This window comes from Amblyraja radiata, chromosome 3, assembly GCF_010909765.2.
Source record: "Amblyraja radiata isolate CabotCenter1 chromosome 3, sAmbRad1.1.pri, whole genome shotgun sequence".
Classification (NCBI taxonomy): Eukaryota; Metazoa; Chordata; class Chondrichthyes; order Rajiformes; family Rajidae; genus Amblyraja; species Amblyraja radiata.
In genome coordinates, this window is record NC_045958.1 from 93,164,977 (window position 1) to 93,309,155 (window position 144,179).

Below are 144,179 nucleotides of genomic sequence, written 5' to 3' on the forward strand. Positions count from 1 at the left end.
AGCACCATCACAGAGCAGGCGATGCCTTACCCGGGTCGCCGTGCGGTGGACTCCGGATTGCTGAGACCGCCGACTCCAACATCCGAGGATCTGTGGCTGTGGGCGGCGCTGAACTTTAAACACCGCGGAGCCTGGGTTCTCTCGCCGATGTCGCCATTGTTGGAGCTCAGACCAGAGCGGCCCATGGACTTCGGGAGCCGCGGTCTCCGGGGAGGAAGCGGCCGCTCCAGACACTCCAAGCCGCTGAGAGTGTTCTTCCGACGCCGGAGTTCCATCATCCGACGAGAGGGCCTGAAGCATCGGGCTGCCGTGGCGGCGACTGTGGAGGCCTCAATAGGCCCGACCATTGGTGAACGGGATAGGATTGGACCTTGCTGCCTTCCCTCACAGTGGGAACCATTGTGGGGGGATGTTTTTATGTTTATTGTTAAATTCTTTAATGTGTCTTATTTTTATTGGTGTGCTGCAATGGCAAGTCAAATTTCACTACACCAATTGGTGTATGTGATAATAAATGTCCTTTGTCCTTAACTCTTGGGCTTCTTGATAGGCAACGACATCGGGGAAATTTAACGATGAAGAAGTTCGGAAACTGCGCCGTGAGTTTCTGCATCACCAGGACAAGATTCAGGAGTATCACATCCTGAGGGAGACTGTCAGCAGGAGTGAAGGTATCGCAATGAAAAATCATTAATTAAGGAGCATGACTACCCGCTGAGTCGTTTATAACAAAAGCAATGATTGTTTTATGAAAGGTATTTCATTTGTAACTTAGTTTTGAGGTGATATTTAAAATTGAAAATTCAGAACAGAGAAGACCCAAGTTGAAGCAAGAGAAGCGTAAAAAGTAGGATAAGATTATTTTTATGCAATGCTACCCATAGGCACAGGGTTATGAGCAGAATTGTGAAGGAGTTTTTTTCCTATTAAAAAATACAAAGTTGTGCCACATAACATCTTTTAAAGTCAAATAAGATTACCACGAGCAAGGAAAAAATGAGTTGAACACATGATCAAAATATTAAGTATTAAGAAATAATGGGGATATAGGATCCAAGTATGTTGTTTTGGAAGTTGCTTTGCAAATTTGACCCAATATCATATCACAAGTGATAGGAGAAGAATTAGGCCATTCGGCCCATTAAATCTACTCCGCCATTCAATCATGGCTGATCTATCTCTCCCTCCTAACCCCATTCTCCTGCCTTCACCCCATAAGCTCTGACACCTGTACTAATAGTGATGTGCAGTGATTTGTACTCTGGGTGGAATGTTTTATTGTAAGTGAAGTGAGCTTGTTTCTCACAGACATACATCAGAACGCGATCAGCCCTGGTGAAGCCCACGTCCAGGAAGATTTACTACACACCAAGCATGCAGAGTTGAAGGACAAGCACCGCAATGTCCAAGAAAGTTTTGGGCGTTTGCGCAAACTGATCCACCAAGGCTACGATGAGGACAGTGGTAAGATTTTGTAAGACATACATAGGAGCAGAATTGGGCCATTCGGCCCATCGAGTACTCCCCCATTCAGTCATGGCTGATCTACTTTTCTCTCTCAACCCCATTCTCCTGCCTTCTCCCAGTAACTTTGACGACCTTACTAATCAAGAATCGGTCAATCTCCGCTTTAAAAATACCCAATGAGGTCCTCCACCGCTGACAGTAGCAATTAATTCCACCGATCCACCTGGCTAAAGAAATTCTTCCTCAACTCCATTCCAAAGATACGTCCTTTTATTGTAAGGCTGTGCCCTATTGTCCATGGCTCTCCCTGTACTAGAAACATCCTCTCCGCATCCACTCTATCCATGCCTTTTATTATCCGGTAGGTTTCAATGTGATACCCCTTTATCCTTCCAAACTGCAGCTAGTACAGGCCCAGAACCATGAAACACTCCTTTGTGATTGTGAAATTTGTTTGAATAATAGTATTTATTTTCTACGCAGAATTTTCTGAACCTAGAGTTCTTGAGCTGTGGGATATGGCCAAACAGTCGAATTTCTCACATGATGAGCTGGATTCCATTAAGGTAAACTAACCTACACTAGGTTCTGCAAATGCAGGGATCTGGAGGACTAAACAACCTGCTGGAAAAATTCAGTGGTTTAGGCAGCATCTGTGGAGGGAAAATTTATAGGTTGGTGTTGGAATGGGAAGATTTAAGAGGAACCCTGGGCTATGTTATCACTCGGAGAATGCTATCGAAGTGGACACAAATATGACTTTTAAAAAACACTAGACCAAGTGCAGACACGTTGGGCCCACTCCCCCAACGCAAGATTCCACAAACTCACCTGTACCCCCAACGCAATATTGCACCACTCACGCATAGCCCACAACTGCAGGCACGGCTCGTTTCTCCTCATCCCCCAGCACTCACTCCCTCCTCTTCACCCTCCCTCTTCAATCCCGAGAGAGGGAGGGGGGGTAGAGAGGCAGAGGGGAGAGATGGAGGGGGGCAAAGAGGGAGGGGGATGTGGGTAGAGAGGGAGAGGAGGATAGAGAGGGAGGAGGAGGGGTGGAGGGAGGGGAATAGAGGGGGAGGGGTGTAGAGAGGGAGAGGGACAGAGAAGGAGGGGGGTAGAGAGAGGGAGGGGGGTAGAGTGGGGTGGGAGCGCGGCTTTAACGGCCGCGGGACTTGCCATCGTCCGCCGGGCTCCAACATTAAGACCCGGAGCGGGGCCTTACATCGCCGGCGCGGGCTTGGCGGCCGCGGGACTTGCCATCGACCGCTGGTGGCTTTAACATCGGGAGGATGGAGAGCAGGGGAGAGACAAGACTTTGCCTTCCATCACAGTGAGGAGAGACTCACTGTGATAGATGTCTGTGTGAATTGAGTTGGTTGTGTATCTTGTATAATTGTTTATTTTTGCTGCCAAAGAGACTAAAGATGGAAATTAGCTATTGGCTATAATATTGCATATTTACATGTAAATGTTCATCAATATGCACTGTCCCTGTTTAAATTTAAAAAAATAAAAAATTCAAAATTCCAAAGTCCACAATCAGTTCCTTGGTTTTGGCGTTGAGAGCCAGGTTATTGTGCTGGCACCATTTGGTCAATCGGTCAATCTCACTTCTATACTCTGACTCATCACCAAAAATGATTCGTCCAACAACAGTGGTGTCGTCGGCGAACTTGATGATGGAGTTCGCAGTATGTCTGGCATGTACAGTCATGAGTATAGAGTGAGTACAGCAGGGGGCTGAGCACGCAGCATTGAGGTGCTCCCGTGCTGATTGTTATCGAGGATGACATATTTCCACCAATACGGACAGACTGGTCTGTGGGTGAGGAAGTCAAGGATCCAATTGCAGAGGGATGCGCAGAGACTAAAATCCGTGAGCTTGGTAAACAGCTTGGAGGGGATGATGGTATTATACGCCGAGCTGTAGTCTATGAACAACAGCCTGACATTTTTGTTGTCCAAGTCCAGAGCGGAATGGAGAGCCAGTGAGATCGCATCCACCATTGTTCTGTTATGGCGGTAAGCGAACTGCAGTGGGTCGAGGTTCTCGTTGAGGTAGGAGTTGATAAGCGCCATAATCAACCTCTCAAAGCACTTCATCACCACAGACGTTAGTGCCACTGGTCGATAGTCATTGAGGCACGTCGCCTTACTCTTTTTGGGCACCGGTATTATTGATGCCCTTTTAAAGCAGGTGGGAACCTCAGACCTCAGAAGTGAGAGGTTGAAAATGTCTGCAAAACTCCAGCCAGTTAGTCTGCACAGGTTTTAAGAACACGACCGGGTATACCATCAGGTCCACGCGCTTTTCGAGGGTTCACCCCTTTGAAGGATCTTCTGACATCGGCCTCTGTGACTATAAAGATAGGAAGGGTATTAAAGGGATAAATGGAGCAAACTCAGCATGTCAATTTGCTCGGCAATGGCACGGTGGGCCGAAGGGCCTTTATCTATGCTTTACAGCTCTGTGACTATGAATTGCCTTCTTGGTTCCTCGGCTAGCCATTTAGTCTGCTAGATAGCGAATGTGTTTGAGGAGCCCAGCAGTTCAAGACAAGATGTGGTCACTTTTTATGTGGGAAAAATAAAGAGGTAGCTGAGGGCTCCCAGAAGAGACCAAAGCCTTGGTCCAGCCTCCATAATAGAAGGATTGCACTGTCTGCAACACAGCATTCCACATACAGGCATTCCCAGACTTGCTTAATAGACAACTTCTTTAAGCCCACTGCCTTATTTCTGAGTTGCATGTCTCGGTAGCAGTGCGCTACTAGGCATGCGGCCGTTCCGGCAACCCAATCAGCTGTTCTTGTGGATGCTATGGTCCAGAGCAGAGCGGAGCGGATGCTTGGTCTCTGCGCCGGAGCCCCCACATACTGCCGGGCGGCACAGTGGCACAGCCGTAGAATTGCTGCCCCAAGATGCTAGAATTCCAGATTTGATCCTGACTGCGGGCACTGTCTGTAAGGGATTTGTACGTTCTCCCTGTGACCGCATGGGTTTCCACCGGGTGCTCTTGTTTCCGCCCACACTCCAAAGACGTGCAGATTTATAGGTTAAGTGGCTTTGGTAAAATTCTAAATTTCCTCCATTGGGTAGGATAGTACTAGTGTATGGGGCGATCAACGGGCTGAAAGTCTAAATAAAAGTAAATTCACCCGTGTGCATTAACACTTTGTTTCTGTCTTGCGTAACATCCTTACGCCAGGGTCCGCGGGACTTAACCCTCATGTAAGTCTGGCCCCGTCTGTACTGCATTGGGGCATCTGCTTCAGACCTGAAAGCTTATTGCGTGAGGAAATCTACGGACTGTTAGCAGATTAAATGAAACTGAGAGGAAACAGCTGGGACTGTCTTTTCTGCCTAGTGCTGTTGCTGCATTCAGAGCAGCTTGGTCTCATGGACCTGGAACAGTAGCACTTTTAACCTCCACTGCTTTCTGGCCGCAGGAGGAGCTGAAACACTTTGAGGTGAAGATTGAGAAGCACCACCATTATCAGGAGCAGCTCGACCTATCTCACCAGAAGCTAAAACATGTGGAGACTATTGGAGACAAGGAACATCTATCTCGAAACAAAGAAAAGTATAAAATGCTGACAGAAAAAACTAAAGAACTCGGCTACAAGGTAAATGAGTCCCTTTTGTTTGTTGGATCTCCTGCTTGCCAACTATTTTATCCCATTCCCATACTGACCTTTCTGTCCTGGGCCTCCATTGTCAGAGTGAGGTCACATGCAAACTGGAGGAACAATACCTCATATTCCGCTTGGGTAGCTTACAGCCCATCAGCATGAACATTTAATTCTCCAATATTAGATTCTCGCTACCCCCCCCACCTTTCCCCCATTCCTTCCCCTGTGCCCACCTGGACTTCCACCCACTGTCACCCTTTTGGCTGTACAATCCACGCCTTCAAACCTGGCTCACACCTTCCTTTCTTATCTCTGGCCTTTGTTCCAACCATCTTCCTACCAACCCCCCCCCCCACCTTTGTCTACCTATCCCTTACCACACATTGTCTTGCCCTTCCCCCTTCTCATCTCCCTGGCTACAAACAGGGTCTTGACTCGAAACACCACCAATTCACAGTCTCCAGAGAGGCTGCCTGACTTGCTGAGTCACTCCAGCACTTTGTTCTTTTGTGCATTAACCAGCATCTGCAGTTCCTTATTTTCACAACAGTGTGTTTGTTCTGCAAAGAGTTCAGTGAAATGTTAGATGCAGGGAGGGCGTTCCCCTTGACCGAGGAGACCAGAGACTGTGCTCGCAATCTCGGGTTAAAGGCTGGGCTGTGCACGCCTGAGATGAGGACAAATTTGTTCTTTGACGGATAGATTCCTGAGCGTTGAGGGATACGGAGAGAGTGCTGGAAATTAGCTGCGAAGGGCAATATCAGCCGTGACCTTGACGAGTGACAGCGCAGGCTCGAAGGGTTGGATGCCCTATTCCTGCACCAACCTCTTGGGTCCTTATTAAAAAGCATCTTCAAACTGCTGCAACTGCTGCTGCAGAGGGCGGTGGAGGCAGGTTCTCTGGATGCTTTCAAGAGAGAGCTAGATAGGGCTCTTAAAAATAGTGGAGTCAGGGGATATGGGGAGAAGGCAGGAACTGGGTGATGATCAGCCATGATCACATTGAATGGCGGTGCTGGCTCGAAGGGCCGAATAGCCTACTCCTGCACCTATTGTCTATTGTCTATAATTTAAAGATCAAATTACAGCAAGGTTTTTGAATAAAAGGGTGATTATTTCTCACGGGAAAAATGCAGAGAGTAAAGGCTTGGAGTGCCCGAATCGGCACTTTCCTACCGGACACCGCGGCTTCAGGATGTTATATCTTTCCCTCTCAACCCCATTTTCCTCCATTCTCTCCGAAACCTTTGACACCCTTACTAATCAAGAACCTGTTAATCTCCGCTTTAACAATATCTAATGATGGCCTCCACAGCCGCCAATTGCAATGAATTCCACAGATTCACCACCCTCTGGCTAAAGAAATTCCTCCTCATTTCCTTTCTAATGGTACTTTTTATCCTGAGGATAAGTGACACTTAAGTGTAACAAATCTGCCCACAATGTAAGGATGGTTGGCAGATGATATGAAAAATTAGTAGTGAACAGCAGTGATCTTTGTGCATTGTACACTATTTGCTAAATATTCATTCTCACACGGTTTTGGTGTTTTAGGTAAAAAAGCATATGCAAGATCTTCTGGCCAGACTCTCAAGGGGAGGACTGAACCATAATGAGTTGTGACTCTCCAGTTATCCCCACCCTGTCGTATAGTCGGGTGCAGGTGGAACCCTGCAGCAGAGATAAGTACCAAATAATCATTAATCACTGGTTCTCAGCACTCAGATTTTTCTATAATTGTCTTTTGTGCAAATTGTTGAAGCTACTGGAATGTAACCCAGCAGCACACTAGATTAATGCCGTTGATTATTGCTGATGACCAAGTTACTGATGAAAACAATTTACAAGATCTGTATAATCAAACGCACCATCTCTGTTCAATCAAAATCACTGATTTCTGAACCTTCTGTACAATTCTTTTTGCAGATGGCTGACTTTTGCTTTTAATCAATAATTAGGTCTGAGTGAACGAACAGATGTATAGTGCTCAACTCGGCTTTGTCTCAGTAACTGAGTTTATGAACTGAAACGTGTTAATCAAGTGATGCACCTTCCCAATTGCAGCTTATCCATGACAGCGTATTTCCTCCCCAGCAATCTCTGACATTCACAAAGGAGGCAGGATCAATATTTCCTTTCAAGCTGCAACCTCTCCTCCGAATCTCTTAAGGCCAGTCCCTGTGCCTCCTGTATAAAATTCTCATCCTTGTAACTCAATGCACTTGACCTTCCCTGTCTCTAACCATCCTAACTCCCAAGGAATTCCAAAGCGGTAGATGGGCTTATCAGAATCTCTTCTGATTTCCGGGCTTGGGAAGGTGCAAACATGAGGGAATGACTCATAGTAAAAAGTGAAAGCCAAGTGACTCTGGGTATGGTGGAAAACCTCCCAACTCAGCACTTGTGTTGTAAAGACAATGTCATAAAAGCTTGCATGACATCAACGTTTGCCCTGTGCTGAGGTTTTTAGTTGAGTGCTTCATTACCCAGCCTTCCCCATGTCCAAGCACCTCGTTCCTTCAGTTGATGACAGGCGGTGAAGCAATGTTGGACTGGAAAGCATACGTGGCGGCTGTCCTACAAGACAGCACTATTGCGGACATTGCAATTGTCGGATGCACCCCCAAGAACAAATCCATCTGGGCATGCAGAAGCGATGGTGTATTCGGCCGCATTACATCCCAGGAGATTGAAGTGATCATCGACACCGACAGGAAGTGTATCCTCCAAAACGGCATAACCATTGGTGGGAAGAAGTATTCCATCATCCGGGATAACATGCTGTTGGAAAATGATCCTTCCATGGATATCAGGACACTGGGTAATGAGGGCATGAGCATTTGTATTGGGAAATCTACCAAAGCCATGATGATTCTGATGGGCCGGAAAGGAGTTCATGGAGGTGTCATCAACAAGAAGATGCATGACATGGTGGACTTTCTAAGTAGAAATGGCAAGATCTAAATGGTCAAGTATGAAATAAAGGTGATGACCCCAATTTCTTGCTTTGTGATTAGACTGGAAAATTGATAATTTAAGTGTTTGAAGGATCTTCAGTGTGCAAATTCAATGGGAGTTTAGTTTATAACAATTCAACAGTGGAAGCGCCTGACAATGCTGAGAGTGGCACGGTGGCGCAGCGGTAGAGTTGCTGCCTTACAGCACCAGAGACCCAAGTTCAATCCTGACTACGGGTGCTGTCAGTTTGGAAGTTCTTCCCTTGACCTGTGTGGGTTTTCTCCAGGAGCTCTGGTTTCCTCCCACACTCCAAAGACGTACAGGTTTGTAGGCTAATTGGCTTGGTATAATTGTAAATTGTCCCTAGTGTATATAGGATAGTGTTAGTGTGCGAACCAGAGATTTCAACAGTTGCAGCCTCGCTTCTTCCAACTTCTGGCTGTGAAATTCAACTTTCCAGTAATTATGATCTCACCATTTCGTACATTTTTTTCTGTCAGTCATTGTTTTTCCCTTCTCTCCTCCCCCCAATATCGAATGTAAAAAAAGTACAGCTTAGGGAAAGGCCCTTCAGCCCACAATGTCCATGCGACCTGGCCTCATCTGTCTGCACATGATCCATTCCCTGCATATCCATGTGTCCATCTACCTTTTTAAAAATGAGTCATTTTGGGTTTACCAATCACTAGCTAGTAGTAGACACTGGACGTGATAGATCACAACTATTTGCAGTCCTTTTGATGACTTGGATAAAGGGTCTTGAGATTTTCTGATGATACCAATGTGGGTTCCTACACATTGGTTGCTTATTGTGTTGTGAGGAGAGCTCGTGGGATCTTGATTGAATGGGCACACAATGTTCATTGTGGGGAAACTCATTTTAGAAGCTTGAAAAATCAAAATATTTATATATATTTTAAATAAAGGCTGTGCGACAAAATAATGGGGGGAAGCGGGGGGGCTCCGAGACTATTGGTATGTAGATCTAGCAGATAATTAGAAGCGTAATGGAATGGTGGACAGTTGCAAGGTAATGAAGTATAAAAGTCAGAATGCAGAAGGTATGACCATTTAATTCTCTAATTTTAGGTAACCTCTTAACACCCCATGGAGTCGATTCGACTTATCTCCTTCCCCCTCCTACGTGCTTTCCTCTGGCTTCACAATGTGCAGCTCTTCGATCCTTCTGTCTCACAACACTTATTTTAATCTATGGCCTTTGTTCCAATCACCTGCCTATCAACCCCCCCCCCCCCCCGTGTCCATCTATTGCCTGCCTTACTCTGTCTCTCTCTGTCTGCCTGTCTCTCTCTCTCTGTCTCTCTCTTTTCCCCCCTCATCAGCTTTCACCTATATCTATCTTGAGTTTTGCTTTCACTCCTCTTCTTTCCTTATCTCTGACATCCATTGGTTTCCTTTTCATAACGTTGTCCTCCCAACTACCCATCAAACCCCCTCCCTGACTTATCGTTTTCAGGGTTCGTTCCCCCCCCCCCCCCCCAAACTCCAATCAGCCCGAAGAAGGGTCCAGACCCAAGATGGCAACAACCCATCCCTTCCTCAGATGCTGCCTAAGCTACAGTGTTACTCCAGCACTTTGTAGAAAAAAAAAGTTGGGAAAATGAGAAGAAATACTCTGAACAACAGCAGATCAGTTTTAGCCACAAAGTTTATTGAGGTCAGATCGCTGCTGTACTGGCAACCATCTCTACAGCACAGGTGGAGGAACCACATTCTAACAAGTACAGTACATGAGGATTTAAAAACCTGTCTATGCTCTACCACCAAACCTACTGAGAATAAAAATATGTAAACGCATCCAGTGTATGTGTGTTTATATTTTTTTTAAACTACCCACGATAGGTAGTTACAGTAATCAACTGAGTTATTAACAAGCAAAACACATTTTTAAACATTTCCCTACATATCCCTGCAATGCCCTCAAAACAGTTGAATCCGTTCACAAGCTCAGATTTGCAGTCCATAAGATTCCTGGTTTGATGGTGATGCATGCAAAACAATTGAGATCAGTATCCTCTTGGATAGGGATGGATAAATATTTCTGATACATATATGATGGGAACTGTGGCAATCTGATATATATTGCCTTCCAGACAACTGGGCTTGCATAAGGAGATACCAGTGGTGTCTGTTGGACTCCTGCACAGAAGTGAATCCACCTCTGTTGTAACTGTACCCAAATGAGGTACATTTCGAATGGACCAGAGGAGGAATTTCCTTAGCCAGAGGGTGATGAATCTGTGGAATTCATTGTGGCGATGAGGCCAAGTCATTGGGTATTTTTAAAGCGGAGATTGATAGGTTCTTGATTAGGGCGTCAAAGGCTATGGGGAGAAGTCAGGAGAGTGGGGTTGAGAGGGAATGATAGATCAGCCATGATTGAATGACAGAATAGACTCGATGGGCCAAATGACCTAGTTCTGCTCCTTTGATGTATGAACATGAATGACTCTTTTAGGAGAGGAGCAATAAGATATTTGCAGCTGGGAGGATGATATGTCAACCAGTCTCTCCAGCCTCAGCTAAGCACCATGTTGGAACTGAGCAGCCCTTATCCCATTGAAAGGCTTCATTCAGTATCTCTCGTATTTTGCAACAGGTACTTTGCAACCAGACATAGAATGGGGCATGAAGGTGTGGTTAGCAGCCAGAGTTCTAGACCGTGGAAGCACAAATGCAAGAACATGGTGGCTGGACAAATTAAAACTCAAGTAATTGTTTCAAACCCAAATATAGGGGACAGTAAAGATAACCAGAAAATGGCTGGGTTGTTGTAAAAGGTCATCAGATTCACTTAATGCCATTCGGGGTAGAAAAGGGTACACATATTGGAAATGTGAAATATAAGCAGAAAACACTCGAAACAACTGGCAAGTTGGGCAATATCTGTGGAGAGAGAAAAAAGATACAAAGTGCTGGAATAATTTGAATGGATCAGGCAACATCCCTGGAGATCATAGATTGGGGATGTTTAGGGATAGGAACCTTCTTTGGACCCGAAATGTAGTCTGTGTTCTCCAGAGACACTGCCTGACCTGCCGAATTACTCGAGCATTTTATTTCTTCTTTTGCAAACCATCATTTGCTGCTCTTTTATTTCTACAACTGTAGAGAGATTTTCACAAACGCTGACTGCTCTATTATATGGATTTAGATTTTTGGAGATACAGCGCTGAAACAAGGCCTTCGGCCCACCGAGTCCGCAGCAACCAGCCCGCATACACTAACACTAATCCACACATTAGGGAAAATGTACAATTTTACCGAAGCAAATTTACCTACAATACTGCACACCTTTGGAGTGTGGGGAGTAACCGGAGAAAACCCACAGGGAGAACGTATAAACTCTACAACCAGGACCTGTAGTCGGGATCGAACCCAGGCCTCTGGCGCTGTAAGGTAGCAGCTCTACCGCTGCGCCACTGTGGCGGCCTAGATCATGCAGAGGAGCTAAGTTTAACCTGGCATCATGTTCAGCATGGACAATGTTCGATGAAGGGTGTCCCTGTGTTGTATTGTTCCGTGAGTGCCGAATCTGCTGCCATAACCTGGTCTCACATTTACGTGACCCACCAACATCATTGACTGCTAACATGGGCAATCCTATCCCATGGAAGACTTGCCATCCCACGGAAGATTTTTTCCTTTAAATGTTTTCCTTTAGATGTTGGGGGAGTCCAGAACCAGGGATCACAGTTTAAGAATAAGGTATAAGCCATTTAGAACGGAGACGAGGAAACACTTTTTCTCACAGAGAATTGTGAGTCTGTGGAATTCTCTGCCTCAGAGGGCGGTGGAGGCCGGTTCTCTGGATACTTTCAAGAGAGAGCTAGATAGGGCTCTTAAAGATAGCGGAGTCAGGGGATATGGGGAGAAGGCAGGAACGGGGTGCCGATTGGGGATGATCAGTCATGATCACATTGAATGGCGGTGTTCGCTCGAAGTGCTGAATGGCCTACTCCAGCACCTATTGTCTATTGTCTAACCTTGGAAATACAGTACCGCAGTTGGGATTGTAGGATAAACTGCTTAGTGAACTGCAGTGAAAATATTCCCAACCCCACAATCTCAATCATTCCCTTCTACTGCTGAAAGCCTATACAATTCCAGTTTTTCCATCCATTTTCTATTTTAAGTATCCAATGGGGATCCCAGCAACTAATCCAAGGTGTAACTGGGTCAAAATGGCCCAGGAAGGCGCCTGTTCCAACTGCTCATTGCACAGATTTTATAGAGTCTTTTGCTCAGAGTAGGAGAATCAAGAACCAGAGAGCATAGGTGAGGGGGGGGGGGGGATTTAATAGGAACCTGAGGGGTAACCTTTTTACACGGAGTGGTTGGTGTATGGGACAAGCTGCCAAAGGAGGTAGTTGAGGCTGGTATTATCATAACATTTAAGAGACATCTGGAGAGGTACATGGACAGGATAGGTTTAGAAGGTTATGGGACAAGCGAGGGCAGGTGGGACTAGTATAGATAGGACTTGTTTGGCATGGGAAAAATTGGGCTGAGGGGCTTGTTTCCACAATGTGACTATAACATTGAGAAGTTATAATCCAGCACAGTTAGAGGGAAGGGGTGATGGAAAGATCAGTGCTCTGCGATTTCAATTCCTATTCACCTTATACGTTGGAATATTCCAACAAGTGTCTTGGGTTTGTGGACATGGGTACTACCAAGGTCAGTCCTGCTGTTGCATGTTAAGCTGTCTACTGTCTACTGCTTATGTCTACTGTCGGGAAATAATGATCAGTTATCGGAGACTTAGAGGCGCTAACCATCACAACTAATCAGCTCCTGATCAGGATGGGACACAAGAGGCCTGACTGCTTTCCCAGCTGTTGGCAAGTTCTCTCTGCAAACTAAGGTAACTTCGGAGGCGATGCCACAAAATAATGGAATTCTTTTCCATACAAAAATAATAAAAACCTATTTTAAGGTGACCTCATACCTGTGCAACAACCTTTCAAGCCCTTAATATTTCAACTCAAGTGTTTGAAAACAAAACATCTACCACTTTAGCAATAAATAATTATTTATCAATTCACCCTGTGAGCTTGCAAATAAAGACCGACTTCCACCAGCAAGATGAGTGACAGTCTAACCAGTGGTTAGTGTGTGTGGGGACGATTCACAACAGTCATCATGTGTAGTACTACCGCAAATGCATTGATGAATTTGCACATCTAAAGCATCTTTCCCAGCCTCAGGACATTGAAAAATGCTTCAGTGCCAAAATAAATAGAATTAAAGTGCGGACACAAGAGAGACTGCAGATGCCGAAATCAGGAGCAAGAAACAATCTGTAGGAGGAACTCAGCAGGTGCTGTTCTCAGGAACAGCTTCTTACCCTCTGTTGTCAAGCTTCTGAACGGTCCTTCCACGAACTAGGGTACTTCTGATTGACCTCTACCCATTGTGGACATTGAACTTTGTCTGTGAAACTGATGTGCTACAATGCTGAGAACTATATTCTGCGCTCTGTATCTTCCCCTTTGCTCTATCTATTGTACTTGAGTTTGGTTTGACTGTATTTATGGATAGTATTATCTGATCTGATTGGATTGCATGCAAAACAATGCTTTTAATTGTCTCTCAGTACACCTGACACTATACCTGTAACACCAACAACTGGCAAACACAAGGTCCGACAACAATGTTAAGCTAGAGAGAGTGTTGCCAGGACTCGAGGCCTGAGCTATAGGGAGAGGTAGACCAGGATAGGACTTTATTCCATGGCGCGCAGGAGGATGAGGGATGAACCAGTAGAGGTTTTTTACTCAATAGTAGGGAAATCAAGAACCATAGGTTTAATAGGTGGGAATTGGGAGAGAATCAGGAGAAATGAATAGAAACACAAGATGCAACCATTTTTTACACATAAGGTGGGGGTATATGGAATGAGCTGCCACAAGAGATAGTTGAGGCAGGTACTATCACAAATTGTTTTGGAAACATTTCGACAGGGACATGGATAGGATGGGTTTGGAAGGATATGGGTCAAACACAGGTCGTTGGGACTAGTTTAGATGGGGCAAGTTGAGCCGATGGGCCTGTTTCCACACTGTATAACTCCGACTCTAATCAGATAACGACCAGTTGTCTCAGCGATGCTGATTGAGGAATTCAAGTTGGCTCAAACACTGAATATAAGGGTCTTAACCCGAAACGTTGTCTGTCCATTCCCTCCATAGATGCTGCCTAACCCACAAAGTTCCTCCAGCACGATGTGTTTTGCTCAAGATTCCAGCATTCCTTGTTTAGTTTAGCTTAGTTTAGAGATACAGCATGGAAATAGGCCCTTTGGCCCACCGTCCACACCAGCCATCGATCACCCATTCACACTAATTCTCTATTATTCCACTTTCTCATCCACTCGCTAAACATTAGAGGCAATTTGGAGACCAATTAACCTGCAAACACACATGTCTTTGGGATGTAGAATGAAATAAACCCACGCTGTCACAGGGAGAACGTGCAAACTACACACGATTACACCCTGGTCTCTGGTGCTATCAGGAAGCAGCTCGACCTGCTGCACCACAATGATCTTCTGTGAAGTGTGGTGCATCTGTGGGATTCATTGCCATGTCAATGGGTATTTTTGAGGTGGAGATTGACAGATTCTTAATTAGTAAGGGTATCAGGAGTAATGGGGAGAAGGCAGGAGAATGGGGTTGAGAGGGAAAGATAGGTCAGCCATTATTGAATGATGGAGTAGACTTGATGGGCCGAATGGCCTAATTTTGCTCCAATAGATTATGAACAGATTATTAGACTAGCAAGAGCAAGTGGCAGAGCTCTCAATATATCGTTTTAAGTAGAGCTGGAGACTGTTTTAAAGGAAACGTGTAGCATTCTTGCCAGAGCTAGAATTTTTTAATGCTCCCAGGCCAACTCCAGTACTTGCCGTGTAGCAACCACTGATCCCAATCCAATCCTGGAGGATATTGCACTGACAAAGGTGCTCTCTCTTCAGCTGAAAATTAGTTCAGGTGGGCTTATGTGTGTCACTCTCCCAACATTTATCTAGTTGCTACTTAGAGGGAACTTCTCAAGCACAAATAGGCTGTCTACGCTTTGGGGCGGTACGATGGCGCAGCGATAGAGTTGCTGCCTTACAGAGCCAGAGACCCAGGTTCGATTCTGCCTACGGGTGCTTGACTGTATGGAGTTTGTGCCTTTTCCCTGTAACCGCGTTAGTTTTCCCCGGGTGCACCAGTTTCCTCCCACACTCCAAAGACATGCATGTTTGTAGGTTAATTTGGCTACGGTAAAAATTGTAAATTGTCCTCAGTGTGTAAGGTAGTGTTGGTGTAAGGGATCTCCGGTTGGCACAGACTTGGTGCTAAACTAAACTTCAAAAGTAAGTCATGGGCTGTGAAATAGTTTAGGATGTCGCGAGAAGATGAAGAGTCAGTTCACAGTCAATTAGTTTAGTTTAGAGATACAGCGCGGAAAGAGGCCCTTCGGCCCACCGGGTCCGCGCCGACCAGCGATCCCCGCACATTAACACTACCCTACACACACTAGGGATAATTTTTTCATTTACCAAGCCAATGAACGTACAAACCTGTACGTCTTTGGAATGTGGGAGGAAACCGAAGATCTTGGAGAAAACCCATGCAGGTCACGGGAATAACATACAAACTCCGTACAGACAGCACCGATAGACAGGATCGAACCCGGGTCTCCGGCGCTGCATTCGCTGTAAGGCAGTTACTCTACCGCTGCCCCACTGTGACCGCCATTTAGTACTACCAGCAACATCTATATCCCATGCACAAAATATAATTTGAAAAGGGGGATGGGGGAAAAGGGGGAAGCCAAGCAGCACCCTCTCAGTAATTCCCACTCCACCAAACTAGCAGGAACAAACCCCACTAAAATGCAAAGAGCAATTGCATCGAGCAGCATATTTACACGTGGTGTTACATTATTGCATAAACCATACATCTACAGCAGTCAAAATATGTAGGAAGGAATTGCAGATGCTGGTTTATACCGTAGATAGACAGAAAGTGCTGGAGTAACTCATCGGGTCAGGCAGCATCTCTGGATAAAAGGAATCCCCTCCAGCCCTCCCCCACCCTGGTCGTCCTGCTAATTCCACTGTTCGCATCCCTGTATCGCCCCATTATCACCGCTTCCCCAGCCAACAATGGACCATTGTGGGCTCCACTCCTCCTTGGTCATCTGTTGCCAGCCCTGATTTGTTCTGGCCTTTTCCTACCTCTAGTTCCCCCCCCACCCCGCCCCCTCTACTTTCACTGATGTAGGGTTCCAACCCAAAACATCACCTATTCCTTTCTCCAGAGATGCTGCCTGACCCGCTGAGTTACTCCAGCACTTTGTGTTCATCATCTACATTGACAAATGTATCTGTACAACTTCAGTAGTCTCTTTTTAGTCAGCACTAAAAAACATGTTGGTTCAAAAAAAAAAAATTGGCAGTGACTTTGAACAGTGTACATAAGCTTCATTTCCCCAAATGGGGGACTGTACCCAAAGAGGCAATGTATTAACACGGAGTAAAATAACCCCTACACATTAAGATACAGCAGTAAACTCAAAATAGTTAAAAGATAAACGTCAATTAAAATTATATATTTATATATATGCATGTGAAATAAATACATTATAAATACACAAATCAAGAACGAAACCAGACTTCCCGTGAAATCCCTTCTCAAAACTCAGTTTTTCACTTTACTCTTTTCATCCATTCCCTTCTGGTTTACTTCTGCAAAATGATTTCCCATCACAGAGACATTTGCATTGTGCTTGATTTGTTCAGCAGGACTTAGTGGAAAATATAAGGAATTGACCTTAAGATCCCGATCGGCATAATCTGGTATGAACGCCTGTGCAACGCTGCAGAATGATTGTACTTCAAAAACACTGGGGGGAAATAAAAGCACTTAACTTTCGGTATATTGACCTTGTGTATAGAAGTTTGGAGGTCATGTTATAGTTGTACAAGACGTTGGTGAGGCCACATTTGAAGTATTGTGTACAGTTTTGGTCACCCTGCTATAGGGAAAAATGTTGCTAAGCTGGAAAGGGTGCAGAGAAGATTTACAAGGTTGTTGCCAGGATCCAAGGGCCTGAGCTATAGGGAGACCTTGAGCAGGCTAGGACTTTATTCCTTGGAGCGTTGGAGGATGAGGGGTGATCTTATAGAGGTGCGAACTTGAGGCGAATAGATAGGGTGATTAACAGGTTTTTTTTTAATCAGAGTAAGGGAGTCAAGAGTCAAAAGAGTGGGTCAAATAATCAGTATTAAATTAAAAAAGCCAATCCCAAGGAAAACAATGCAAAGAATTTGAACACCCCAACTGGGAATATGGTGGATGAACAGAAGGTCCCTTTAGCTGTAGAAATTCCTGTTTGCCATATACGTGGGTTATATGTTGCACATTCAACTGGAATTGCCCAGTGTGCATTCTATAACCATGAAACATGTTTGTTTAAAAACCATCTCGCTCAGTAACACCCTGTTGGAAGAAAATCCATCATTCCTGAAGGACATTTGGGAAGAGAAATGAGTGTTGGGAACATCTTGTGAATTGGATGAAATTTAATTCAACCATGTCTAAAGTGTAAATCAGTCTGAAGAAGGGTCCCAACTCGAAACAGCATCAGAATAAAAGGACGTACCTGCAAAATGGGGAATTTCTTCTGCCAGAGAGTGGTGAATCTGTGGAATTCATTACTACAGACGGCGGTGGAGGCCAAGGCATTGGGTGTTTTTAAGGTGAAGATTGATAGGTTCTTGATTAGGAAGAGCGTCAGAGGTTACGGGGAGAGGGCAGGAGAATGGGGTTGAGAGGGAAAAATAGATCAGCCCATGATTGAATGGGGTCTATGTGCTGAATGGCCTAATTCTGCTCTTATGGTCTTATAGAAATGTCACCTATCCATGCTCTCCAGCACGTTGTGTCTTTTTTAAAGTGCGCGGTATTGTAGGACGGAGGGACAATGGGCAACGCTGGCTTTGGCAGATGGAACTGAAGCAACTCAGGAGTAATTCAAAATTCCAGGAACTTTTACAGAACCAACTCTCACCCATGCCGCAATCAATGGGCAGCCACCGTAGACAATGGAATCACAGGCTCACAGCACAGGCACTAAAAGGTATATTTAACCCACTAACACCCATCCCCAAAACAGTTATGAAGTCTGCATAATGAGCCCCCAAATGTAGAAACCTGGGCTACTTCTACTTCAAAGAGAGAAACCTGAACGATAATCCTATAGAGTGGACAATGTGTGTGGAGAGGTCACAAAGTGCTGGAGTAACTCAGTGGGTCAGGCAGCATCTCTGTAGAACGTGGATAGGTGACACTTCAAGTCTGAACCTTTCTTTAGACTCATCCGAAACGTCACCTATCCATGTTCTCCAGAGATGCTGCCTGACCTGCTGAGTTACTCCAGCACTTTGTGCCCTTTCGTGTATTAACCTTCATCTGCAGTTCCTTGTCTCTATGTAAAGAATGGGCGAGGTACCTTAGAGTGACCAGCACCCAAGGCTACAATGCCAGGCAAGAAGCCCCCATAGCCAGGAAACAGCTGGAGTTGGAGGGGAGGGGCGTAGTTGAGGCAGCTACGATAGTGGCATGTAAAGAGACTTTTGGATAGACGCGTGGATGTGCAGGGAATGGAGGGATAATAGATGTGCTGGCAGATAGGAATTTTGGATAGGCATGGATATGCAGGGAATAGAGGGATATGGATTATGTGCAGGCAGTTGAGAGTTGGTCTTGGCATCATGTTCGGCCAGTATGTGGGCCGAAGGGCCTGTTTTTGTGCTGTACTGTTCTATGTAAATACTAATGAGGAGCAAATAGGTCAAAAAGACATTCTCTGTTGACAATGTGTTGCACAAAATTCCTGATGAATCCAGTCACGCTCGGAGCCTGTGCAGGATCACAGAGCCATGGTGCGTCGGGAGCAAGGTCAACGTGGAAGTTGGACCGGGAGCCTGTCCATCCAGGCCTGCACCGAGTCCGATTCGGTGCTGAAGGCTTGAGCGAAAGGCAGAATGTTCAGCGGAGTTGATCACTAGGTTGCATCACTGCAGCGGCGGCCCTTTCCTCTTCTGCTCCAACTCTTGCAAGCGCTCCTCCCTGTGCTGGGCATGTTGGCTGCCCACCTTGTGCGCCGTCTCCGTCGCAGTGATGTCAATCTGCGCGTACTTGGATGAGCTCGCCCCTGCTGGAGACAGGCGGGCACTGTGGTTAGCAAGAGATGGGACAATGTCTCCAACCAAACCTTTACACTGCCCCTCCAGGCACAGTGGCGCGGCTGCTAGAGTCGCTGCCTCACAGCTCCAAGGTATCATCTGGTGAGCTCTTGCCTTCCCAATATTCACAACCAGACAGCAGGAACAAACCCAGATCTCAGGCACTGAGGCAATGGCTCTACCAGCTGTGCCGCCCGGTGCAAATACGGGTATTTGTTAGTCTGTGTAATTATCCATAATGGGTAAATATTAGCCAGTCCATCACGGGTACTGACCTCCCCACCACTGAAGGGATCTATAGGAGGCGCTGCCTCAAAAAGGCAGCCAGCATCTACAAAGACTCAATACAAAGGCAATTTACAGAGGCCAATTAATCCAGGTCTTTGGGATGTGGTTTAGATAGAGTAAATGCACAGAGACATACAGCATGGAAACAGGCCCTTTGGCCCAACTTGCCCACGCTGACCAAAATGCCCCGTCTACACTAGTCCAGCTGCCTGCATTTGGCCCATTTTCCTCTAAACCTAGCCTATCTATGTACCTATCTACTTAAGCATTGCAATAGTACCTGCCTCAACTACCTTCTCCAGCAGCTCGTCCATACATCCAGCACCCTTTATGTAAAAAAAGTTACCCTTCAGGTCCCTATTAAATCTTTTCCCCTTCTCCTTTAACCCATGTTCTCTAGTTCTTGATTCCTCTACTCTGGGCAAGTGCGTTTACCCGATCCATTCCTCTCATGATTTTGTACACCTCCACAAGTCCTCACCTGCTCATCCTCTCCCTATAGCTCAATGATAGTTTAGCAATACAACGTGGAAACAGGCCCCTCAACCCACCAAGTCCACACCAACCATCGGTCACCCAAACACTAGTTCTATGTTATCCCATACATTAGGGGCAATTTACAGAAGTCAATTAACCTACAAACCTGCATGTGTATGGAATGTGGGAGGAAACCCACGCGGTCACAGGGAGAACATACAAACTACGCACAGACAGCACCCGTAGTCAAGATCGAACCCGGTTCTCTGGCTCTGTGAAGCAGCAGCTCTACCGCTGCACCACTGGGAATTAGTTGGAAGGGGAGGTTGAGGAAGCGTGGCGTGGTGGACAGCAGAGCTGTGGTATCCTTGTGCTGAATTACCTCGAATGGCAGGACTGGACTCCTGGAGCTCCAGCTCCATGTAGTGCAGTTGCTTCTTCGAGACAGGGCTCACCGGGATGTTGATGTACGTCGGCCCTTCACCGCGAGGTCTGTCTGCCCCAGCGAGGTCCTGGGGGCAAATGAGTGTCCCCACTGAGGAGGCAGGAGAGCAGATTTAGAGAAACCATGTTCAGGGTTTGGGAAAATGAGCACAGGGCAAGGTGTGATCTGTGCTAAAGATTCAAAGGACAAAGAACAAAGGACATTTATTGTCACATACACCAATTGGTGTAGTAACATTTGAGTTACCATGCAGCATTCAAATAAGATAAACACAACACTTTAGAATTTAACATAAAACATACACAACATCCCCCCGCAGAGGTATCAACGTTTCCCACTGAGGGAAGGCACCAAAGTTCAGTCCTCTTCTTCTGTTCAGCCGTGGTCGGGGCCTATTGAGGCCTCCGCAGTTGCCGCAACGGCAGCCCGATGTTTGTTTCAGGTCCTCGAACGGAAGAACACTCTCAGCGGCCCGGAGCCTCCAAATTGGTCGATTCCTACCAGAGACCGCGGCTTCCGAAGTCCACAGGCCGAGCTGGGCGGAGATTCAACGCTGGGGACCTCGGCGAGAGATTCCAGGCTCCGCGCTGTCAAAGTCAGCACCGCCAGCAGCTGGAAGCTCCCACCGCCCGTGGCTGGAAGCTCCGCAGACCACAGCTCCACGGTGTTCAAAGTCGGCAGTCCCAGCACTCCGGAGCTCCAACACGGCGATTCACGGTAAGGCATCGCTCACTCCGCGATGGAATCCAGTGCCGCGCCACTGCTGAAGCTGAAGCTCTGTCCGGTCTCCAGCAGGAAAGGCCGCGCCAATCCAGATGGTAGGCCGCGAGGAGGGGGCGTAGATGCAGCTCGGAGAATAGTCGCAACCTCGACCAAGAAGTGACTAAGAAAAACAGCTTCCCCCTCCTCCCCCCCCCCCCATAAAAAGGATTTAAAAAATACCTCCAAAAACAAACTTTAAAATAGACTAAAAATAACAAAAAGTATGAAAGGACAGACAGCTGCAGGCGAGGCAGCCACACTCAATGGCACCACCATTCAATTCACAGTCAAATATAACATTGATGAATACTGCTGCAATCTTTACACAACCCAAAGAGAACAGTATTATATAGTCTTAAGAGTCATACAACATAGAAACAGGCCCTTCGGCCCAACTTGCTTGCACCGAGCAACATGTTACATCTACACTGGTCCCACCTGCCTGCATTTGGCCGATATATCCCTCTAAACCTGAACTATCCATGTACCTGTCTCTGAAATGTTGAAATAGCCCCTGCCTCAACTAACTCCTCTGGCAGTTCACTCCATGCACCCACCACCCTTTGTGTGAAAAAGTTACCCCTCAGATTCCTGTTATTTACCCCTTTACCCTAAACCTATGTCCTCTGGTTCTCGATTCCCCTCGGCTGGGCAAGAGACTATACAAGTCTACCCAATCTATTCTTCTCATGATTTTATCCACCTCTATATGATCACCCCTCATCCTCCTGCGCTCCAAAGACTAGAGTCACAATCTCTCCCTATAGCTCAGACCCTCGTGTCCTGGCAACATCCCTGTAAATCTTCTCTGTACCCTTTCGAACCTGACAACATCTTTCCTTATAACATGGTGCCCAAAACTGAGCACAGTGCTCTAAATGTGGCCTCATCTCTGTCTTATATAACCATAACATGACCTCCCAATTTCTAAATTCAATATGTGTAGGAGGAACTGCAGGTGCTGGTTTACACCGAAGATAAACACAAAATGCTGGAGTTACTCAGCGGGACAGGCAGCATCTCTGGAGAAAATGAATAGATGACGTTTCGGGTCGGGACCCTTCTTCAGTATGAAATACTTCCTTGTCGCCAAAGAACAACTCTCCACCTGAAGAAGGGTCCTGACCTGAAAAGTCCTATCCATGTAAGCCTGTTGCCTGATTCGCTGAGTTACTCCAGCTCTTTATTTCTTTTTTTTTTAAACCAGCATCTACAGTTCCTTGCTTCTACCCACCAACTTTTATACCCCTTTCTCCACCACCACTTTGCTTTCTGACTCATAGAGCAGTAGTTTAGAGATACAGCATAGAAACAGGCCCTTCGGCCCTCTGTGTCCACACTGATCATCAAACAACTGTTCACAATAGTTCTATGTAATCCCCACTCATCCACTCCCCATACACAAGGGGCAATTTACAGAGATTAACCCAGGTCTTTGGGATGTGGTTTAGATAGAGTAAATGCACAATGTCAGAGTAGGGGGATCAAGAACTGGAGGACATAGGTTTAAGGTGAGGGGGGCGAGCAGAATTAGGGCATTCAAGTCTATGCCATCATTCAATTATGGCTGATCAATTTTTCGCTCTCAACCCCATTCTCCTGCCTTCTCCCCATAATCTTTGACACGCTTACTAATCAAGAACGTATCAATTTCTGCTTTAAAAATACGCAATGTCTTCTGTGGCAGTGGATTCGCCATGCTCTGACTAAAGAAATTCCTCCTCATCCCCATTCCAAAGGTACGTCCTTTTATTCTGAGGCTGTGCCTTCTGGTCCTTGTCTCTCCCACTAGAGGAAACGTCCTCTCCACGTCCACTCTATCTAGACCTTTCATTATCCGGTAGTTTTCAATGAGATGCCCCCTCATCCTTCTAAACTCCAAGCATCAAACGCTCCTCATACACTAATCTAATTATCCCCAGGATCATTCTCATAAACCTCCTCTGGACCCTTTCCGACGTCAGCACATCCTTCCTTGGATACAGTAGGCAGCCCAAGACTTTCACCTTCACTGCTACCCTCAGCTTTCGTGAAGACATTTGCAAAGCGCTCACTTCTCTCTCCCTCCACAAGTCCTCGTAGACATTTTGAAGTGTTTACCGGATAGTTTCTTTGTGTCAAAGCTGCCTGACGTCTCATCGTCTGGAAATCCTTTCTCCTGAAAACACAAGACGTTTAGGAAACAGGTTAAATTATCACTGGAAATGACACAAAATGCTGGAGTAACTGGGTGTCAGAGGGTCAGGCAGCATCTCTGAAGAACTTGGATAGGCGCCGTTTCGGATCAGGGCCCTTCTTCAGTCAGAAACGTCCCTGTTCACCAGAGTTGCTGCCTGACACACTGAGTTTACTTTCTCTGTGTGTTTTTATTTGTGAGCCAGTATTTGTAGTTTAGAGGTATAGTATGGATACAGTTCCTTCAGCTCATGCCGAACATCGATCAATGGTTCACACTAGTTCTAGGTTAAGCCATTTTCACATCCACTCCCTACACACTAGGGGCAATTTACAGAGGCTGATCAACCTACAAACCTGAACTTCATTGCAGGAGGGAATTATTTCATACTGGCTCGGACAAAACTCTGATTATTAGCAACCACTTTCTGTTATTTGCACTACCAGTTTATTTATTCATGTGTGTATATATTTATATCATGGTATATGGACACATTTATCTGTTTTGTAGTAAATGCCTACTATTTTCTGTGTGCTTAAGCAAAGTAAGAATTTCATTGTCCTATACAGGGACACATGACAATAAACTCACTTGAACTTGAAGAAGGATTCCAACCCAAAACGTCACCTATCCATTTTATCCAGAGATGTTGCCTGACCCCGGTCAGTTACTTCAGTATTTTGTGTCTATCTGAGGTATAAACCAGCATCTTTTTATTACAGGTATAATACAGAGAAATATGAGGTGTTGCATTTTGGAACATGGGCAGGACCTACACAGTGAATGGTAGGGCGGTGGGGAGTGTTGCAGAGCAGAGGGATCTAGGAGTGCTTGTGGATAGTTCCTTGAAGGTGGCATCACAGGTAGATTGGGTCAAAAAGGCTTTTGGCACATTTTGGCTCAGAGCATTTTTAAATAGAGGTTGCGAGATCATGTGACTAAATTATCACTGGGATGCCGATACAATCCTGAGCGACAGAACTAAGCTGTTTGCCTGAGCATTATGCAATGTTCTGAGGGCATCCATATTACCTTTGTATTTACTGATGGAGGCATCCATTAGGGTTCACAGAGCAATCCCATTCCGTTCTAATTCTCCCTGCAATCTAATCTCCACACATTCATATCAAGTTACTGAACATATTCATAGGGATTTCACACAAAGGGTGGTGGGTGTATGGAACGAACTGCCAGAGGAGATAGTTGAGGCAGGTATATTTAAAGCATTTGGACAAGTACATGGGTAGGAAAGGTTTAGAGGGATATGGGCCAAAGTTGGGCAGGTGTAGATGGGGTATCTTGGTCGGCAGGGGCAAGATGGGCTGAAGGACCTGTCTCCGTGCTGTATGACTTTCTTCCGGTCGCCATGCAGCTCTGTCCCCAAGGGCTAAACGTGAGCCGCAACAGCCGTGACACTGGAACGTGCTGTGGGTGAAGAGGGGCTCGCTGGTGCACTTTGCGAGTCGGGTGTAGGGTGCGAAGTTCTAAACGGGGCTTTAAATGGCGGGGGGGGGGGGGATGGTGGGAGCTGGGGATGGGTCAGCAGGTCATTGCATTCACATTCACACTCCATGGCGCTTTAGAGCCACTGGAGGAGTGTATTGTCGTTTCATTATCACGTGACCTACGCTGGATAATCTGGAAAGGCTCTGGAACCGAGGGTGCCAGGATATCACTATTCACCCTTTACCAGCAAAAAAATAAGGAGAGCAGCCAATGTTTAGTTTTAGTTTAGTTTAGTTTAGTTTATAGATACAGCTCAGAAACAGACACTTTGGCCCACTGAGTCCATGCCGAACAGTGATCCCTGCACACTAACGCTATCCTACACACACCCTAAGGACAATTTACAATTTTTACCGAAGCCAATTAATCGAAAAACCTGCACACCTTCGGAGTGCGAGAGGAAACCGGAGAAAACCCACACAGCCACATATAGAACGTACAAACTCCGTAATGTCAGCACCCATAATCGGGAAAAAATGAGCCTCTGGCGCGGTAAGGCAGCAACTCTTCCGCTGCACCACCCGTGCCACCCTGCACGCACACAGTGTATGTGTGTGATGATGTGAGTGCATGTGTGAGTGTGTATGGTGGTTGTGTGTGAGAGAGAAAATGTTTGTGGTGTGTGCATGATCATGTGTGTGGCTATGTATGTGTGTAAGTGGCCGTTGGTGTGTGTGTGTGTGTGCGCGTGTGTGTGGTCATCTGTGTGGTAATGTAGGTGTGTAACTGGCCGTTGGTGTGTGTGTGCGTGGTCATGTGTATGCCAATGTATGTGTGTACGTGGGCATTGGTGTGGGCATGGTGATGAATGTGTGAGTGTGAGCAGTGGTGTGTGTAGACCTGTGTGGGCATCTTGACATGTTGGGACATCTCTACAGGCAGCTTCTGCAGATCTACAATCAGTGTGGGAGGATGCGGCGCCCACCTTCACTCTGTTCATTACTACCAGGCCCAGGGATCATTCGAGGGGAGGAGAAAAGTGTTGATTTACACAGAGCTCAGCGCAGCAGCAACCATTCACCCATCTAGTCCATGCTACCATTTCTGCCCCTCTCGAGCTTGCTGCTGGGACTGGTAATGATTCCTCCTGTCCTGCAGTAGCACAGTCATTGACTGTTCACCTGCAAACCGCAGTCAAGCCCACCAGCAGGCCCGGAAGATCTGGCTTGCCCGCCGCGGAGCTGCTTGTAAGGCCTGGCTCGCCCACCCTGAGTGGAGGGAGTCAGGCGGAGGGCCAGTAAGCAAACCAAGAGCGGGGGGGTGTCCAGTGTCTTGTCGGTGGAGTGAGCCGCAGGAGGTCCTGCAACGGTCTGGGGCTCGACTGGTCCGGGCGTCGCTCCAAGACGCCAAGCGATGGAGAAGTGGCGGAGGACACCGCGGCTACGCTTGGCCAGGCTGACCCCGATAGGACAACAGGCCTTCGTGGTCAAATCAAGAACTCTGCACTTTCAACAACTAGGACTTGAAAATTGTGTCAAAACTGGCGACTCTGTATACTGTTGCAGTGCACAACTGCTATACGCTTATACTGGATCTTAGATGCTTATCTAAGTGCTTATGTGTAGTAATGCGTACTGAACTACATACAAAAATAAATTGTACCTCGCTACATGTGACAAGAAAAGTACCTTTAACCATTGGCCACTCCTCCACACTTACCCGCTTTTGTTTCGGACCCAACATCTCCGGGTGGCTGCCTTGCCCTCGGTGTGACTTAGATGCCCCGGGTGGACCTGTGAGCAGAAAGAGCAAAATGACAGCTGAAACCACAGCTTCAGTCAGATTTTGTTTCGTTTTTTAGTTTAGAGATATAGCATGGAAACTGGTCCTTCGGGCCACCGAATCCGCATCGACCAGCGATCATCCCGTACACTAGCACTATCCTACACACCAGGGACGATTTACAACTTTTACCGATGCCAATTAACCTACAAACCTGTATGTCTTTGGAATGCGGGAGGAAACCAGAGAACCCAGAGGAGAAAGCCCAGGCGGGTCACGGGGAGAACGTACAAACTACGTATTGACAGCACCAGTAGTCAGGATCGAACACAGGTCTCTGGCGCTGTAAGGCATCAACTCAACCGGAGCACTGTTGGCTGATTGATAGGTGGGATTGAGTCATTGTGCAGGAAAAAGACACCTAGTTGAGTGGTGCTGAAACAGAAGGTCAGTGGTGCAATGTCACCAGTTCCTCTGCCCTGCCAGCTCACACTGTACCAACTGTGACCCCTGGTTCTGGAGTTTACTGAAGCTATAACATGACTCCATGACTCTTATAGTCAACATCCCTACGATAGAGGCAAGCTTGCCCAACACCTTCTTTAACACCCCATCCACTTTTGTTGCCAGTTTCAGGGGTATATGTATATGCACTCCAAGATTCCACGTTAACTCAATGGTCCTTGGGAGCATAGAGCACAGAGCATAGAGATACAGCTTAGCATTAGGCCTTTAGCCCACCAATAACATGCCGACCATCGATCACCGTACACTCGTTTTAAGTCCTACACAATAGAGGCAATTTACAGAAGCCAATTAACCTACAAACCTGCATGCCTTCGGAATGTGGGAGGAAACTGGAGCACCCTGGAAAAAACCCATGCGGTCACAGGGAGAACGTATAAACGCTGCACAGACTGCATCGAATCCGGATCACTGGCGCTGCGAGGCAGTAACCCTACCACTGTGCCACCCCACAGGAACCCAGAGGAATTCAGGGTAAAACCAGTCAAATGGAACGGAGGTCAGTGGTGAGATGTGCCATTGGGAGGCAGAGCAGGGATTGGGGACCGGGGTATTCAAGAGAGAGTTAGATATTGGGCTAAAGGAATCAAGGGATATGGGGAGAAAGCGGGAATGGGGTACTGATTTTGGATGATCAGCCATGATCATATTGAATGGCGGTGCTGGCTCAAAGGGCCGAATGGCCTACTCCTGCATCCATTTTCCATGTTTCAATGTCCCCTCCTGCACCCATCTCTTCTGTTGGCGTGTTATTTTTTAACCAGGCAAGGATGTGCTTAACAGTGGTCGCACAGGCACACCACCTTGAGTGATCAGGTGTTGCTGTTGCTGCTCTGTGCTGACGAAGCTCCGTACCTTCTGCCTCCAGGAGGGGCTTCTGCTGTCCACAGCTGGCCATGTACTCATACCCTCCGCATTTCTCTGCCTGCAAGTCAAAACATTGCATCATTAGCCAGAGGGAATCTCTACCTCAGATAAACTTGAGGCATTCCTTGTCCTGAGCTGTTAAGAGCCTATCCCACTTGGGCGTCATTTGCGCGTCATTTACGCGACATCATTTACGCTCGCATGGCGTGCATTACGTGCGCATGGCGCATGGTGAGACGTGGTGGCGTAGGCAGTGACACACGGCGCTTCAGGATTTTGGGATTCACAAAATCTTCGCACGCCACCTGAGTGATGCGCAAATGGCGCCCTAAGTGGGACAGCCCCTTTACTGTTTCCCAATTTCCTACTGAAAGTTTCTCTTGAGTTTACTTTAGTAGAGTTGAGTTTAGTTGAGTTATTATTAGAGTGATAGCACAGAATCAGGACCTTTGGCCCAACGGGTCCATGCCAACCATCACGCTAGTTCTATGTTATCCCACTTTCGAACCACTTCCTACACACTAGGGGGCAATTCACAGAGGCTGAATAAGCCACAAACCCACCCGTGTTTGGGATGTGGGAGGAAACCGGAGTGCCTGGAGGAAACCTACCCAGGGAGAACGTGCAAACTTCACACACACAGGCAGCACCCAAGATCAGGTTCAAACCCAGGTCTCTGATGCTGTGAGGCAGCAACTCTACCAGCTGTGCCACTGTGCCGCACTTGCAAATTCCCAAACTTGTATCCCCATCTTCAAGGCTCACTGCTCTGTGTGTGAAAAAAAACACATCAGTCCTCCTTATACTGTGCTGGCATTTATGTGGTTGCCATAGGGATCCACTAGCTTCTGGCTCATTACCCCTTTCTGACTTCTTAATAAATCTCAAAGTTAGTAATTAGACATTCACGGAAGAGTCTAGGACCAGAGGGCCCTGCCTCAGAATAAAAGGGCATATTTTTTGAACGGAGATGAGGAAGAATGTCTTTAGCTAGAGGATGGTGAACGTGTGGAATACTTTGCCACAGATGGCTATGGGGGCCAAGACTGGGTATTTTCAAAGTCAAGATTCACAGGTTCTTGATTAGTAAGGGCGCCAAAAGGTTACAGGGAGAAGGTAGGAGAATAAGGTTATGGGGGGAAAATAAATGAGCAATGAATGAATGGTGGAGTAGACTCGCTGGGCAGAATGGCCTAATTTTGCTCCTATGTCTTATGGGCTTATGGGCTTATGGTCTAAAGGGTAGCAAATGGATAGGAAGCCCATCAGTTCAGGTTCCTCTCTGAGCCACTCATTGATTGCCTTGGAAAGGTATCACTGATCTTTCAGTAACGCTGGGTTCAGATCCTGAAGGTGCCTCCATGCCAACACAATGGAAGCACCTTCTTAGAAATTCAATATGGCTGCTCACTGTAGCAATTCAAGATGGCTGCTCACTATAGCAATTCAAAATGGCTGCTCACAACCATCTTCTCGAGGGGCACTTAAGGGGTGGCACTAAATACCAGGTTTGCCCTACAACACTCACATCCCATGAATGGATTAATCGATTGAATTGTTACAGCATGGAAACTGGCCCTTCGGCCCACCAAGTCCATGCTGATCATTCATCACTCATTCGCAATAGTTCTATGTTATCCCAATTTACAGAGGCCAATTAACCTACAAACCCACAAGTCCTTCCTTGTGGGAGGAAACCAGAGCACGCAATTATTTGGAGAACGTGCAAACGCCGCACAAACAGTACCCGAGGTCAGGATCAAACCGGTTCTCTGGCGCTGTTAGGCAGCGGCTCCACCAGCTGTGCCACAGTGTCTGCCCTATGGACAGATGTACAAGACCAGGCAGTAGGCACAGATGCCCTGATGCCTCACCTCCGACTGTTTCTCTGTTGGGAGTGACTCCATGAGTTCGTACATCTGCCCCGTCACCACTTTCGGCTTCTCTTCCTTTTTCCCTGTTTTTTTATCTGCAGGCAGAGCACAAACACGTCTATGAAATGCGTCCTCAAAGACAGACCTTCCTTATGTAGTCTCTGTGAGTGGACATGTCTACGCACTGTACCACCCTTATCTATAGGATACTTGGGAGAGTTCATGGCCAAACTCTCATGGCACCATCACAACATGGGCAATAAAATATGTACATTGGGATATTCAGCCAGTCATTAAACGAACGTCTATCAGAGGAACGATAATATAAAAGCTGGGATGTAACATTGAGGCACCAGTCAAACCGCATTTGGAGTATTGTAGGCAGATTTGGTCCCCATATCTGAGTAAGGATATTCTGGCGTTGAAAAGGGTCCAGAGGAGGTTTACAACAATAATTACTGGAAAGATTGGGTTATCGTATGATGAACGTTTGACGGCACTGGCCTGTACTCGCTTGGAGTTTTCGAGGATGAGTGGGATTCTAATTCCAAGCTACCAAACAGTGAAAGGCCCGGAAAGAGGGGATGTTTCCACTAGTGGGAGAGTCTAAGACCGGGGGGCACAGCCTCAGAATAAAAGGACGTACCTTTCGAAAGGAGATGAGGAATTGTTTTAGTCAGAGGGTGGTAAGTCTGTGGAATTTGTTGCCACAGAAGGTTGTGGAGGCCAACTTCTGTTCCTATGGTTTATGAACTTATGACTCATTCAAAGCTCATCCTCAGCAAAATCTAGGATGCTCCCACTGCCTCCGAACCTCCGCCCCAACACTCTTAGTCATGCAGAGAGGAGACTTAGAGTCGTACAGCATGGTAACAGGCCCTTCAGCCCAAGTAGTAGGATCATAAAATGAAGTTAATAGGGTTCCAGCACTTCAATTTATCGTCTATTGAGAGATTGGTGCCCAGGATTGAGTCATTCATTGAGTGCACTGGGCATCAACAGAATGGAGAGGAGAAGAGCCATCAAGAACACCACAGAGGCAGTGGAGAAGACCTCGAGATGGCTCTGGATCCATGGGGAGGAGTGAATGCCACATGAACACGTCGTGGTCTGATCAATCACGGCTGGGTCGCCTGGGTGAGGGTGTCTGATGTTGAAAGACCCGAAACACCCGATGACCCCAAGTTACATCACTGATGATGTGTTCAGGAGCATCAATAGATGTATTTTTTATTAAATAAAGGTTGCCATTGAAAACGAGTGATCCTCATTTCCCACAATCTAGTTGTCATGGAGCCATACAGCAAGCAAACAGGTCCTTAGGCCCAACTTGCCGACCAAAATGCCCCATCTAAGCTAGTCCCATTTGCCAGTGTTTGACTCATACATATCCCTCTAAATCTTTCCTATCCATGTGCCTGTCCAAGTTGTCTGATGTTACTGTACTTCAAACACTTCATTTGGCAGCTTGCTCCATGTACCTACCAACCTGTGTGAAAAGGTTGTCCCTTGAGTTCTTACTAAATCTTTCCCCTCACATCTTAGACCTATGACACTCATTCTTGGTTCCCCATCCTGGGGAAAAAGTCTCTGTGCATTCACCTTTATCTCTGTTTCTCATGTTTTTATACACCTAAAAAAAAATCCCTCAGCCACTTGCACAAGGAATGAAGTCCTAGCCTGCCCAATCTCTCCCTTAAGCTCAGGCCATCAAGCCGTGACAACATCCTCATAAATCTTCCTTACATTCTGTCCTGCATAATGACATTTTTCCTTTGGCAAGGTGACCAAAAACAAGCACAATACAGCTGCTCCTCGACCTACGATGGGGTTACTGTCTGATAAACCCATCGTAAATTAAATATATCGCAAGTGGAAAATACGTTAATACATTGCAATCATGTGACCGGAAGTGCCGTGCGGCTCGCTGCGTTAGCCGATCATAAAGTCAAAATATCGTAAGTCAAAGCATCGTAAATCGGGGAGCATCTGTACTCCAAGTGTAGCCTAGCCGACGTCTTGTACAACTGTAACACAATGTCCTGAATCCTATGCTCAATGCCCTGGCTGATGAAGGTCAACTTGGCAAACACCTTCCGCACCATCTTCTCTACCTGTGACGCCACTTTTCAGGAAGTACGCTCCTGCACTGCGTGGTCTCTCTGTTCTGCAACACTCACCAGGGCCCAACCGTTCACTGTGAAACACCTATCCTGATTTGACTTCTCTAACGGCAACACCTTGCACTCAAGGGACAATATGAATTAATCTCCATTTGCAATTCCTCGGCCTATTTACCTAGCAGATCAAGATCCTTCGGTCATTTTTAAACACTATCAAACAACTGAACCATCCAACCAACAACTAGAGAGCTGTCCTGAGCTACTATCTACCTCATTGGAAACCCATGGACTATCTTTGATCTGGCTTTACCTTGCACTAAACATTATTCATGTTATTCCCTTTATCAAGTATCTATAATGTGGATGGCTCAATTGTAACCATGTATTGTCTTTCCGCTGCTGGTTAGCATGCATCAAAAGCTTTTCACTGTAAACTTAACTAAAGTCATTTAAATTAATAACGAACAATCTCTAGCAAGGATCTCAGCAAGGGCCACCACAATTTATTTCCTTGCTTTCCAAAAGGTCTGAGGGTGCACTTGGCCAGGCCCTGTGGATTTATCCACCTTAATGCACATCGAAACTGCCAATGCCTCCTCTTTGGTACTTTGCATATGTCCAAGACATCACAATTCACTTGCCTAAATTGCTTAACTTCTATGATTTTTTCCACAGTCAAAATCTGATGAGAAACATTCTCTAAAGTTTTAACCGATCGCTTGTCGCTCCACACATAGATACCCATGCTGATCATTAAGGGCACCTATTCTCTCCCTTTACTCTTAATATACCTGTAGAACCTTTAGGAATTTTTCTTTACTCTGCCTTCCAGATCCAATGGAAACCAAGATGGCTCTGAAGGCGTGTAACGTCCATGGCCATTTTAGTGGTGTGTAACGTCCATTGCTTCATCATCACTGGGTCTCTACATCCTACAGCACTTCACTAGAACGACAGCTTCACTAGAAGTACCTTCACTAGAACGACAGCTGTGACTACGGGTGCTATCTCTATGGAGTTTGTACCTTCTCCCCGTGACCGCGTGGGTTTTCTCCGGGTGCTCCGTTCCCACTCCCCACCCCTCCAAAGACGTTGTTTGTAGGTTAATTGGCTGCAGTAAAAACTGTAAATTGTTCCTCGTGTGTAGTGTACGGGGTAAAGGCTGGTCGGCGCAGACTCGGTGGGCTGAAGGGACTGTTTTCACGCTGTAACTTTAAAGTCTACTATACAGTCAGTGGTCCAAAGTGGCAGGGTGGGCAATAAATGCTGACCACATCCCAGTGAAGTAACAAATTATTCGAGCCCACAAGTCCATACTCATGACGGCTTCTCCCCCTACACTTTTTCATCCTGGAAACAAGGAACTGCAGATACTGGTTTAAACAAAAGGGCCCCGAGTGCTGGAGTAACCCAGAGGATCAGGCAGCATCTCTGGAGCAAATAAATAGGTGACGTTTTGGGATAGGTTTAAACGTCACCTATCCTCGACTTTGAAGAAGTTTTCCTCCTCTCTCCTACAAGAGTTCTGCAGCCCCTCTCTCGCTGCACCCCCTCTGTGATTCATTGTACCTCTTCATACCTTGTTTCCTTCTCCCCCGAGTCTGAAGAAGGTTCTCTACCCAAAATGGCACCCCTTCCTTCTCCATAGAAGCTGCCTGACCCACTGAATTATGCCAGCATTTTTTATCTATCTTCACTTAACCATAAGACACAAAATACCAGAGTTACTCAGCGGGTCAGGCAGCATCTCTGGAGAAAATGGATAGGTGATGTTTTGGGTCGGGTCCCTTCTTCAGACTGAGGATAGGTAAGGAGAAGAACTGGAGGCGAGTAAAGACCAGGACAAAGCAGGACCAGCGGCAGATGACCTCAGGCAGGCACCGATCCATGTTCTCCGGAGATCCTGCCTGACATGCTGAGTTCCTCCAGCACTTTGTCGCCCTGATCCCATGATCTTCACATTTACCTCCTTCCCATCGTAACCTGCCAACATTCGTAGTCAGGTGGCTACAATAGATCATAGAAGCACGGAACTGCAGATGCTGGTTTATACCAAAGAAAGGCACAGAGTGCTGGAGTAACTCAGCGGGTTGGGCAGCATGGGTGGAGAAAAAGGATAGGTGATGTCTCGGGTCAGGACCGTACACTCAGTCTGAAGAAGGGTCCCAACCCAAAACATGACCAATCCTTTTCTCTCCCAGAGATGCTACCTGACCCGCTGAGTTACTCCAGCACGTTGTGTCACATTTTTGCCCTGATCTCCTGACCTTCTTGTTCACCTCCTTCCCGTCATAAATTGCCAACATTTGTAATCGGGTGGCCACAATAGATCAGCGGACAAGGAGTCAGGAGACTGGTGGGCATCCAATGACAAAAGATGGGAAGGTGTGTAAAGCAGCCAAGAAGAATAAACACTCGTGAGGGGTTGGAGTGTAAAATTATGATTAGATAAAGTCTACAGACGCCAATCCTAATGCAGAGTGTGTGTCAGTATATTAAACAAACCAGGTCAAAACCAAAGAGGATTAAAGAAATAACTCATGCAAGAGAGATTTCAGAGAGAAACAAAGAAGACACGGTCACACAGACAAATGTTGGGAGATTTATCTTTATTGGTGACAAAGAGGATATTATAAACAGCACACAAAACTAGGAAACACAGTTCTGTCAGAGGTGATTCTTCAGAGAGGGAGTGGGAAAGGACAGGGAGAGGGAGGACGACAGATACTCCAGTTGGTGAAGGGTTAATCATAAACACCAGTGGACATGCACCCGTGGTAAATACGGTGGGCACACCAACAAGTAACAGTCAGCATAGAGATGAGGTGATGGAGATGGATGGAGACACCATCAGGTGATGGGTTGCTTTGAAGGACCAGAGGGTTTGGATGCAGGCCATTCAGCCCATGCAAATCATGGCACATGTTAGGATAGGTGGTAACATTGAGGAAGGCAAAGATGCTAATGGGAGGTGGGATGGGTGAAGGTACCGTAAGATGAGAGTGTTATAAGGAAGGGAATCATTGGAGCATTGCTCAGGTTCACAAGCTTTAGGAGCAGCAGTAGGGCCATTCAGCCCATCGAGTCTACTCCACCATTCAATCATGGCTGATCTAGCTTTCTCTCTCCTGCCTTCCCTCCCCCCCCCCCCCAATAAACTTTGACGCCCTTACTAATCAAGAACCTGTCAATCTCCACTTTAATAATGTCCAATGGCTTATCCTCCATAGCCGTCTGTGACAAAGAATTCCTCTGACTAAACAAATTATTCCTCGTTTCTTTTCTAAAGGCGTAATGGGCTCCCAACAATTCAACTGAATATTTTCAATCTTCGCTCAACCTTCGCCCATTGCTATGGAACTTCTTCTTCCCAACAGCCCATCTGTTGGCTGTAATTTCTAATGGTTGGATTGCCCAGCTTTGTGCCATTATTATTGACTGTGCCCAATCGAACCCATCAAATTCCACCCCTCCCCACCCACAAGTTTCCTCTATGACTTTGTCCCACCTCCAGCAACTGGAAAGATGGCCAACATTGATCCAACCCTGCCTACCATCACAGTGTCTATTGTGCTTCTCGGATGGATGGAGATGGAAGGGGAGATCGGTTCGACAATGACTGTAAGTGAGACCTTGCAATGGCAAAAAGGGGAAGTCAGCCATTATTTTGAATAATGGAGAATCTTGTTATGGGACACTGGGGAAATGGAACAGCAGACACTGGGTTAAGCTTTGGAATGACGGAGAAAGTGGCTGGGCAGTGGAATGGAGTCATCGAGTCACACATTAAAACGGTCTAACTTGTGCACGTCAACCAAGATGCCCCATCAACGCTAGTCCCAATTTTCCCGCGTTTGAACTACGTCCCTTGAATAATGGAGACTCCAGTGAGGAGTGGAAGAAAAGGGAACGGTAGTGAGTCATGGAATCTGATGGGAGAGGAAGGTGGAGTGTGGGACTAAATAAGGGAAATAGGGGCGGCTGATGGCAAGAGAGGGGGGGGGGGAGGAAGAGGGGACAGGGACCATGTGAAGATGAAGGGTGGATGGTGTGGGTGAGGAAGCAGCTGGATGGGGGGGGGGGGCGGGATGCTGTGGTAACAAAGAGTCTCTAGTTTAGAGATACAGCGTAGAAACAGGCCCCTCGGCCCACCGAGTCCATATGGACCAGCATTCACCCCAACACTAGTTCTATCCTGCACACCAGGGACAATTTACACAAGACAATTAACCTATAAGCCCTCACATCTTTGCAATGTGGGAGGAAACCGGAGCACCCGGAGGAAACCCACTGGGTCACGGGTAGAACGTACAAACTGTACACACAGCACCCATGGTCATGATGGAACCTGGTTCTCTGACGCCGTGAGGCAGCAACTCTACCGCTGGGCCACTGTGCCGTATCAGTGTGGGAGGATGAGGATGTGGGTGGATCGAGGGGCCGAGTGTGGGGGATGGCACCTGAAATTAGAGAATGCAACGTGAATGCATTTGGCTTGTAAACTACTGAATTAAACCTACCCTATCCATGTACCTGTCTAAATGACAGATCCTGGGCATCAAAACTCATAAGCGATATGAGAAGAATTAGGGCACTCGGCCCATCACGTCTACTCCACCATTCAATCATGGCTGATGTATCTTTCCCTCTTAACCTTATTCTCCTGCCTTCTCCCCATAACCTCTGACACCAGTACTGATCAAGAATCTGTCTATCTCCATCTTAAAAAATACCCAACGTCGTGGCCTCCACAGCCGTCTGTGGCAATGAATTGCGCAGATTCACCACCCTCAGACTAAAGAGGTGAGATAGGAGGTGCTGTACCTTCAGAGGGGGAGAGACAGGAGAACAGTGGAACAGTAAATGAGAGGGAGAGGACACCCATGTTTAGGGGAAGAGTGTGGACCCTGTGGGTAATGGTGACCCTGGTTGGGGAGGGGGGTAAACTAACAATGTAGAGCTATGTGTTGGTTTACCTTCAATCAGGTGGCTGTGTTGGGCCAGTCCTGGCTTCCGAGAGGCGGTGCTGTATTCTGCGTGCTCTTGTGTCGCCGTCCTTGGGTTCGGGAGGTACAGTCTTGGTCTGCTCCACTCCTCGCCGTGTTTCCCGGGGACTCCGTGTCCCCTCGCCTCCTCCACCTGGGGCTCCCGACGCTGTGGTGCTGGCTGGCAGATGTGCGGATCTCCTGGAGCCTGCAGGAGCAGGTAGGGCTCGGCGGCAGGGTGGAGGGCGACTGCCCGGCGAGCGGCCGGCTCCCTGGTGCCGGGGAAGGTCCGCACCTTGGTCATGGCAGCCAGCAGCCTCCCGGGCACAGAGACCACCTGGCGGCCGTCTCTGCCCCGCTCCAGCTCCCCCCAGACATCGCTCAGCGGCCGATACCCCTGACTCTGGCCCGTTCTGTCTCCCTGTCCCGGCTGGGAATGATCTGCGGCCGCCATGGCCTGGTACTGGGGGTTGCCAGAATGCCTCAGCGGAGGGGCAGCTCCGTTGCCACCACCTCCGGGTGCCTTGGCACACTGCCCCCGGGGCACCGCCGCAGCAGATCCACCCTCCACAGAACAGCTGCGCCTCAATGCGTAGCCCCCGGCAGCTGAATCCTCCTGCTTGTCTCTTGTCACACGATGCTCGTTGAGGCGCCCGCTCCTGAAGTCCCACAGCGTGCCGTAACGGTCCCCAAAAACGCTCTGCCAACTCCCACTGTGTTTGACTTTGGTCTGGCCGGCCACCCGTCGCTGCTCCTTGCGTTGTACGATCTGGGACCTGAGCAGAGCGTACAGGTCGAATCTGCCGGCCTTCCCACCGACTTCCACACCGGACCCTGCGCCGTGACAGAAAGAGCCAGACACATTTTACAGAAGGTCGCACCTTTGGCAGGCGGGCCCACAGCACAGGAAGAGAAAGGTTCTTCCTCTTTACCACTATACTTCTCCAAATGCCATGCAAAAAGCAATGGCCAAGAAAGCACACCAATACCTCTACTTACCTGTGAAGGCTTGGGAAGTTCGGCATGTCCCCAATAAACTCTCACCAATCTCTACAGATGCGCCGTGGAAAGTATTTTATCGGGATGCTTCACAACAAGCTCCAACCAGGACCGCAAGAAATTGCAGAGAATTGCGGACACAAACCAGACCATCACACAAACCAACCTCCCTTCCATTGACTCCATTTACACCAGCATAATCAAGGGCGAGTCGCACCCTTGTCACTCCCTCTTCTCCCTTCTCCCATCGGGCAAAAGGTATAGAAATGTAAAAACATACACCTCCAGATTCAGGGACAGTTTCTTCCCTGCTGTTATCAGACAACTGAACCATCCTACCAGAACTATAGAGCAGTCCTGAGCTGCTATCCACCTGATTGGAGACCCTCGGACTATCTATGATCAGACTTTCCTGAATTTTACCTTGCACTAAAAGTTATTAACTATCTTCCCTTTATCATGTGTCTGTGCACTGTGGATGGCTCAAATGTAATCATGTATTGTCTTTCCTCTGACTGGATAGCACGCAATAAAAAAGCTTCTCACTGTGCCAAGGTACACGTGACCATAAACTCAAGTCAACTGGAGAGGTGGAATGGGTGATGTTTCGGGTCGAACCCCTTCTTCAGACTGGTTCGGGATAAGGGCTAAGAGACAGTCTTGATGTATATTTGCTTGATCACTAAAACCTGTGATCCTCAGCACAGAATCAGGCCCTTCGGCCCACCATGTCCATGCCAAGTTTTTTGCCCATCTGCACAAACCCATCTACCTACATGAGGGGCCTATACTAAATATTATCCTGCACTTCTATTGGTAGATACCGAAATACATTTCCTGTGTGTAGGAAGGAACTGCAGCTGCTGGTTTGTACCGAAAATAAGATGCAAAGTGCTGGAGTAACTCAGCGGGTCTGGCAGCATCATCGGAGAAAAAGGATAGGTGACGTTTTAGGTCACGACCTTTCCTCAGACTGAAAGTAGAGGGGAAGGGAACTAGAGGTAAGAAAAGGCCAGATCAAAGCAAGGCCAGCAACAGATGAAAAGGTGGAGCAGTTCACATTTCCTTTGATCTATTTAAGTACCCTTCCATGTGGAGAGGTCCTTCAATGTAAGGTGACGGATAAGGACTTCAAATTAAAGTGTCGGGTGCAGTTACTCTGTTTAATCATCATCGTCCGTCTATAATTGCCGAGGGAATGTGTTGTGAGTGAACCCTTCAAACGAGGGCCTTTGATATATGAGAGGGCGTGTGTCACAATATATTAACATCTTGTCCCAGTGCATCTAAGATCATCGCAAAATGTCATGAGGCAATTAGCAGCTCAGGGTGGTTGCTCAAACACTGACAAAATATTTCTTTGGACTTTACTTTAGATACAGTTCATAAGTTACAGGAGCAGAATTAAGCCATTCAGCCTATCAAGTCTACTCCGCCATTAAATCATAGCTGATCTATCTTTCCCTCTCAACCACATTCTCCTGCTTTCTCTTCATAACCCCTGACACCCTTGCTAATAAGGTCATAAGGTCACAAGGAATCGTAGAATTGGGCCATTCGGCCCATCAAGTCTACTCCACCATTCAATCGTGGCTGATCTATCGTTCCCTCTCAACCCCCATTCTCCTGCTTTCTCCCCATAACCCCGACACCCTTATTAATCAAGATTCAAGAATTGTAATTTTGATAGGGCAAGGCCAATTAATAGATACATAACCAAGGTGGACAAAGAGAAGCTGTAACCTGTGACTGGTGAACAAGCTAGATATGTGAATGATTCTCTCCGGCAAAGGTCTTTGATATTGATTCCCCTGCCTTTCCATCCTCACCAAATCAGATCTCGTTACTCCTATACTCTGCTCAGACTTGTTATCCAGACAGTTTTACAGCACTTTATTTTAATTTTCTTTGCACTACCTGTTGTACTTGTGTCTGGCTTGATTGTGCTCAGGTATATTTTGATTTGACTGGTTAGCACGCCAGGTTTTTCACTGTATCTCAGTGCACGTGGCAGTAATAAACCAATACCCACATCCTGTACAGATCGTTCTGCTGCAACATGATACAGGGTAGAAGCATTCCTGACAACGTTCATGTTATAGAAAATTGCGTTATAAAAACAAATGCATCAGTGGGGGCAAAGGGGTTCAGGAAGTAGAAAGTTTCAGACTTAGTTACTTTTTCTGCAAGATTTTCAAAAAATAAAGGTTTTTCAATAAGTAATTTTCTTTTTGATACTGCAAGCTAAATATACTACAGGCAATATGATGCATTGCTAAATAGAGTATTATTGCTGAAGTGTCAATACATGCGATTGCTTGTCAATTTCAATGGCCTTCCGCCGTGAAACTGACAGACTATTATCAGTTCTTAAAAGAGAAATGGTGTCTGATTATTGCGGGAGGTTACAAGAAATTAACCTTTTTTTCCATCTCTACTGTTTAAATCAAAGACAGCATTTTTACTGAATGTTACTTTCCAAAGTAACTTTTAAGTGGCTTTCTACTTGCCGATTGAAATTGTGTTATAACCAAAGCCCATTTAGTTTAGCGACACAGCATGGAAACAGGCCCTTTGGCCCACCGAGTCCCCGCCAACCATCGATCACCCATTTACATTGTTATCCCACTTTCACATCAACTCACTACTCATTAATTATTAACACCAGAACTTTACTGTAGATTTAAGGGACATAATGTAATTTAATTTTACCATGAAGAGGTTTAAGCATACCTCACAGACCCAGCACTCCACAATACCATCGAGGTAAGATGACCAGCTAAAATGGGCTCCCGTAACCTCCCCCGCTTTTTGTGGTGGGAGATGCAAGATTCGGTGTTCTTTTTCACCGTGTGAAGGACATTTTTAATAGGTCTGTGGTCATGTTCACAGTCCTTGCTGATTCCTTGTACTCCAAAGGCGAGAATAAGCCAGTAGAGATCAGTGCAGTGCACTGATATGGTGTTCAACACAATCCTTTCAAATGGGTTAACGCAACAATCATAAGTTCATAAGTTCACAAATGATAGCAGAATTAGACCATTCAGCCCATCAAGTCTACTCCGCCATTCAACCATGGCTGATATATCTTTCCCTCTTAACCCCGTTTTCCTCCCTTCTCTCCATAACCCCTGACACCCCGTACTAATCAAGAAACTATCGATCTCTGCCTTAAAAATATCTATTGACTTGGCCTCCACAGTTTTCTGTGGCAATGAATTCCACAGATTCACCACAATCTGACTAAAGAAATTCCTCCTCATCTCCTTCCTAAAATGTCCTTTAATTCTGAGGCTATGGCTTCTGGTCCTAGACTTTCCTACTAGTGGAAACATGTTAGTGATACGACCACACCAGTAAGAAATAGGATTTACCTAGAGTCATACAGCGTGGATACAGGCCCTTCAGTCCAAATTGCCTACGCACATGCCTCATCCTAAATGTTTCTTAAACGTGCAATAGTACCTGCCTCAACTATCTCCTCCGGCAGTTCACTCATACACCACCACCCTTTGCGTACAAAAAGTTCCCCACAGGTTCCCATTAAATCTTTTCCCCCACACCTTCAACCTAAGTCCTCCGGTTCTCGATTCCCCTACTCTGGGTAAAATAATCTGTGCGTTCACCCGATTTATTCCCCTCATGATGTAGTACGCCTCTATAAGATCACCCCTCATCCTCTGGCACTCCAAGGACCAAAGTTCTAGCCTGCTCAACCTCTCCCTATAGCTCAGGCCCTCAAGTCCTGGCAACATCCATGTACCCTTTTCTGCACCCTTTTCAACTTGACAACCTCCACCCCTGCTAAACCCTGATAGACTTCCTTGTGAGCAAGGTGAGGCAGTTTCTTCCAAACATTCAGATATGTTCTCTGTTTACTCAATATGCCTGCAACTAATCACCCTGTAGTCATGTACATTTATCTCAAGGTGAAACAAAAAATAGATGTTAGATAAACTCAACGGCTCAGGCAGCAGCTGTGTGGATTGAAGCAGGGTTAAAGGTTGCAAGTCCATGAATGAACCCTTTCATGGGATCAGTTACCAGAACCTGTAGCCCCAACATCAAAAAACAATCTGAACTATTTCATTTACCAACACTTGGGATGTAGCCTTCTGTGTCATGGCGATTCATGTGCTCATGTAGATACTTGTAAAATGTTGTGTGAGCATCTACTTCCAACCCCCCGCCCCCCACCCGGGTTAAAAAATTTGTGTCGAGATCCTTCCTCACACATTCTTCAAATGAAGGACCCGAAACGTCACCTATCCACGTTCTCCATTGATGCTGCCTGACCCGCTGAGTTACTCCAGCACTTTTTTAATTCTTTCATTTGTCCTTTTGCATTCTTGGCTTGTAAACTTGCAAATAACTAGACGCCCTTTAATCTCAGCTGATTTAAAAAATATATATAAAAATTCATCAGGTGAGTATATCACCCAATCCCAACACACAGGAATATTAATTTAGCGATCGACAATTTCCACCCACTAACCCTCTTACTCGGGTTTTTGCCCAATAATGTTTTACCAAAACAAGGAGAATGTAATGAGTTGCCCATTCTTACCTGGGGCACCTAGGGTAGGCGAGGGTCCCAATTGTGAGGCTGTTGTTCCCTGTACATCAACAATAAATAAAATATTTGTTAGTTTAATTTAATTTATTGTCACATGTACATGTACAGTGAAAAGCTTTTGTTGTGTCAGTGGAAAGACAATATATGATTCTAATCGAGCTGTCCACAGTGTGCAGATACACAATAAAATGAATAACTTGAATAAGGTTTTGTGCAAGATTAAGTCCAGTAAAGTCCAATCGAAGATAGTCTGAGGGTCTCCAATGAGTAGATATTAGCTCAGGACTGCTCTCTGGTTGTTGGCAGGGTGGTTCAGTTGCCTGAAACAGCTCGGAAGAAACTGGCCTTGAATCTGGAGGTGTGCTTTTGCACAGTTCTATACCTTTTGCCTGAAGAGAGAGGGGAGAAGAGGGAGTGGCTGGGGTGCGACTCATCCTTGATTATGGCGATGGCCTTGCCGAGGTAGTGTGAGGTGTAAATGGAGTCAGTGGAAGGGAGATTGGTTTGTGTGATGGTCTGGGCTGCGTCTTCAATTCTCTGCAATTTCTTGTGGTCTTGGATGTTGTTAAATAATAATAATAATAATCTTTATTGTCATTGTACAAGACAACGAAATTTTGTTGGAGCAGTCCTCCAGCTGCACAAGGATATGATTATAAAAATACGTTTAAAAAAGAACTATTAAAAAATTAGACTATAAACATACAGGAGTATGGGCGGGTGTGTGAGAGAGAGGGGGGGAATCAGTGTGGGAGGGGGATAGAGTTCAGTAGTGTCACAGCTCTATGGTAGAAGCTGTTTTTTAGTCTTGTCGTGCGGGCGCTCAGTGTCCTGTATCGTCTTCCTGAGGGCAGGAGGGTAGAGAGGCAGTGTCCAGGGTGTGTGCTGTCTCTAATGATGCCCTTGACCCTCCGGATGCAGCGGGTCCGGTAGATGTCCTCCAGTCTGGGGAGCTGGGTGCCAGTGATCCTCTCAGCAGTTTTAATGACGCGTTGGAGAGCTTTCCTGTTCTCTGCGGTGCAGCCAGAGTACCATACTGTGATGCAGTATGTGAGAACTGACTCGATGGCTGACCTGTAGAAGCTCACCAGCAGCTGTTGTGGGAGACGTGCCCTCTTCAAGCACCTCAGGAAGTGAAGCCTTTGAAGTCCTTTCTTGGCCGTCGCCGTGATGTTGACGGTCCAGGTCAGGTCGTGGCTGATGTTGACCCCGAGGTACCTGATGTTCTGCACATCCTCCACTGTCTCGCCGTTAATGGTGATGGGCTGATGGACGAAGGTCTTCGGTCTCCTCCTGAAGTCCAGGATCATCTCCTTTGTTTTTGCTGCGTTGAGGATCAGGTTGTTCTCACGGCTCCAGCTCACCAGGTTCTCTACCTCTGTCCTGTAGGCGGCCTCGTTGTTACTCGTGATCCTGCCTACCACGATGGTGTCATCTGCAAACTTTAATATGGTGTTGGCCTCGTGGGTGGGTTTGCAGTCGAGAGTGTAGAGGGAGAAGAGGAAGGGGCTCAACACACAGCCCTGTGGTGCACCGATGTTCAGGGTGATGCTGGAGGAGACCTGCCTCCCCATGCGCACAGTCTGTGGTCGGCCGGTGAGAAAGTCCAGGACCCAGCTGCTCAGGTGTGTGTTGAGGCCCAGGTGGTCCAGCTTAGTGACTAGTTTATGGGGGGGATGGTGTTAAAGGCGGAGCTATAATCTATGAATAGCATCCGCACATAACTGTCCCGCTGGTCAAGGTGTGTCAGGGTGGAGTGGAGGGCCAGTGACACTGCGTCCTCCGTCGACCTGTTTGCCCTATAGGCAAATTGGTGGTGGTCTAAGGAGGGGGGGATGCTGTTCTTCAAGTGTCCCAGTACCAGACGTTCGAAGCACTTCATCACCACTGGTGTCAGCGCCACTGGCCGATAGTCGTTGAGGGACCTGATGGCTGATTGTTTTGGCACAGGGATGATTGTGGCTGTCTTGAGGCATGTGGGGACGGAGGCCTGCAGCAGGGAGGCGTTAAACAGGTCCATGAGCACCGCAGTCAGCTCCCCTGCGCAGTGCTTCAGAACCTGCCCTGGTACTCCGTCAGGTCCGGTGGCCTTGTTGGGGTTGATGTGCTGCAGGGTCCGTCTCACGTCGTGGGGGCTCAGAGTCAGCACCGGTGGTGAGGGTCCCTGCTGTGCCCGTATGTTGTCACTGCTGTCGGCGCAATCAAACCTGGCAAAAAAACAGTTCAGGTCGTCAGGGAGGGATGAGCTTTGTGCGTGTGTGGAGCTGTTGTAGCCGGTGATGGTTCTGATGCCCTGCCACACGCGTCGAGAGTCTGAGCTGTTAAAATGCTCCTCAATACGCTTCGTGTAGCGGTGCTTTGCTTCCCTGATGCCCTTCCTCAGACTGGACCTTGCTGTTCTGTAGGCCTCTGCATCACCTGAGTGGAAAGCTGCATCCTGGGCCTTCAGCAGACCAGTTACAGCGCCATTCATCCATGGCTTATGGTTGGGGAGTGTCAGTATTGTCCTCTGTGTGGTGACACTGTTCATACAGAAGGTGATGTAATCCAATACTGATGAGGTGTAGGTGTTGAGGTCTGTGTGGTTGTTGTGAGTGGCAGCCTGTTTAAAGATGTCCCAATCAGTGTACTCAAAGCAGTTCTGTAGCCTGTCCATGGCTCCTTCTGGCCAGACCATGATGGTGCGAACTGTTGGCTTTGTCCTTGCAATGAGGGGTCTGTATGCAGGTGTTAAGTACAGACTGATGTGATCGGATCGGCCAAGATGGGGGCAGGGGGACGCTTTGCAGCTCTTGGCAATGTTGCAGTAGACCTGGTCCAAGATATTGTTTCCTCTGGTCGGAAAATCAATAAACTGGTGAAATGTTGGCATTACAGTCTTCAGCTTGGCGTGATTGAAGTCTCCTGCTATTAAAAACACGCCGTGCAAAAGAACGTTTTGCAGATCATGAAGTGAGAAGAGTTTATCTGTTCACAACCTGACTGAGCCTGACTCGAGCTTGATGTTCGAGCCATAGAGTTGTACAGCACAGAAACTGGCCCTTCTGCCCACTACTCCCATGCTCACCATTACACTTACTCACCTGACCTCATAAAGGTATGTAAAATCATGAGGGGCATAAATAAGAAGAATAGTTACACATTTTATCCAAATGGGAGGAGAGTATAAAACTAGAGTGCCCCCTCCTTCTCTCATCAATACTTTGCTCTTGCCATCACTCTGATATAAGTTCATCTTCGTCTCATCTGTCCACAAGACCTTTTTCCAGAACTGTGGTTGCTCTTTTAAGTACTTCTTGGCAAACTGTAACCCGGCCATCCTATTTTTGCAGCTAACCAGTGGTTTGCATCTTGCAGTGTAGCCTCTGTATTTCTGTTCATGAAGTCTTCAGCGAACAGTGGTCATTGACAAATCCACACCTGAAGAGTGTTTCTGATCTGTTGGACAGGTGTTTGGGGATTTTTCTTTATTATAGAGAGAATTCTTCTGTCATCAGCTGTGGATGTCTTCCTTGGCCTGCCAGTCCCTTTGCGATTAGTAAGCTCACCAGTGCTTTCTTTCTTCTTAATGATGTTCCAAACAGTTGATTTTGGTAAGCCTAAGGTTTGGCTGATGTCTGACAGTTTTATTCTTGTTTCACAGTCTCATAATGGCTTTCTCAAAGTTGTGCCAATGACTTTCATTGGCACAACTTTGGTCCTTATGTTGATAAACAGCAATAAAAGTTTCCAAAGGTGATGGAAAGACTGGAGGAAAGACTAGGTGCTGAGAGCTCTCTTATACCTGCATGAAGGAGGCAATTAAACACATCTGAGCAATTACAAACACCTGTGAAGCCATGTGTCCCAAACATTATGGTGCCCTAGAATGGGGAGACTACGTATAAACACGGCTGTCATTTCTACATGGTGAAACCAAAATGTAAAAAAATGGCCTTTAATAAAATCTGACAATGTGCACTTTAACCACATGTGATTTTTTTCTATTACAAATCTCAAATTGTGGAATACAGGGGCAAATAAATAAATGATGGGTCTTTGTCTCAAACATTATGGAGGACACTGTATACCTACTTTTGCCAACATGACAACTTTTGACAACTTATGATAGCTTATAACAACTTTTCACAACTTATGGCCTACTTTTGGCAACTTATGAAAACTTAGAACTACACCAAGGACTGCACCTCCACTGACTCCTCTGTCAAGCTTCTCAAGTTTGCAGATGACACAACCCTGATTGGACGGATCCAGGATGGGGAAGAATCTGCCTACAGACAGGAAGTGACACAGCTGGCCGCCTGGTGCCATCGCAACAACCTGGAGCTCAATGCTCTTAAGACAGTGGAATTGATTGTAGACTTTAAGAGAGCTCCCCCTCACATCTGTGGAGTATTTTAAGTTCCTGGGAACCATCATCTCCAAGGACCTTAAATGGGGGCCCACCATCCACTCCACAGTCAAAAAGGCACAACAGAGGATGTACTTCCTGTGGCAGCTGAGTAAACACAATCTGCCACAGGCAATGATGGTTCAATTCTAGACGGCCATCGTAGAGTCTGTCCTCACTTTCTCCATCATGGTCTGGTTTGGCTCAGCCACCAAGCACGACACCTGGAGGCTGCAGCAAATCGTCCGATGAGCTGAGAAGGTTATTGGCTGCAACCTTCCCCCCATTCACCAACTGTACACTGCAAGGGCCAGGAAGTGAGCGGGCAAGATCATCTCTGACCCCTCTCACCCTGGCCACAAACTCTTTGAATCACTTCCCTCTGGAAGGCTACTCCGGATTGTCAAAGCTGCCACAGCCAGACATAAAAACAGCTTTTTCCATGAGTAGTAGCTCTACTCAATCTGTAGCTTCCTTTTGCTCTGGCATTTTATTTAATTCACATGTTTAATCAATAATGTTTTATTATTAACGTTTAATGTTTTATGTGTCATTCCTAACTATCACTGTATGTCATGTTTTCACTTGCGGGCGGAGCACCAAGGTAAATTCCTTGTATGTGAATACTTGGCCAATAAACTTATTCATTCATTCATTTTGGCAACTTATAGCAACTACATTTGACAACTTATGATAACTTGTAGCGACTACTTGTGCGGCCTTACCTTGAGGCCTCCGCAGCTGAGGCAGGTGGCGATGAGGGGTGGTGCCGGTGCCGTGGTGGGGGCTGGGCCGCAGCTGTCGCATGCTCCGACCGCCTCCTCCTCCTCCCCTCGAGGCCCGGGCGGCTGCAGGATGCTCCTCGGGCTGTCGTAGTGGTGGTACTGGAGGGCGGCAGGGACGCGGTAGTCGAGGCCGGAGCCACAGTTGCACCAGGCCCGGGCCGTTGGAGCGGTTCTGGCCGCCGGCATCAGGCTGGCCTGGGAGCCGAACTCATCGCTGCCGGCGCAGGAGGAGAAGCTGCCCGACGACGACGAGTGGCTGGCCGTGGCGATGCCGCTGTCCGACGAGCCCTGGCGACCCACCTCCTGCAGCCGGCGGCAGCGCGGAGGCTTGGCAGGGGCGTGAGGCCTAGCAGAGCCCGAGGCCTCCGGGCCCGGCCTCCTGCCCGCCTCCTGTGGCCCTGGGCCTGGGCCTGAGCCTGAGCCTCCCCCCGGGCCCGGGGCCGCTGGCTGCTGCTCCGCCCACAGCGTCAGGCGGCTGCCCACGCTCGCCGTGTCCGACTGGCTGGTGTCCGAGGACTCGGTGGAGCTGGACAGACTGCGGTCATCACCTGGGGACAGGGGAGGAGGGGGAGATAGAGAAGGGTGGAGGGGGAGAGGGAAATGGGGTAGAGGGAGGGGGGGAGAGGTAGAGGAGGGGGTAGAGGGGAAGGAGGGGGTAGAGAGGGAAGGAGGGGAGGTGGAGGGGGGGGAAGGAGAGGAAAGGGGAGAGGGTAAAGAGTGGAGAGGGTGGGGTGGGGAGGGGTAGAGGAGGGGGGAAGAGAGAGGAGAGAGAGATCAGAGGTGGCCCAGCGGGAGTGGGGGGGTAATTAACTTGTGAGTATAGCTTAAGATGGTAGCTGTGGGGGTTGGGTATATTGTGCTAACTCATTAAACCTCCTTGCATTTGCATTAGAGGGTATTAGCCACAAGAGGTGACTGGACAAACTGTATTGCTTTCTCTGGAGTGTTGCCGGCTGAGGGAAGACCTGATAGAAGGGCGGCATTGATAGGGTAGACACTCAGAGCTTTTTTCCCCGGGTTGGAAATGTCAAAGACTAGAGGATATCACTTTAAGGTCAGAGGGGGAATGTTTAGTTTAGGGATACAGCATTGAAACAGGCCCTTCGGCCCATTGAGTACATGCGGGTTCACACTAGTTGTGTTATCCCACTTTCTCGTCCACGCCCAACATACTGTGGGCAATTTACAGCAGCCACTTAACTTACAAACTCGCACATCTTTGGGATGTGGACGGAAACTGCTGGTAACCCATGCGGTCACAGGGAGAACGGAAGCAAACACCACACACGGACAGCATCCGACGTCAGGATTGAACCCGGGTCTGTAGTGTTGCTCCTCGATAGGTAAGTGCAGGGCAAGTCTGGATCGTGCTGCCAAGGGTGGTGGTGGAGGCATTTATGGTAGTGGCTTTTGAAAGTCACGTGAATGGGCAGTGATGGAGAAATCAGGCAAGCAGATGGGATTAGTGTGCTTGGCGTCAAGGGTAGCATTGACATGCTGGGCCGAATGGCCTGTTGCTGTGCTGTACAGTTCTGCGTCCATACCTCCACTACTGTGCCGACTGGACTGTGACAGGAGACTCAAACGTTTCTCCAACTCCAGTGCCTCGTGACTGATCCTCTCCTCGATGGTGGTAGTGCTTATACTGGTATCTACAATTCAATGGGAGAGGGCAGGTTTCTATCTGAAGCGGCAAATGCAGGCAGCTAGTCTTGGTTTAGCCTCTGTTGTGAATAGCTCATCATCCTTCAGAACTACCCCAGCTCCCCAGTAGAATAACACTGATAAAAGAACATTCAGGTAAACCAACGATTTTCCGGCACCTTGAAATCACCCCCCCCCCCCCCCCCCCCCCCCACCCCCCCCCGCAAGTCACCCTGAAAATGTGACGCTCATGCCGGGTGAGGCGGCCGATCTCTACCTCATCGGGACTTACATGCCGATCGGCCGGACAACTAGAGAGCGGTCTTGAGCTACTATCTACCTCGTTGCAGACCCTCAGTCTATCTTTAATCGGGCTTTACTGGACTCTATCTTGCAGTAAATGCCATTCCCTTTATCCTGTATCGGTACACTGTGGATGGCTCGATTATAATCATGTATAGTCTTTCCAGTGACGGGATAGCACACAACAAAAAGCTTTTCTCTGTACCTTGGCACATGTGATAATAAACGAAACTCCCTGCACACTCGGGGCAATTTACTGAGAGCCAATTAACTGACCGCTAATGTGGGAGAAAACCCACGCAGTCAAAGGGAGAGGGTGCAAACTCCACACAGACAGCACCCGAGGTCAAGATCGAACTCGGTTCGCTGGTGCTGTGATGCAACGCCTCTGCTGTGTAGGAAGGAACTGCAGATGCTGCTTTACACCGAAAATAGACACAAAACGCTGGAGTAACTCAGCGGGTCAGGCAGCATCTCTGGAGAGAAGTAATAGTTGACGTTTCGGGTCGTGACCCTTCTTCAGCGGCTCTACAGTGCCGCCCGAAGAGTTTGTGACGATCCTACACTGGCGGGTTGAATGTTCCACTTGCAAAATTAAAGCAGAAGAGGGCAGCTGTCATGGATTAGTTCCAGACATTCTCCTCTTGCATCCACTCACATTCCAAGAGCAAGATCCAGTTTCACGCAGAGCCTTTCCATGGGGATTTAATCTGACTTACAAGGTTACACTTGGAACACCTCAGAATGCATGCTCTGGCCAGAGACAAACTCATCAATCGCACCCTGCTCCATTCACCAGGATAGGCTCCTGACCTCTCACCCGGAGGAATGCATTGCCATTACCCGCACTTCTTCCTCCCCAACGCTAGATCCCACTGTCCCAGCTCCTCACCCCGCTCACTGCCAAGAGCATTGGGCCACGGTTCCGGGCAACCACTGCTTTACTTCGGAGATACAGCATGGAAACAGGCCCTTCGGCCCACTGAGTCCATGCCGCCCAGCGATCCCCCATTCATACTAGTTCTATTCACGCTAGGGACAATTTACCAAGCTAATTAGCCTACAAGCCTGCAATTTAGAGATACAGCATGGAAACAGGCCCTTCGGCCCACCGAGTCCGTGCCGCCCAGCGATCACCCGTCCACACTAGTTCTATCCTACACATTAGGGACAATTTACAGAGGCTAATTAACCTACATATCTGCAGTTTAGAGATACAGCCCTTTGACCCACCGTGTCCACATCGACCAGTGGTCACCCATGTACTAACTGCCCGAATATTAACCTACAAACCTGTACATCTTTGGAGTGTGGGAGGAAACCGGAGCACCCGGAGAAAACCCATGTGGTCACAGGAAAAACGTACAAACTCCATTCAGGCAGCACTCGTGGTCAGGATTGAACCCGGGTCTCTGGCACTTTAGAGATACAGCGCGGAAACAGGCCATTTGGCCCACCAACTCTGACCAGCAATCACCCCATATACAGGAAGAAAGTACAGGTACAAACTTCGTACAGCAGCACCCGTAGTCAGTCTAGACTTTAGTGCCAAAGTTCATACATTCAGACCGAAGGAGGGTGCCGGCTTGAAACGTCATCCAAACTTTTTCTCGAGAAATGCTACCTGACTGGGTGAGTTACTTCAACATTTTATATTGAGTTGGGAGGTTATGATACAGTTGTGGAAGACATTGATGAGGCTAAATTTGGCATATTGTTCAGTTTTAGTCAACCTATAATAGGAAAGATGTTGTTAAGCTGGAAATGGTACAGAGAAGATTTACGAGGATGTTGCCAGGACCCGAGGACCAGAGCTATGGACAGAGGTTGAGCAGGCTGGGACTCTATTCTTTGGAGCGCTGGAGGATGAGAGGTGAATTTATAGAGGTGTACAAAATCATGAGAGGAATAGATCAGGTAGACACACAAAGCCCGTTGCCCAGAGTAGGGGAATGAAGAACCAGAGGACATCGGTTTTTGAGGGAGAAAAATTTAATAGGAACCTGAAGGGCAACTTCTTCATGGGTGGACGGTGTATGGCATGAGCTGCCAGAGGAGATAGTTGAGACAGGCACTATCGTAACGTTTAAGAAACTTTTAGACAGGTACATGGATAGGATAGGTTTAGAGGGATTTGGGCCAAATGCAGGCAGGTGGGACAAGTGTAGAAGAAGGGTTTCGGCCCGAAACGTCGCCTATTTCCTTCGCTCCATAGATGCTGCTGCACCCGCTGAGTTCCTCCAGCAATTTTGTGTACCTTCGATATTCCAGCATCTGCAGTTCCCTTTTGAACACATGTAGATAAGACTTGTTGGCCGGTGTGGGCAAGTTGGGCTGAAGGGCCTGTTTCCGCACTGTATGACTATGACTCTTTGGCTTGTCTCATGCAAGAGAGAGGATGAACCTATACAACAGAGGCCCAGCTACAATTTTGTAAACTGTGACATCTAGTTCCAGACTCCCTCCACTGGCAGAAATAGCTTTTCTCTATATAGCCCACCACTTCCCTTAATGCAATCCCATCCATTAATCTATGCCCGCGATCCATTCAGCCAAACCGTTGTCCTGCAGAAGTGTCTTCCTGGTACTCCCTCTGTAACCCAGGCGGGCTGGAGAGGGTCATTTTACTCATAGTTCCTGGAAGGTGACGACACAAATACTCCCGCGTACCCACCCGTTCCCCAAACCCCGCCCCACGCAAACCAAACTTATTTCTTTAAAGGTTAAAGTTCGTGGTATATTTAGCGGGACTGGCACGTCGTACGAATGCTCCCGCTGAGATCTCTTTTGTTGGACGCAGTGTGTAGAAAATAACTGGGATAGCGTAGCGGGCTAGTGGGCTGAGTGAGTCGAGGGCCTGATTAACTGAGGTAAACACCATCCCAATACTCCCCCTGCACCTTCTGCCCCACAACCACCTCCCGCTTCTGCAACTCCCATGCCACACAAGGCTAATTGAACCAAGCTTTGGTTTGGTGGTACAGCAGTAAAGTTTCAGCCTCACAGTGCCAGAGACCCAGGTTCTACCCTGACCATGGGTGCTGTCTGTACAGAGTTTGTACGTTCTCCGTGTGACCTCATGGGGATTCCCTGGGTGCTCCGGTTTCCTCCCACGCTCCAAAGACGTACAGGTTTGTCGGTTAATTTAGTTTAGTTCAAAAATTCAACTTGGAAACGGGCCCTTCGGCCCACTGAGTCCACGCTGACCAGCGATCACCCCATACACTAGCCCTATCCTACACACGAGGGACAATTTACAATTTTACCAAAGCCAGTGTACAGGGATCGCTGGTCGGCAGTGGGTCGAAGAGCCTGTTTCCACACTGTATCTCTAAAGTTTAAAGTCTCAAAGCAGGCTCAGTATAAATATAATGAATGGAGGATCGTCACATAGAAATTACGTGCATAAATTTACAGGCACAACTTTGAAAAGATATGGATGCATTAATAAACATAAACTGACTTCTCCCAGTAAAAGCAGGCTAATTTCAAATTACCACGAAGTGATTGGAGGATGATTAAGATAAATTACGTTCATAACATCACCCAAATATATTCACCAGTCTGGAATGAAGGAAAATAACACCTTTCTTTGCCTTCCCTTCCCCTCCTGTCCCCTCCCTCCCCTCCTCATCCACTGCTCCTCCCCTTTGCCTCCCATCCCTTTCTCTGCCCCCCCCCCCATCTCCATCCACTAACCCCACTCCCCCACCCCCTTCCCCAATCCCCTTCCGATCCACCCACCCCTTTCCTGTCACTCCCGTGCCCTTCTTCAACCCTCCACCCCCTTCAAATAGTGAAAGGCTTGGATAGAGTGGATGTGGAGAGGATGTTTCCACCAGTGGGAGGGTCTAGGACCAGAGGTCATGGTCTCAGAATTAAATGACGCCCCTTTAGGAAGGAGATGAGGAGGAATTTCTTTAGTCAGATGTGGTGAATCTGTGGAATTCTTTGCCACAGAAGGCTGTGGAGGCCAATGGATATTTTAAGGCAGAGATACATAGATTCTTGATTAGTACAGGTGTCGGGTTCTGGGGAGAAGGCAGGAGAATGGGGTTAGGAGGGAGAGGTAGATCACCCATGATTGAATGGTGGAGTAAACTTGATGGGCTGAATGGCCTAATTCTGCTCCTATTACACGAACAGGACCTTATGAACCTCTTTCTCCCCTTCCTCTCCCCAACCCATTCCTCCCACGTCCCCACCCCCTCGCCCGCCCCAATCCCCGACGTCCCCCATCCCCACTCCCTCCCCATGCCCCCCCCCCCCGCACTAACCGGGCAACACGGGCCTGATGCCGAAGGGCCCCTTGGTCGGCGAGATGCCTCTGACAATGCAGTCGAACAGGAAGCTGATGCGCTCGCCCTCCGCACAGGACAGGAAGAAAACGCCGGCCCCTGCCCACAAACACAAGGAGACGCATCAGTCCATGCACACGGGAGGATATGGACCCACGCCCATGCACACGGGGACGGCACGTACCGACCAGAGGGAGGGGGGGGGGGGGGGGGTGGCGGTGGGGGGAAGGGTGTGTTGGGGGAAGCGGGGAGGGTTGGAGTGGAATAAGAATACCATCGCAGTTTGACAAAGGCCGGGGGGGGGGCTACCTCAGGAAGCTACTTCAGAGGTCTAGGAGTACTACATCAGAGGCTTGGGGAAGCCATAACCTGACCACCTGGCTATTAAACACTTTAACCAACAAATAAGCTCCAAACTGAGACTTGGGGGCATTATTTTAGTCTTTGCACGTTATTGTTTATTTGTTTTATATATATATATATATATCTGCAAGAACGTGTAGCAACCAATAAAGAGCTATAGGTGTATTGCGAGTATATATATATATATATCTATATGTACAGGGGCGTATCTATCCATGCACTGTATACTTGAATTTATATTTATGCATTTTAAATATGTATGTCATATTTTATACTTTGGCAATATAACGATGTATTTTATCATGCCAATAATGTTTTTTAAATTGAAAAATTAAATTGAATATATATATATATATAATACATATGTGTATGTGTGCATATATATAGTCACACATATATATATATATATAGTATACACACATACAGACACACAGATACACACACATACATTTACACATATATATATATATATACAGTATACACATACATATGCAGACACACACACATACTGTGTATATATTATATTATATTATAATATATATATATAAATGATACATGGTTTTCAAATTTTTTTACAAATAAAAAACTGAAAAGTGTGGCGTGCAAAAGTATTCAGCCCCCCCCCAAATTTTTTTACAAATAAAAAACTGAAAAGTGTGGCGTGCAAAAGTATCTGATACCCCTAAATAAAATCCAGTGCAACCAATTGCCTTCAGAAGTCACCTAATTAGTAAATAGAGTCCACTTGTGTGTAATCTAATCTCAGTATAAATACAGCTGTTCTGTGAAGGCCTCAGAGGTTTGTTAGAGAACATTAGTGAATAAACAGCATCATGAAGCCCAAAGAACACACCAGACAGGTCAGGGATAAAGTTGTGGAGAAGTTTAAAGCAAGGTTAGGTTATAAAAAAATATCCCAAGCTTTGAACATCTCACGGAGCACTGTTCAATCCATCATCCGAAAATGGAAAGAGTATGGCACAACTGCAAACCTACCAGGACATAGCCGTCCACCTAAACTGACAGGCCGGGCAAGGAGAGCATTGATCAGAGAAGCAGCCCATGGTAACTCTGGAGGAGCTGCAGAGATCCACAGCTCAGGTGGGAGAATCTGTCCACAGGACAACTATTAGTCGTGCACTCCACAAATCGGGCCTTTATGGAAGAGTGGCAAGAAGAAAGCCATTTTTGAAAAAAAGCCATAAGAAGTCCCGTTTACAGTTTGCCACAAGCCATGTGGGGGACACAGCAAACATGTGGAGGAAGGTGCTCTGGTCAGATGAGACCAAAATTGAAGTTTTTGGCCTAAATGCAAAACGCTATGTGTGGCGGAAACTAACACTGCACATCACCCTGAACACACCATCCCCACTGTGAAACATGGTGGTGGCAGCATCATGCTGTGGGGATGCTTTTCTTCAGCAGGGACAGGGAAGCTGGTCAGAGTTGATGGGAAGATGGATGGAGCCAGATACAGGGCAATCTTGGAAGAAAACCTGTTAGAATCTGCAAAAGACTTGAGACTGGGGCGGAGGTTCACCTTCCAGCAGGACAACGACCCTAAACATACAGCCAGAGCTACAATGGAATGGTTTAGATCAAAGCATATTCATGTGTTAGAATGGCCCAGTCAAAGTCCAGACCTAAATCCAATTGAGAATCTCTGGCAAGACTTGAAAATTGCTGTTCACAGACGCTCTCCATCCAATCTGACTGAGCTTGAGCTATTTTGCAAAGAAGAATGGGCAAAAATGTCAGTCTCTAGATGTGCAAAGCTGGTAGAGACATACCCCAAAAGACTTGCAGCTGTAATTGCAGCGAAAGGTGGATCTACAAAGTATTGACTCAGGGGGGCTGAATACTTTTGCACGCCACACTTTTCAGTTTTTTATTTGTAAAACAATTTGAAAACCATGTATCATTTTCCTTCCACTTCACAATTATGCGCCACTTTGTGTTGGTCTATCACATAAAATCCCAATAAAATACATTTACGTTTGTGGTTGTAACGTGACAAAATGTGGAAAAGTTCAAGGGGTATGAATACTTTTGCAAGCCACTATATCTATATATATATATATATCTATATCTATATCTATCTATATATATATACACACACATATACACATACAAGCTTTTTTAGACACAAAATTCTGGAGTAACTCAGCAGAACAGGTAGCATCTCTGGATAGAAGGATTGGGTGATGTTTCAAAACATCACCCATTTCCTTCTTTCCAGAGATGCTGCCTGACCCGCTGAGTTACTCCAGCATTTTGTGTCTATCTTTGGTTTAAACCAGCGTCTGCAGTTCCTTCCTCCACATAAACTTTTGTTGTTGTTTATTATGGGTTTTACTATATTTACATATCTATTGTGCTGCTGTAATTAAGAATTTCATCGTTCTATTTCGGGTTTTGTTCGAGGGGATTAGTTTAATTTAGCATCATGTTCAGTATAATAATAATAAATTTTATATTTAATGGGCGCCTTTCATACAAAATCTCAAGGACACCTTACATAGTAGATCGGAATAGAAACATATAATCGGAGTAAAACAAGTAATTAAAGACATCACAATGACACAAATTAAAAACAGAATTCAATCCAAAAACAGAAAATCAAAAACACTGTGTGAAGAGAGAGCAGCGGCAACCAATTCGTGCCAGCGTCCACTCTCCCTTCACGGCAGCCATCTTGGACACAGACCTACAGGACTACAGTTGGGACAAATATATGGACAGGATGGGCCGAAGGGCCAGTCCCTGTGCCGTACTCTTCTAAGCTCTTCATTGCTTTTAATGCTTGACAATAAGATGACCAATGCAATGAATTCCTCAAGTTTTAGTGGCTCTGAAGAAAGTTTTCATTCCCCCCACGGATGCTGCCCGACCCACTGCCTTCCTCCAGCACAATGTTATTATCTCGGATTATTAAGTTAGTTTTAGAGATACTCTACAGCATGGAAACAGGCTCCTCGAACAACCACCGAGTCCATGCTGACCAATAATCACCCCGTACACTAGTTCTATCCTACACACTAGGGACAATTTGCAGAAGCCAATTAATCTACAAACCTGCACCTCTTGAGGGGAAATGGGAGCACCCAGAGAAAACCCACGTGGTCACAGAGAGAACCTGGATCTCTGACACTGTGAGGCAGCAACTCTACCGCAACACCTCCGTGCCGCCCCACAAGTGAATATAAATTCCACAGCTGCCGTGCTGGGAATTGAACTCGGGAATCGAGGCAGCTATCTCCGACTCTGTTACTTGTCTAGTAACTTAACCCCTGCACCACCGGCAGGCTCATAGGACTAAAACGTTCTTCCAGGGAAGGGTTTTGCGCATTGTGCAGACTGCACATCCTGCCACCTTGAACAGAGAAGGTAGAACAGAAGATAGACACAAAATGCTGGGATAACTCAGCAACATCGGGCAACATCCCTGGAGAAAATGGTCAGGTAACGTTTCCAGTCGGGATACGACCTCCAACCAGTGTAGAACAGTACAGCACAGGAACAGGCCTTTAGCCCCACAAGGTCCGTGCCGAACATGATGCCAAGGTAGACTAATCTCCTCAGCCTGTACATGATCCATATCCCTCCATTCCCTGAATCTAAAAGCATCTTAAATACCATTATCAAATCTCTCTCCACCATCACCCCTGGCAGCACGTTCCAGGCACCCACCGCCCTCACATCTCCTTTAAACTTTGCTCCACTCATCTTCAAGTTATGCCCACTCGTCTTTGATTTTTCCGCCAGTAAAAGGTTCTGACCGTCTACCCTATCTATGCCTCCCAAAATGTTATTGACTTCTGTCAGATCTCCTCTCACTTTTCAGCATTTCAGAGAAAACAATCCAAGAGTGTGCGACCTCTCCTTGTGCTTAATACCCTCGAATCCAGGCGGCATTCGGGTGAACCTATTCTCAACCCTTTCCAAAGCCTCCACATTCTTCCATTAATGGGGTGACCCAGAACTCCACACAATACTCCAAATGTGACTTTTTAGTTTAGTTTAGAGATACAGCGTGGCAACAGGCCCTTCGGCCCACCGAGTCCGTGCTGACCTGCGATCCCCGTACTCTAGTACTATCCTTTACACTAAGGACAATTTACAGAAGCCAATTAACCCATAAACCTGCATGTCTTTTGGAATGTGTGAGGAAACCGGAGCATCCGGAGAAAACCAACGCGGTCACGGGTAGAACGTACAAACTACAGATAGCACCCGTGGTCGAGATTGAGCGGGTCTCTGGCGCAGTAGAGCAGCAGCTCTACCGCAGCACCATCGTGCTGCACCTAACCAGATTACTTTGTGCATCTGGACACGTTGAGGACTGATGGCGGGGGGTTGTCCGACACCAGAGAGTGATGTATGTCCTTGCTTGCTGCCTCGCTCATTGGGCATCGTGGAGCCGAACAAGGGACGAGGAGCAAAGAGAGACCTGGCGGGGGGGCCGAGCGACCAGCAGCGGACCGGTGAGAACGCTGAGGGAACTGACGGGGGGGGGGGGGGGGGTGCAGGAGCAAAGAGGGGGCCGCCGAAAACTAAGAGGGACACGGAAGTGTTGGTGATTGGCGGCACGGTGGCACAGCGGTAGATTTGCTGCCTCACGGCGCCAGAGACTCAGGTTCGATCCTGACTACAGATGCTGTCTGTGCGGAGTTTGCACATTCTCCCTGAGTCCTGCGTGGGCTTCCCCCGGGTGCTCCAGTTTCCTCCCACACTCCAGGTTTTGGGTTTAATTGGCTTTGGTAAAATGTAAATTGTCCTCAGTGTGTGGATAGTGCTAGTGTACAGGTTGATCGTTGGTCGGCGTGGACTCGGTGGGCCGAAGGGTCCTGTTTCCGCTCTGTACCTCTAAACTAAACTAAACAGAGTTTAGGGGCATCTGTGGCCAGGTGTGGCAGCAGGCCAGGTTTGCCACTGCGAGAAGATAAGACAGCACTAGTTGGGACTTTGTTGGTGCCAGGAACATGGTGAATCTTTGTGTCCTGCCTAGGAGAAGTCTGCTGCATGAGTTTACCCGGAAGGAATGCTAAAACTAAGCATTTCATTGTACCCAGGTACATGTGACAATAAAGTATCGTTGAATTCATCCCTTCCTGGAAAAAAGCTTTAAGGCTGGGAGGGCAGCCACATCCCATTTGGCTGGACTCCAAACTCGCCAACGCCCTCCAGCTCTCTCCCACAACCCAGGGCACTCAGCAAGTCTTTGCAATGCCTGGAATTACAGGCAGCTGTTTGGTCGGCTGGGAATCAAAGCCCATGGAGACAGGGAGGAACAGCAATGTCGGCAGCCCATTAAATATAGTCTCACCATTCAATGGGCCAGCATGGGGAAGCAGGGGAGGCTTTGAAGTGGGTTCAGCATTTCTACAGCTAAGCCCAGCTGAAGGCAACGTCCATAGTAGCAAGAAGCTTTAGTTTAGTTTTAAAGATAGAAATAAGGTGCTGGAGCATCTCCGGAGAGAAAAAAGATGCTCAACGTTTTGAGTCAGGACCCTTTTTCAGAAGGGTCCCAGCCCGAAACATCACCTATTCTGAGTCCCCTGAGATGCTGCCTGATCCGCTTGTGTTTATCTTCCATATAAACCAGCATCTGCAGTTCTTTGTTTCCATATACCTTAGTTAAATTTTAGTTTGGTTTAGATACAGCGCAGAAACAGGCCCTTCAGCCCACCGAGTCTACGCCGACCCATACATTAGTTCTATCCTACACACTAGGGATCATTTACGGAGGCCCATAAACATACAAATCCTATAATGTGGGAGGGAACCAAAGCACCCAGAGAAAACCCACACAGTCACAGGGGGAACGTACGAACTCCCTACAGACAGCATCCACAGTCAGGATCGAACCTGGGTCTCTGGCACTGTAAGGCAGCAACTCTACCACTGCTAGCCCTACATAATATTGTTTATTGAGTGCTATGTTTACAAACCTGTTGTGTTGCTGAGGGCCGTAAGAATTTTAATGTTCTGTTCCGGTACATATGATAATAAAACACTCTTGCTAGTGGGGTACTGAAAATTAATGAAGGGGGTCTGTCTCTGAATGTTGCCATCACTAAACTAACATGGCTCGTGCATGGATAGACACAAAGTGGTGGGTCAGGCAGCATCTCTGGAGAGAAAAGGGATGGCTGATGTTTTGGGTTGGAAACCTTCTTCAGACTGAAAGTAGGAGTTGGGGGTGGGGGTGGGGGGGGGTGGTGAATATCTGTAGGTGAGGGAAGACCAGGACAAATCAAGGCCAGCCACAAATGACCACAGGCAGGACAGTGCCTGGTGAGCCAATTGCTGGCTCGGGAAGGCGTGATCTCAAGGGGGCCGAACTGGGAGGTCTGGAATTGGAGGCCACGGGGTACAAGATGGAGGTGCGAGCATGCGGCAAGGAAACACACGTGGCTGTGGTCGCGAGCCCAGGTTAAAACATGGTCGTAGACCAGTAGGAAGCACAGAGGGGGAGCAGTGAGAGAGGGTGTCCGAGAGAGGAGGAGAACTTCTTCAACGAACACACACCCTGAGGAGATTCTGCAGTGAAGCAGCCAAAATGTAGAAGTTTTTAATGCCCCATGAAACTCTTCCTTTGAAGATCGGGTGAAAGGCAGAGAGGTAATGACCTCACAACCTATAAATGGAGAGGCGGCCGATGCTGCACGGGATGGCTGGTGCTCGGGTTGGGTCACTGCTGGGTCATCGCACACAGCCACTCTCCTGTGCTGCAATGCAGCGTTACAATGGGATTCAACGAGGCAGCTCCCGTCTCCCTCACCAACCCCAAGCCCAAAGAGGGAAGGAGAACCGGAGAGGAGTTGCACAGTGGCGCAGTGGTAGAGTTGCTGCCTCACAGCACCAGAGACCCGGGTTCCATCCTGACTACAGGTGCTGTCTGTATGTTTGCACGTTCTCCCTGTGACCACGTGGGTTTTCTCCGGGTGCTCTGGTTTCCTCCCATACTCCAAAGGCGTGCTTTTTGTAACTTAATTAGCTCTGGTAAAATTGTTAATTGTCCCTAGTGTGTAGGATGGTGCTGGTGAACTGGGCGATTGCTCAGTGGGCCGAAGGGCCTGATTCCACTCTGCAGCTGGCAGAGCTGCTGCCTTACAGCATCAGAGACCGGGGTACAATCCTGTCTACGGTTGCTCTCTGTATGGAGTTTGCACGTTCTCCCCATGGCTGCATGGGTTTCCTTCAGGTGCTCCGGTTTCCTCCCACATACCAGGTTTGTCGGTTAATTGACCTTCTGTAAAATTGCCCCTAGTGTGAAGGGAGTGGATGAGAAAATGGGATATCGTCGAACTAGTGTGAACGGGTGATCGACGGTCGGCGTGAACCCAATACTACAGGGCATGTTTCTGTGTTGTTTCTTTCAATTTAAGTTAGACTTTAGACTTTAAAAACATAGTGTGGAAACAAGCCCTTCTGCCTACTGTGTCCGTGTGACCAGCGATCACCCCATGCACTAGCACGATCCTGTACACTGGGAACAAGTTAAAAAATGTAACCGAAGCAAATTAACCTACAAAGCCGGATGTCTTTCTAGTGCGAAAGGAAATTGGAGCACGCAGAGAAAACCCATGTAGTCACAGGGAGAACGTACAAACTCCATACAGACAGCATCCGCAGTCAGGATCAAACCCGGATCTCTGGTTCTGTAAGGCAGCAACTCTAACACTGTGCTACTGTGCCGCCCTGTATAAAATTATATAAAATATACATTATAAAATAAGTATTTTCTAACGAGGGCTGCCATTAATTTTTTTACTATGTAGAAACAAGGAACTGCAGAAGCTGGTTTACCAAGGAAAGACGCAAAGTGCAGGAGTAATCAGCGGGTCAGTCAGCACCTCTGGAGAACATGGAAAGGTGATGTTTCACGTCGGGACACATACCTCCAGATTCAGTTTCTTCCCAACTGTTAGCAGGCAACAAGACCGTCCTCTCACCAAATAGAGAGTGGTCCTGACCTGCCATCTACCTGAGTGGAGACGTTTAAACTCCACTTTAATCAGACTTTATTGCACTTTATCTTGCACTGAACGTTATTCCCTTTACCCTGCATCTGAACACTGGGGACTTCTTCAGATTAATCTTTCGTGACTCGGACCCCTGCCAGCTGCAGTTGGAGAATAAAAGGGTGCAGGGAGCTGCGGGTACTCACAGGGTCCGCACCGCGACCCCCCTTCAAAGACGAACCCGTTGGGGATGGCACCGTAACGCCTCATGTCGGAGAGCTTCCAGTGGCCAATGATGCACGGCGGGACATCCCGCACCAGCACAAAGATGTTGTTGCAGAAGTGGAGGGTGGCAGGTCCACTTTCCAGCTTGGTGCCAGGGAGCACGGTGACGTGGAACCTGTGAACTGTAAACACACAACAGCCTTACGGTAGACACACACAGGGAACTGCAGATTCTGGTTTACAAAAATAGACACAAAGTGTTCAGTTTACTGTACTTCCGAGATGCAGCGTGGAAACAGGCCCTTTGTCCCACCATGTCTGCAATCACCCTTCCCTACCGCTGTCTCCCTCTCCCCGGAATCTCAGTCTGAAAAAGGGTCTCGACCTGAAACGTCACCCATTGCTTCTCTCCAGAGATGCTGTCAGCATCTGCAGTTCCTTCCTACACATCATCTTTACACTGGTTCTGTTATCGCAGTTTTGCATCCTGCACACAGGGGCGATTTACAGAAGTCAATGAACCTCCCTTCCAATTATGCCATTGACACTTCACACTGCTTCAGCAAAGCCACCAGCATAGTCGAGGACCGGTCTCACTACGTCACTCCCTCTTATCCCCTCTCCCTTCAGGAAAGAGGTACAGACGTGTGAAAACACACACCTCCAGATTCAGTTGCTTCCCGGCTGTCATCAGGCAACTGAACCGTCCTCTCACCAACTGGAGAGTGGATCTGACCTCCTATCGATCTCATTGGACATCCTTCAACCATCTTTAATCAGACTTTATTGCATTTTATCTTGCACTGAACATTATTCCCTTTATCCTGCATCAGTACACTGTAGGTATGTTGCAAAGCCTACCTGAAGCGTCGCTGAAAATCTGTCCCAGCCCGTGTGCGCGATTTTGGCGCCATTTAGAGGGGAGCGGGTTTAAAACGCGATTTTCCCTAGGTTGTTCAAATCGAGGTTTTTCAGCCTAGTTAATTATTAACGAAAAATCGCTGGAAGATTCCGTAGCTGGAGCTATTTTTAGTTTTAAGGGTTTTCTTTACTTGTTATAGTAGGTTAAAAATTAACCTCTAAACCCCCGACCGCCGACAACGGGTCGGATCTCATACAGGGGAAAACGGAAGGTAGGCTGTTTATTTTTACGTTAAAAAGGGCTTCTTAAGATCCCTTTATACAAAGTTTAATGTTGCGAGTAGCTAATTTGGGCCCCATTATATCCCGCAGTATTTTTCTGGGCATTTGAGGTCACAAATCTAGCGCAATGTGAACGTTCTAAACCAGCGCATTCACAGGATCCCACTAGAAAGCTGATTTAAATGGACTTTAATTTACAGCAATTGAACACTAAATTCCTTCCATTTGGCCTATAAATTAATGTAAATGAGATTTAAAAATCATGTTTTATTGTGAATTATTTGTGAATATTATTTGGACACTTAGGCTATTTAAAAATGTTAATCATTTATTAAGAAATGGATAGATGTTTAGATCTAGTAATTGAAGTCTGAAATTAGCTACAATTGGGTAACTAACTAATTATATGCTTTAATTTCAGGTCATCCAAATAAGATTATTTTATATTTGTTTCAGAATGCTTCAATCTATGATAACTGAAAATTTCATTCAGTTCTCTTAATTTTTAAGAAAGTTATGGGCTTTTGACTGTCCACGATCACAGCTTTTTTGTTATGTCCATAGAAAATCAATAGGGAACAAGATGCTAATTTCCGAGTATGAAAATGGCCATAACCTTTTAAATACTTGAGATATGAAAGTGAATTAGGTGTCAAATTAAACTTCTTTTTATGCTTTATCTGATGGGATAAATTGCAGACTTGATTTTTAAAATCTCAAAATTTTGTAACATTGCTATACACGGTGTATGGCTTGATTGCAGGGGCGGAAATCCCGGGAGGGGGGCAGGGGGAACACGTCCCCCCCCCCCTGTTTTGAGAGGTGGGGGATGATCCCCCCCCCCATTTTTTGTAATCCGGATTTAAAAACCCGGTGAAATCACCGCTTTCCGCGAGACAGTGGGGGTGGGACTGCTGATCGAGAGCGCCGATTGGACGAGAGAGACGTCGGTCAGCAGGCAATGGGGGCGGGGCATGATGATTCAGCGCGATCATTGGAGGAGGGAGGTGTCGGTCAGAGGCGGAAGTAGGGGGGTGGGACTGAGGATAGAGCGCAGTGATTGGAGGAGGGAGATGTGCCAAAACACTCTCGGTACAGACCTGCGCTTCATCCGCAGCCAGGATCGATCCCGACTCTCCGGCGCTTTCCCGTCCCCACCCGTGCCCCCCCACCCTCCTTACGGGTGGCCGGATAGGTCAGGAGTCAGACGGGAGCTGTGCCCCAAGCCCACAGCCAGCGCAGAGAAGCAGCCCAAAACCCAGCTCAACTCTGCCTGTCCCGCCAGGTTAACCTACAGCCCTGCCTGGGCTTGCGGGAAATATGGCCCAGGTTTACAGCCAGCGCGGAGAAGCAGCGCTGGGGTCCCATCAGCCCAGGCAGGGCTGTAGGTTAACCCGGCGAGACAGGCAGAGTTGAGCTGCATTTAGCGCTGGATTGAGCCTCCGAAGCCTCGCGTGCGCGTGTGTGTGTGTGTGTGTGCGCGCACGCGCAGCCGGCAAGAAATTGTGTCCCCCGGTCCCCTCCATATTTTGATAGCGATTTCCGTGCCTGCTTGATTGTAAACACGTATACTCTTTACGCTAACTGAATAACACCCTAACAAAAAAAAGCTTTTCATTGTACCTGTCATTAATAAACTAAACAAAGTGTTTAGTTGAGTTTAGAGATAAAACATGGAAACAGGCCCTTCAGCCCACCAAGTCTGTGCCTCACAGTACTCAGCTGTACACTAGTTCTGTTATCCCACCCATCACCATGCCGCCCCCGAGTGCTGGAGTAACTCAGTGGGTCCGGCAGCATCTCTGGAGAACATGGATAGGTGATGTTTTTCAGGTCGGGACCCTTCTTCAGACTGATTCATTGGGTCACTAAACACTGTTCAGGGACCATATGCATTTTGCAAAAGCACCTTTAACTCTCTTTTGCCACAAAGGACAATGTTTACTGTTGATTAAGAACAACGGACTATCGTGTCTACACTCAGTAAGGATAGGTAACACCTGTCCTACAATAATTCTCAAGGATGAAAGCTCTAACTTTATCGACAAGTTTGCAGATGACACCGCGATGGTGGGCTAGATCACGGACAATGACGAGATGGAGTACAGGAAGGAGATAGAGAACTAAGCGACATGCTGTCAGGGCAACAATCTTCTTCAATGCCAATAAGATGAAGGAGCTAGTTATCGCCATCAGGAAGCATGGTGGACTACATTCCCCAAACAGCAACAACGGTGCGAAAGTGGAAATGGTTGAGTGCTTCAAGTTCCTTGGCATAAATATTACCAACGATCTATCATGGACCAACCACACTGAAGTGACTCCCAAGAAAGCCTCTACTTCCTCAGGAAATTCAGCCTGTTTCCAGGGACTCTTACAAATTTCCACAGATGCACCGTAGAGAGCATACTGTCAGGTTGCATCACAGCTTGGTTTGAGAACAGCTCTGCCCAAGACCACAAGAAGTTGCAGAGAGTTTTGGATGCAGCCCAGTTCATCACACAGACCCCACTATTGACACCATCTACACTTCACACTGCCTCATGAAAGCAGCCAAGATAGTCAAAGGCCTGTCCCACCTCGGCCATTGTTTCTCTTTGCTCCTATTCGGCAGAAGGTACAGAACCTTGAAAGCGCGCACCACCAGACACAGGAACGACTTCTTCCCCAAAGTTAACAGACTTCTGATCTAAGATTTATGGTCCTAAGATTCAGTCCAATTGACCTCTATCCCATTGCAGAATTTAACTTTGTCTCTGGAACTGATGCGCTACAATGCTGAGAACTATATTCTGCACTCTGTATCTTCCCCTTGCTCTACTGGGTGATTGATGGTCTGAGTGGACTCGGTGGGCCAAAGGGCCTGTTTCTGTACTGTATATTTCAGTCAATTTAATAATCAATCAAAATCGACAATTAAGAGAGCGATAACTAGATCTAGTTTAGAGATTCAGCATGAAAACAGACACTTCGGTCACCGAGTCCATACTGACCGTCGGATCACTCTCGTTCTAGGTCATCCCATAGAGTAATAGGGTCAGAAACAGCCCTTAGGCCCAACTTGCCCACGCCGACCAACAGGCCCCATCTATACAAGTCCCAACTGCCTGCATTTGGCCCATATTCCTCTAAACCTATCCTATCCTATCTATGTACCCATCCAAATGTTTGTTAAACGTTGTGATAGTCCCTGCGCATAAAGGTTTCGTAGCCACTCCCTACATACTCATTCACGCAAAGGACAACAACTTCTCCCTCCGTGCCAGCAAGATGAAGGAGCTACTTATCGACGTTAGGAAGCCTGGTGGCGCACCATGCAGGGAGGGCAGCACAGTGGCTCAGCTGGTACAGTCATAGTCATAGAGTCATACAGTGTGAAAACAGGCCCTTCGGCCCAACTTACCCACACCGACCAACATGCCCCAACTACACTAGCCCCACCTGTCTGCATTTGGCCCATATCCCTATAAGCCTATCCTATCCATGTACCTGCCTAAATGTCTCTCATACATTATATTAGCACCTGCCTCAACTACCTCCTCTGGCAGCTCGTTCCACACCCACCACCCTATATCCCTCTAAACCTAGAGTTGCTGCCTCACAGCACCAGAGACCTATGTTCTATCCTGACCACGGGTGCTGTCTGTGTGGAGTTTGTGCGTTCCCCATGGGTTTCTTCCGGGTGCTCCAGTTTAAGGTCATAAGGAATAGGAGGAGGATTAGGCCATTCGGCCCATCGAGTCTACTCCACCATTCAATTATGGGTGATCTATATCTCCCTCTCAACCCCATTTGCCTGCCTTCTCCCTATAACCTCTGACACCTGTACTAATCAAGAATCTATCGATCTCTGCCTTAAAAATATCCACTGACTTGGCTTCCACAGCCTTCTGTAGCAAAGAATTCCACAGATTCACCACCTTCTGACTAAATAAATTTCTCCTCATCTCCTTCCTAAAAGAACGTCCTTTAATTCTGAGGTTGTGACCTCTTGTGACCTCTTGTCCTAGACTCTCTCATTTGTGGAAACATCCTCTGTACATCCACTCTATCCAGGCCTTTCACTATTCTGTACGTTTCAATGAGGTCCCCCATCATTCTTCTAAACTCCTCGCACGTCCCAAAGACGTGTGGATTTGTTCGTTGATTCTGTAAATTGATTGGGGCACCGTTAGTTTAGTTTCATGCTGTTTCTTTCAGTCATTACAATCAATCAACAATGTAAATTGCCCCCTAGTGTGTAGGGAGTGGATGAGAAAGTGGAGTAACATAGAACCAGAGTGAACAGGTAGTCTGATGGCTGGCATGGACTTTGTGGGTCAAAGGCTCACTTTCAATGAATCGATCCATTTATTGCTCCCTTCATTGTTCATCGATTGATTGAATTGACGGATACAGCATGGAACTAAACTAAAGGTGCCCCAATCAGCATTAAACTGATAGCTATTAATGACTATGATATAGTTGGGATCACGGAGACATGGCTCCAGGGTGACCAAGGCTGGGAGCTGAACATCCAGGGATATTCAATATTCAGGAGGGATAGAGAGAAAGGAAAAGGAGGTGGGGTAGCGTTGCTGATTAGAGAGGAGATTAACGCAATGGAAAGGAAGGACAAAATCAAATCTTTCCTAATGTTTCACCAATCTGTGATAAATGTCTGTGTCAAGAAGCTACCATAGCGCACTCTTTTGTTTTTTGTACAAAAATCCAAAAATTCTGGCATGGAATATTTGATATTTTTTCAAAATTAATTAAAATAAAACTGGTACCAAAACCAGAATGGATCATTTTTGGGATATCGGAAGGTATCCCTGAATTAAACGTGTATCAGAAGAATTTACTCAATTACGGGCTAATAATGGGAAAAAAGCTCATACTTAAATTCTGGAAAAATGCGCCCACACCAACAATAAAAATGTGGACATCAAATATGTTTGAAACATTACATCTGGAAGAGATGAAATTCCTCTTAGCAGGTAAAGCAAACCAATTCCAAAAGACGTGGTCTACGTTTATGGACCTATTACAAGCATGAGGTGCAATAGTAATTTTAAAAATAAATAAATAAATAAATGGTATCAGGACCTGGCATTGGGAGGTAAAACAACAAAAACAGACTTGGTTGGTAGTCTTTCTGCGGAGTTTAATGTTATAATAGAGCGGTTGTCCTTAATTTCTTTTTCTTTCTTTTCTAGGGTCTACTTTCTTACTTTACTTCCTTCTCTAACTTCTTTTCTAAGGGGCTTTCTTTTCCCAACACTCTCTTGCACTTCACAACTCTTGCGCACCTTCTTTACTTTCCTTACTTCTATCTTTTTCTTAAAGCTTTAAAAAAAAAAAATGAAGCGGTACAAAAAATGTATTAAGATATATGTGTTGTGTGTTATTGTAATTTACCGTACTTCTAATAAAAAAAAAATAAAAAAATAAAAAAAAAGGAAAGGAAGGACATTAGTTTGCAGGAAGTGGAATCGGTATGGGTAGAGCTGCGAAACACTAAGGGGCAGAAAACGCTGGTGGGTGTTGTGTACAGGCCACCTAACAGTAGTAGTGAAGTTGGAGATGGTATCAAACAGGAAATTAGAAATGCGTGCGACAAAGGCAAAACCGTTATAATGGGTGACTTCAATCTACATATAGATTGGGTGAATCAAATTGGCAGGGGTGCTGAGGAAGAGGATTTTTTGGAATGTATGCGGGATAGTTATCTAAATCAACATGTAGAGGAACCAACGAGAGAGCAGGCTATTTTAGACTGGGTATTGAGTAATGAGGAAGGGTTAGTTAGCAGTCTTGTTGTACGTGCCCCCTTGGGCAAGAGTGACCATAATATGGTTGAGTTCTTCATTAGGATGGAGAGTGACATTGTTAATTCAGAAACAATGGTTCTGAACTTAAAGAAAGGTAACTTTGAGGGTATGAGACGTGAATTGGCCAAGATTGACTGGCAATTAATTCTAAAAGGGTTGACGGTGGATATGCAATGGAAGACATTTAAAGACTGCATGGATGAACTACAAAAATTGTTCATCCCAGTTTGGCAAAAGAATAAATCAGGGAAGGTAGTGCATCCGTGGATAACAAGGGAAATCAGGGATAGTATCAAAGCGAAGGATGATGCGTACAAATTAGCCAGAAAAAGCAGCATACCGGAGGACTGGGAGAAATTCAGAGACCAGCAGAGGAGGGCAAAGGGCTTAATTAGGAAAGGAAAAATAGATTATGAAAGAAAACTGGCAGGGAACATAAAAACTGACTGCAAAAGTTTTTATAGATATGTGAAAAGAAAGAGATTAGTTAAAACAAATGTAGGTCCCTTGCAGTCAGAAACAGGTGAGTTGATCATGGGGAACAAGGATATGGCGGACCAATTGAATAACTACTTTGGTTCCGTCTTCACTAAGGAAGACATAAATAATCTGCCGGAAATAGCAGGGGATCGCGGGTCAAAGGAGTTGGAGGAATTGAGTGAAATCCAGGTTAGCCGGGAAGTGGTGTTGGGTAAATTAAATGGATTAAAGGCCGATAAATCCCCAGGGCCAGATAGGCTGCATCCCAGAGTACTTAAGGAAGTAGCTCCAGAAATAGTGGATGCATTAGTAATAATCTTTCAAAACTCTTTAGATTCTGGAGTAGTTCCTGAGGATTGGCGGGTAGCAAACGTAACCCCACTTTTTAAGAAGGGAGGGAGAGAGAAAACGGGGAATTACAGACCAGTTAGTCTAACATCGGTAGTGGGGAAACTGCTAGAGTCAGTTATTAAAGATGGGATAGCAGCACATTTGGAAAGTGGTGAAATCATTGGACAAAGTCAGCATGGATTTACAAAAGGTAAATCATGTCTGACGAATCTTATAGAATTTTTCGAGGATGTAACTAGTAGCGTGGATAGGGGAGAACCAGTGGATGTGGTGTATCTGGACTTCGAGAAGGCTTTCGACAAGGTCCCACATAAGAGATTAGTTTACAAACTTAAAGCACACGGCATTGGGGGTTCAGTATTGATGTGGATAGAGAACTGGCTGGCAAACAGGAAGCAAAGAGTAGGAGTAAACGGGTCCTTTTCACAATGGCAGGCAGTGACTAGTGGGGTACCGCAAGGCTCAGTGCTGGGACCCCAGCTATTTACAATATATATTAATGATCTGGATGAGGGAATTGAAGGCAATATCTCCAAGTTTGCGGATGACACTAAGCTGGGGGGCAGTGTTAGCTGTGAGGAGGATGCTAGGAGACTGCAAGGTGACTTGGATAGGCTGGGTGAGTGGGCAAATGTTTGGCAGATGCAGTATAATGTGGATAAATGTGAGGTTCTCCATTTTGGTGGCAAAAACAGGAAAGCAGACTATTATCTAAATGGTGGCCGACTAGGAAAAGGGGAGATGCAGCGAGACCTGGGTGTCATGGTACACCAGTCATTGAAAGTAGGCATGCAGGTGCAGCATGCAGTGAAGAAAGCGAATGGTATGTTAGCTTTCATAGCAAAAGGATTTGAGTATAGGAGCAGGGAGGTTCTACTGCAGTTGTACAGGGTCTTGGTGAGACCACACCTGGAGTATTGCGTACAGTTTTGGTCTCCAAATCTGAGGAAGGACATTATTGCCATAGAGGGAGTGCAGAGAAGGTTCACCAGACTGATTCCTGGGATGTCAGGACTGTCTTATGAAGAAAGACTGGATAGACTTGGTTTATACTCTCTAGAATTTAGGAGATTGAGAGGGGATCTTATAGAAACTTACAAAATTCTTAAGGGGTTGGACAGGCTAGATGCAGGAAGATTGCTCCCGATGTTGGGGAAGTCCAGGACAAGGGGTCACAGCATAAGGATAAGGGGGAAATCCTTTAAAACCGAGATGAGAATAACTTTTTTCACACAGAGAGTGGTGAATCTCTGGAACTCCCTGCCACAGAGGGTAGTCGAGGCCAGTTCATTGGCTATATTTAAGAGGGAGTTAGATGTGGCCCTTGTGGCTAAGGGGATCAGAGGGTATGGAGAGAAGGCAGGTACGGGATACTGAGTTGGATGATCAGCCATGATCATATTGAATGGCGGTGCAGGCTCGAAGGGCCGAATGGCCTACTCCTGCACCTAATTTCTATGTTTCTATGTTTCTAAACTACAAATAAAACCTGCACGTCTTTGGAGTGCAGGAAGAAACCGGAGCACCCGGAGAACACCCACGTGGTCATGGGAAGAACATGCAAACTCCGTTCAGACAGAACCCGTGGTCAGGATCGAACTCGGCTCTCTCGCCAACTCTACCGCTGATCCACCTTTCTGTCTTTACTGACCATCAGTGAGAAAATCTCCTCAAAGAGCCAGAGGGAGAGCTAGAACTACAGATTCATAGATTTTTTAAAGGCACAGGAGCAAGTCTATCCCAACCTCTTGTGGAATAATCCCCTCACTTCTATTTTCCCACTTTGTCCCCAAAGCCCTAAAACTTATTCTCCCTCAAGTATCTGTAGGGAGAGGTTGAGCAGGCTAGGACTTCATTCCTTGGAGCACAGGAGGATGAGGGGTGATCTTATAGAGGTGTATAAGATCATGAGAGGAATGGATGGAATCTTTTGCCCAGAGCAGAGGAATCGAGAACCAGAGGATGTAGGTTTAAGGTGAGGGGGAAAGATTTAATAGGAACCTGAGGATTCGGGCATTTACCCGATTTATTCCCCTCATTCAGCTCTCCCTCAGTATGGCATCCACAACTAGACCTAGCCCATCAAGTCTACTCCGCCATTCAATCTTGGCTGATCTATTTCTCCCTTCTAACCGCATTCTCCTACCTTCTCCCCGTAGCCTGCTGAGTTCCTCCAGTTCTCTGTGTCTTTGAGCCTTCTCTCCATAACCTCTGACAATCTACAATCTATCTATCACTGCCTTAAAAATATCCACTGACTTGGCTTCCACAGCCTTCTGTGAGAATGGATTCCACAGATTCACCACCCACTGACTAATAGCCCTGTCCCACGGTACGAGTTCATTCCAAGAGCTCTCCTGAGTTTAAAAAAAATCGAACTCGTGGTAAGCACGGAGAATGAACATAGCGGGTGCGTTGGAGCTCGGGGACGTCTCTTACCGGCTCGTCACGTGAACGGCAGGTACTCGGGAAGACTCGCTAATGGCAGGTAAGCACGGGAAGACTCGTGAAGATTATTCAACATGATGAAAAATGTCCACGAGAGCCCCGAGTACCGACGAGAGGCCATTACCGTAAATCTCCGAGTTCGAATCAGGGCAAACTTGGGAGAACTGTTGGAATGAACTCGTACCATGGGACAGGGCTTTAAAGACTGGGGTTGAGAGAGAGTTACCTTCTCCAAGGCTGTAGCGAGTGCGAATGTCCCAGGCACACATGGTCTCCTTGTTCTCAAAGGCCAGCAGCACAGTTTGTCCCAGACAGATGATAGCGAGGATGTGACTCACGCCTTCAAGCGAGAGGCCGGGTTCAAGGCCACATATATCCTCCAGAGTCAGGCTGCTCCTCTCCTTGTGCCCCTTGCTCTTCTCACACTTGTCTTTGAACACCAGCATGAGCAAGCAATCTGAAAGCAAGCATTCACAAAGAGGTACGCAATCAATGGCAGGCAATAAAACTCTGTGGCTCAACGGGTCAACAGTGTTAGACACACATTGCTGGAGTAACTCAACGGGTCAGGCAGCATCTCTGGACAAGATAGACACAGTGCTGGAGGAACTCAGCGGGTCAGGCAGCGTCTCTGGAGAACACGGATGGGTGACGTTTCTGGTCGAGACCCTTCTTCAGACTGAGAGTCAGGGGAGAGAGAAACTAGAGGTTTGAAAGGTCAAGTGTTTGCATAAACATGGAACCGCAGTTGCTGCTTTACACAAAAGTTGGGGCAGCAGTGGTAGAGTTACACGCCAGAGATACGGTTCGATCCTGACTAAGGGTGCTGTCTGTACAGAGTTTATCTGTTCTTCCCATGACCGTGTGGGTTTTCTCTGGGTGCTCCAAACATGGACAGGTTTGTAGGTAAAATTGTCCCCAGATGTTTACACTCTCTCAATATGAAGGGCTGAATGGCCTACTCCTGCACCTATTTTCTATGTGTGCTTCATTCTCTCTCCCTTCCCATCCTCCCCTCTACACCCCAGTCTCTCCCCGTTATATCTCTCCCTCTCTCCATTCTCGCTCTCTCCACCTCCCTCCAGCCTTCCCCATCCCTCTCTCTCTCTCTCTCTCTCTCCATTCCCTCTCTCCTCCTCCAGCCTTCCCCCATCCTCTCTCTCTCCATTCTCTCCCCATTCCCCTGTCCCGCTTGCTCTCTCTCTATCCCTCTCTCTTGCTCTCTGCCTCTCTCCCCCACACTCTCACCCTCCTCTCCCTCTTCTCATTCTCTCTCACCCCCTCCCCTCCAGTCTCCCTCCTCCCAGACTGACTGACAGGAGTTGCTCTCCCCTGCCCCGCTCTAACCAGGAGAACAGCTGCCACACAAACAGCTGCAAAAGCAGCAGCTTCAAAGATCCCTAATCCATTCACACGTTCCCCTCAGTGCTGCAGCTCTGCCTCACCTGCTCTTCACACAAACGCTGAAACCTCGAAGATAAATCCTTGTGGAGCCACTAGACCCCAGTCCTCCCCCCCCCCCCACACACACAGAGTGTGTGCCACCCACACTACACACAACACCCACACAAGGCAACAGATGACCTTAGGCAGGAGGAGCGCTTCACATCCTTGTATCCCTCTTGTTATCACACTGGGCCGTTATGGCTCCACCCTTCCTGAGCTCATCTGTTGCCGAACCTGATTTGTTCAGGCCTTTTCTTGCCTTCCCCCCTCCTCCACCCACCCCCACCGCTCCCCCTCCTCCGCCCACCCCCACCTCCCCCACCCACTGCCCCCCCTCCTCCACCCAACCCCACCCTCACCCACCCTGTACCACCCACCCTCACTGCAATGCTGAGAACTCTATTCTATACCCTTTGCTCTATGTATTGTACTTGAGTTTGGTTTGATTGTATTTAGGTATAGCATTACATGATTTGATTGGGGAGCGTGCAGAGCAAAGCTTTTCACTGTACCTCGTTACAATAAACCTAAACCTTATGAGTAGGAATCTCTGCTCACACAAGGTGAAGAATCTCTGGAATTCCCAGCCCCGGAAAGAATTTCTGAAAGGGTGGCATGGTGGCACAGCGGTAGAGTTGCTGCCTTACAGCCAATGCAGCGCCGGAGACTCAGGTGCCGACGTACAGAGTTTGTACGTTCTCCCCGTGACCTGCGTGGGTTTTCTCCAAGATCTTTGGTTTCCTCCCACGCTCCAAAGACGTACAGGTATGTAGGTTAATGAGCTTGGTAAATGTAAAAATTGTCCCTAGTGGGTATAGGATAGCGTTAATATGGGGGGATCGCTGGTGGGCGCGGTGGGCCGAAAGGGCCTGTTTCCACACTGTATCTCTGAACTAAACTAAACTAAAATCAGGTAATTAAGGATTGTGGGGAAGTGGTACAGATGTGGAGATGAAGCCTGGGCAGATCAGCCATGATTGCAGTGAACAGCAGGGCAGGCTTGAGGGGCCAAGTGGCTTACTCCTGCTCCTATTTATAGTCATACCGTGTGCATACAGGCCCTTCGGCCCACTTGCACACACCGACTAACATGCCCCATCTACACTAGTCCCGCATTTGGCCCATATCCCACTCAACCGATCCCATCCATGTACCTGTCCAAATGTTTCTTAAATGTTATGATAGAACTTGCCTCAACTACTTCCTCTGGCAGCTCATCAATAAACCTCCCACCTTTTGTGCAAAAACGTTCCCCCCTCACCTTAAACCTATGTCCTCTGGTTCTCGATTCCTCTACTCAGGGTAAGACTGTGCATTTACCTGATCTATTCCTCACATGATCTTGTGCACCTCTATATGATCACCCCTCATCCTCCTGCGCTCTAAGGAATAAAGTCCTACCCTGCTCAGTCCCTCCCTGCAGCTTAGGCCCTCCTCTGTACATCCTCATCAATCCTCCCTTCACCCTTTCCAGCTTAACAACAGCTTTCCTATAACAGGTGACCAAAACTGAGCACAGTACTTTAAATGTCTTGTACAACTGTAACATGACCTCCCAACGTCTATATTCTGTTGTCTCCTGGGTTCTTGTGCAACAGACAGCAGACCACATGAGGGTTAGGGTTTGTCAACAATACCTCCTCCTTGATGACCATCAGCACAGAGGCACCTGGGCTGTGCTCACCCCCCCTGCTCCACTCCCTCTATCCCCAAAACTAGACTTTACAGATACAGTGGAAACAGGTCCTTTGGCCCACCGAGTCCGCACCGACCAGCGATCACCCCATACACTAGCACTATCCTGCACACACTTGGGGCAATTTTATAATTGTTACTGAATTCAATTAACCTACTAACCCGCACGTCTTTGGAGTGTGGGAGGAAGCCGGAGCACCCGGAGAAGACTCACGCGGTCATGGGGAGAAGGTACAAACTGTGTGCAGACACCGCTCGTAGTCAGGATCAAACCCGGGTCTTTGGCGCTGTGCCACCGTGCCGCCCTGTGTATCCGGACAGAGTCCCAACGCCATCCTTTAATTCATCGATAGTACCACCATCGTTGGATGAATAACAGCTAATGACGGGTGAGAGCACAGGAGGGAGATCAAGCATCCAGTTGAATGGTGCCAGAACAACAGTCTTCCTCTCACCAGCAACAAGACCAAGTGGATGAAGAAGGGTCTCGGCCCGAAACATCTCCCATTCCTTCTCTCCAGAGATGCTGCCTGTCCCTGCTGAGTTACTCCAGTTTTTTGTGTCTAGACAAGAGGCTGACGACTGACTTCAGAAAGAGAAAGGTGATGGACAATACATCTATCTTCATTGGTGGGAGAGAGTCAACAGCTTCAACTTCCTGGCGTGTATAGTCTGTCCCGGGCCCAGCACGTTGATGCAATCACAAAGAAAGTTCACCAACTTCTGTACTACACTCCACTTTTCTCTATACACTGTAAATGGATCGATTGTAATCACGTATAGTCTTTCTGCTGACTAGTTAGCACGCAACAAAAACTTTTCACTAGGTACAGGTGACAATAAACTAAACAAAACGAAAAAATAAACTGAACTGAGCTTCCTAAGAATTTTGAGGAGATTCGGCAAATCACCGAACACTCGATTGAGCTTCTACAAGTTGACAGTGGAGAGCATTCTGACAGGTTGCTTCACGACCGGCTTCAGAAAATCAAATCAGGTAATACTGTACGTAAACACAATCAACCCAATCCAATCCGGGTGGCACGGTGGTGCAGCGGTAGAGCTGCTGCCTTACAGCGCCAGAGACCCAGGTTCAATCCTGACTACGGGTGCTGTCTGTACGGAGTTTGCATGTTCTCCCCACTGCGTGGGTTTTCTCCGGGGGCTCCGGTTTCCTCCCACGTTCCAAAGACGTGCAGGTCTGTAGTTTAATTGGCTTCTGTAAATTGTCTCTCTTATGTAGAATAGTGCTAGTGTACGGGTGATCACTGGCCAGCGTGGCCTCAGTGGGCCGAAGGGCCTGTTTCCGTGCTGTACCTTTAAACCAAACTCAAGTACAAAAGACAAAGTGCAGAATAAAGGTCTCCGCATTAAAGCTCATACAACAAGTGAAAGAGGCTGCAGAGAGCGGTGAACACTGCCCGGTTCATCACGGGTACTGACCTCTTCACCATCGCAGGGATCTATAGGAAGAGGTGTATCAAAAATACAGCCAGCATCATCAGAGACCCACACCACCCTGGCCACGTATCATCACACTGCTACCATCGGGGAGAAGGTACAGTAGTATCAGAACCGTGACCTCCAGATTCAAGAACAGCTTCTTCCCATCAACCATCACGCAAACCAACCTCCCTTCCATTGACTCTATTTACACCTCACTCTGCCTCACAAAGACCAGCAGCAGAATCAAGGATCAGTCTCACCCCGGTCACTCCCTCTTCTCCCCTCTCCCATCGGATAAAAAGTACTGAATGTGAAAACGTTCACCTCCAGATTCAGGGACAGTATGTTCCCAGCTGTTATCAGGCAACTGACCATCCTAACACCAACGAGAGAGCGGTCCTGACCTACCATCTACCTCATTGGAGTCCCTCGGACTTGCTTGTATCGGACTTTATTGCATTAAACATTATTCCCTTTATCCTGTGGGCGGTTTGATTGTAATCACGTATTGTCTTTCCAATTACAATTAAACAACAAAAACACTTTTACATAGAAACATAGAAAATAGGTGCAGGAGTAGGCCATTCGGCCCTTCGAGCCTGCACCGCCATTCAATAGCTGATCATGGCTGATCATCCAACTCAGTATCCTGTACCTGCCTTCTCTCCATACCCCCTGATCCCTTTAGCCACAAGGGCCACATCTAACTCCCTCTTAAATATAGCCAAAGAACTGCCCTCAACTACCTTCTGCGGCAGAGAATTCCACAGATTCACCACTCTCTGTGTGAAAAATGTTTTTCTCATCTCGGTCCTAAAAGATTTTTCCCTTATCCTTAAACTGTGACCCCTTGTTCTGGATTTCCCCAACATCGGGAACAATCTTCCTGCATCTAGCCTGTCCAACCCCTTAAGAATTTTGTAAGTTTCTATAAGATCCCCCCTCAATCTTCTAAATTCTAGCGAGTACAAGCCGAGTCTATCCAGTCTTTCTTCATATGAAAGTCCTGACATCCTTGGAATCAGTCTGGTGAACCTTCTCTGTACTCCCTCTACGGCAAGAATGTATTTTCATTGTACCTTGGTGCACGTGACAATAATAAACTAAACTGCACATTTTACCTGTCTCACCATTATTAAAGGTGCCATGAAGGATACCTGAGGCAACCCAACAGATCAGTCCGAGAATCTCTATATTCACTATATCCTGTTGTGGGCAATAGATCAATCAAATCCCAGGTCTATTTCTCTTCCATTTCCTTCTAATTTAATTTAGTAAAGATTCTTTCAGAGAAATCAAGCTCTGTGCCGAACAACTGGCACCAGTCTACACGGGCATTTTCAATTGATCCCTGCAAACCTGCACTGTCCCTGCCTGCTTCAAAGTCTCCACTACTGCTCCCGTACCCTAAAAGCCAAGGATTACTGGTCTTAATGACTACAGGCCTGTCGCACTGACCTCTATAATCATGAAGACCCTCGAAAGACTTGTGCTGGCCAAGCTGAAAAATATCACAAACCCCCTGCTGGACCCTCTGCAGTTTGCATATCGGGCCAATAGATGAGTGGGTGACGCAGTCAACCTAGGCCTGCACTTCATCCTCCAGCACCTAGACGGCAAGGATTTTGTTTGTGGATTTTAGCTCTGCATTCAACACCATTGTGCCAGTTGACTGTGCCTGAACCCCTTCAGTGGATCACCAACCTCCTGACAGGCAGGAAGCAGCATGTGCGGCTGGGAAAGCACATCTCAGACCCGCAGACCCTCAGCATAGGAGCTCCACAACACTGCGTACTTTCCCCTCTCCTTTACTCCCTCTACACCAATGACTGCACCTCCACAGACTCCTCTGTCAAGCTTTTCAAGTTTGCGGATGACACAACCCTGATTGGACTGATCCAGGATGGGGAGGATCTGCCTACAGACAGGAAGTGTCACAGCTAGCGTCCTGGTGCCATCGAAACAACCTGGAGTGCAATGCTCTTAAGACAGTGGAATTGATTGTAGACTTTAGGAGAGCTCCCCCTCCCCTCACCCCACTCACCATCAACAACACCACAATCACATCTCTGGAGTCATTTAAGTTCCTGGGAACCATCATCTCCAAGGACCTTAAATGCGGGGCAACCATCGACTCCACAGTCAAAAAGGCACAACAGAGGATGTACTTCCTGCGGCAGCTGAGAAAACACAATCTGCTACAGGCAACGATGGTCCAGTTTTATACTGCCATCGTAGAGTCTGTCCTCACCTTCTCCGTAATGGTCTGGTTTGGCTCAGCCCACCAGGCATGACATCCGGAGCTGCAGCGTATTGTTCGATCAGCCAAGAAGGTTGTTGGCTGCAACCTTCCCCCCATTCACCAACTGTACACTGCAAGGGCCAGGAAGCCAGTGGGAAAGATCATCTCTGACCCCTCTCAACCTGACCACAAACTCTTTGAAGCACTTCCCTCTAGAAGGCGACTCCGGACTGTCAAAGCTGCCACAGCCAGACATAAAAACAGCTTTTTTTCCACGAGCAGTAGCTCTGCTCAACAGCCAAAAGTCTGGAGCCTCCTTTTGCTCTGGTATTTTATTTCATTCTAAACATGTTTAATTTAAAATGTTTTATTTTTAATTGTCTACTGCATATCGTGTTAATTACGAGCAAAGCACCAAGGCAAACTCCTTGTATGTGTACATACTTGGCTAATAAAATGTATTCAATTAAATTCCCTGAAAAACATGGGGGGCAGTGGGGAGGGGGTGGGGGTGTAGGTTAGAACCCCCCTCCCCTCCACCAAATCAAACACAACTCTGTCCCCGCAATGTACTGGAGGGAATAGACAAACAACATTTTAGGTCGGGATCTTTCTTGAGACTGCAACAACAAAAACTAAATATACAACAAATTATCAATTTAGTTTAATTTAGTTTAGAGATACAGCATGGAAACAGGCCCTTCGGCCCACTGAGTCTGGGCTGATAATCACCCGTTCACACCAGCTCTATATTATCCCACTTTCTCATCCACTCCTTGCACACGAGGGGCAATTTTACAGAGGGTCAATTAACCTGCAAACCCGCATATCTTTGGGATGTGTGAGGAAACCGGAGCACCCAGAGAAACCTACGCAGTCATAGGGAGAACATGCAAACTCCGCACAGACAGCACCTGAGGTCAGGATCGCCTACCCATGTTCTCCAGAAATGCTGCATTTGTGGATGATCAGCCATGATCACATTGAATAGTGGTGCTGGCTCGAAGGGCCGAATGGCCTACACCTGCACCTATTGTCTATTGTCACGGTAGAGCTACTATCTTACAGCGCCAGAGACCCGGGTTCGACCCTGACTACAGGTATGGAGTTTGTACGTTCTCCCCGTGACCTGCGTGGGTTTTCTCCGAGATCTTCGTCCCACAGTCTCCAAGAACTTCCTCCCACACTTCAAAGACGCACAGGTTTGTAGGTTAATTGGCTTCATATTTTAAACAAATGTAATTGTTCCTAGTGTGTATCGGGTAGTGTTATTGTGCAGGGATCGCTGGTCAGTGTGGACTCGGTAGGCTGAAGGGCCTGTTTCTGTGCTGTATCTCTAAACTAAAATATCCTTCTAAAAACTTCCTAGCTTTAAGATGAGTGGGAAAAGATTTAATAGAAACCCGAGGGGAAACGTTTTTTACACAAAGGGTGGTGGGTATATGGAATGAGCTGCCATAGGAGGTAGTTGAGGCAGGTACTTTCACAACATTCAGCAACAAAGAAACATAGAAAATAGGTGTAGGAGAAGGCCATTTGGCCCTTCGAGCCAGCACCGCCATTCAATATGATCATGGCTGACAATCAGTACCCCATTCCTGCTTTTTCCCATATCCCTTGATTCCATTAGCCTTAAGAGCTAAATCTATCTCTCTCTTGAAAACGTCCAGCAAAATGGCCTGCTGTGGCAGAGAATGCCACATATTCACAACTCTCTGGGTGTAAAAGCTTTTCCTCATCTCAGTCCTAAATGGCCTACCCCTTATTCTTTTTATATATATTTTTTTTTTTTTTTTTTTTTAAATTAGAAGTACAATAATATTTATTGTAGGTACCTAGTATATATTGGCATGTTAAAATTCGTGTACAGCTTCTTATTATTTAAATTTTAACAATAAAAATGAGAGAGAGAATAGAGAAGAGATAGAAACGTGTGTGATATCAGACTACCCCTTATTTTTAAACTGTGACCCCTGGTTGTGGACTCCCCCAACATCGGGAACATTTTTCGTGCATCTAGCGTGTCCAATCCCTTAAGAATTTTATATGTTTCTATATCCTTCTAAATTCCAGTAAATAAAAACCCAGTTGACCCATTCTTTCATCATATGTCAGTCCCGCCATCCCGGGAATTAAACTGGTGTACCTATGCTGCACTCCCTCAATAGCAAGAATGTCCTTCCTCAAATTAGGAAATCAAAACGGCACATAATACTCCAGGTGTCGTTTCACCAGGGCCCTGTATAACTGCAATAGGTGCTCCTTGTTCCTATACTCAAATCCTCTCACTATGAAGGACAACATGCCATTTGCTTTCTTCACTGCCTGTTGTACCTGCATGCTTACTTTCAGTGACTGATGTACAAGGACACCCAGGTCCCGTTGCATCTCCCCTTTTCCTCATCCGACACCATTCAGATAATAATCTGCCTTCCTGTTCTTGCCACCGTGGATGACCTCACATTATTTTATTTCATTCATCACATGTTTAAATTATCATGTTTTATTCTTAATTGCTTACTGTATATCATGTTGTTACTTGCGAGCAAAGCACCAAGGCAAATTCCTTGTATGTATACATACTTGGCAAATAAAATGTATTCAATTTATCCACATTATACTGCATCTGCCATGCACCTGCCCACTCACCCAACCTATCCAAGTCACCCTTCAGCCTCATAGCATCCTCCTCGCAGCTCACACTGCCACCCAGCTTTGTGTCATCCGCAAACTTGGAGATGTTACATTTAATTCCCTCGTCTGAATCGTTAATATATATCGTAAATAACTGGGGTCCCAGCACTGAGCCTTGCGGCACCCCACAAGTCACTGCCTGCCATTCTGAAGAAGACCCATTAATTCCTATTCTTTGCTTCAACCAGTTCTCCATCCATGTCAATATCCTCCCCCCAATACCATGTGCTCTAATTTTGCACACTAATCTCTTGTGTGGGACTTGTCAAAGGCTTTTTGAAAGTCCAGATACCCCACATCCACTGGCTCTCCTTTATCCATTCTACTTGTTACATCCTCAAAAAATTCCAGAAGATTAGTCAAGCATGATTTCCCCTTCATAAACCCATGCTGACTTTGACCGATCCTGTCACTGCTTTCCAAATGTGCTGCATGTTTTGAGAGGAGGGGGACAATCCCCCCATGTTTTGTAATTCAGATTTTGAAATTCAGTGAAAAAAAAATCTATTAAAAATCTCCACTTTCCGCAAAACAGTGGGGGTGGGACTGATGATCAAGGGCGCCGATTGGACGAGAGAGACGTCAGTCAGCAGGTGCAGGGGCGGGACATGATGATTCAGCGCAATGATTGGAGGAGGGAGGCGTCAGTCAGAGGCGGAAGTAGTGGGGGTAGGACTGAGGATAAAGCGTGGTGATTGGAGGAGGGACACGTCCTGGTGGAGCAAAGATCATAGAGCGGCCCGTTAATGGGGCCTTTCATCGCCCAGCGCGGCTGAAAATCATCCACGGGTTCTTCCACTGCCGCGTGGTCAAATTGCTGCGTCGAGGCGATCGAGGCTCCCGATGGTGAAGCCCCACGATTCGGGTCAGACGAAGCGTGCGTGCGGTGCATGCGCGTGCGTGTGCTTGTGTGTGTGTGTGTGAAGAAATTGTGTCTCCAACATGTTTTGACAGCTATTTCGTCCCCTGGCTGCTATTACATCTTTAATAATCAACTTAATCATCTTCCCCAGTATAGATGTAAGGCTGACTGGTCTATTATTCCCTGTTTGCTCTCCCCCTCCTTTCTTAAAAAGTGGGCTTACATTGGCTACCCGCCAGACCACAAGAACTGATCCACAGTCTATAGAAAACAATTAGACAGGTACATGGATAGGAAAGGTTTAGATGGATATGGGCCTAATGATGGCAGGTGGGACTGGTGTAAATGGGGCATGTTGGTCAGTGGACCGAATGTTGGACCGAATGGCCTGTTTCCTCACCGTATGACACTACCCATGTTCCTGTCCAAATGCTTTTTTAATGCTGCCCTAACTACCTCCTCTGAGCAACTCAATCCATATGCCCACCACCCTCTGCATGAAAAGATTTGCCCCTCAGATTCCTATTAAATATTTCCCTCCCATCTCCAAATTCAGGGTTTCGTCCCAGCTGTTATCAGGCAACTGAACTATCCTATCACCAACTAAAGAGTGGTCCTGAGCTACCATCTACCTTATTGGAGACCCTCGAGCTATCTTTAATCGGACTTTACTGGACTTTATCTTGCACAAAGTCTTCCGCCACTCCTGAGCTCCACAAACCTTTATCCTGTATCTGTACACTGTGGATGACTTGATTGTAAACATGTATTGATCTTATATTTACGAATCAAGTATAGACTTTCCGCTGACTGGATAGCACGCAACAAAATGTACACGTGGCAATAAAGTAAACTAAACTAAACTACAATCCTGCACGACTTTGGCTTGTGAAGATTGGACCCTTCTTCAGATTCAATGACTCAAAAGAGTGAATATTGGGATTAGTATTAGTTTAGTTTAGTTCAGTGATACAGCGTGGATACAGTTCCATCGGCCCACTGAGTTCGGGCAACTGAACCACTCTATCAACAATTAGAGCGTGATCCTCAGTTACTATCGACCTTATTGGAGACTCTCGGACTATCTTTAATCAGACTTCACTGGAGTTTATCTTGCAAAAAACATCATTCCCTTTATCCTGAATCTGTGCACTGTGGACAGTTCGATTGTAATCATGTTTTGTCTTTCCGCTGACTGGTTAGCACGCAACAAAAAGCTTTTCACTGTACCTCGGTACACGTGACAATAAACTAAACTAAACTAAACTAAATCACTATCCCCTGGTTATGATTTCCACAGCTTTCCTGGTTTGATTTACCCCAGATACAGTGAGTGGGTAAAAGAGCAGACATTACTGTACCTGCAACAGGGGAAGGTTTTCGAAGCACCAGCCATCTATTTTTCCACTGGAGGTTCATACAAAATAAAAGACAACGTTGAGTTAACACCACAGACCGGCACATGTCCTTTCATTCCACAAACCGACCGACAGCAACAACGTTATTTTCCGCCACTCCCGAGCTCCACAAACCTTTTTCCCGTCCCTCAGTCTGGCTTGGCCTTCCGCGACAACTGAATCCGTCATCTTCAGTCATGGTCGTAAACAGCTGCAAACTATCAGGGTCACTTTCAAAAATAGCTCGCTGAGCCGAGATCCCTCAACGCCGGCCAGTCCGCAGTGGAGCCAGCGTAGACTGACACCTCTTCCCCCCAGAAGTGCTCCACCCTCCCCCTCCCCACCAACACGTGGGAGAGAGAGCACTCTCCTTAAAGGAGAAAACCTCCCAATTATGTAATTTAAAAAATGTTTTTCCTAAAATGAATTGTATTCAGAATAACACCATGGAGGGTGATAAATCATCCTCCACGTTAATCCTCAACACTGGTGCTCCGCAAGGATGCATTCTCAGCCCCTTTTTTACTCCTTGTACACTCACGTCTCCAAGTTTGCGGATGACACAGTGCTGGGTGGCAGTGTCAGCTGCGAGGTGGATGCTTTGAGGCTGCAGGGTGACTTGGATAGGTTGGGTGAGTAGGCAGATGCATGGTAGATGCAGTATAATGTGTACAAATGGGACGTTATCCACTTTGATGGCAAGAACAGAAGGCAAGAACAGAATGGTATCAGAATAGGAAAAGGGAAGGTGCAACGAGACCTGGGTGTCCTTGTACAACAGTCACTGAAAGTAAGCATGCAGGTACAGTAGGCAGTGAATAAAGGTAATGGCATTTTTGTAGATCAGTGCATGCTCCTTTAACATAGTGACCTCACCACTACTAACCACTCCCCATTGTCTCCTGTATAATTGTAGCTTCCCCGCCTCTAGCTCGCTCTCTAGCTCCAGTGATGACCACGGACAGCTAGAGCATAATGTGTGTAGTGCCTTTAATAAAGATACTTAGTAAGAGACTTTGTGTGTCGAACAAGTCCTTTTTACATGGTGTCAGCGCGGTAGACTTGCGTCTCCTGTTTATCGGCTTTATTTTATTATTTGTTTCTCCCAGTTGTGTCCCCACCTTAACATTTTACTATGGCTAACTCGTGCCGTCGTCCCGACAAGCTCGTTTTTGACGCGGACATCGTGCACCGCTGGACTGTCTTCCAGCGCGACTATGAACACTACATCGCTATCGCTCATCCTGGTGCCACTCCTGTGGTACAGGCTCACCTACTCCTCAACCTGGCTGGTCCGGAGGCTATGGAACATTATGCGTCGTTCGAGTTCGTCCCTCCGGAAGACCGCTATGACCCGGTATGTCTCATAACCAAATTCACTGCCCTATGCGACATACCCACCAATAACATTATTGAGCGTTTCAAGTTCTTCACAAGGCGTCAGGTTCCAGGTGAGCACATTGACGCTTTCATTGCCTCTTTGCGACATATGGCTCGGCGGTGCCGCCTTGAAGCGATTACAATGGACGAAATGATCAGGGACGTCCTGGTCAACGGTCTCCTAAACTCTAAGCTGCGTGAAGAGCTCCTAATGAAGCCCGACCTATCGCTAAAGGATGCCATGCATTCAGCTCGTATGGCCTCTGCTGTTGGCTCCGTATCTCACCCGGCATCCCAGGACATCAATTTCACCGGTACCATTGGCCGCCGGCGGATCAATAGCCCGCCTCGCCGGTTCACCCCCTCTGCACCCGCTAAGGTCACCCCTCGTCGCTGCCCAAATTGTAATTTCTCTTCACACCAGTTCAACGTTTGCCCAGCGCTGGGTAAAACTTGCAATTCCTGCGGGAAGCTTAACCATTTTTCTGCAGCCTGTCGTTCTCGTGGGAAACCTGTCCCTGCTCCTAGAAGGAGTCTAAACAACCTTGCGGACTGTGATAGCGCGCCTGGTTCCCAGTACCAGCTTGAACTCCCTGATTCTGATACGAGTTCCTCCCATGGTGATTCAACTGTGTTTTCGCTTTTGAGTGCACCTGCATTGATAACGGATCCCTCTGTACATGTTACTGTGAATGGACACTCCTTCCCTGCGAAGGTCGATACTGGTGCTTTTGCCAATGTTATGTCTGTTCGCCTCTTCAAGCAGATAAGCTCGGGGGAGAGGGTGACTCCCGATGACTCCCGCCTTCATGCCTATGGGGGAGGTATTCTGGTCGCCGTGGGGAAGGCCACGGTTATCTGTACAGTTCTCGAGACCTCTCGGCCCCTCACTTTCCTCCTGCTGGACTCTGATAACGTCACCCTGCTGGGCGCCCGTGCATGCCAGGACTTTGGATTGGTCTCTTTTCACCGCGACATCCACCTGCTGCAGGCCCCCATGGACCCCCTGATAGAGTATCCCGACCGTTTCGATAACGTTCTGGGCAAACTGCCCTGTGCCTATAAAATCGTTGTTGACCCGGGGGTCGACCCAGTGATTAGACTGGCCCACCGTGTGTCTTTTGCCATGAAGGGCCGCGTGGAGTCCACACTGCGTGACATGGTTTCCACGGGCATCCTCAGGGAGGTGAGCGCACCCACCCTGTGGGTCTCCACCATGGTCGTCGCTGCCAAGAAAGATGCGAGCGAGATCAGAATCTGCATCAACCCGAAGGACCTGAACCTTGCTATCCAATGCCCGCACTACCCCATGCGGACGGTGGAGGACGTCGCTGCACAGGTCGGTCCGGCCACAGTCTTCTCGGTCCTAGATGCCAAGAGCTCCTTTTGGCAGATCCCTCTGGATGAACGTTCATCCTTCCTGACCACCTTCAGCACACCTTTCGGCAGGTTCCGTTTTCTCCGCATGCCCTTTGGGATCAACTCAGCAAGCGAGGTTTTCCAGCGGACCATGGAACAGCTGTTTGCCGGGTTGCCGTGCGCTATTATTGTTGATGACATTTTGGTATACGGGAGGGACGTCGCTGAGCACGACCTGCACCTCCGCCAAGTCCTGGACAGGGCTCGTGAGATCAATCTCAAGCTTAACCCGAAGAAGTGCCGGTTCCGCGTTCAGGAAGTCACGTACGTAGGCCACGTATTCACGGCCAGGGGACTAAAGCCAGACCCCCAGAAGACTGCTGCGGTCACCGAAATGCCCGCTCCCACAGACGTGCCCGGCCTGCAGCGCTTTCTGGGCATGGTCAACTACCTGGGTAAGTTCATACCCGACCTCAGCGAACTGAGTGCTCCCCTGAGGGAGCTGATCAAAAAGGACAATGCCTGGGTCTGGCTCCCGCATCACCAGTCGGCATTCGTAGCCCTGAAGTCCAAGCTCGCACGCACCCCGACTTTAACGTACTTTGACCTGAACAGGCCAATCGTCCTCACCTGCGATGCATCTCGGTTCGGCCTCGGTGCTGCCTGCCTGCAGCTCCATGACAATCGGCAGCTGCCTGTTTCCTATGCCTCTCGCACCATGACCCCTGCTGAGCAGCGCTACGCTCAGATCGAGAAGGAGCTCCTTGCCGTGGTGTTAGCATGCTCCAAATTCAAGGACTACATTCTGGGCAACACTTTCACCATTGAAACTGACCACCAGCCGCTGGTCTCTATCTTGAACAAGCCTATCCATGCGGCCTCCTCACGGTTGCAGCGAATGATGCTGCAGCTCCAACGATTCACGTTCAACATTGTGTACCGCAAGGGCAAGTAAATGTTCGTGGCCGACACATTGTCCCGTGCGCTGCTCCCTTCCGTTGCCCGCCATCCATACAAATCTTCTGACCTGATGGTACTGAACGTTAACATTGTTCCCTCTTGGCAGATGCAGTCCCTGGTCAAACACACTGCCGCTGATCCTGCCCTGCAACAGCTTGAGGGCGTCATCCGCCGTGGCTGGCCTGACCGACGCTCTTCCCTACCGGCCGGTGCCGTGCCCTACTTCCTGGTTCGGGACGAATTGGTGCTGCACAACGGCGTGGTGGTGAAGGGTCACAAGGTCGTGGTGCCGGACGCGCTGCGTGATCACTACTTCCAAACCGCACACAACGGCCACCCCGGGGTGGAGGCCACTTTGTCCCAGGCCCAAGCCCAGTTTTACTGGCCGGGCATGGTTCAGGACATTCGGGACAGGGTCTCCGCCTGTGCTGCCTGCAACAGCCTACTGCCTCATCAACAACGCCAACCTCTCATGCAGCAGCCGGCCCCCGAGTTGCCGTGGATGGCTGTCGCCACTGACATATTCGAATGGCGTGGCAAACACTTCCTGGTCCTGGTGGACTCCTGCTCCAGCTGGTTCGAGGTGGACCAGCTGCCTTCCCTCACGTCTGCTGCCGTCATCGGGAAGCTTCGCCGCCACTTTTCTACCTTTGGTTCCCCGGTGACTCTCCAATCCGACAACGGCGGCCAGTTTACCAGCGCAGAGTTCGGCGCCTTCGCCACCCAATGGAACTTTCGCCACATCACCAGCAGCCCCGAGTACCCGCAAAGCAACGGCCTCGCGGAGCGCGCTGTCCGCAGCGCCAAAGAGCTGCTGGAACATTGTCGTCTTGCCCATTCGGACTTCTACCTTGCCCTCCTCAACCTCCGCAACATTTCCCGGGACCCCGCTCTTGGTTCGCCTGCCCAGCGCCTCATGTCCCGCACCACTAGACCCCCTCTCCCGGTTTCTCAGCAATCTCTAAAGCCCGCTGTCCGCAGCCCTGCCGCTGTCAAGGAGCGCATCATCGAGAAACAGGTCATCCAAAAGCGCTCCTTTGGCAAATCTTCCCGACTGCTGTTCCCAGGCCAGGTTGTCCGGATGATGTCCACCTCCGGTCATCAACGGCTGGCCGTTGTCGTTGGCAATGCCGACTCTCCCCGGTCCTACCTGGTTAATTACGAGGGCACTGTGTACCGTCGGACACGCCAGCACCTGCTGCTTGTCAACGAGCCTGCTCCGCCTCCCGCGGACCCGTATTCGCCGCCTGTCCATTCACCGCTGCCTGAAACTCCTCCTGCCCCTGTCACTCCTCGCATGCCCCGGACACTTCCCTCTCAGCTCCCTGTGCCCAGCCCGCGCGAGCCTCCTTCTCCTGCCTCACCTGCTGGTGTACCCGTTCCTTCCCCCCGTTCTCCTCCTTCCCCTGGGCGTTTGTCTCCCGGTTCTCCCATCTCTGTCCCTGCCCCCGTTCCTGTAGCTCCTGCGGTTGAAGGGGAAGGCGGGTTGCGCACCCGCTCTGGGCGGTTGGTCAAGCCGCCTGTCCGGTACGGAGTGTGCGAGTAGTCTGCATCATGATGTTTTCTAACTGCTTATGGTTTGCCTCTAGCGTATGAGCCGTGGTCGCTTTGTTTCCAAGAGGAAGGATGTAGATCAGTGCATGCTCCTTTAACATAGTGACCTCACCACTACTAACCACTCCCCATTGTCTCCTGTATAATTGTAGCTTCCCCGCCTCTAGCTCGCTCTCTAGTCCCAGTGATGACCACGGACAGCTAGAGCATAATGTGTGTAGTGACTTTAATAAAGATACTTAGTAAGAGACTTTGTGTGTCGAACAAGTCCTTTTTACAATTTTGGCCTTCATATTGAGAGGATTTGAGTATAGGAACAAGGAGGTCCTACTGCAGTTGTATCGGGCCCTGGTGAGACCACACCTAGAGTATTGTGTGCAGTTTTGGTCTCCTCGTTTGAGGAAGGAAATTCATGATCATATTGAATGGCTCGAATGGCCGAATGGCCTACTCCTGCACCTATTTTCTATGACAAGTACAAATGTACAAATGTAACTCAATTTGGAAATTCGCAGGTGATGCCTGCCCTCCAGCTCACCCGCTTGCCTGCCTGCGTGCCTCGTAGATGGAGCCACCTTTTATAGGTCCACAAACCTTAAGAGGCCAAAATACATAGGGGTGGTCTCTTTACAGTCCAATCAAACATATTAATCACATAGAAACATAGAAACATAGAAAATAGATGCAGGAGTAGGCCATTCGACCCTTCGAGCCTGCACCGCCATTCAATATGATCATGGCTGATCATCCAACTCAGTATCCTGTACCTGCCTTCTCTCCATACCCCCTGATCTCTTTAGCCACAAGGGCCACATCTAACTCCCTCTTAAATATAGCCAATTAACTGGCCTCAACTACCTTCTGTGGCAGAGAATTCCAGAGATTCACCATTCTCTGTGTGAAAAATGTTTTCCTCATCTCGGTCCTATACGTTTCTATAAGATCCCCCCTCAATCTTCTAAATTCTAGCGAGTACAAACCGAGTCTATCCAGTCTTTCTTCATATGAAAGTCCTGACATCCCAGGAATCAGTCTGGTGAACCTTCTCTGTACTCCCTCTATGGCAAGAATGTCTTTCCTCAGATTAGGAGACCAAAACTGTACGCAATACTCCAGGTGTGGTCTCACCAAGACCCTGTACAACTGCAGTAGAACCTCCCTGCTCCTATACTCAAATCCTTTTGCTATGAATGCTAACATACCATTCGCCTTCTTCACTGCCTGCATCACATCAATACATTATTGACAGTTCCCCAAACCAATTACAGAGTCTCCCATACATTGTTTCTCGGAGAAGCTTCTGGAAGGAAGCTAAATAACTGAATAATGCAACATTTACCCTGGAATTCAAAACAATCCCGCCAGGGCTTAACACTTTGGTCAATCAAGAAACAGCAGGGTAGCTGTCTTGCAACATTATTTACATTATTTACAATTCCTTTGCAGCAATCCAATTATATCAATGCATTTAAGTTTATTTACAGAGTTTTAGTAATTATTATCAATTAAGGTGAAATGAGGAGAACACCTGGATCTCTTACCATCCTGCATATCAATCTGGGCTTAGACTGGTTGGCACCATCCACAGCCTGCAAATTTCCACAGGCAAAGGTTAAGCAATTCTGACAAATGCAATGATCCTCCAGTTTATGGTGTCTTTAAATTGGTCAACATTAACATATCCACCTATCACTCACTAGCCTTTGTCCAGACCATCCTCACCTCCAGCTTTCTCCTCTCTCCCACACCATAATCAGTCTGAAGACCCGTCCCAGATCGTCACTTATCCATGTTCTCCAGAGATGCTTCCTGACCCACTGAATTACTCCAGCACTCTGTGTCTTTTTTTGAAAAGCAGCGACTGCTTTAGTAGATTCCAAAATAGATTCATAAGGATTTTGCCATGGGTTTGAAGTACAGTAAACCCTCGTTATCACAGGCCATGGGGGGGGGGGGGGGGAGGGGGGAATGGTGTCCATTATTGACGATTGTCCACTTTACCCAGTAAGGGATTACCATTGTACTGTTGTATCATTGTTCAACAAAAGGACACAAAGTGCTGGAGTAACTTAGCAGGTCAGGCAGCGTCTCTGGAGGACATGGACAGGTGAAGTTTCAGATCGAGACCCTTCTTCACACGCTTAGTCTGGAACTGAGCCTGGAATCCAGGTGAGTTGAAGGCCCCGGCCTGCTGGTGGCCGGTGGAGAGGCGAGGATCGGCGGAGTCGATGGTTGCGCCGCCAGGTGACCGAGTGCAGGTAACGAGGGGTTGACAAAAGTCTGGTCTGGAAGCGGAGTGAGCCAGGGGTGATCACGGCATCCATCAGCAAATCATCGGCGATAACCGTCAAAGGCGGTCACGGTGGCGCAGCGGTAGAGTTGTTGCCTCACAGCGCTTACAGCACCAGAGACCCAGGTTCGATCCTGACTACGGGTGATGTCTGTACGGAGTTTGTACGTTCTCCCTGTGACCACGTGGGTTTTCAAATTCAAGCACGTTACATTTATTGTCACATGCACCAATTAGTACAGTGAGGTTGAGTTTTTTCTGCCATCATCAGTTACCTCCCACAATCAAAAGATGCACAGGTTTGTAGGTTAATTATAACCATATAACCATATAACAATTACAGCACGGAAACAGGCCATCTCGACCCTTCTAGTCCGTGCCGAACACGTATTCTCCCCTAGTCCCATATACCTGCGCTCAGACCATAACCCTCCATTCCTTTCCCGTCCATATAACTATCCTTGGCTTGTTATAAATGTAAAAAATGTCCCCAGTGTGTGTAGGGTAGTGTTAATGTGTGGGGTTCGCTGGTCTGTCTGGGTTTGGTGGGCCAAAGGGCCTCTAAACTAAACAAAAGTCCATTATAAAGAGGTCCACTGAAATGAGGCTCTGCGGTATAAGGAGAATCTAGTTTACTTTATTTTACTTTAAAGAAACAGCATGGAAGAGGCCCTTCGGCCCACCGAGTCTGCGGCCCACCGGCGATCCCCGTACACTACTTCTATCCTACACACTAGGGACAATTTACAGAAGCCAATTAACCAACAAATCTGTACATCTTTGGAGTGTGGGAGGAATCCAGGACACTCAAATAAAACCCACGTGGTCGCTGGGAGAACGTACGAGCTCCGTACACACAGCACCATTAGTCAGGATCAAACCTGGGTCTCTGGCACTGTAAAGCAGCACTCCTACCGCTGCGCCACATACTGTCCTTAAACAGACTGGGATTGTTTTCCTTGACGCGCAGGGAGCTGAGGGGTGACCTCACAGAGGTTTACAAAATCATAAGGGGCAGATGAAAAGAAGATGGGCACAGTTTTTTCTCCCAGCGCAGGGAAGTCAAAAACTAGAGGGCTGTATCCCGATGTTGGGGGAGTCCAGGACCAGGGGCCACAGTTTAAGAATAAGGGGTAAACCATTTGAGGATGAGGAAAAGCTTTTTCACAGATGAGGAAAAGCTTTTTCACTCAGAGAGTTGTGAGTCTGTGGAATTCTCTGTCTCATAGGGCGGTGGAGGCTGGCTCTCTGAATGCGTTCAAGAGAGAGCTAGATAGGGCTCTTGAAGATAGCGGAGTCAAGGGATATGGGGAGAAGGCAGGAACGGGTACTGATTGTGGATGATCAGCCATGATCACATTGAATGGCAGTGCTGGCTCGAAGGGCCGAATGGCCTACTCCTGCACCTATTGTCTATTGTCATAGGTTTGAGATGAGAGATGTAAGAATTAAACGGGATCTGAGAGGTGTGGGGAGATGTGGGGGGAAACCAGTGCACCCAATGAAAACCCACGCGGTCACAGGGAGAACATACAAACTCCGTAGAGACAGCAGCCGAGTTCAGGATCGTACCCGGGTCCCTGGTTCTGTGAGGCAGCAGCACTACCAGCTGCGCCACTGTGCCGCCCACTGCCGGACTTGCAAAGTGTTTGCTGCATTTTTAGATTTCACTTCAGATTTCCAGCATCTGAATATTATTTTTGTTTGATTATTTTTTCCTCATTAGGGGAACAATGTCAGAGTTCACACAATTCTCACACCAACAAGGGGCGGCACGGTGGCACAGCGGTAGAGTTGCTGCCTTACAATGCCAGAGAATCGGATTCGACCCTGACTATGTGTGCTGTCTGTACGGATTTTGTACTTTCTCCCCATGACTGCGTGGGTTTCCTCCGGATGCTCCAGTTACCTCCCATTCTCCAAACATGTACATAAACATAGAAACATAGAAAATAGGTGCAGGAGGAGGCCATTCGGCCCTTCGAGCCAGCACCGCCAGGTTTGTAGGTTAATTGGCTTTGGTTAAAAAAAATTGTAAATTGACCCTAGTGCGTGGATGATAGTGCCAGTGTGTGGGGACTGCTGGTCGGCGCAGACTTGGTGGGCTGAAGGGCCTGTTTCCGTGCTGTATCCCTAAACTAAACAAGCCCATCTTTACTGAAAGCTTGAAATTGGTTAACACGATATTAATGTGATTCGTGTCTGTGTAACCTTGGCTCATTGGTGTTGTGCAGACAAATTTCAGGGCCAAACCATTTTAAGATGTTGACAGATTGGTGAATATTGAATGACAACCCTTCCAGGTGAGACAGTGGTTCAAGTTCACCTCCTTTAACCTCATCTACAGCATTACGGTGTTCCCCACGTGGCCTCCTGTACATTGATGAGACCAAACGACCGATTCACCAGACACTTGCCCACTGTCCACCAAGGTCTGCTGGATCTCACCATTTTAAGTCCCCTACCATTCCCCTAATGACCTTTCTGTTCAGGGCCTGCTCCACTGTCAGAGTGAGGCCACACACACGTTGGAAGAACAGTAGCTCTTATTCTGCTTGGGTAGCTTACAACCCAACGGTATGAACATGGAATTCGCCAATTTACGACCCAAAGCATTGTCTTTCCATGTTCTCCAGAGATGCTGCCTGACTCACTGAGTTACTCCTGCATTTTTTGTATCTTTTGAAAAGTTAATAGCAAGATGGCACCCAAGCCGGGGGACTCTATGCAGGCTGGGCCCAGAAGTGGATCTGCAATAATTCATTACAATTGCTCCGATCTTTTACATTTTTATTTTTTATCTTCAAAATATCATTAATCGGACGTTGGTGCGGTTTATCTTCCATTAAACGTTATTCCCTTTATCCTTTATTTGTATACTGTGGACGGCTTGATTGTAATCATGTATAGTCTTTTCGCTGACAGGATAGCACGCAACTAAAAGCTTTTCACTGTACCTCGGCATACGTGACAATAAACTAAACTAAATAGAAAAAACTCTCGAAACAAAGAACCGCAAATGCTGGTTTACACCAAAGATAGACACAACATGCTGAGGTGACTCAGAGGCTGCATCTCTGGAGAAAAAGGAATGTGAAGTTTCTGGTCAGGATCCTTCTAAGTGGTGGTGGGGGGGGGGGGGGGGGGGGGGGGGGGGGGGGGGGGGGGAGCGTGGTCTATGGAGGGGTCAAGAACAGCAGGTGAGAAAAGACCATGACAAATCAGCGCCGGCAGCACGTGACCTCAGGCGCGATGGTTCCCTGATAGGCTGATTGTTGGCTAGGGACGGTGTGATCTCAAGATGCGTACAATGTGGAGAACTGTGGAACTGGTTCCTGTCACTGGTTGTGGAACTATGGCTGTTTCCCTCTCCACAGATGCTGCCTAACCTGCTGAGTCTTTCCAGCATCCTCTGGTTTTATTTCACAGCAAGGCAGAATGGAACTGGTTGGGTTACCAATCCAGTTACCCAGGCACCTTTGTTGTTCTGCCACCAGGCAAGTATTTCCCCTCACAGTGAATAGTGAAAGGCTTGGATAGAGTGGATGTGGAGAGGATGTTTCCACTAGTGAGAGAGTCTAGGACTAGAGGCTACAGCCTCAGAATTAAAGGACATTCCTTTAGGAAGGAGATGAGGAGGAATTCCTATAGTCAGAGGGTGGTGAATCTGTGGAATTCTTTGCCACGGAAGGCTGTGAAGGCCAAATCAATGGTTATTATTAAGGCAGAGATTGACAGATTCTTGATTAGTAAAGATGTCAGTCATAGATTATGTGGAGAAGGCAGGAGAATGGGGTTGAGAGGAAAAGATAGAATGGCGTAGAATTAAATTAAGTTTAGTTTACTTCAGTTTAGTTTAGTTCACTTCAGTTTACTTTAGTTTACCACATGATTGAATGGCAGAGTAGACTTGATGGGCTGAATGGCCTACTTTTCTGCTGCTATCACTTATGAACATGAACAGTGTCGGTCGGCTCAAATCAAAGGTCTTCAAGTCAAATATTTACTCTGATTCTCTCGTCTTGGATGCTGACCAACCTGGGCTTTTCCGTTTTTATTGCCTTTGTTTGCAGGTTATTGGAGTACGTTGTTCACCCCCTTGAACTTATCCTTCCAGTAATCCATCGGAGGTGCTGGAGGGGGCAGCATCGGCCACCAGCTATCCCGGTGATGAAGCTGCAGGGAACAGCTGCTGTGTGGATCGGGAAGCAGCAGAAGCACTTCATGCAAGGGTGCAGCAGTAGAGTTGCTGCCTCACAGCACCTGAGACCTGGGTTTGATCTATGCTGTCTGTACGGTGTTTACACGTTCTCCCCGTGACTGCGTGGGTTTTCTCCGGGTGCTCCAGTTTCCTCCCACACTCCAAATACGAGTAGGTAAATTGACCCTAATGCGTAGGATAGAACTAGTGTACGGGTGATTGCTGGTTGGTGCGACATCGGTGGGATTGTTTTCACACTCTATCCCTAAAGTAAATTAACGCTAAGTAATTCTACTAAACAGCTGTTGTGTGAGTCTGAATGCATAAGAAGCACTTCATAGCGATACAGCATGGAAACAGGCTTTACAGCCCACCGAGTCCATGAAAACACCAACCACCCATTCAATGTTATCCCACTTTCTCATCTACTCCCTACACACTAGGGGCAATTTACAGAGGGCAATTAACCTATAAACCCGCACGTGTTTGGGAAGTGGCAGGAAACCGGAGCACTTGAACGAAACCCATGTGGTCAGAGTGAGAACATACAAACTCCGTGCAGCCAGCAGCTGTGGTCAGGATCAAACCCAGATCTCTGGCGCTGAGAGGCAGCAGCTCTACCAGCTGTGCCACTGTGCCGCACTTGTTAAGCTTCACCCGTGCACATTGTCCACGCTCGACTGTGGTTAGCAGCACATTCTCACCATCCGCAAACCAGCGGCACAGAGGAGGTACAGGGACAGGTAGTCACAGTGGATCAGGGGAATGTACCTGGGGAGGGGGTGGTTTGGGCGGGAAGGAATTGCAGAGGGACCAATCACTGCAGAAACCTGAAAGGGGTGGGGGTGGGAAGATGTGACCGGTGGTGGTATCTCATTGGAGGTGGCGGGAATGTTGGGGAATGATGTGTTGGATGCGGAGGCTGGTGGGGTGGAAGGTGAGGACCAGGGGAACTCTACATTTGCTCCGTCTGGGGGGAAGGGGGGCAAGAACTGTGGGACACAGAAGAGACACGGAGGGATCCATGTAAACAGCAAGGTGGAAACTACACTACTTGTACGTTATTCATTTTTAATTCATATTCCCAATATTTGTAGTCACAAAAAAAATTACAGAAAATCCTTTTTTTATGAGGAGGGAACGAAGGAAGGATGGCGAGAGTGAGGGAGGGAAGGAAGGACAGAGGGAGAGAGGGTGTGAGTGAGAGAGTGAGAAAGGGAGGGAGTACGGGAGGGTGTGAGGGATGGAATAAGGGAGGAAGAAAGGGAGAGAGTGAGAGAGTGAGGGAGGGGGAGTGAGTGAGGGAGGGAAGGATTGAGTGAGAGGGAGTGAGCAAGGGAGGAAGTGAGGGGAGAGGGAAAGGGAGAGGGAGGGAGGGAGGGAAGGAGTGAGAGAGGGAGTAAGGGAAGGAGCGAGGGAGTAAGGGAGGGGGAGAGGGAGAGAGTGAGGGAGGGAGTGAGTAAGGGAGTGAGTAAGAGAGAGAGGGAGGGAGAGAGGGAGGGAGTGAGTAAGGGAAGGAGGGTAATTAGATTCTCCACGTACTGTAAAATCAAACACAGCTGCCGTACTTTGGCCTGCGTTTGATTTTACGGTAGATCCAGTCCAGGTATTTGCTGACTCTTGTGTATACACCAGGCATGTGGGCACAGCCTTCTCCCCAGCTGACGACTCCGTGCAGATAGCCAGTGCCTTGCAAGTAACAGGTCAGTGGTCCTCCAGAGTCCCCCTGTCGAGGTCAACACAACAACAAGGGGTTAGCATCGTCGACCAGCCATCCCGGAGATGAAGGGACAAGGAACAGCTGCTGTGTGTGGGCGGCACGGTGGCGCAGCGGTAGAGTTACTGCCTCCCTGCGCCAGAGACCCAGGTTCGATCCTGACTATGGGTGCTGTCTGTATGGAGTTTACACGTTCTCCCTGGGACTGCGTGGTTTTTCTCCGGGTGCTCCGGTTTCCTCCCACATTCCAAAGATGTACAGGTTTGTAAGTTCATTCGCTTCAGTAAAATGGAAAATTTCCCCTGGCGTGTAGGATAGTGCCTGTGTACGGGGTGATCTCTAGTCAGTACGTATCTGGTGGGCCAAAGAGCCTGTTTCTGTGCTGTATCTCTAAAGTCTAAAAGTAAAAGTCCATGAGAAGCACTTTCTAGAGACTCCATCGATCACCCATTCACACTAGTTCCATGTTATCTCATTTTCTCATCCACTCCCTACACAATAGGGACGATTTACCGAGGGCCAATTAACCTACAAACCTGCAGAGAGGCAAAAAAACTGGTGTCACTCAGCAGGTCAGACGGCATCTCTAGAGAAAAGGAATAGATGATGTTTCGGGTTGAGTCGCTTCTACAAACCTGCACGTCTTTGAGATGTGGAAGGAACCTGGAGCACCCATTGGAAATAGTCACAAATGCTGGAGTAATTCAGCGGGACAGGCAGCATTTCTGGAGAGAAGGAATGGGTGATGTTTCGGGTTGAGACCTTTCTTCAGTCCTATCTACCGCTGCGCCACTGGGCTGCCCCAGTGTAAGGTTGTCCAACCTCTCCGTGTAGCTAAATGTTGCAGGTGACCAGCGCAGAGCAAGGCCCCACGTCACGTCGGTGCTCCCTGACGTACCTGGCAGGCGTCGATGGACTTGACGAGATCTCCAGCACAGATCATGTTGGGCGTCACATCAGCACCATAGAACTGGTCACTGGCACACAGCACCTGCGGAATGATGGGGATCGACGCCTCCTGCAATGTCTTGGCATATACAGTAGCATCTGCAAAATAGCAAGAATGTCCTTCCTCAAATTAGGGGACCAAAACTGCACACAATATCCTAGGTGTGGTCTCACTAGGGCCCTTTACAACTGCAGAAGGATGGATATTTTTAAGGCAGAGATAGGCAGATTATTGATTAGCAAGGGTGTCAGAGGTTATGGGGAGAAGGCAGGAGAATGGGGTGAAGAGGAAAATATAGATCAGCTATGATTGAATGGCGGAGTAGACTTAATGGGCCGAATGGCCTAATTCTGCTCCTATCACTTGTGAACTTGAGTAGCTGAGCCACACAGCACAGAAACTGGCCCTTCAGCCCAACTCGTCCATGTTGACCAAGATGTCCCATCTAAGCTAGTCCCATTTGCCTGCATTTGGCCCATATCCCTCGGCATCTTTTTAGGACAACAAGCTGGCGCAGCGGTAGAGTTTCTGCCTCATAGCGCCAGAAACCTGGGTTTGATCCTGACTACGGGTGCTGTCTGTATGGAGTTTGCACATTCTCCCTGTGACCGCATGGGTTTTCACCAGGTGCTCCAGTTTCCTCCCACGCTCCACACAGAAACTGGCCCTTCATCCCAACTCATCCATGCGGACAAAGATGTCCCACCAAACTAATCTCCTCTGCCTACATGTGATCCATATCCCTGCATTTCCATGTGCTTTGAAATTAGTACATGTGATAATAAAGACCCATTGAATTATTGAACCTTTGAGCCTATCATAAAGCCCGTTAAATGCCACTTTCCTATCTGCCTCTAGACACCCACTACTCCCTGTGTTAAAAAAAATTGTCTATCTATCTATCTATCTATCTATCTATCTATCTATCTATCTATCTATCTATCTATCTATCTATCTATCTATCTATCTATCTATCTATCTATCTATCTATCTATCTATCTATCTATCTATCTATCTATCTATCTACCAAAAGTCTCATCTTGTATGTGTGTGTTGTATGTACATAAATTAATTTTTTACATATTCTTACTCGCAATTTTCCCTTCCATGACGTAATCAGGTTCACTTTAGATTTCATTCTATATTTTACGTTATTCATGATTAAAGTTTTTTTTAAAGCCCAAAACGCTTCTCATAGAGTCTTTTTCCAGCAGCTTCCAGTGATGATGTCACAATGCCATTCACAATACACCAATCACAATGGGCTCTCAAGCTGCCGAGTGCCACAATGACATTACAATGGGACGTTGCCAACGGTAAGTGCAGCTTCTCGCAGAGAGCCTTTTTCCAGGAGCTTCCAGTGAAGATGTTATATTTCACAAGTTATTGATTATTAAAGCTTTAAAAATGCCAACTTTAACAAGATCTTTACTGTTCAAATCCTTCCTGCCAGCTTCCAACACACTTCGATATAAGATAGGAACACTTTTCACCTCAATGGGATATCACAGCAAGTGCTTCAACAGGAGGAGGAGGGCAAATTGGTATTGCAATTGGAACTGCTGCGGCAGGCATGGGAAGTGCAACTGGAATTTTTTTAAGTCCACTGCTGAGGGAAGCAGGGGAGTGCTGGAATCTTACTTTCAGGAATGGGTTCAGTTGGGGGTCCACGCCTCACTTGGGAGCTACAGGTTAATGGTGAAATATTACGTTGGGGAACGGGTTCCATTGGGGGACAGGCCTCCCGTGTGACAGGGCCACTTGTCTCCTTTAAATCTTGCTCCTCTCATCTTAAAGTCATGCCAGCCGGGAAAAAGTCTGTCTAGCCTATCGACACCTCTCATAATTGGATAAACTTCTATCAGGTCTCCCTTCAACCTCCGATGCTCCAGAGAAAACAATCCAAGTTTACCCAACCTCTTTTTACAGCTAATGCCTTCTAATAGGCTGAAGGTGAGAGGGGTAAGATTTAACAGGAACTTGAAGGACAAATATTTCACACACAGAGTGGTGGGTATGTGGAATGAGCTGCCAAAGGAGATAATTGAGGCAGGATTTCAACATTGAAAAAACATTTAAACAGGTACATTGATAGGAAAGATTTAGAGGGATATGGACCAAAGGCAGGCAGGTGGGACTAGCATAGAACAATCAGTCTGAAAAAGTGTTTTGACCCAAAACGTTATCTATCCATGTTCTCCCATGAGCTGCCTGACCTGCTGAGTTACTCCAGCACTTTGTGTCCATTGATGGGGTACCTTGGTCGGCATGGGCAAGTTGGGCCAATGAGCATGTGACTGATACCACACCGCACACCGTCTGGTAACCTGTACTCCCTCCCAGTTTTCTTACATCAAAGGCAGGGCTATCACTGGCACAAGGAAGGGCTCTTTCCCTTATGATCATCTGAGTACTTTTAGCATTGGCTCCTTTCTCCACATTTTCCTCTCGGACTAGATCTTGGCTTTGGGCAATAATTTCCGTCCGCGCCTGCTTACCTTCTACGGTGTGACCCCATCCAGCGATCTGGCACACGGACTTATCCGAAAAGTCAGTATCAGGGCTCGGTAAGCACAAGGGTCGGACAGCGCGAGACTTGACTACACACTTCTTCCACTTCTTCTTCAGTTTTAGCAGGGCTAGGGGACGAAAGGAACTCTGGTTGTGGTATGGCCACACACATGCACAGTGTATACTGACACAATACACACACACGCACAATATAAACACATACCATACACACACAACCCAACACCACACCCACACACGCAATATATACACACACAATATGCACACACACAATATGCAGGTACACAGACACACACAATACACACACAACCATACACCACACGCACGCACACAATAAAAACACACACAATATACACACAATCCAACACCACACCCACAATATACACACACACACACAAAATGCAGGCACACAGACACACAGACACACACACAATATGCACGCACACGCACACACAATACACACACAATATGCACACACACACAGAGACAATACATGCACACAAAAGGCACACAAACACACACAAACAATGCACACATACACACAGACACAGGCAATACACACAGACAGAGGAAACACTTGGACAATACACACACAATATACACAGACAATACATACACACACATGCACAAAATATATAGGCAATATACAGACACGAACAACACACACACACACAGCCAGAGCATTCATACACAGACGATACAAACACTATCGCACATAGACACTAAAGATATTAACATCCACACATGGACAATACACACACTAACATACATATACAGGCAGAAAGTGGCTCTAGAAATCCTAGACGCATTGGTTATCATTTTCCAATGTTCTATAGATTCAGGATCAGTTCCTGCATTGGAGGGTAGCTCATGTTCTCCCACTTTTTAAGAAAGGTGGGAGAGAGAAAACAGGGAATTATGGACCAGTTAGCCTGACATCGGTGGTGGGGAAGATGCTGGAGTCAATTATGAAAGATGAAATAGCAGTAACAGGATCGGTCCGGGTCAGCATGGATTTACGAAGGGGAAATTATGCTTAACTAATCTTCTGGAATTTTTTGAGGATGTAACTACGAAAATGGACAAGGGAGAGCCAGTGGATGTAGTGTACCTGGACTTTCAAAAAGCATTTGATAAGGTCCCACATAGGAGATTAGTGGGCAAAATGAGGGCACATGGTATTGGGGGCAGGGTACTGTCATGGATAGAAAATTGGTTGGCAGACAGGAAACAGAGTAGGGAATAAACGGGTCAATTTCAGAATGGCAGGCAGTGACTAGTGGGGTACAGTAAGGCCCGGCGCTGGGACCACAGCTATTTAGAATATACATTAATGATTTAGATGACGGGATTAAAAGTAACATTAGCAAATTTGCAGATGACACAAAGCAGTGTGAACTGTGAGGAGAATGCTATGAGGATGCAGGGTGACTTGGACAGGTTGGGTGTGGGCAGATGTATGGCAGATGCAGTTTAATGTGGATAAATGTGAGGTTATCCACTTTGGTGGTAAAAACAGGAATACAGATTATTATCTGAATGGTGTCAATTTGGGAAAAGGGGAAGTACAATGAGATCTGGGGGTCCTTGTTCATCAGTCACTGAAAGCAAGCATGCAGGTACAGCAGGCAGTGAAGAAAGCGAATGGCATGTTGGCCTTCATAACAAGAGGAGTTGAGTATAGGAACAAAGAGGTCCTTCTGCAGATGACAGGATTGTCATATGTTGATAGAATGGAACGGCTGGGCTTGTATACTCTGAAATTTAGAAGGATGAGAAGGGATCTTTTTGAAACATATAGGATTATTAAGGGTTTGGACATGCTAGAGACAGGAAACATGTTCCTGATGTTGGGGGAGTCCAGAACCAGGGGCCACAGTTTAAGAATAAGGGGTAAGCAATTTAGAACGGAGATGAGGAAATATTTTTCACACAGAGGGTTGTGAATCTGTGGAATTAAGAAGGCAATGGAGGTCAATTCTCTGGATGCTTTCACGAGAGAGTTAGGTAGAGGTCTTAAAGATAGCGGAGTCAGGGGATATGGGGAGAAGGCAGGCACGGGGTGCTGATTGTGGATGATCAGCCATGATCATATTGAATGGCGGTGCTGGCTCGAAGGGCTGAATGGCCTATTCCTGCACCTATTGTCTATTGTCTAAAATCCGTACGCTAACACATTTACACAGACAATCCACGCACTAATACACACACACACACAAAATAAATACACCACCACATATACAGTACAGACCAGCACACACACACACACACTGACAATACATACTCTAACACACATGCGCATCACCAACAATACATGCACAGACACTCACACACCAACATATATGAGAAACAAACACCAACATGAACACTGACACAGATAAGTGCCCCACACACACACACACACACACACACACACGTACATACACCGCCACACACACACACACACACGTACATACACCGCCACACACACACACACACACACACACACGTACATACACCGCCACACACAAATACAGAGCCATTCAAAAATAATGTCACACTTCCTCCGGGGTAAAGAGAAAAGGATATATTTGCTATTTTACCAAGGTCATGTCTGTTTTCTTCATATGGGCTGTAGTCTTCTTGGAAAATGTATTTCTCGATTTCAAATTCCTGAGTGTGTTTGTCAGTTTTATTAAAATTGTGTTGGCCCAACACAACTCTGATGGATGATATCAGTGGGCTGAAAGGTAAAGAGAGCTTGGGTCAGGGCAGAGAACACAGATCAGAATAGGAGATGCCCACCAGATTAGAGAACGTGGGTCAGATTAAAGAATGCTGGTCTGAATAGAGAACGTGGGTCAGATTAGAGAACACAGGTCAGATTAGAGAACACAGGTCAGATTAGAGAACTCATGTCAGATTAGAGAATTAACATCAGATTAGAGAACACAGGTCAGATTATAGAATTAACATCAGATTAAACAACGTGGATCAGATTAGAGAATGGGGCTCAGGTTAGAGAACGCGGATCAGGTTAGAGAATGCGGGTCAGGTTAGAGAAAGCGTGTCGGATTGGAGAATGAGGATCATATTGGACTACGTGGGTCAGATTAGAGAACGGAAGTCAAAGTGGAGAATGTAGATCAGATTGGAGCAAGCGGGTACGCTTAGAGAACGCGGGTCAGATTAGAGAACGAAATTCAGATTAGAGAATGCGGGTCAGATTAGAGAACGCGGGTCAGATTAGAGAACGCGGGTCAGAATAGAGAACGCGGGTCAGATTAGAGAACGCGGGTCAGATTAGAGAACGCGGGTCAGATTAGAGAACGCGGGTCAGATTAGAGAGCGAGGGTCAGAGTAGAGAACGCGGGTCAGAGTAGAGAACGCGGGTCAGAGTAGAGAACGCGGGTCAGAGTAGAGAACGCGGGTCAGAGTAGAGAACGCAGGTTAGATTAGAGAACGCGGGTCAGATTAGAAAACGTCGGACAGATTAGAGAACGCGGGTCAGTTTAGAAAACGCCGGTCAGATTAGAGAACGCGGGTCAGGTTAGAAACATAGAAACATGGAAATAGGTGCAGGAGGAGGCCCTTCGGCCCTTCGATCCAGCGCCGCCATTCATTGTGATCATGGCTGATTGTCCCCAATCAATAACCCGTGGATGCCTTCTCCCCATATCCCTTAATTCCACTAGCCCCTTGAGCTCTATCTAACTCTCTCTTAAATCCATCCAGTGGTTGGGCCTCCACTGCCCTCTGTGGTGGGGAATTCCACAAATTCACAACTCTCTGGGTGAAAAAGTTTTTTTCTCACCTCAGTCTTAAATGGCCTTCCCTTTATTCTCAGACTGTGGCCCCTGGTTCTGGACTCGCCAAACATTAGGAACATTTTTCCTGCATCTAGCTTGTCCAGTCCTTTTATAATTTTATATGTTTCTATAAGAATCCCCCTCATCCTTCTAAACTCCAGTGAATACAAGCCTAGTCTTTTCAATCTTTCCTCATATGACAGTCTCGCCATCCCAGGGATCAATCTTGTGAACCTATGCTGCACTGCCTCACTCACAAGGATGTCCTTCCTCAAATTAGGAGACCAAAACTGGACACAATACTCCAGATGTGGTCTTACCAGAGCCCCATACAACTGCAGAAGAACCTCTTTACTCCTATACTGAAATCCTCTTGTTATGAAGGCCAACATTCCATTAGCTTACTACACTGCCTGCTGAACCTGCACGCCAACTTTCAGTGACTGGTGTACATGGACGCCCAGATCTCACTTACCTAACCTAACACCATTGAGAGAAAACGTGTCAGATTAGAGAACGCGGGTCAGATTAGAGAATTAAAGTCAGATTAGAGAATGTGAATTGGAACAGAGATCAACAGTCAGATTAGAGAACATGGATAGGACTAGAGTAGAATACAAAATGCTGGAGTAAACAGCAGGTCAGGCAGCATCTCTGGGGGGGATATGGATAGATGACATTTTGTGTTGGGACCCTTATTCAGACTGATTGTAGTTGGGGAGAGGAAAGCTTAAAGAGAGGTGGGGATGAGACAAAGCCTGTTAGTTTCATTTATTGTCACATGTACCGAGGTACGGTGAAAAGCTTTTTTTGTTGCGTGTTATCCAGTCAACGGAAAGACTATCAGTCTGAAGAAGGGTCTCGACCCAAAACGTTACCCATCTCTCCAGGTGCTGCCTATCCCGCTGAGTTACTCCAGCAATTTATGTCTGCCTTCAGCAGAAAGACTATATGTGATTACAATCAAGCAGTCCACAGCGTACAGCTACAGGATAAAGGGAATAACGTTTAGTCGGAGATAAAGTCCAGTAAAGTCCAATTAAAGATAGTCCAAGGGTCTCCAATGAGGTGGATGGGAGGTCAGGACTGCTCTCTAGTTGGTGAGAGGATGGTTCAGTTCCTTGCTAAGAGCTGGGAAGATGAGAAACTTGGCCAGTTTCTGTGCTGCATGACTCTGTGACCAATACCGACCTCTTAAAGTGTCTGGTTACCTGTGTATGAAGCAGTGGGCGGCAGTGATGACCCAGCAAGGAGATATGAGGGTTCCTGCACAGAAGCTGTCGTCGATGTAAATGGCTGCTATCCAGGGGTGTGCACCTCGCATTGCCGTGCTCCCCCCGATGACACGCTGCCGAAAGCTCTTGCGCCTCCGTTTCCCGCAGGAGAGCTTGGGAACCCTGGCTACAGACATCCTGGCCAGGGGAGGGGGTCTCCTTGGGACAGCGTCTGTGGGACAACAGGGCAGACACAAGATGTCAACGGCTGAGCAACTGCGGCGGCTCAGTGGCAAAGCTGGTAGTTTGGTTTAGTTTAGAGATACAGCGGGGAAACAGGCCCTTCGGCCCACCGAGTCCACGCCAACACTGTACATCAGCACCATCCTACACGCTAGGGACAATATACAATTCTCCGGAAACCGGAGCACCCGGAGAAAACCCACGTGATCACTGGGAGAACGTACAAACTCTGTACAGACAGCACCCGAGGTCATGATCGAACCTGTGTCTCCGGCAGCAAATCTACCGCTGCGTCACTGTGCCACCCAGAAGTAGTATGATCATGTTCCATCCAACTCAGGGCGGTAGAGTGGCGCAGCTGGTAGAGTTGCTGCCTCACAAAGCTAGAGACTGGGGTCTTATCCTGACCTCGGGTGCTGTGTGTGTGCAGTTTATGACCACGTGGGTTTCCACCGAGTCCTCTAGTTTTCTCCCACATCCGTAGGTTAATTGTCCGCTATATATCACCCCTCGTGTGTAGGGAATGGGTGAGGAAGTGGGATAATAGGGAACTAGTCTGAGCTGGTGATCGATGCTCAGCCTGGACTCGGTGGGCCGCAGGACCTGTTTCCATGCTGTATCTTTCAATGATACAATGATTCAATGACTCCAGTGGGCCACAAGTAGCAGTTATACCCAGGCGATCCTTCACTCCCGCAAATGGTGTCAGATATTCCAGGGTATTGGATATTAATCTTTGTTTCGGCTGCATTTGGAGTATTGAGAACAGTTCTTGTCACTTCAGTACAGGAAGGACATGGATGGTTTGGAGAGGGCGCAGAGAAAGTTTACCAAAACGCTGCCCGTATTTGCCACGCGGAGAGGTCGGACTAACCTGGATTACTTTCTCTAGAGTATCAGAGGTTGAGGGGAGACCTGATGGAAGTATATTAACTTATGAGAGGCAAAAATGGGGCAGACAGTCAGAACTTTTTTCCCCTTCGTGGAACTATCAAAGACTTTAAGGTAAGAGGGGCCAAAGTTTAAAGGGGATGTGCAGGTCACCACAAAAATAGACACAAAGTGCTGGAGTAACTCAGCAGGTCAGGCAACATCTCTGGAGAATGGGTCCCAACCTATAATGTTGTCTATCCATGTTCTCCATAGATGCTGCCTGACCTGTTGATTTACTCCAACATTTTGTAACTTTGATTTTAGTCATGTTTTGCTGAAATTGGTTTCATAACTAAATCAAGTTCACAGAACACTTTACCACAAACAAAATAATTTGGAGTTTGACATTTCAGCGTGGGAGTTACAGAGAATTCGAGAGTGGAAGTCAACCTCAATTATCACAGCAATCCATGACCTTTGTGAGACAATAGAATAACTGGTAATTAAAATGAACTGCAGACACTGGCTTATACCTAATGTAGACACGCTCTAGAGTAATTGGACAGGTGTCATTTTGGGTCGTCTGAAGTAGGGTCCCAACCCAAAATGTCACCTGTCCATTTTCTCCAGAACTGCTGCCTGACCCATTGAGTTACTCCAGCACTTTGTGTCTATCTTTAATAGGATAACTGGGTCAGGTTTCCAGAATCAGATTTTTTCTCAGTTTGTTTTATCCTCAGAACTGAAGGTGATCATGCATCCACAATAGTTTTGTGGGTTTGGAAGAAGAAGAATAATGCATAATTGTGGACCTGACAATGATGTGTAAAACAAATGAAAAGGCCAGACACTCACTCACTGTACCGCACTGTGGGATGTCACAGTGGTCCCAGGATATCTGATCATCCAACGTGATGTAGCACCAAGGCCTTTTATCCCCATCTGGGTTTCTGCACAAGATAAACAGATAATGGTTCAATATTTCTGCCCGTTGTGTTTCTTCTACACAACTTCCTCTCTCGAATTAAACCTATGCCTTCAAGTTCTTGATTCTCCAACTTGGGTGAAAGAACATGCACCTTCACTGTATCTATTCCCCTCATGGTTTTTTACTCCACTATAAGATAACCCCTCAGTCTCCTGCGCTCCAAGAAATAAAGTCCCAACCCTATAAAGAGTGAGGCCCAGCGCAAATTGAAGGAACAGCACCTCATATTTCGCTTGGCTAGTTTACACCCCAGCGGTATGAACATTGACTTCTCCAATTTCAGGTGGTCCTTGCTTTCCCCCTCCTTCCCCTCCCCTTCCCAGCTCTCCCACAAGTTTACTGTCTCCACCTCTATCTTTCCTTTTCCCCGCCCCCCCCCCCCCCCATCAGTCTGAAGAAAGATCTCGACCCGAAACGTCACCTATTCCTTCTCTCCATAGATGCTGCCTCACCAGTTGAGTTTCTCCAACATTTTTGTCTACCTTCGATTTTTCCAGCATCTGCAGTTCTCTCTTAAACAGCCCTATAAATTTTGTTAGTGACTCAATTAGTTCATAAATTATGTGAGCAGAATTAAGCCATTCGGCCCATCAAGTCTACACCACTGTTCAATCATAGCTGATCTGTTTTTCCCTCTCAACCCCATTCTCCTGTCTTCTCCCATAACCCATATTAATCAAGAATCCGTCAATCTGTGCCTTAAAATATCAATTGACTTGGCCTCCACTGCCACCTGTGGCAATGAATTCCATAAATTCGCCACCCTGTGACCAAATAAATGTCTCCTCATCTCCTTTCTAAAGGTACGTCCTTTTATTCTCTGGTCCTAGACTCTCTCACTAGTGGAAACATCCTCTCCACATCCACTCAATCCAAGCCTTTCATTATTCGGTAAGTTTCAATGAGGTTCCCCCCTCATCCTAAAATCTAGTGAGTACAGGCCCATTACCATCAAACGTTCATCATATGTGTTCAAACACTCATCATATGTTATTCCTCCACATCTCCGTTCTGAGGTCACATCCTTTGCCCACTAGTCTTACGCTCTCCCATGAGTGGAAACATCCTCCCCCCATCCATCCTGGCAACAACCCTGCAAATCTTCACTACACTCTTTCCAGGACTGGTTTGATTGGGTGCTTGATGGTTATCACAGAATTGGTAGGCCGAATGATCTACTTGGGTGCTGTACAACTTTAACGACCCGGACCTAATCTGAGAATAGCTCAGGGGACAATTGGGCAAATATGTTCCCTCTTTCCTCACCGGCAGTAGGAATGGTCACCAAGACCCAGGCGGAGAGCTTCCTCCAAGCTACTGATGTTCAACATGTTTCGCACAAAGTCCTCCTTCCACGGCATGCACTCGATGTTCAACTCAGTCTCGTCCTCAGTACCTTTGTAAGTCATCCCATCGTTTTCATAGCAGTGTTCATTCTTGTCTGGATGAGGACAGTGCATAAAATCATGAAAGGAATAGATCGGGTAAACGCTGTTGTGTGGCACCCACGTATGTAATATATGCACAAAGAATTTCACTGCGCAGTTGCTTATGTGATAAATAAAGCACGATTGACTTGACTACACCAGAGTAGAGAATCAAGAACCAGATGACATAGGTTTAAAGTGAAGGGGGGGGGGGGGGAAAGATATATAATAGGAATATGAGGGGTAACGTTTTCACACAAAGGGTAGTGGGTGTATGGAGCGAGCTGCCAGAGGAGGTAGTTAAAGCAGGGACTATTGCAACGTTTAAGAAACAATTAGCCCTTCAGCCCACTGAGTCCGCAATGACCAGTGAACTGTGGGGAGAGAACTAGAGTTAAAGTTTCAGGACCAAGACAAAGTTATAAACAATAGACAATAGGTGCAGGAGTAGGCCATTCGGCCATTCGGCCCTTCGAGCCAGCACTGCCATTCAATGTGATCATCCACAATCAGTCCCCCGTTCCTGCCTTCTCCCCATATCCCCTGACTCCGCTATCTTTAAGACCTCTATCTAACTCTCTCTTGAAAGCATCCAGAGAATTGGCCTCCATTGCCTTCTGAATTCCACAGATTCACAACCCTCTGTGTGAAAAAGTATTTCCTCATCTCCATTCTAAATGGCTTACCCCTTATTCTTAAACTATGGCCCCTGGTTCTGGACTCCCCCAACATCAGGAACATGTTTCCTGTCTCTAGCATGTCCAAACCCTTAATAATCTTATATGTTTCAATAAGATTCCCTCTCATCCTTCTAAATTCCAGAGTATACAAGCTCAGCCGCTCCATTCTCTCAGCATATGACAGTCCCGCCATCTTGGGAATTAACCTTGTGAACATACGCTGCACTCCCTCAATAGCAAGAATGTCCTTCCTCAAATTTGGAGACTAAAACTGCACACAATACTCCAGGTGTGGTCTCACTGGGACCCTGTACAACTGCAGAAGGACCTCTTTGCTCCTATACTTAACTCCTCTTGTTATGAAGGCCAACATGCTATTCGCTTTCTTCAGTGCCTGCTGTACCTGCATGCTTACTTTCATAGACTGATGAACAAGGACCCCCAGATCCCGTTGTACTTCCCCTTTTCCCAACTTGACACCATTCAGATAATAATCTGCCTTCCTGTTTTTGCTACCAAAGTGAATAACCTCATATTTATCCACATTAAACTGTATCTGCCATGCATCTGCCCACTCACCCAACCTGTCCAAGTCACCCTGCAGTCTCATAGCATCCTCCTCACAGTTCACACTGCCACCCAGCTTTGTGTCATCTGCAAATTTGCTAATGTTACTTTGAATCCCTTCATCTAAATCATTGATGTACATTGTACATAGCTGCGGTCCCAGCACCGAGCCTTGCGGTACCCCACTGGTCACTGGCTGCCATTCTGAAAGGGACCCGTTAATCCCTACTCTTTCTTTTCTGTCTGCCAACCAATTTTCTATCCATGTCAGCATTCTACCCACAATACCATGTGCCCTAATTTTTCCCATTAATCTCTTATCAAATGCTTTCTGAAAGTCCAGGTACACTACATCCACTGGCTCCCCCTTGTCCATTTTCCTAGTTACATCCTCAAAAAATTCCAGAAGATTAGTCAAGCACGATATCCCCTTCGTAAATCCATGCTGACTCGGACCGATCCTGTTACTACTATCCAAATGAGCCGCTATTTCATCTTTTATGATTGACTCCAGCATCTTCCCCACCACCTATGTCAGGCTAACTGGTCTATAAATGTCCTGATTTCCCTCTCCCGCCTTTTTTTAAAAGTGGGATAACATTAGCTACCCTCCAATGCACAGGAACTGATGCTGAATCTATAGAACATTGGAAAATAAACATAAAATCATAAAAGTTGACGTTTCTACTTCCGCAGCTGCGGCCTGACCCCTTGAGTGTTTCCAGTGCTTCCTGGTTTTATTCCTGACCTTGCACTGATTTATTTTAAACATTGTTCACTTTCTATTTCTAAAGACCCTAGAAACAAAGAACTGCAGAAGCTGGTTTACATAAAAGTTCACAAAATGCTGGAGTAACTCGGCATGTCAGGCAGCATCTCTGGAGAAAAGGAACAGGTGATGTTCCTTTTATAGATGAAAACCCACACTTGTCACGGGGAGAAAGTACATACTCCGTACAGACAGCACCCATAGTCAGGATGGAACCCGCGTCTCTACCGCTGCACCACTGTGCCACGCACAATGCTTCATTTCAGATTTGCAGCATGTGTGGTATCCTGGTTCTGGGATAACCTACAGCAGTTATTGAGGTGGGAACTGGTTCTGGCCAAAGTACAGTACAGGAACAGGCCCACAGTGTTGAAGTCACTTACTTATATCGCAGTACTTCCCCACGAAACCGTTGCTACAGCTGCAGACGATCTCCCCGGTGGCTTGGACCGATCGACACTCCCCTCCATGGAGGCACGGGCTGTCCTTGCAATCTGTAAGAGAGTCATAGAGTCATACAACATGGAAACAGGCCCTTCCACACAACATGCCCACACCCACCAACATGCCCCATCTACACTAGACCCACCTGCCTGTGCCTGGCCCATCTCCCTCTAAACCTGTCATAACCATGGTCCTGTTTAAATGTTTCTTGAGCCCTGCGATAGTACCTGCCTCAACTACCTCCTCCAGTAGGTCATTCCAAATACCCACCACTCTTTGTGTCTTCCCACACCCCAAGGTGTGTAGGTTAATTGGCTTCAGTAAAATTGTCCATAGTGCGTAGGATCGTGCTAGTGTGCGGGGTGATCGCTGGTCTGCGCTGACCTGGTGGGTCGAAGGGCCTGTTTCCGTGCTGTATCTCTCTAAAGGCTCAAAGCCGTCAGTACATAGCAACTTGGCATTACACCCACCACCCTAACCATTTACTCCCTCCACCACACACTAAGTCCCTCTTACTAAAGGTATGACCTTTACTCACCCGCATCCCAATCCCTCGATCGCCCTTCAGCCCACAATGTCTGTGCCGAACATGATACCAAAACTAATTATTATCTGCCTGCAGATAATCCACATTTCTCCATTCCATGCCCATCCAAAAGTCTGTTAAAAACCACTATCATATCTGCCTCCACCACCTCCCCTCGCAGTGTGTTCCAGGCACCCACCACCCTCTGTGCAAAAAAAACCTGCCCAGCACATCCCTTTTAAACCTTACCCCTCTCACCTTAATCAGCAGTATCTGTGCAGGGAAATGCACGTGACTTTACACAACGGGACCTTTCTTCAGACTGATGGAGAAAGGGGGAGAAAGCTGGAAGAGAAGGCGGGGGCAGGACAAAACCTGTCGAGTGAGAGGTGGACACGACATGCTGGAGAAACTCAGCAGGTCAAGCGCAGCATCTCTGGAGAAAGTGCATAAGTGACGTTTCAAGTCGGGACTTTTCTTCCGTCTGAAGAAGTGTCCCGACCCAAAAGGTCAACTGCTATTTTCTCCAGAGCTACTGCCTGACCCGCTGAGGTACTCCAGCACTATGTGTCTATCTTCAGTATAAACCAGCATCTGCGGTTCACATTTTATTATGTGATAGGTGGATACAGGTGAAGAGGCGTTGGGGGGGGGGGGGGGGATGATTGGTAGATGGGGGGGACTAAGTGATAAAGGCTTAAAGAGCCAAAAGGGTGTCAGGGAAAGAGAGGAGAGGATTGCAATGTAAAGCCAGAGGGAGGGATAAGGAGGGAGGAGAGAGGGTGGGGGGGGTCGAGGGGAGAGAGGAGAGGATAAAAGGGAAGTATGCGATTTGGGAAGTCTTTAGTTTTGTAATAGGCACCTTCGTGTGCTGCGCTGTGACACTCCGGCCCACTCTCAGTACACACACAGCCTTCAACTCTCTCGTGGATGATTCGGCTCCATCTTTCTCCGACGCTGAAGTGCCTGTGGTGGCTACTTTCCAGGCACTTTTCTGAAACACAAAGGAAAGATAGATCAGCCATGATTGAATGGCAGGGTAGAATTGATGGGCTGAATGGCCCAATTCCATTTCCACAACTTATGAACTTACGAAAATAACTAGAACCAAGTTAATGCCACAGAAAGGAGATGAGAGGAATTTCTTTCGAGAGTGGTGAATCTGTGGAATTTGCTGCCACAGAAGGCTATGGAGGCCAAGTCATTGGGTATTTTTAAGGCAGAGATTGACAGATTCTTGATTAGTACGGGTGTCAAGTGTTACGGGGAGAAGGCAGTAGAATGGAGTTGAGTGGGGGATAGACCAGCCATGAATGAATGGCGGAGTAGACTCGATGAGCCGAATAGCCCACTTCTTTTAGTTTATTTGAGTTTAGTTTAGAAATACAGCACATAAACAGGCCTTTTGGCCCACCTTGTCTGCCCGGACCAGCAATCACCCCATACTCTAGCACTATCCCACACACTTAGGGACAATTTGTAATCTTTTACTGAAGCCAATTAACCTACAAACCTGGATATCTTTGGAATGTGGGAGGAAACTAGAGCACCCGGGGAAAACCCACGCAGTCACGGGGAGAACGTGCAAACTCCATACAGACAGCACCCGTAGTCAGGATCAAACCCAGGTCTCTGAACTCTACTGCTGCGCGACTGTGCTGTTACTAGGATTTAAGAACAGAAAAAGGCCGTTTGGCCCATTGAGTCCCTACTGTGAAATTAAGCCCATAGTTACACTAATCCTGCATTCCATTCCTATTTTATCACACATTTTCATCACCTCCCAACAAATTCTAATTCTCAATGACACATTCAGAACAATTTACAGTTGATAATTAATCTACCAACCCTGAATGTCTTTGGGATATGGAGGAAGACCAAAGCATCCGTGGGAAACCCAAACACAGTCTAACCTAGTCTAGTTTAGAAATACAGCGAGGAAACAGGCCCTTCGGCCCACTGAGTCTGCGCCGACCAACGATCACCCGCACATCAGTACTATCCTACACACCAGGGACAATTTACAGAAGCCAATTAACATACAAACCTGCACGTCTTTGAAATGTGGGAGGAAACTGGAGCAACCCGGTGAAATCCCTCGCGGTCACAGGGAGAACTTACAAAAACAGACAGCACCCGAGGTCAGGTCTCCCTTTGGACTGCCTGAAACCCCCTCCCCCCTCTGTCTTTCTTCCCCCCAGAAACTTCCAGGAGAGATTTCCCATAACTTTGTCCGGATTAAACCAGATGTCGGACCACCAGTTGCCGGAAAATCGGAGGTGAACCTGCAGCTCAGCCTCAGACATGAATGTTGCTTGCTTACCTTGCTGGCAGGTGGCTCCTGAGAATCGGTCACTGCACACACAATAGTAAGAGTTCTGGGGTGGATCTTTGGTGCAAGTTCCTCCATTTTCACAGGGATTTGAAAGGCAAGGATCTAAAAAGTAGAAAGCAAAGGCATTTAAGCTTCCAAGCTGTGGCCACGGTAACCATCCCAAAAACAAAGCATGTCTCCTTTGGAATAACTTACAGCGGCAACAGTTCTGAACCCTACCACCATCCGGCAGCCAAGGGAAACATCCTTAGAATGATACGATACGATAGAACTTTATTTATCCCAGCAGAGAAATTGATCTGCCAACAGTCATAAGACACAATATACGTGAGACATGAAATTCAAGTGATGAGTGGAAAGGCTTGGGTGATCTGCAAAGATTGAGAGAGGTAGGGGGGGGGGGGGGAGTCAGTCTCAGTCTACCCCACAACAAAAGGGGGAGGAGTTCTACAGTTTGATAACCACAGGGAAGAATGATCTCCTGTGGCGTTCCGTGCTGCATCTTGGTGGAACCAGTTTGTTGCTGAAGGTAATCTTCAGGTTGACCAGTGTGTCATGGAGGGGGTGAGCTGTATTGTCCAGGATGCTCCGCAATTTGAGGAGCTTCCTCCCCTCCAAGACCACCTCCCAGGAATCCAACTCTGCCCGCAGAACAGAGCCAGCCTTCCTGATCAAAGAGAGCAGCAAAGAGTTACGAGGATGTTACCAGGACCCGAGGGCCTGAGCGCTCCATAGGGAGAGATTGAGCAGTTCATAGGTAGCATCGTCACAGGTAGATGGGGTGGTCAAGAAGGTGTTCATTAGTTAGAGTAAGGACTAGAGAAGTTGGGATGTTATGTTGCAGATTTACAAGGCGTTGATGAGGCCACATGTGCAGCATTGTGTGCAGTTTTGGTCACCATGTTATAGGAAATGTTATCAAGCTGGAAAGGGTGCAGAGAAGATTCATGATGATGGTGTCAGGACTCAAGGGCCTGAGCTATAGGGAGAGGTTGAGCAGGCTGGGACTTTATTCCTTGGAGCGCAGGAGGATGAGGGCTGATCTTATAGAGGTGGATAAGATCATAAGGGAAATAAACAGGGTTCATGCACAGAATCTTTTACCCAGAGTCGGGGAATCAAGAACCAGAGGACAAAGGTGAGAGGGGCAAGATTTAACTGGAACTCGAGGGGCAACATTTTCACACAGAGGGTGGTGGGTATATGGAATGAACTGCCAGAAGAGGCAGTTGAGACAGGTGCAACAACAACATTTAAAAGACAGCTCCAAGACTTTAAAGATACAGCGTGGAAACAGTCTCTTCGGCCCAATGAGTCTGCGCCGACCAGCTGTGCCACTGTGCCGCCCCAAAGGTGTAGTAAAATATGGGCCAAACGTGGGCAGATATGGGCCACCTGCACTCCAAGGAATAAAGCCCTCACCTGTTCAACGTCACTCTATAGCTCAGGTGGACCACGCTAGCAGAGGTGGTCAGAATGGTCATATTGGGCATCTTGGTCAGAATGGTCATATTGGGCATCTTGGTCAGAATGGGCATATTGGGCATCTTGGTCAGAATGGGCATATTGGGCATCTTGGTCAGAATGGTCATATTGGGCATCTTGGTCAGAATGGTCATATTGGGCATCTTGGTCAGAATGGTCATATTGGGCATCTTGGTCATATTGGGCATATTGGGCATCTTGGTCAGAATGGTCATATTGGGCATCTTGGTCAGAATGGGCATATTGGGCATCTTGGTCAGAATGGTCATATTGGGCATCTTGGTCAGAATGGGCATATTGGGCATCTTGGTCAGAATGGGCATATTGGGCATCTTGGTCAGAATGGGCATATTGGGCATCTTGGTCAGAATGGGCATATTGGGCATCTTGGTCAGAATGGGCATATTGGGCATCTTGGTCAGAATGGGCATATTGGGCATCTTGGTCAGAATGGGCATATTGGGCATCTTGGTCAGAATGGTCATATTGGGCATCTTGGTCATATTGGGCATATTGGGCATCTTGGTCAGAATGGTCATATTGGGCATCTTGGTCAGAATGGGCATATTGGGCATCTTGGTCAGAATGGTCATATTGGGCATCTTGGTCAGAATGGGCATATTGGGCATCTTGGTCAGAATGGGCATATTGGGCATCTTGGTCAGAATGGGCATATTGGGCATCTTGGTCAGAATGGGCATATTGGGCATCTTGGTCAGAATGGGCATATTGGGCATCTTGGTCAGAATGGGCATATTGGGCAAAGGGCAAATTCTTCGCTGTATGATCTTATGGCTCTACCCTACCTGCACCCACTGTGATAAAAGCTATCAGATGCTTATGTCCCCATGAGATGTCTTGGCCTGATCCAGGCCCACCACTCTGCCCCATGTGTAGGTACCCTGCTCTCAACTAAAGGAATGTCAACCTGGGGCGGCACGGTACCCCACTAGTCACTGCCTGCCATTCTGAAAGTGACCCGTTAATCCCTACTCTTTGTTTCCTGTCTGCCAACCAATTTTCTATCCATGTCAGTAACCTACCACCAATACCATGTGCTCTAATTTTGCCCACTAATCTCCTATGTGGGACCTTATCAAATGCTTTCTGAAAGTCCAGGTACACTATATCCACTGACTCTCTCTTGTCCATTTTCCTAGTTACATCCTCAAAAAATTCCAGAAGATTAGTCAAGCATGATTTCCCCTTCGTAAATCCATGCTGACTCACACAGATCATGTTACTCCTATCCAAATGTGCCGCTATTTCATCTTTTGTGATTGTCTCCAGCATCCTCCCCACCACCGGTCAGGCTAACCGGTCTATAATTCCCTGTTTTCTCTCTCCTGCCTTTCTTAAAGAGTGGGATAACATTAGCCACCCTCCAATCCACAGGAACTAATCCTGAATCAATAGAACATTGCAAAACTATCACCAATGCGTCCACGATTTCTAGAGCCACTTCCTTAAGTACCCTGGAATGCAGACTATCAGACCATTTATTAGCCTTCAGTTCCATCAGTCTAATCAACACCATTCCCTGCCTAATGTGAATATCCTTCAGTTCCTCCATCACCCTAGATGCTCTGGCCACTAGTACTTCAGGGAAATTGTTTGTGTCTTCCTTAGTGAAGATGATAATAAAGTCATCTATTTCAGTCTTCAAGGGTCCAACTTTGGTCTTAACTAATCTTTTTCCTCTTCATATACCTAAAGAAGCTTTTATTATCCTCCTTTATATTCTTGGCTAGCTTACCTTCGTACTTCATCTTTTCACCCCATATTCCCTTTTTAGTTATGTTCTGCTGCTCTTTAAAAGTCTCCCAATCCTCTTGTTTCCCGCTCATCTTCGCTATATTATACTTCTCTTTTATACTGTCCTTGACTTCCTTTGTCAGCCATGGTCGCCCCTTACTCCCCCTGGCCTCTTTGGAATGAACCGATCCTGTACCTTCTGAATTATACCCAGAAATACCTGCCATTGTTGTTCCACTGTCCTCCCTGCTAGGGTCTCTTTCCTGTCAACTTTGGCCAGCTCCTCTCTCATGGCTCCATAGTCCCCTTTGTTTAACTGTAATACTGACACTTCCAATTTTCCCTTCTCTCTCTCAAATTGTAGAATAAAACGTATCATATTATGGTCACTACCTCCTAATAGCCCCTTTACCTCGAGTTTCCTTATCAAATCCGGTTCATTACACAACGCTAAACCCAGAATTGCCTTCTCCCTGGTAGGCTCCAGTACAAGCTGCTCCAAGAATCCATTTCGGAGGCACTCCACAAACTCCCTTTCTTGGGTTCCAGTACCAACCTGATTTTCCCAGTCTACCCGCATGTTGAAATCTCCCATGACAACCGTAGCATTACCTTTGCAACATGCCAATGTGCTGGGAGCAAGAGTAGCCACTAAAAGATTATTTAAAAGGCGTACCTTGCTCTGGACATTGTGGAACTGTGCAATAATCCCAGGCGATCGTGTCATTGATTAGCGTGTAGCACCAGGGCTCCTCATCATTGTCCAAGTTTCTGAAACAAACACACAGCCACTCAGCCAAGGCCCAAATCTCCTGCCCACTTTTAAGAGTGGAGACCGTTTAATTGTCAAGTGAACAGGGTACTGGACAATAAAATCCTTAATCGCTGCAGCTTTACACGATAATGCAACAACAGATAAATGTACAATAATACCACAATTTCAATCAGTGATATTAAGTTGCTTGCTCCAAGGTTTAACCTGCATTCAGTTCTGACGAATGGTCCTGACCAGAAGAGTCTCTGGTCCATTCTCTCCAGAGAACCTGCATGACCCATTGAGTTCCTCCAGTTGTTTGCTCAAGATTCCAGCATGTGCAGCCTTGTCTGCATTGAGTGCAAGGGTTGGGACATCCTTCTTCAGTTGCACTAAACATTAGTTGGACTTGGATGGTTCAAGCACAGGAAGGATGCCATAGAGTCATGGAGACATACATCATGGAAACAGGTCCATCAGCCCATCTAGCCCATGCCCACCAAGATGGCAAGTCTACACTACTCCCCATACGCCCGTATTTGGTCCATACCCCTCTAAAGTTTGGAGGGATGTGGGTCAAACGGATATAAATGGGACTAGCTTATCTAGGGTCTGGAGGGTCATGAACTGAAACATCACCTGTCCATGTTCTCCAGGGATTCTGTCTGACCCACTGAGTTATCATAAGACAGAGGCAGAATGAGGTTATTCAGCTCACCGAGTCTACTCTGCCATTCAATCATGACTGATCTATTTTTCCCTCTCAACCCCATTCTCCAGCCTTTGACACCCTTCCCTTTGACATCCTTACTAAACAAGAATCTATCAATCTTTGCTTTAAAAATACCTAATGTCTTGACCTCCACCGCCGTCTGTGGCAATGAATTCCACAAATTCACCACCTCTGGCTAAAGCACGTTGTGTCCTTCTTAGATGGGGGCATCTTGGTCGGCATGGACGAGTTGGGTCAGTTTTGGTGCTGTATAACTCTATAATGCTCCTTGCGGTGCCTAATCCAAGCAACATCATGGTAAACCTCCTCTGCACCCTCTCCAAAGCCGTCGCATCCTTCCTGTAACGGGGCGACCAGAACTGCACGCAATACTCCAAATGTGGCCGAACCAAAGCCCTGTAAAGCTGCAATGTGACTGCCTGACTTTTGTAAGCATTCTGACAGATAAAGGAAATTGCCTTCTATTGCCACGTATACCAAGGTACAGTGAAAAACCTTTATGTTGCATGCTATCCAGTCAGTGAAAAGACTACACATGATTACAATCCAGCAGTCCACAGTGTACAGATGCAGTATAAAGGGAATAACGTTTAGTGCGAGATAAAGTGCAATAAAGTTCAATTAAAGATAGTCCGAGGGTCACCAATGATGGTAGCTTAGGACGGCTCACTAGTTGGTGATAGGATGGTTCAGCTGCCTGATAACAGCTGGCAAGAAACTGTCTCTGAATCTGTAGGTGTGTGTTTTCACACTTATGTACCTCTTGCTTGATGGGAGAGGGGAGAAGAGGGAGTGACCGGGGTGAGACTGGTGCTTGATTTTGCTGGTGGCCTTGCCGAGGCAGCGTGAAGTGTAGATGGAGTCAATGGAAGGGAAGTTGGTTTGCGTGATGGTCTGGGCTACTTTCAGTGAGCTATAATTTGGTACCAATCCTATGCTATAATTCTTTGATGTGGAGCGACTACCTCTGAGAAATCGCAAAGGACCATAGACTGGCACCATTTGCACCCTCCAGGACAAGGCTGGAAGATACCAAGAGAAGCCTATTGAGCCACTGGCTACAGTACGTCACGCTCATGGTTCCATAGGACCTCTGAGGTGTCTATTTCCCACCTGCAGTAAGGGTGGTCACCCACACCCAGGCTGTGGGGGTCATCCAGGCTCCTGATGTCAAACTCCAGGGTTATGAAGTTAGACGTCCAGAGTAGACAGTCGGTCCCTGAGGCAGTCTGCCTCGCCTTCCCTCGGTACGAGCTTCCATCTCCTTCGTGGCAGTCAGAAGCAGTGTCTGAACACAAAATACACCAAGTGTTAAACGACCCATCTTGGGGATTTATTCCCTGACACAGTGGAACCTCTGGGATTGTTGGTGGGAGGGGAGAGGGGAGAGGGGAGAGGGGAGAGGGGAGAGGGGAGAGGGGAGAGGGGAGAGGGGAGAGGGAGAGGGGAGAGGGGAGAGGGGAGAGGGGAGAGGGGAGAGGGGAGAGGGGAGAGGGGAGAGGGGAGAGGGGAGAGGGGAGAGGGGAGAGGGGAGAGGGGAGAGGGGAGAGGGGAGAGGGGAGAGGGGAGAGGGGAGAGGGGAGAGGGGAGAGGGGAGAGGGGAGAGGGGAGAGGGGAGAGGGGAGAGGGCGAGTGAGAGGGGGAGTGGGAGTGGGAGAGGGCGAGTGAGAGGGGGAGTGAGAGGGGGAGGGGGAGGGGGAGTGGGAGAGGGAGAGTGAGAGGGAGAGGGGCCGTGTGGCCACTCACACGCAATGCTGCCAGTTTCATTCACACGCAAATCCAATGAGTCCTAATCACAGAGAGATACAGTGCAGAAACAGGCCCCTGAGTCCATGCCAGCCATTCATCCACACTAATCCCATTTTAAATTCTCCCCATATTCACATAAACTCTCCCATATTCTGCCCCTCAACTACACACTATGGGCAACCTACAGCGGCCAGTGAACCTAACGACCCCCCCCCCCCCCCCTTGTCTTTGGGATGTGGGATGAAACCAGAGCACCCAGAGAAAACCCACGCAGTCACAGAGAGAACAAGCAAACTCCACACAAACAACACCCAAGGTCAAGATTGATCCTGGGTATCTGCTGTTGTGTGGCAGCCGCTCCACGACTGTGCCACCGTGCCATCTTTGAGGTGTGGCTACTGATGGTAGATTTTAATTATAATTCCCCCAGTATTAGCCAGCCCAGCCTCTCCCTATATCAGGCTCTCAAGTCCTGGCGACATCCCTCTAAATCTCTGTATTCCTTCCAGTTTATTGACATCCTTGCTGTAGCAGGGTGACCAAAACTGAACATAATACTCCAAATTAGTTCTGAATTAGAGTTTACTTCAGACTTTACAGCGTAGAAACAGGCCCTTTGGCCCACCGAGTCCACGCCACCCAGTGGTCACCTCGTACACTAGCACTATCCTACACGCAAGGGACAATTTACAATTTACAATAGCCAATTAACCCACAAAGCTACACGTCTTTGGAGGAAACCGGAGCACCCGGAGAAAACCCATACGGTCACAGGGAGAACGTAGAAACTCCATGCAGCCAGCGCCCGTAGACAGGATCGAACCCTGGTCTCTGGCGCTGTGAGGTAGCAACTCTACCGCTGGGCTACTGTGCCGCCCCAAATTTGTATCTGAGATAACCGCGCGCTATTCTGTGGCAAGACGTTACCTATTTCACAGTTCTTCCCCGCATAGTCCTGAGTGCAGGAACAAACTCTTTCACTGGTGGCCCGAATCTCCTGGCACGTTCCATTGTGGAGGCAAGGGTTTGTGTCACAGTCTGTAAATGACAAGGAAGAGTCACTCTCTGGGACACACATCATCTCCTCAAACAAACCAAGTCTTTACACTTTAGAGATATAGCCTGGAAACAGGCCTTTCGGCCCACCGAGTCCATGCAGACCAGAGATTACCCCCATACACTATTGTGTAAACCAGCACCTGCAGTTCCTTGTTTCTACCTGTTGACAACAGTCATCAGCTGGATACACAGCACCAATGAGCCAACTCAACACAAATTTCCACAAGGGTTTTCCAAGGCCATTATCCAGCCAGTGCTTGTAGACTTTAGGGATCGCAAGGGCGACACTGTGGCACAGTGGTAGAGTTGCTGTCTTACAGCACTTGCAGCACCGGAGGCCCGGGTTCAATCCTGATTACGTGTGCTGTATGTACGGAGCTTGTACGTTCTCCCTGTGACCGCGTGGGTTTTCTTTAAAGATCTTCGGTTACCTCCCACAATCCAAACACGTACAGGTTTGTAGGTTAATTGGCTTGGTGTATGTGTGAAATTGTCCCTGGTGTGTGTAGGATGGTGTTAATGTGCAGGGATCGCTGATCGGTGCGGACTCGGTGGGCTGAAGGGCCTGTTTCTGTGTTGTATTATTACAACTAAAAAACTAGATGGAGCATGGAAACAGGCCCTCCGTCCCACCAAATACATGTCGACCAACAATCACCCCGTACAGTAGCACTATCCTACACACCAGGGACAATATATAATTTACAGAAACCAATTAACCTACAAACCTGCATATATTTGGAATGTGGGTGAAAACCAGAGCACCTGGAGAAAACCCACGCAGTCACAGGGAGAATACACAAACTTTGTTCAAACACCTCCTGAGGTCAGGATCGAACCCGGGTCACTGGCGCTGTTAGGCAGCAACTCTACCGTTGTTCTACTGTGCTGTATGTGGATCTCAGCGGGCATCAGTCAGCTGGTGACTCTGCCCGCTCCTCCGTCCCCTCTCCTCGAACGCCCATGGCTCCCGGACTGCAGGTGCCAAGATCTGGATCACGTTGGTGGCCAAAGTGAATGGAGAGAGCAGGGCAGCACGGTGGCATGGATCACTGGACAAGGGTTAGATGCCACAGTGAGCTCTGTAGGTTCCAGCTGGGATTCTAATGACTGCCTGTTCCTGCTGGTTTAATATACAGGTAAAATAAAAAGACAAAAATCATGAGAGGAATAGATCGGGTAGATGCACAGAATCTTTTGCACAGAGTAGGTGAATCGAGGACCAGACGACATAGGTTCAAGGTGAAGGAGAAAAGATTTAATAGGAATCTGAGGGGTAACTTTTTCACACAAAGGGTGGTGGGTGTATGGAACAAGCTGCCAGAGGAGGTAGTTGAGGCTGGGACTATCCCAAAGTTTAAGAAACAGTTAGACAGATATGTGGGTTCCAGTTTCAAGATTCAAGAGAGTTTATTGTCATGTGTCCCAGATAGGACAATGAAATTCTTGCTTTGCCTCGGGCAGGTTTGGGGGGATATGGGCCCAACATGGGCAGGACTAGTGTAGCTGAGACATGTTTGCCGGTGTGGGAACATTGGGCCGAAGGGCCTGTTTCCACATTGTAAGACTCAGTGACTCTAAGTGCTGGTGTTAATCAGCGGGTCAGGCAGCATCTCTGGAGGACATGGATCGGTGACTTTTTGGGTCAGAACCCTTCTTCCCTCTAAACTCTCTGCACATTAGGAGAAATGTAATTCACAGAGGCCTATTAATCTGCAAACCTGCACGTCTTTGGGATGTGGGAGGAAACCGCAGCACCCGGAGAAAATCCCACACGGTCATAGGGTCCCGGCCCAAAACATCACCTGTCAGAGCTCTCCACAGATGATGCCCGATCCGTTGAGTTACTCCAGCATATAATGTCTTATTTTTTCTAAACCAGCATCGGTAGTTCCTTCTCTCCTTGCCTTGTAACCAGTGCTCTGACAATGTACAGCTTCATACAGGGGATGGAACAGCCCAGTTAACCCCTCCCACAGACTTGCACTCTAATATTGGCACTGGTTTATTAGAGTCATAGAGTCATAGAGCTGTACAAGCTTCATCCATGCCGACCAAATTGACATATAGCTGTAATCCCATTTGCCTGCATTTGTCCCATAGCCCTCTAAACCCATCTTATCCATGCATCTGTCCAAATGTCTTATTTAATTGCATCTGCTTCCATAGCTTCCCTTGTCAGCTCATTCATGAGTTCAGAATTAGGCAATTCGACCCATCGAGTCTAATCCTCCGTTCAATCATGGCTGATCTATCTTTCTCTCTGTTCACCATTCTCCTGCCTTCTCCCCGTAACCTCTGACACCCGCACTAATCAAGAATCTGTGAATCTCTGCCTTAAAAATATCCATTGACTTGGCCACAAAGCCTTGAACAGCCATCCATTTAACTCCGTTGCCCCAATGGTCATTCACACGCGCTTAAACCCCTGTCCTGACCAACATTTATCCCTTATGAATTGGATCAGTAAATAGATAAAACCTCGCCCAGCTCCCTCTCCAACCCTCCCTACAATTAGTCACAAGATGACTACCAGCCCGACCCGTCACCAATCCATGTTCTCCAGAGATGATGCCTGACCTGCTGACTTACTCCAGCCTTGAGTAACCCTTTTCAGCAAAGATATAATCTGGCTAGGTTTTTCAATAAACATTGTCTTTGCCCACCCCAGCACCGACAATCTCCAAGGGTCGCCTGCAGTTTTTATAATGAACAGGAGGAACAGGAACTCTGGTGGCTCTCAATAGTAACAGTGCAGGGTTCACCACGTTATATAAAGTGTTCTCCAGAAACCTTTCCAAGCCAACTGGATGGAACGAATCCCATCTTCAGTACAAAAGCATCTCACGACATCACCGTGAAGAATCCGTGTCCACGACTCTCGAAGGTTGTAATACTTCAGATGTTGCGTTTCAAAGCACTTCTCTAAACGTAAAGGAGAGTGATTTAGTTTAGTTTAGAGATACAACACGAAAACAAGCCCTTCGGCCCACCGGGTCCGCGCCGACCAGCGATCCCCGCACATTAACACTATCCTACACCCACTAGGGACAATTTTTACATTTACCAAGCCAATGAACTTACAAACCTGAACGTCTTGGGAGTGTGGGAGGGAACCGAAGATCTCGGAGAAAACCCACGCAGGTCCCGGGGAGAACGTACAAACTCCGTACAGACAGCACCCGTAGTCAGGATCGAACCCGGGTCTCTGGCGCTGCATTCGCTGTAAGGCAGCAACTCTACCGCTGCGCCACCGAGTCTTCAAAATGGTACAGCTCATAGCCTATTGTTCCCCCTGAAATCACGGAGGTGGGGGGGGGGGGGGAGGGGGGATTTACAGTGGACCTGGTTTGGGAGGCCTATATCGAAGGGGGGTACCTGGTGGGGGGGCCGCCGAGAACCATGGAGGACGCGGTGGGGGGACCTAGAATGAAGTGGGACACAGCAGAGAATGAAGGTGGGACCCAGAGAGGGGCCCGCCGTGACTGAAGGGGACACAGCCGGGGGAGAGGGGTGGTCCACGTGCGGCAACAAGCCTGGTTTGTCGCTGCGAGAAGATGACACGACTGTTTGATGAACCTTTTGTAACTTTGTCGGTGCCAGGAGCCTGGCGACTCTTTGTGAGGTCTGCTGTGTTATTACACCGGATTGTTTGCAAAAACAAAGAAGGGAAACGCGGCGAGACTAATCATGTCAAACCCGTTTCCCCACAAACATGTATATATTTATCCTATTACTTGCCTGTACTGGCTGGAGGTCAGAGGGATGAGAGGCCACCTCAACGAAACTTATCAAATAGTGAAAGGCCTGGATAGAGTAGTGGGTGTGGAGAGGATGTTTCCACTAGAGGGAGAGTCTAGTACCAGAGGGCACAGCCTCAGAATTAAAAGATGTACCATTAGGAAGATGAGGAATTTCTTTCATCAGAGGGTGTTGAATCTGTGGAATTCATTGCCACAGACTGCTGTTGAGGCTATGTCATTGGGTATTTTTAACGCGGAGTTTGATGGATTCTTGATTGGTAAGGGTGTCAGGGGTTATGGCGGAGAAGGCAGCAGAATGGGGTTGAGAGGAAAAGATAGATCAGCTATGATTGAATGTATACTTGATGGGCAGAGTGGCCTAATTCTAACTTATTACCTTTGGTCTGACATTGGGCATGGTTGAGGGGTCAGGGGGCTCCTATTTCCTCGTGTTCAAAGCTTTTGCTGAAGCAGTGCGAATGTTGTAGTCACTCACCTTTCTCACAGAACTCTCCGGTGAATGGGTCAGTGCAGATACACTTATAGGACTCTTCGCTGGGTTTATTAACACAGGCCCCCCCGTGCCAGCAGGCATGGTCCTCACAATAATCTGTCAAATGAATACTTGGTTAGTTAGATTTCACGTTCACAAATATAGGGGTAGAATTGGGCCATTCGGCCCATCGAGTCTACTCTGCCATTCAATCATGGCTGATCTCTGTCCCCTAATCCCATCATCCTGCCTTCACCCCATAACCCTTGACACCCGTTCTTATCAAGAATTTGTCTATCTCTGCCTTAAAAATATCCACTGATGACTTCCATAGCCCTCTGTGGCAATGAGTTCCACAGATTATCTACCCTCTGACTAAAGAGGTTCCCCGTCACCCTTTTACAAGAGCATCCTTTAATTATGAGGCTATAACCTCCGGTCCCAGACTTCACCATGGGTGAAGTTTCGGGTCAGGATGTCTGAACAAGGGCCTCGACCCGAAATGTCACCCATCCTTTTTCTCCAGAGATGCTGCCTGACACGCTAAGTTACTCCAGCATTTTGTGTCTTATTTTATAAACAAGCATCTGCAGTTCCTTGATCAGCCATCTGCAGTATGCGTTGAAGCAGGAAACTGTGGAATATAAATTCAAGTAACTAGATAAAGCTACGTAAACCTATTCTGAAAAAGAGTCTGACCTGAAACATCACCATTCCTTTTCTCCAGAGATGCTGCCTGACCTGCTGAGTTACTCCAGAACTTTGTGTCTTATCTTTGGTATAAACCGGCTTCTGCAGTTCTTTGTTTCTACTTAGTCACTTGATTTTTGTTTACAATCTACGGCATATTTGCTTGAAGCATTAACACTAATTTAAAATCACAATGCACTCATGGATCATAGAACAGTACAGCACAGGAACAGATGCCGCAGCCCACAATCCATGCTGAACATGATGCCAAGATATGCCCGCATGTGATCCATGTCCCGCCATTCCCTACATATCTACGTGCCTATCTAAAAGCCTTTTAAATGCCACTATTTATGCTGCACCATCACCGACAACCTCTCCTTGAACACAGAGATTGACAAGAGGATCGGGAAGGCAGTTACAACTCTCGCTCGCCTCACAACTCGAGTGTGGACCAACCCAAAGATGACAGTGAAGACAAAGATGGCCGTCTACAACGCCTGTGTCAACAGCACGTTGCTGTACGGCAGTGAGACATGGACTACATATGCCAGGCAGAAGAGAAGACTCAACACCTTCCACCTTAGAAGCATCCACCATATCCAGGGCATTTCCTGGCAAGACAGAGTGTCCAACACCTAGATCCTGTCTCGCGCTGGCCTTCCCAGTATGTACACTCTACTCAGGCAGCGTAGACTGCGGTGGCTGGGCCATGTTCACCGCATGGAGGATGGCCGTATTCCAAAAGACATCCGCTATGGAGAGCTGACATCTTCGAGGAGAACCATCGGCCGCCCCCAGCTACGTTACAAGGATGTCTGCAAGAGAGATATGAAGGCGCTTGACATCGATGTGAAGTCCCGGGAGAGGCTTGCAGCTGACCGCACGAGGTGGAGAGGTACCCTGACCCAACATCTCAAAACGGGGGGAGAGAAACTGATGTACACAGCGGCACACAAGCGGGCACAGCAGATACAACAAACCAGAGACCACACACAAATGTGACCGTTGAGACAGAGACTGTCACTCCCGCTTTGGTCTCTTCAGCCACAAGCGACGCTGCTCTAGCCGTGGTTTGGAGCGAGTGGCCAACAACTAGGATGCATCACCCATCGACAGTCATGACCGAGGGGGACTACGAGATTGTGTCTGCCTCAACCACCACCCTCCTTGTGTCAAAACGTACCTTGCACTTCTCCTTTAAACTTTGTCCCTCTCACCTTAAAGCTACGCCCTCTTGTCTTTTCACTTCCCAATCTGAGGAAAAAGGTTCTGACTCTCTACCCTATCTATCCCTGTCATGATTTTATATGCTTCTCTCAGCCTCCAACGTTCCAGAGAAAACAATCCAAGTCTGTGCAACCTCTCCCGAAAGCTAAAACCCTCCAATCCAGATGTAGAAACAAGGAACTGCAGATGTTGGTTTACCAAGGAAAGACATAAAGTGCTGGAGTAACTCAGCGAGTCAGGCAGTATCTCTAAAGAATGAGTCTGAAGGTGGATAGGTGATGTTTCAGTTTGGGATCCTTCTAATCCAGGCAGTATTCTGGTAAACCTCTTCTGCGCCTTCTCCGAAGCATCCATATACGTGCTGTAATGGCCGACCAGAAATGCACACAATATCCTGCAACCATTAAGGATCTGTAGACGCAGGTTTATGGTGAAGGGGAAAATATTTAATAGGAACTTGAGGGGTAACCTTTTCACACAAAGGGTGGTGTGTGTATGGAACGAGCTGCTGGAGGAGGTAGTTGGGGCAGGTACTATGGCAACGTTGAAGAAACATTTAGACAGGTACATGGATAGGATAGGTTTCGAGGGGTATGGGGCAAACGTGAGCAGATGGGACTAGTGTAGATGGGACGTGTTGGCCGGTGTGGGCAAGTTGGGTGGAAGGGCACGTTTCCACGCTGTATGACTGTGACTATTTACTCCAGGGTCTCTTTGATCCTGGTCACCTTACCGTGTCCTTCCACAACATTTTCCTTCCTTATTCCACCGTTCTTTTGACATTTTGCACACTAGCTCTGGATTCCACCAACAGAATGAAGCATTGTCTGATCACCTATTCTCTTAAGCCCCCCAGTATCCTTTATGTCACAATAAGATCGATCACCTCCCCTACACTAAGCTTCAATGAGAATAAAGTCAACCTGCATGACTTTGCCTCACAAGATAACCCTTTTCCAAATCGACCCAGAGAACATTCTCTTGAGTGCCTCCAAAACAAGTCCCACTTCATAAGTTCATGTTATAAGAGCAGAATTAGCTATTTGGCCCATTGAGTCTACTCCACCAGTCAATCATGGTTGATCTATCTTTCCCTCCCAACCCTATTCTCCTGCCTTCTCTCCATAACCTTGGACATCCTTTCTAATCAAGAACCTATAAAACTCCACTTTAAAAAATGCAAACACAATGTCTTTGTCTCCACAGTCATCTGTGGCAATGAATTCCACAGATTCACCAGCCTCTGACTACAGAAACTCCTCCTCAACTTCTTTTTAAAGGTCTTTTTCATTCTGAGGCTGTGCCCTCTGGTCCTAAACTCTCCCATTAGTGGAAACATCCTCTCCACATCCACTCTATCCCGGCCTTTCACTATTCGGTAAGTTTCGATGGGATCCCCTCCCCTCATCTTTCTAAACTCCTGCGAGTACAGACCCAGAGCCGTCAAACGCTCATCAAGTATTAACCCAATCATTCCCAGGATCATCCTCGTAAACCTCCTCTGGACCCTCTCCAGTGCCAGCACACCCCTCCTCGAATATGGGGCCCAAAACTGCTCACAATACTCCAAATGTGGTCAGCCCAATGCTTTCTAAAGCCTCAGCATTACATCCCTGTCAGGGCCCTCCACTAGTCGGGGCTGTCCAATGTTCTCTTGCATTGAAACCATCTCCATTCATAGCAGTCAGGGAACTGTACCATGTACAAGAGGCTGGATTTCTTCACAGTAGTCCCATTGCTTATCCTGGTCATAATTAGGGGTGGTGGAACACCTGAAAAAGAACAAACGTATCAGTTCATAGAAATAAAAACAGATGGACACAAAGTGCTGGAGTTACTCAGTAGGTCAGGCAGCATCCATGGAGAACATGGATAGGTGACGTTTCGGGTCGGAACCCTTGTTCAGACTGCGAAGTGTCCCCACCCCAAAACGTCACATATCCATGTTCTGCTGAGATGCTGCCTGACCCGCTGAATTACTCCAGCACTTTGTGTCCTTTTGTGCAAAGCAGCACCTGCAGTTCTTTGTGTCTACCTGTTGACAACAGCTGGATACACAGCACCAAAGAACCAACTCAACACAAATTTCCACAAGGTCATTCTGAGGCCATTATCCAGCCAGTGCTTGTAGACTTTAGACCTCAGGGATACAGCGTGGAAACAGCCCACCGAGTCTGCACTGGCCAGTGTTTACATGCAAACTCCATACAGACAGCACCCGTAGTCAGGATCGACTCCAGGTCTCTCCAGCTGTGAGGCAGCAACTCCACCGCTGCCGCCCTATTGATTTAACAGAAAGTGAAGAAACAAACAAAAGAGGGGAGAGGAGTTGCACTCACCATTGTTTACCCGTCTTTTTGCTCGGCACGCAGGTTCGGTGCAGATTGCCAGCGTTCCGGAAGGGGAAGGAGCACATCCCCCTGGTCTCTGTGAAGACTGAATGGGTTGGATTCAAATTAGCATAAGGTCCACCTCAGCAGCTCCAGGCTTGGCACAGTACAATGGGGACCATTGGAGGGCCGCTGAGAACATAGAGGGACCCAGCGGCGGGGGGGGGGGGTGGGGGGGGGGTGGAAGCATCGAGAATGAGAGGGAACCCGGTGAAGGGGTTGTGGGTGAAAGTGGCAGGCAGTAGATAGGACTGATTGGTGAACGTTTGTAACTTTGTCAGTGCCAGAAATGTGGCAACTCTTGTGGACTGCCCTGGGGAAATCTGCTGTACAGTTTCACTGGTTGTCTGCAAAAACAAAACATTTCACTGATCCGAGGTGTACGTGACAACAAAGTATCATTGGATCAATGAACAATCACACCTCCCCCAACACCAACACATGTGACCCAAATCCCCCTAAACCTTTACTCTCCCTGAACCTGCCTCAGCTACCTCCTCTGGCAGCACCTTCCACACACCCACCACCCTCTGTGTCAAAATGTTGCCCCTCATGTTCCTATTAAATCTTTTGCCTTTCTCCTGAATCTTAGTTTAGTTTATTATCACGTGTACCGAGGTACAGTGAAAAGCGTTTGCAGCGTACTAACCAGTCAGTGGAAAGACAATACATGATTACAATCAAGCTGTCCACAGTGTACAAAATGTGTAAGAAAGAACTGCAGATGCTGAGTTAAATCTTCTTCAGTCTGAAGAAGGGTCTGGACCCGAAACATCGCCCATTCCTTCTCTCCAGAGGTGCTGCCTCACCCGCTGAGTTGCTCCAGCATTTTGTGCCTACCTTCCACAGTGTGCAGATACAGGATAAAAGGAATAATGTTTAATGCAAGATAAAGTCCAGTAAAGTTCGATTAAAGATAGTCTGAGGGTCTCTATTGAGGTAGATAGTAGCTCAGGACCACTCTCTAGTTGTTGGTAGGATGGCTCAGTTCTTGATCTCCTACCCTGAAAAATAGACTTTGTGCGTTCACCCTCATGATCGTATATGCAGTTCTACAAGATCACCCCTCAGCCTCATGCGTCCCAAGGAATAAAGTCCCAGCCTGCCCAACCTCTCCCAATAGCTCAGGCCCTCGAGTCCTGGTGACATCCTCATAAATCTTCTCTGCATACATTCTAGCACCAATCAGAGGAAAAACGTGCAAACTCCACACAGATAGTACCTACAATTAGAATTGAACCCGGGTCACTGGAGCAGTGAGGCAACAGCGCTATTAACTGTACTATTGTGTCAGCTAATCAATCTTCCCTCTGTTGTTTGCTGACCCACTAAACCTTTATTAACACATCACTTTCCTTGAAAGTGGCCTCACAGGTAGATAGGGTGGTCACAAAGGCTTTCATCAGTCAGAGTATTGAGTATAGAAGTTGGGATGCTGCAGTTATATAAGATGCTGGTGATGCCACCTTTAGAGTATTGTGTTCAGTTTTGGTCACCATGTTTTAGGAAATATGTCAAGCTGGAACGGGTGCAGAAAAGATTTACAAGGATGGTACACAAAATTGCTGGGGAAACTCAGCGGGTGCAGCAGCATCTATGGAGCGAAGGAAATAGGCGACGTTTCGGGCCGAAACCCTTCTTCAGACTTACAAGGATGTTGCCAGGACTCGCAGGCCTGAGCTATAGGGAGGTTTCACGGCAGTCGGGTCACGACCCATGACCCGTGCTGTTGCTACACTACGCCAAGTGGAGTACATGCGATGAACTGCAGGTAAGCACTAACCATTGTTTCCAGCATAGCGGGCCCGTTAAAACCCGCCGAAATGCTCAATTTTTGCGCTGTAAATAATTATGGAAATCGGGATAAGCGTGAGAGACATTTAGCCTACTTCAGATTTCCAAAAGTGAGGAGAAATGACGGTAGATAGAAGCGAGAGCTGAAGGGACAACAACAGCCAAAGTGCTTCTAAAGTTGGGTACATGTCTCTCACTCTTACGCCGACTTCCACAATTTTTTACAGTGCAAAAATTCAACATTTTGGTGGTTTTTAACAGGTAGGAAAGTACGCGTTTCTTGCATTAATAACATATACCGGAAGTGACGGATGTCCTCCAGATGGATTGTGCGGCTCTGTGCGTCAATCCCTATGACCCAGTGACCTTACGTGCAACCCCCCTATAGGGAGAGGTTGTGCAGGCTGGGACTCTTCCTTGGTGCGCAGGAGGATGAGGGTTGATCTTATAGGGGTGTACAAAATCATGAGAGGAATAGATCTGGTAAATGCACAGTCTTTTGTCCAGAGTAGCAGAATCAAGAACCAGAGGACATAGGTTTCAGGTGAGGGAGGAAGATTGAATTTGAACCTGAGGGGTAACTTTTTCACACAAAGGGTGGTGGGTGCATGGAACAAGCTGCTGGAGGAGGCAGCTGAGACAGGTACGTTTAAGAAGCATTTAGACAGGTACATGGATCGAACAAGTTTTGAATGGTATGGGCAAAACACAGGCAGATGGGACTAGTGTAGATAGGCCATGTTGGTTAGTGTGGGCAGGATGGGCTGAAGGGCCTGTTTCCGTACTCTATTATTCTCTATAACATCATGATGATCATGAAATGGGGTTGCGGGAATGAGATTGGAGTAGGCCGCATCAAAGTTGGAAATCTCCCAAGTAAGCAGAGAGGGAAAGGATTTAATGGGAACCTGAGGGGCACCTTCTTCGCGCAGCTGGTAGAGCTGCTGCCTCACTGCGCCAGGTTCGATCCCGACTTTGGGTGCTGTCTGTGCGTTAAGTTTGCACGTTCTCCCTGTGACCGTGTGGGCTTCCTCCGGGTGCTCTGGCTTCCTCCCACATCCCAAAGACATGTGGAATTGTAGGTTAATTGGCCTTTGTACGTTGCCCCGAGTGCGTAGGAAGTGAATGAGAAAGTGGGATAACATGGAACAAGTGTGAATGGGTAATTGGTGGTCAGCATAGGTTCAGTAGGCCGAAAGGCCTGTTTCTGTGCTGCATCTCTAAGCTAAACGGAGTGTGGTATAGAACGAGCTGCTAATGGCTGTAGTTGAGGCAAGTACTATAATAACATTTAAAAGACATTTGGACAGGTACATGGAGACAAAAGGTTCAGAGGGATATGGGCCAAATGCGGGCAGATGGGACTAGCGTGTATGGGGCATCTTGGTCAACATGGGTAAGCTGGGCTGAAAGGCTTGTTTCCGTGCTGTACGACTCCAGGACTAAGTAACACTCTGTGAGATGGGAATTTATTGGAATGTTCTTCCTCTGGGGAGCAGCTGAATGGAGAGTTGGAATTGCCAGATCCAAAGATGCTGAGGTCTATTGGAGCCCGTCAGGCTTGGGATCAGCCAACCATGCCCCAATGTAACAGGAAGGAAGTGCAGGTGCTGGTTTACACCAAAGATAGACACAAATTGCTGGAGTAACTCAGTGGGTCAAGCAGCATCACTGGAGAAAGTGCATAGGCGACGTTTCGGGTCGAGACCCTTCTTCACACTGGAGGTGTGGGGGCGACAATAGAGCAGGACAAATTAGAGCCAGCAACAAATGAAATTGTAGGCGTGCTAGATCTCTGGGTTGCCAACCATTTTAACTCCCATTCTCACACTGACCTTTCTGTGCTGGGCCTCCTCCATTGTCAGAATGAGGACACACAAACAGGAGGAAGAGCATCTCATATTTTGCTTGAGTAGCTTACAACCCAAGGTATGACGGTTTAATTCGCATTTTAAGTAACTTCTACAAAAACTCTCCTTCCCCCTCCCCTCTCTCCTTCCCCTTTCCCCCTCTCGTCTCCCTCTCCCCTTGCCCCCTTCCTCCACCCTAGTCGTTTAACCAGTTCTGTAGTTCACCACTGTATCACTTTTGCGATCACTCCCTAGACAACAATTGGCCTATCAGAGAATCATCCAGCCTGAGGTCATCTGTTGCCGGCACCAATTTGCCCTGGTCTATTCTCATAAGGTCATGTGTTAGGTGTAGAATTAGGCCATTCGGCCCATCAAGTCGACTGCGCCATTCAATCATGGCTGACCTATCTCTCCCTCCTAACCCCATTTTCCTGCCTTCTCCCCATAACCGCTGACACCCGTACTAATCAAAAATCTATCTATCTCTGCCTTAAACAAATCCACTGACTTGGCCTCCACAGCCTGCTGTGGCAAATAATTCCACAGATTCACCAACCTCTGACTAAAGAGATTTCTCCTCATCTCCTTCCCAAAAGAACATCCTTTAATTCTGAGGCTATGACCTCTAGTCCTAGACTCTCCCACATCCACTCTATCCAGGCCTTTCACTATTCGGTAAGTTCCCCCCCATTCTACTAAACTCCAGTGAGTACAGCCCAATGCCGACAAACGCTCATCATAGGTTCACCTACTCATTCCTGGGATCATTCTTGTAGTTCTCATCTCCAGCCTCCCACGTCCTCACTTCCAGTCTGATGAAGGGTCCCAACCCGAAACGTCACCTATCCTTTTTCTCCAGATGCTGCCTGACCCACTGAGTTACTCCAGCACTTTGCCAATACCCATGCAATCATGCCCCATGCCAGGGCTGAAGCTACTGCAAGCCAGGTCTCTGCAGTTCAGGTGGATTGACCACCAGGGGGAAGCACAAGCCCACGTTGACACCACTGAAGCAAGATGCAAAGTGCTGGAGTAACTCAGTGAGTCAGGCAGCATCTCTGGAGAAAAGGAATCGGTGACGTTTCGGGTTGGAACCCATCTTCAGACACCAAGGAAGGTTGGAGACTTTAACATATGTCACCATGAACATCCGACTGCAGCCTCTCTATCAGCTTGCTCCTGGCTCTTGTATCTTTACTGGCAATCTCGTTACACTACCGATGGGACAATGTTATGCAAAACTCTGGAGTTATATGTCCGGGCAAGAGATTGAAGTCAGTAAGAAATGTGGACAGTATCTTTCACAAGGTTTCTTCCCAGCTGTTATCAAGCAGACGAACCATCCAACCACAACTATAGACAAGTCCTGAACTACTATCTACTTCATTGGTGACCCTCGGACCAACTTTGTTTGGGCTTTACTGGCTTTATTAACCCAGAGAGTTGGGAATCTATGGAATTCTCTGCCACAGAAGGCAGTGGAGACTAATTCACTGGATGTATTCAAGAGAGAGTTAGATATATATCTTAGGGCTAACGGAATCGAGGGATATGGGGAGAAAGCAAGAACTGGGTACTGATTTCGGATGATCAGTCAGGATCATATTGAATGGCAGTGCTGGTTTGAAGGGCTGAATGGCCTACTCCTGCACCTATTTTCTATATTTCTATGTTTATCTTGCACTAAACGTTATTCCGTTATCATGCATCTGTACAGTATGAACGGCTCGATTGTAATCATGCATTGTCTTTCCGCTGACTGGATGGCACGCAACAAAAGTCTTTTCACTGTACCTCAGTACACATGACAATAGAATAAACTTTGATAGCCAATTCATTCCTTCCACAGATACTGCCTGACCCACTGACTTACATCTGTGGAGGAAATAGATGAGTGACATCCTTACTAATCAAGAATGTATTATTTTCCACTTTAAAACCCTCTATGACTTGGCCTCCACTGTCGTCTGTGGCAATGAATTCCACAGATTCACCACCCCCGGCTGAAGAAATTCCATCTCCTTTCAAAAAGGTACGTCCTTTTATTCTGAGGATGTGGCTCCTGGTCCTAGACACTCCCACTCATGGAGACATCCTCTCCATATCCATTCTATCCAGGTCGGGACCCTTCTTCAGGCCAGGCCAGGCTTTGTAGTTCCTTGTCTCTCCTTTCTCATGCTGGCTGAACGAGATCCATACACATTTTCCGTACAAATTCCCCCCCCTTACTAAACCTCACGGCACCAGAGATGCGAGATTGATCCTGACCTCGAGTGCTGTCTGTTTGCACGTTCTCTCTGTGACCGTGTGGGTTTCCTCCGGGTACTCCGGTTTCCTTGCACATTCCAAACACTAATGTTTGTAGGTTAATTGGCCTCTAGTGTAAAATTGCCCTTAGTGTGTAGGGAGTGGATGAGAAAGCGGGATAACACAGAACTAGTGTGAATGGGTGATCGATAGTCGGTGTGGACTCAATGGGCCAAAGGCCGTTTCATTTCTGCATCACTAGACCTTAAAACTAAAACTAAAGTTTGTGTCCGTCCTCTGGTCTCATCCCCTCCACTCTCTCTCCCCCCCTCCCCCCCACTCCCTCCCTCTCCCTCACCAACTCTCATGTTCTCCCTCCATCCCACCAACTGGGGTAGCACAGCGGTGGAGTTGCTGCCTGACAGCGCCAGAGACCCAGGTTCGATCCACACTACGGGTGCTGGGTGTACGGAGTTTGCACGTTCTCCCCATGACCGCATGGGTTTCCTCCTGCTTCCTCCCTCACTACAAAGGCGTGCAGGTTTGTAGGTGAATTTCCTTTGGTAAAAATCGTAAATTTTCCCCGGTGTTGAGAACAGAGCTAGCGTACGGGGTGATCGCTGGACGGAGCGGACTCGGTGGGCCTGTTTCCGCACTGTATCTCTACAACTACCTCGGTGTTCAGAGTGAGTGTGGAACAAGCCGTAGCATGAAGGTGTGTGTCTCTAACGCCTTACCTATACGGTGGTGTCGTAATGGGTGAGAAGAACCTTGATCCTCAAGCCCATCTCTAGGAACCCCTAGTTTGGAAGATTTTGATGACTGTGAATCCAAATACAAAAGGCATTAAATTAGCACCTCACCCAGGCCCCAGAGATTACAACCTATACACTCGACACAGACGCCCCACGTGAATGCGTTCTCACCCCATTACTCTACACCCTGCACACCCACCACCGCGCGGCCTCATTCTGCTCAAACTCCATCTGCACGTTTGCTGAAGACACCACTCTAATGGCCAGGATCTGGGTCAGGCAGGAGTGGTGAAAAAGGGGGAGAGGGGGGAGAGCAGGGACCCCGAGTTGGAGGCGAGTTGGGAAGGGGGGGGAAAGGAGGGGGGGAGAAGTGAGGGGGGAGGGGGGGGCAGCACCAGGGGACACTGGGCTACTGGAAGCAGAGGCTGAGGGAGGGGGAATGCCAGAGACCAGAGACCCTGGCATGGAGGTGGGGTGAGGTGATGGGCGGGGGAGTCAGAAGGACCCTGGGTTGGAGATGAGTAGGAGAGGGGAAGGAGGGGTGAGCATAAGGGACCCTGGCCAGGAGGTGAAGGAGGGGGGGTGAGTATCAGGGACCCTGGGTCGGAGGCGTGGATGGGGGTGGGGGGGGTGGGGGGGGAAGGAGGGGGAAAACAAGGGGCTCTTGCGCAAAGGTGGGGGGTGGGGGAGGTCTTGGACCCCGCCCCAGTAATGTGGGGGAGGGGGTATTGTCCGGGACCCCAGCCCAGAAGTGGGTGGGGTTGGGTGTGACAGGCACTATTTAAACACTGCTCGCTCATGAGTCTCTCGTTGTGGAGGGATGACACTTTGCCAGCTTACTAAAGAGTGAAGATCAGCTTACCGTCCCTTGCGTTCCAGCCACAAGACAACAGCAGAGCAGAACCACCGGGTAAAGTACCAGCATAGTGCCCCGGGTACAGTCTGACATTCCTGTGCTGGCCACACTAACATCCACACACTCAGTGGGCTCACTTTCTGCCCCCTCACCAATGTTACTTTGACCCCATAGTGAGTGGAGTTAGCAGAGTGCGTGTCCTGCAATCAATACTGCCATTGATCATTAACGCAACGTCAAGAGAAGTGGCCAGACCTATTGAGACCGATCGATGTCAGATCTCTCCCATCCGACTTTGGAATGAAATAACTTCTGATTTGCACTAAAGGAATCCTTGTAGTTTAGCCAGTGACACATTAGCAGAAACACAGGGTGGCACAGTGGCGCAGCAGTAGAATTGCTGCCTCACAGCACCAGGGACCTGTTGTTTGATCCTGACTACGGGTGCTGTCTGCACGGAGTTTGTACATTCTCCCCGTGACTGCGTGGGTTTTCTCTGGGTGCTCCGGTTTCCTCCCACACTCCAAAGTTGCGCAGGTTTGTAGGTTGATACGCCCTCTGTAACTTGTCCCCAGTGCGTAGGATAGAGCTAGTGCACGGGTTGATTGCTGGTCGCTGTGGACTAAGTGGGCTGAAGGGCCTGTCTCCACGCTGCATCTCTAAACTAAAAACTAAACCTGCAGTAATGTGTGCAGTGGAGATTGGCAGAAAATCAGGAAGGCCATGATTAAAGTAGCGAAGATGCAGAATAGGTTCATAAGGATGTTGCCAGGGCTTGAGTTATAATGACAGATTTATAGGAGGCTGAGAGGTAACCTGGTACGGGTTTATAAAATCATCAAGTGTATGGATGGGGTTTACTAGGGATGTGGAATTTAAAACTAGTGGCCGGACACAAAATGCTAGAGTTAGTCGGCAGGACAGGCAGCATCTCTGGAGAAAGGATGGTTGATGTTTTGTGTCAAGACCAGGAGATCACATCCTCAGCCAGGTACTTTGGGGTCTCTAGATGGTGTTTTGATGGATCGCAAGAGGATGGGGGTTGGTTGGGGGGATAGAGAGGGTGTTTCAATATCTGTCATTCAACTAAAGATTGGCATCATTTCACAGTGACCTCCAGTCTCTGATCACCCGTGGATCAGTGACAATCTCTTATCTGCTGATGATTCTCCAACAGGAGCTGGCAAAAGTTTGCTGCTTCACCGTACAGTAAACCCTGGCTTTTACACACCTCTTTATAATGGGATTTTGGTTACAGTGGACCTACAGAACACAACCGGCTGGCCGGGCTGGTGATGCCACCCCCGGCTGCTCCTAAACCAGACCCACTGCCCCAACCACCACCGCATGCATTACCGTAATGACTGAAGCCTTGGAACTGTAGCTCAGCACAGGTAAGGCTTTGATTGTAGACTTTAGACTTTAGAGATGCAGCGCTGAAACAAGCCCTTAGGCTCACCAAGTCCACGCCAACCAGCAATCGCACTGTACACAAACACTATCCTACATACTAGCGACAATTTTACAATCTACTTAGCCAATTAACCTACAAACCTGCACGTCTTTGGAGTGTGGGAGGAAACTGGAGCACCCGGAGAAAACTCATGCCGTCGCAGGGAAAACGTACACACTCTGTACAGTCAGCACCTGTAGTCAGGATCGAATCCGGGTCTCTGGCGCTGTGAGGCAGCAACTCTACCGCTGCGCCACTGCCTTTGGTTTAATGTTCCAGCTGTAAAAAGTCACCTCCGTCAGTGCAGTTCTTGCTCAGCCTAAATGTTATTGTTGGGTCTTTGTGAGATTCAAAATCACAAACGCTCTTGAGACAAATTCAGGCAAAGAAGTGTTTTTATTAAGTTCATATTCTGCAGAATAGGTGCCTCTCCACTGATGTCCCCTAGAGGCACACCGAGGATCGGGATGTCTTCTATCTTTATACATTTCTTTTCACTATTTTCACACCCATTGAGCTTCTTCCAATCATAACATAAAACCCAGATTCCCACGAGAACGTCGTGGAATGCCCACCCAAACTTCTACTGAAGTATTTCTATTGCTACTTTTTATCTAGAATTTCTCTCTGTTCTTTATATCATTACTTTCTATTCTACTAGCAGTCTGGCTTCTGCTGACATCTTATTTCTTTCTAAGTTATTTTTCTATCCCTAGTCTAAATCAACCATGTCTGTTAACTCTTTCCTCACAATCCATCCTTTTCTTTTTGCTACGCACCCTTGATTTACACTATCTCCTCCTTTTCAAATGCTAGCAGCAGATTCTTCACCTCCCTATCCTCCTCTCGTTGGTCATACTGTGTTCTGAAGGCCATCATGGTGGCAGCACTGTTCTTTGTCAGGGCTGTTTCTATCAATCGCTGAGCCAATCCCCGTACGCAGGGAATGATACAACATCCGAACAAACACAGTAACCCCATCATGACTATCACTGATGTTAGGGCTGATGTAAAGATGTGCTTCCCTTTCCCAAACCAGGAGTCTGGAAACCTGGTCCAGGAGGTGTCTACTCCAGAGTTCTCAGCCAATTCGATAGACAGAGAGGTGAGACCTGCTAGGGCTCTTGATACTGACCCATCCGGAGCAGTGTTGTTGGGGATGAATGTGCAACATTGTTCGCCAAACATTACACACACCCCTCCCTTCTCAGCCAGTAGCATGTCCAAGGCCATGCGATTTTGCCAGGCCATTTGGCTGGTAGCTGTCAGTTGTTCCGCTAATCCTTCAACTGCATCTCGAGTGTAATTTATAAAGCGTTGTTGATTGTAGTATAAGTAGTTGATCCAGTCCACATTTTTATTAATTGTGGACCACCAGAAGAGTATGGACTCAAAGCCCGCAGCTATCTGATTTCTGGCTTTAAATTCATCGGGTACCCCTCTTGGCACCCCTATCGCATCTATATAGATGTGTGTGTCGAATGATCCTCTCACCTTTCTCTTTTGTCGTCGGCTTCCTTTATTGAGTTCTACAGCATGTTCTACTGCTATGGTGAAGGGCATCATCAGTTGTATGAGGGTACAGGTTCCCGTCCATGACCCTGGTAACCGGGGCCACAGGGTATTCTCCCCGCACCACCACCAGACATCGGCTCTACTGACTATCTGCTTTTTCAGCCAGGAGCTATTGAACAGTGGCCCCTGTTCCTCAGCCGTTATGTTATACGTCTGATTGCAGTTGAGCACCTCCCCCATGTCCTGTCCCTCTGGGTTATTTCTTGTATAGCACTCAAACCCCTCCTCCCTAAAAGGAATGGTAAATGGAGGAGGTCGAGGGTCTTCCCTTCGGCCCTTCGTATTGTTGTTGCTGGTCGGAAATAGGTAATGATAACTCTGGCATATTGCATTTTTTGGTAAGAGGGGATTCGTGAATAGCTGTAGTATACATGTAGCCCTAGGTGTTCTATCCCAATTCAGGGGAAATGGTACTGGGACCAGCTGAGGCCTAGCTCCGGCGCAGGCGTAACAATTGGTTTGTTGCATACTTCTGGCTGTGTACATCATCCAGGCAAGCCAGGTGTTGGCTCCTTTTCCCCCTGTTGGTATTCCCTTCTCATACAATTGCCTTAATCCTGTTTCTCCTGCTACTATCATTATCTTCAGATCCTTAGACTCATTTTCCCTGATGACATTGCTGACTACTGGTGGTGCTGGTGTTGCCCCGGGATCCCTATTCTGACTGTCATCTATCTTGAACACCTCTCCCCTATCCTCGTATATTACCATCTTCCCATCTTGCTTTACTTCTATCTCAAACGTCAGACATGTGTCTTTCCCTGTTTTATCTGCACATATCCAATACCTACCACTTTCCTGTATTTGGACACTCTGTATGCTCACATATACGCGTCCTGGCAATTTCTCGTTCGGGTTTTGATATACTCTCCACCTATCAGTTTGATAGGTGGTCCGATGCCACCCATATTTTGATGAAGTAAACACCGCGTGCCAATCTTTACAGGGATGGGTGCATACATACATTCTATAGCCGCACCACCATTTTCCTTTACATACATTAAATGGGATGGTGGTGAACCTTCTATTCAGTGGTATTGTGATTTTTATGCATGTTACATTACTTACAAGTTGGGTAACCACCCAACACACGACCCACCAACACGAAATCTTCATTTTTCCTGCGGGTTCTTGGTAAATATTAAAGTCAATGGTTCCTCTCCTTTGCGCACAGTCCACGGGCTGATATCGTCTGGTGGGGCCTCCACAGGACCCTTAACTCGACTTGCGTGTGTCCACCCTTTCTCTTTTGTTCGTACTGCTGTCTCGGTGATTAGTAACACCAGGTAGGGTCCAGTCCACTTAGGTTGCAGCTTTTCTTCTTTCCACGTTTTTATTAATACCCAGTCTCCAGCCTTGACTGAGTGAATCGGGAAGTCCAGTGGTGGGCTCTGGGCCAGCAATCCTTTAATTTTTAGTTCTGCAAGAGATTGGGACACTGCCAGTAAATAGTTCCTCAGGAACACATCGTTCCCTTGTATTGTTGGGACTCCTTCTATCTTCCCTAAGTATGGGAGCCCGAATAACATTTCATATGGTGATATCCCTATGTCTTTTCGAGGTGCCGTTCGGATTCTCAACAGGGCTATCAGGAGGCACTTAGTCCAGGGGAGTCTCATTTCCTCTATCAACTTGGTGATTTAGGTATTCAAGGTGCCATTCATTCTTTCCACCTTTCCTGAGCTCTGGGGATGCCATGGTGTATGCAATTTCCATTCTATTCCCAGTGCTTCACATATCATTTCATGTGTTTTGGAGGCAAAATGGGTCCCTCTATCTGAGTCTATTGTTTCCACAATCCCATATCTGGGTATAATTTGTTCTAATAATATCTTGGCTACCGCCTGTGAGGTGGCAGTTGCCGTGGGGAATGCCTCTACCCATCTGGTGAAATGGCCCACTACCACTAACAGGTACTTCCATGTTCGTACCCGGGGCAGCTCGGTAAAATCTATCTGTATCCTTTGGAAGGGCCTAACTGCTAATGGTTGTCCACCTCCTGGGACTGCTCTCATGATTTTCTTATTAATTCGCTGACATATTACACAGCCCCTTATGACTTGTTTGGCCATGGTAAACATCCCACAGCAAGCGTAGGTTCTGAGGAGGGTGTCACAGAGGGCTTGTGT

The 144,179-nt window shown here is 47.5% G+C and overlaps 4 protein-coding genes across 7 annotated transcripts in view; 2 read left to right on the forward strand and 2 right to left on the reverse strand.

The window, feature by feature from the left end:
* lrpap1 (LDL receptor related protein associated protein 1) overlaps positions 1-8,098 on the forward strand; it is a 12,502-nt gene extending 4,404 nt beyond the window's left edge. Inside the window, exons 4-8 of the mRNA XM_033018332.1 lie at positions 551-671; positions 1,309-1,464; positions 1,951-2,033; positions 4,920-5,096; positions 6,657-8,098. Coding sequence (XP_032874223.1) covers positions 551-671; positions 1,309-1,464; positions 1,951-2,033; positions 4,920-5,096; positions 6,657-6,725 — 606 coding nt within the window. The 3' untranslated portion in view covers positions 6,726-8,098. The remainder of the gene's footprint in view (positions 1-550; positions 672-1,308; positions 1,465-1,950; positions 2,034-4,919; positions 5,097-6,656) is intronic.
* On the forward strand, positions 7,647-8,066 carry LOC116971574 (profilin-3-like). Its single transcript, XM_033018808.1, has one exon. It carries the CDS (start codon positions 7,647-7,649, stop codon positions 8,064-8,066), a length of 420 nt encoding a protein of 139 aa, XP_032874699.1.
* Positions 8,099-18,488: 10,390 nt separating the features above from the next.
* dok7 (docking protein 7) lies at positions 18,489-84,952 on the reverse strand. 4 transcript variants are annotated; one of them, XM_033018334.1, is made up of 15 exons: positions 84,779-84,952; positions 84,608-84,653; positions 73,088-73,318; positions 62,608-62,808; positions 54,051-54,170; positions 49,371-49,478; positions 47,767-48,374; positions 42,643-42,691; positions 37,068-37,910; positions 29,969-30,063; positions 28,083-28,152; positions 26,640-26,713; positions 23,399-23,456; positions 20,474-20,626; positions 18,489-19,295 (listed from the first exon to the last, which is right to left on the reverse strand). In XM_033018334.1, exons 1-15 carry the CDS (start codon positions 84,830-84,832, stop codon positions 19,156-19,158), a joined length of 2,850 nt encoding a protein of 949 aa, XP_032874225.1. In that variant the 5' UTR covers positions 84,833-84,952; the 3' UTR covers positions 18,489-19,155. The 4 variants fall into 4 exon arrangements, with proteins under 4 accessions (XP_032874225.1, XP_032874224.1, XP_032874227.1 ...); XM_033018333.1 differs by having other exon boundaries at positions 18,489-19,298; XM_033018336.1 differs by lacking the exon at positions 54,051-54,170 and having other exon boundaries at positions 18,489-19,298.
* Positions 84,953-97,794: 12,842 nt separating this feature from the next.
* On the reverse strand, positions 97,795-139,212 carry hgfac (HGF activator). Its single transcript, XM_033018337.1, has 19 exons — positions 139,029-139,212; positions 138,149-138,233; positions 131,467-131,563; positions 130,826-130,899; positions 127,211-127,324; positions 125,765-125,896; positions 122,840-122,950; positions 121,277-121,451; positions 119,353-119,447; positions 115,425-115,538; positions 113,964-114,095; positions 112,515-112,625; positions 109,955-110,129; positions 108,556-108,650; positions 106,582-106,816; positions 104,165-104,304; positions 101,552-101,692; positions 99,003-99,151; positions 97,795-98,113 (listed from the first exon to the last, which is right to left on the reverse strand). The coding sequence occupies exons 1-19, from the start codon at positions 139,113-139,115 to the stop codon at positions 97,937-97,939; spliced, it is 2,439 nt and encodes an 812-aa protein (XP_032874228.1). The 5' UTR covers positions 139,116-139,212; the 3' UTR covers positions 97,795-97,936.
* Between the last annotated feature and the right edge of the window lie 4,967 nt (positions 139,213-144,179).

What these genes read in the sequence shown, in the direction of transcription:
- dok7 (XM_033018333.1), bottom strand. Translation starts at nt 84,832, where the DNA reads ATGACGGATTCAGTTGTCGCGGAAGGCCAAGCCAGACTGAGGGACGGG. An exon ending in GACTGAGGGACGGGAAAAAG is followed by an intron (nt 84,654 to 84,778) that starts GTTTGTGGAGCT and finishes ATGAACCTCCAG; the next exon opens with TGGAAAAATAGATGGCTGGT. An exon ending in TCGCTACAGCCTTGGAGAAG is followed by an intron (nt 62,809 to 73,087) that starts GTAACTCTCTCT and finishes GTGTGTTTACAG; the next exon opens with TTCACAGGTTCCACGTCACC.
- LOC116971574 (XM_033018808.1), top strand. Translation starts at nt 7,647, where the DNA reads ATGTTGGACTGGAAAGCATACGTGGCGGCTGTCCTACAAGACAGCACT.
- hgfac (XM_033018337.1), bottom strand. Translation starts at nt 139,115, where the DNA reads ATGTCAGACTGTACCCGGGGCACTATGCTGGTACTTTACCCGGTGGTT. An exon ending in AATCCAGCCTCTTGTACATG is followed by an intron (nt 127,325 to 130,825) that starts GTACAGTTCCCT and finishes TTCATTTGACAG; the next exon opens with ATTATTGTGAGGACCATGCC. An exon ending in CATCCAGTTGGCTTGGAAAG is followed by an intron (nt 122,951 to 125,764) that starts GTTTCTGGAGAA and finishes TGTCATTTACAG; the next exon opens with ACTGTGACACAAACCCTTGC.